The sequence below is a fragment of the Urocitellus parryii genome, chromosome 10 (assembly GCF_045843805.1).
Source record: "Urocitellus parryii isolate mUroPar1 chromosome 10, mUroPar1.hap1, whole genome shotgun sequence".
NCBI classification, from domain to species: Eukaryota; Metazoa; Chordata; class Mammalia; order Rodentia; family Sciuridae; genus Urocitellus; species Urocitellus parryii.
The window spans coordinates 73,882,652-74,010,947 of NC_135540.1; the positions used below are offsets into that span (position 1 = coordinate 73,882,652).

The 128,296-nt window shown below is 35.4% G+C and overlaps 1 protein-coding gene and 1 pseudogene across 1 annotated transcript; both read right to left on the reverse strand.

Moving 5' to 3' along the window:
• Nucleotides 1-3,621: 3,621 nt before the first annotated feature.
• LOC144257167 (uncharacterized) lies at nt 3,622-91,675 on the reverse strand. Its single transcript, XM_077803127.1, has 5 exons — nt 91,171-91,675; nt 90,807-91,115; nt 61,353-61,443; nt 14,105-14,315; nt 3,622-3,745 (listed from the first exon to the last, which is right to left on the reverse strand). Exons 1-5 carry the CDS (start codon nt 91,673-91,675, stop codon nt 3,647-3,649), a joined length of 1,215 nt encoding a protein of 404 aa, XP_077659253.1. The 3' UTR covers nt 3,622-3,646.
• A 24,331-nt stretch (nt 91,676-116,006) lies between these two features.
• On the reverse strand, nt 116,007-116,490 carry LOC144257324 (transmembrane protein 50B pseudogene; annotated as a pseudogene).
• Nucleotides 116,491-128,296: the final 11,806 nt, after the last annotated feature.

A 128,296-nucleotide genomic window follows, 5' to 3' on the forward strand; every position in this document is an offset into this window, starting at 1 on the left:
TTAGAGTTTGAAAAAGAGTGATTAGGAAAGGTTTCTCTCATGAGGAAGTAACACAATGAAGTGAATCTTGTAAGAATCTAAATGAAGTTCAAAAGTTTAAAACTACAAATTACATGTACCTTAAAAATCCCCAGTAGTGGGCTGGGGTTGTAGCTCAGTTGGTAGAGCATTTGCCTTGCATGTATGAGGCACTGGGTTTGATCCTCAGCACCACATAAAAACAAATAAATAAAATAAAGGTATTCTGTGTGTCTACAACTAAAAAAAAACATGCAATAAAAATCCCCCGTAGTAGGATGTCAAAAATAAAGACAGGGGCTGGGGATGTAGCTCAGTTGGTAGAGTGCTTGCCTTGCATGCACAAGGCCCTGGGTTCAATCCCCAGCACCTAAATAAATAAATAAATAAATATGTTAAAAATAAAGACAGGCGAGTGAAGGGCATAGAATACTACTATTTTGGCAACACTCTATGAGTATAATTATAAAAATTAAGAAAATATTTGTGTAACTATTACTATAATTTACAACAAGACATCTCTATTTAAGATATCTTTGGTACACCTAAAAATAACCCTGTTAGTATAAAATCATAAAAGAAGTTAAGAAAACAAATTTCTATTGTAGCAAAATTTCTCTTTACAGACATGCAGATTGGGTGTTTAAAAAGAGAAAGAGAAGTAAAAAAATAAACTATTAGAAATTATTTTCTAATCTAGAATGTCACCCAAAAAGAAAAACCTGGAGACAATGTATGACAGAGAAATTTTCCTTTATATCATCTGTTTAAAGTAACTAACTAGGCATAAAATACTAATCTTATATACCAAATTTTCACTTCCAGCAGAGTAACTGAGATCAGGAAAGACAAAGGCAGATGTAATTTCATTTTAACTGGAAAAGGGAGAAAACAGGGACACATACTTCATTTTTCCACCATTCATTAGATTTGTTTCAAGGACTGCAAATATAATTAAAACCAACTCACTTTAAAATCTATAATCAATTCATATAATGTATTACTTCTCAATAAGGGATTTAATCCTCAATCTGAAATCATTTTAATGGCTATTACATCAACATATGCATAATAGGTTCCAGTTAAGATGAACATATGCATTTATTTCTCTTCTTTCCTGAAATGCCATGGACATAGACCAAAAATTCATATGTGAAGCCATAAACTCCAATGTGATGGCATTTAAAGGAGGGGCCTATGACAAGTAATTAGGGTAAAATGTCATCAGGAGGGTAAGACCTTCATTATGGGAATAGTCTCCTTCTATGAAAAGATGCCAGAGGGCTTGCCCTCTTTTTCTCCTTCATGTGAGCCCAGTGAGAAGGTGATAGTGTACAAGCCAGGAAAAGAGCCCTTTCTGGAACCCAACCATGCTGGCAGCTGGTCCTTGGGCTTCCAGACTCCCAAGGCTGTAAGAAAATATATTCTTACTATTTAAATCCATGGAACTTTGTTCCATTAGCCTGGGTAGACAGATATATCCACTAAAATGGTCATAATGGGAATTTTCTTTTTTAAAAAGGCATAAACCTCTAAGTACAAAGAAAACAGGAAAAATAAGAGAAACAACATTTTGGGTGCTAAAATAGAAGAGATTAGTGGTAACTGATTTCAACAAACTCTAGAATCTTACAGCAATGCTCAGGGAAAGTGAAAAAGGAACCACTGTGGAAAAGCTCAGGAACTGACAGTACCAGATATCTTTGGAAGAAGAGGGCAGAGGTATCGATCCACCCAAATGCAAACTCAAGTATGAAACTACGCAGGGAAGGACTGGTGGAAAGTATGTTTCATAGAAATTAGAGCCCCTGGGCTCTACCACGTGGGCAGTGGACTGGAGGTTTATTCAATGGAAAGGGTAAGAGAAGAAGTCTGCATTGGGATATATTACAAACATTATGGACATACAGGAAAAAAACTTATATACTGAATGTTGAGGTTCCCCAAACTTTCCTCCCACTTGGCTTCCAATATGCTAAGAATTAGACATGTATTATCTAAACAGAGACTGGACAATTCTCTGAGAAATTCATCTGCATCAGGGGAAAAATTTTTAAAAACAGCCAGGCAAGATTACCTTATCCAGAAGTCAGAGTCACAAGCTCTACCCATAATTAAAAGGCTACCCATACACTCCATTTGTATATAAGAATGGATGGTCATGAATGAGATATGAGGACATTCTTTACCATCAAAGTCAAAAGAGATAGAGGGAAGGAGGGAGACAGAGAGAGAGAGCTCACATAGAAGAAAATACACCCATGAGAGGCTCGAAACCAATAAAAAAGAAAACAACTCTTAGAAATGAAAAAATATAATGTCACACGTGAAAAACACTCCATAGAAGGGCTAGATGATAAAACTGAGGTGTTTTCTTAACAAGCAGTCAAAAGACAAAAAATAAGAGAAAAGATGATAAAATGAGGATGGTCTAAGAAGAACATCTGACAAGAAAGAAAAAACAGAGGGGAGGATATTATTTTTAAAAAAATCATTAAACTTTCCCAAAATTAAAGGATATAAAGTCCCAGACTGAAAGGGCCCAATGAGTATTCAGCATAATCTATAAAAATAGGCATACCCCTAGGCATGTTATCATGAAATTTTAGAACAACAGAAACAAAGATCCCAAAAGTGTCTAGATTAAAAAAAAGTTTAGCAGCTCCCAAAAAATAGAGAATCTAGATAGCTTCAGGAAAACTCAGAAATCCAGAATATAATAGAGAAATTACATTTTAGGTTCTGAGATAAGATCATATCCAACATAGAATCTGACTCCCACTGAACAAGGGATTGACATAATACAGTTGAAGTTTATCTAGCTAAGACACTCAACATCTCCCCACAGCAGGGGGCCGTACCCAAGCTCAATTTCCCATGACAGAGGTAGCTCCCACTCAATGGCCTTCTGGGACTAGATAGCTAGCATTTTTAAACAGCTCCTTTACATGTCTAACAAGTAAACCAATGTAGTATGCAAACAGCCAGCTTAGCAATTTATGGGTTTCCTCACTGACGGAATGGCTCTCATATTATTCTACTGGGGATGAGAGCAACAGGGGATGGAGAAGAGGGCAGAGGTATCGATCCACCCAAATGCAAACTCAGCTGTGTTGAGTAGACCTCCCAGCACACTTCTTTATGAGCATTATAAGGACCAAAAGAAAATTATAGACATGTTTAGGGATTATACTCAGCTCAGTCTGGTTGAAATACAGAAAAAGAACAAGAAATTTTTTTTAAAAAAGTATATGCCAAAAAACACATGGTAAAAATCACAGATTTGCCTGGAGCACTGTTAAGGAATTTGGATTTTATGAGAAGGAAAGACAGTGGTTAAAAGGGTTGTAGTGGAGGTAGTAGTGGTCCAAGAAGAGCAACTTCAAGTAGAAATACTCTATTTTAGAGTAGACCTTGAAACCAACAGAAGAATGTCACAGAATAGGTAGGGGCAATGCTAAGCAAAATCCATGTGCTTAGAAAACAGTCTACTTTCTATTTAACCATAGAAGCACTTTAAAGAATTGCACTAATAAAAACTAAAAAAAGAATAGAATTGCCTGGTTATTCAAATAAATCTGGTTTTTCTGGCTTCTGTAATACCTGTGGATTTGTTTGATGCTCTCCTTCAAATTTCTGTCACCATTAGTTGTGAGACCTGGGTTGTGAACTGCAGAAGATCAGAAAACTTTTCTGTCATTGTATTTGGCGGAGCATTTCCAAAAACCTATGGAGAAAGAACAATTTTAATGAAGTCTTATTATCTTTTTGAGTATGTTTGTGAATTTCAAAGTGTGGCATAACTTGAAGATCAAGTCACATAGTATAGTTACACAATAACTTTGGGTCTGATTATGTTTAAAACATATCTCTTTTAATAGATCACATCTAGACACATTTTCTCGTATGTATTAAATAATTTGTTGAATATGATTAAATAAATTATATATGATTATGAGAAGAAAAGACAGTGGACCTTTATTTATTTATTTAATATATGATTAAATAAATAAAATATGTGATTAAATAAATGAAATCTAAAAGCCATCATCTAGACATCTAGGGGAGTTAAAAAAAAAAGCTAAAATTTGCCTACTGATATTACCCTAAAAACTGTAAAAATATATTTTTCTTGCTACAGAGACAAATGAAAACATTGCCCTTGAAATCATAAAGAAATAATTACTGACTACCTCTCTCCTGTAGCAAAAGTTAGAAATTTTTTAAAGTGAATTTTTCTGCTATCCATCACATATTTTAAAGGTCATCATAATGTAATTCTTATACTTTGTTTGCTTTTTGTGTATACAGACGATAGATTTGTATTTTATGAACTATTTGAAACACTAATGAGGAAAAAAAGACATTATCTACAAAATCTGAATCAATCTCAATGACAAACTTTAGAAAATACAACCCTTGTCTGAGGAAACCTAAATTGAGAACTTACAGAAAGGGATAAGGTTCAAGGTTCGTCAATGGTAATAAGACACAGTGTGAAGGAAAAAGTGTAGAATGATCTACTGCTAAGTCCTGGGCTGAATACAGAATTCACTAACTTCACTGTGTATCTCAGAATTGATAAATTCTAAATACAACAATTTCCAAGATAAGACTATTGTGAAAAAGAGAGGAATAAAGGAAACAAATAGAAGACTCTTAAAATTGTTTTCACAAAAACTTAAGACAAATGACCTTTAGAATAAACAATTCTTAAAGATAAAGTGGGAACTGGTTCAGCAAAGAGAATAAGAAAATGAAACCTGGATGGGCCATCATAGGAAAGGAGATGGTATTTTAATGGCTATATATCAAGAAGTACCATAAAATATTATTTTTAAAGTGTTTTTCACAACTGAAAGGAATTTCTTTCTAGAGCCATTAAACACCTCACCACTACAATGCTCTTTTTGTATTCTTATTACTGTCCAAATGTCACTAAAGCCAAGAAACCCAATTAATTCATGTTCATATTCCCTCCCAAGCTACCTCCTTTTCTTTTGTAGGAATGTTCCCTAGATATTATGTGTTTCTACTTTGGCTGCCCCCACAACCTAGTTACAGACAATATTCAAGTAGCACTGGAGGATAACATGGGAACATATGAAGAAAGGAAGAAAGAAAATAAAACTAATATGCAAAAAAAAAAAAAAAAAAAACAACACCCAACCCTGAGGCTAGAGACATGGACTGGGGAAAAAAGACTACATAAAAATAAAAGACCAGGGCTGGGGTTATGGCTCAGAGGTAGAGCACTCACCTCGCATGCGTGATGCACTGGGTTCTATCCTCAGCACTACGTAAAATAAAATAAAGATATTGTGTCCACCTATAACTAAAAAATAAATATTAAAAAAAAATAAAATAAAAGACCAAAAAGACCTCTATGTTTTTCATGTTTTGGTCATGAGTTTTGGCTCCAATAAACAAGAGAAAAAATTTAATCGCACTGTTCACAAAGATAAGAAAAAATGTATTTAAGAAAGTATTTATATCTGTCATATCATAATATTAAAAAATTCTCCCAAAGATCTTAATAAAAAGATATGAAAATAACATAATACCCTTTAATAGAGACCGTTTCCTATGTCTTTATAACAGGTACTACTATGGTTCCTAGAAACTCCTTCGAATTAAGTTGAAAACACTAAATAAAACAATTCCTTTTGTCCAGGAATCCAGTCTATTCAATTAAGTTAACAAAGGAGCATTTTTCACTAATCTCAAAAAACAAATAAATGTATTTTTCAAGAACTACTCAATAAGCAGGGAATGGTGGTCCACATCTGTAATCCCAGCTGCTCGGAAGGCTAAGGCAAAAAGGATTGCAAGTTCAAAGCCAGCCTCAGCAACTTAGAGAGGACCTAAGCAAGTTAGTGAGACCCTGTCTCAAAATATAAAATAAAAATGGCTGGGGATGTGGCTCACGGATTAAATGCCCCTAGGTTCAATCCCAGGAATGTTTAAAAAAAAAAAAAAAGAAGAAGAGGAAGAAAGAAGAAGGAAGAAGGAAGAGGAAGAAGGAAGAAGAAGAAGAAGAAGAAGAATTGCTTAGTAATTTTTTTTCTATTTTGATATGTGCTGTGTGGTTGAGTTAACCTATCATCCACTAAATAAGACTCATATTCTTTAACAAACTGTAGGTAAAACTGAAAAGCCTAAAGATGACACATGCTTGAGTTCTACCTCTACGCAAAAATGAATGTCTTTTTAATGGAGTTGTTTATAAATATTCCTATTATTCATACTCTATTGATGTGTATCATATTTTGCTCTTAAGAAATAAGAAGTGGGCTGGGGCTGAGGCTCAGTGGTAGAACACTTGCCTAGCATGTGTGAGGCACTGGGTTCAATTCTGAGCATCACATATTAATTTTTAAAAAATGAATAAAATAAAGGCCCATCAAAATCTAAAAAAAAATTAAAAAAACAAGAATTAAGAAGTATTTTATTTGTAAGAATTAAGACCACTTTATAAAACAAATAGTTAATTCTTGTGCATTACAAGAATATTGGTATTCAAGCAGTCTTTATGCTGAGCAAATACATTGTTGAAACTGCAACTAAATTTTCTCTCAAACTCTGATATTCACTCTTATTTTGTGTAAAAAAAATTTTTAAAAGAACTACATTCTATCTGCTAATCTAAAAATGAACAAGTGCTGTTCTCTGACATAACAGTATTAGTGTAGTAAACAGACACCGATTCGTGCACTTATGCATTTGCAAATATTTATGTGCCAAACATTTTCTAAGAGTTGTGAATACAAAGGTAAATAAAGCAAATATTCCACTGTTCATGAAGTTTACATTTTAGTACAGAAGACAAATGTTTAGCAAGTTCGTTTAGATATTAAAATTAGGTGGGAGTAAAATCCAGTGATAGAGCATGTGTTTTGCATATGTAAGGCTCTGGATTTGATCCCTGATACAAAAAAAAAAAAATTACTGAAATTAAAACTTTGTTAAGACAGTGATGTATAATAAAGGAAGTAAAACAGGGTAACTAAAAACAGAATGCTTGAAGTGGGAGAAAGGTTGTGCAAAGAGGTCTTTGGGTGAACCACAGTGATGCCAGACAATGATGAATGATGACACAAGGAAAGAGGTTTCCAGAGCTGGGTAAGACCTCCATGTGGGAAGAAGCCTGGAGTGTTGGGAACTAAGAAGAGGCTGGTCAGGTTGGAACACTCTGTATGAGAGGGGAAGTGGTACAAAATAAGGCTGGAGAGATACTGGAACTAAAATCTAAATCAGATAATGCTGACTGTAATAATAATGTAGTTAAAAAAAAAAGGAGTGTACTTTTTGTAACTGACTTCAACGATTAAATTTTAAAACACTAGGTATGTTTTCACCAACTAAACAAAAGCCTCCAACATGTATGTAAGTGTCTGTCACAGGGGATGGAGCATAGCTGAATTCTACTTCTCATTTTTAGGAAAAACTTCCCTTTTGGTTGTTTCTTCATCTGTCAGGGGAGAGAGCTGGGCAAGAGGAGTCAACCAACACATTCAACTGAAAAGGGATGATTCCGTAATATGATTTGTGACATTCACAACTCACAGTACTAAGAAACAAAAATACCTTCTAGCACATTCTATAAAAATGCAAATAATTACCATATAATAAGCACCTGCAATGTGCATAGTACTATTCAAGCATTTGATATGTCATTTAAATCTCATAAAATCCTACACAATAAGTGATATTAGTATCCACATTTTACAGGTAAAGAAATTAAAGGTTAGGGAAGCTAACTTAAGCCAGGAGGTGGCAGAGACAGAATTTAAAACTAGGTCTGTCTGATTCTAAGCTGGGCTCTTAATCAGTCAATACTGTATTTTCTCAATTAAACTTTGTATGAATCCTATCACTGTAACATACTGTTCCCCTACAGACAAAACATGGTTTGTTTTGTTTTATATAGTTTGTTTTGGTTTTGTTTCTGGAAGGAAGGGGATTAACCCAGGGACTTCCAGATGCTAGGCAAGTGTTCTACCACTGAGCTACCTTCTCAGCTCCCACAAAAGGGTCACTTTTAAAACTCCCCTAATAAATTTCAGAAAATTTCCTGGCAACTCTTCAATTATTTTTGGCATTCTCAAAGCAAATTCATGGTGCATCAAGTAGAGGTTCAAGAAATATTTGTTATTGAATGATGGTAGTCAACAAAAATTTAAAAGACAGGCTGGAATATTAACAAATTTTTCTAAAATAGAAGTTTATTTCTTAAATTTTTATAATTTCTAAAATTCAGTAATAGGGTATTGATTATCATTAGTCCTTAAATAATTTGCTATGAATAACAATGCTAAAAAATTAATAATAAGATCTAATTACATTATTTCATACTGTAAATCGGTTAAGACTTTCCCTCATCTTACATTTTTTTCCCCTTTTGTTTGCTTCTGAGTACCACAAGCTGAAGAGAGAAGAAATAATGCCTAACTCACACCGTGAGAACTGCATTCTCATTTGCACTGGGTGCCTTTTCCATCCAGTTTTTCCAGCAAGTCAGGAAGAATCCTTGAGCATTTATTTCAGGGGTGAATCCAGCAAGTGCAGTGTCACACAGACTGAAGCCATACTCAACTTATCAACTGTATTGATCTTATATAATAAGTAATAAAGCTATAACAGAATAGTTCCTCTGATTTTGGAGCTCCCTTGTTTAATACTAAACTTCAGTATCTTCCCTCCAAATCCAACAAATTAAAAAGTAAAGATTATTTCTAAGGAATTTAAAAAGAACACTGTACTCAATTTAGATGTTTCTCACATACAAATCAGAAATAAGTTAAAAAACAAGGAGATTCTCTTAAATATCTAGATCTAGATTATTTCTAAAATACATAATGATAAAAAATACTAAGGTAATTAACATTGGTAGTAAATGGATTTTTAGACAACTAAAAGGGCTACTCATTTTGAATAAGTTTAAACCAAGTATTTTCTGTATATGCTTTTGTTCTTGGGACTAAAAGCTTATTATTTTTTAGAATTCTGAATAAATATTATTCAGCTTACTCTCATATACCACCATAATCTTTCAGTTTGAGAGAATCAGTGGGAGGGAAGACAGCAGCAGCCTCTTGGTAAGGCTGTGATGAAGACCACAGGAGGCATTTCAAGAACCCAGCATGAAACCTGACCCAAAGAAAATAGTCAACACATGTCATTTCCCAACTCATGTAAAAAGCAAACATCATACACTGAAATAATGATTAATCATTCTTTAAAAACTATCCTATAGATGCCCAGGTATAGCAGTATTATGGCTTATTCACCATTAAGCACAAATCAAGACTCACTTTAATTGTGAAAACCTAACTGATGCAATACATGGGAGACATATTATGTGGGATATTACTTAATAATTCATGTTAAGAGCTAAGAACAGGGCTACAGGTATAGCTCAGTGACAGAGAGCAATTGCATAGCATGCAAGGCCCTGGGTTCTGACTCCAGTATAAAGGGGAGGGGCTACAAACGATTATTCCCATAATTGCTCTAAATGTATTATTGTCTTGTAAATGTTCATAAGTCTGAAAAAACAAAACTACTTTTATTGCCACAGTAGCCAATAGCATATCATGACATTAATAAAAAAAGATTAAAAATTAAACAAAATTTTAAAATCACAGAACTGATTCCAATATAAATTAAAGACTTATTAGAACAGAGCTTGAAATAAAGGCTTGTCCACAGTTAGTTTCCTCTCCCATTTTAAAAATAGCTCCCACACCTCTCCTCAAGTTCCTCTCTACCACCTCCTCCCTTCATCATTCTCAGCAGATAGTTAGGACTCTAAATTCATAAATTAGAAAATGTGTGTTCTTTAAATGGATTAATGTTTCCATCTTCTTTCCATTATCAAACACATGCCCATTGATGATATGTAAACTAATCTCTTTGTTCCTTCCTTTCAGTTCTGCCTATCTGATTCACCAGCCCAGCAAAATCTCAGTCCCAATAAATCAGGCATTTCCCTTCTCTTGTTCTACAAGAGATTTGTATGATAAAATCCAGCATAAATTTATTATCTTTAATGTTCACTAGACCCTCAAAACTAATGGATTCTTTTGTTGCTCTTGTTCAACTATCTCTTATTTCTGGGTGTCTCTTGCATTCTCTTATATTGATATTCTAAACCATCACAAATTTCCATAAGTCTCCTACTCAATCTGTTTACTCCAGACTATCAATAGGCCATATCTTCTACAGATGACAACAGGAATCTTAAAAGTCATCAAGCAAGATCTTACTTACTTCCTAACATATAAATTTATATTCACTTCTAGCAAAATCTGTTTTCCCACAGGATAAACTGTCTTTCTCCTATTCAAGGCTCATTCATCCACCTATAATTTGACTTCACGCTCCCCCTTTCCTCAATTTATTTTCACTTTCTCCTGAAGTTTTCCAAATTTCTTGCTCTGCTGGTTTCTTCTCTTTTCTTTATGAGTATGCCTGCATCTCTCCCATCTTTCAAAACAAAGCAAAACATTATAAACATGTAAACAAAACCCCCATTATTGCCAACTTCACCACTGCTGTGGCTTGGCTATGCTTTGTACCTTAAAGGTTCATGTGCTGGAACTAAGATGTTAGAACCACTAAGAGATGGGGTCTAGTGGAAGGTCCACCCTCACAACTGGATTAATGCTGTATCACAGGAGAGGATCAAGTCCCATGTAACTAGATTAGTTTTTAGGAGAATGGGTTTTTATAAAGTGAGGCTGCCTCATGTGCTTGGCCCCTTCTGTATACAGCTTGCTCCCATTCTGCTTTTCTACCATGTGGTAACACAGCTAGGCGGCCCTTGCCAGCATTCAACTGCAACATTTTGTTAATGGGTCCCCAAAGCATGTATTGAGCCAAGTCTCCTCACAGGAGGTTCCAAACGATTGTTAAAAACCTCCACCATGGAAGCTCACAAATAATTTTGACCCAGTGTCCCACACTGATCTGCCCTCTAAAACCTGTCTTTCTCAGCAACTGGTGAAAACAATCACCAACTTTCCCAAACTGGAAGTGTAGGAGACAACCTTGCCTTGGCTCCTTCTACTCTTATTCTATTGTTTAAACTACTTCCTTGGCACTGTATGCCTCCAGGAAAAAGTATTAACTGTGAACATTACTTATAAAGCTATCGTGATCTGCTTCCTATCCATCTCAACAGTCTTTTATGTTTTGCCTTCCTTGATGTAAAATCAGGTTTTTAGATGGCTGATGGATGCTGGCAATTATAAACATGCTTCTTGCCTTTTGTCTTAATTAATCATTTAACTTCTATTACCTTCTTAGTTAATTTAGCCCTGTTTATCTCTATTCTGGCTAATGGTTATCTTTTAAGAACTCAAGAATCCATCACATTCTTAAGAAAGACTTTCCTTCTCTGGTCCCTACAGACTCTTCAGTAACTACGGTACCTACATTTATAGTTATACTCATTCTTTCTTATTGTTTTATCTGTTTTTGTGCTTATATATTCTTATGTGCAGATTTACATGTTTATCTTCAATATTATACTGACAGCCTTACAAGATTAGAAACTACATTTCATCTCAGAAATGCCAATGCATAGTGCAGTATAATATAATGTACACTTATTTGACAGAAGTTCACTGAATGACTTTGTAAACACACAAAACAGAATAAATGAAGGGACAAAACAAGCAAACAGAATACACAAGGTCAATCTCCCCCCTTCTGCTATCAACATTAGCTGATAGATTGGTCTGTGTAATACATAACATGAACAATTACTTTAGCATAAATAGTTTATAATCTTTGCTTTTGTCTTCTAGAGCTTTTATTTTTAATTCAGTAACAAAAATAATAATATATAAAAGTTCCTAAGGAAAAATATTTATTAATTGTCTTATGTATATTATCTTATTTAATCCTTATAAGGATTATATCTACCTCATAAGGTAGATATTCTTATTTTACAGCCAGGAAAATTAAGGTGATTGCTAATCCCCACTGCTATTCCTAGAGAGGAAGAACAGGGATATGTGCAAATTGAAGACAAGACATTGATCGGTGAAAACTAAAGATCAAGTGAATGTCAACTTTCTGAACATGAAGTACCAACCTAGTTCTTCAATTTGGCTATACGAAAACACTACCAGTTAGGCTAATACACTCTAGGCAGATTGGACAAATCCCCTTCCTGGGATATCAATATACCCAAAAGAAACGATTTATGGATAATATTAAGACTGAAGAGTCACATTGGGTGTGGTGCTGCACACCTGTAAGCTCAGTGTCTTGAGAGGTGAGGCAAGAGGATCACAAGTTCAAAGCCAGCCTCAGTAACTTAACGAGAACCTCTGTCTCAAAATTAAAAATGAGAAGGGTTGGGGATGTGGCTCTGTGCTAAAGTATCTCTGGGTTCAATCCCTGGTACCAAAAAAAAAAAAAAAAAAAAGTACATGTGGCGGGTGAGGGGTATCTAAATAAGTGGTAAGATCATCTTTCTACTTAAAATGTTCACCTTTGCACATAATTTCCAATGTTTCAATATTTCATTCCTCAATAACACTAACACTGAGGAGAAATAAAGTGCCTAGAAATTTTCAGAAACAAAGACTAACAGAAGGAACAATATAAAGACCAAGTAAGACTATTGAGCCAGAGATGTAAGACAAAGTCAGGAAAGAGATAAAGAGACAAGAGTGGAGAAGGAAGAAATAGAGCCGGGGAGAAACAGGAGTAAAACAAAACAAAACAAAACAAAAAAACAAGAAAGGGTAGAGGTGGGGGAAAGAATAACAGAGAAAGGGAAGACAGAGGGAGATGAAATCAGAGAGAGAAAGAGAGAGAGAGGAGAGAAGAGGGGAGGGGAGGGGAGGAGAAGAGACAGGAAGAAAGAGAAATAGGATGGGAGGGAGAGAAGGAAAGGTAGGGGAGGAAAAGGGGCAGGACAAGGGCAAGAACTAGAAATAGAAAAAAGAAAAGAGTGAGGGAGACAAAGAAAGGAGAAAGAAAGGACAAACAGAGAAAGAGATACATGAGGAGAAAGATAGAAACTGTAAAAGAGGTCTAGGGGAAACTGAGTTTCATAATACTGGAAATAAAAAGGTGACATATTACAAGTTCATTGTTTAAAACATATTTTTAGTTGTGGATGGACACAATAACTTTATTTTACTTATTTACTTTTTATGTTGTGCTAAGGGTCAAACTCAGTGCCTGATACATATTAGGCATGCTCTACCACTGATTCATTTTTGAGCAATATTTACACCACAGTCAGTGGAGAGTAAACACTGAATATTGTTTATACAAATGGCACAACCATGTGAAAAGGATAGGAGCATAGCATGCATTAGACAGTGTGAATATGTATGTTATGGCTTAGTGGGTCAGGAAGTTAAAAAGGCAGATTCTCATATTCCTTAGTAGGAGGTCAGTTAAAACTGAATAATCAAGAAATGGCAGTTAAAGCATGCTATTTAAAAGCTTTAGTGGTAGCAGCAACTAGCTATAGAAAGCAGTAGGAAACTATAAAGCTGTGGAACCTTTAAAAACTATGTACTTATAAATCTTTGATTAATATAAAAAAGTGATTTTAAAAAGCTCCAATAAGACTGTTACATATAATCACCAAAATACATTAAGACATTAACTCTATTTAGATTTTGTCTATAGCCTATAACTATTTCTTTGCTGAATCTCATAGAAAACAGCAAAAAACAAAAAAGCAAACCATATAATATTTAAAATTGTACAAAGAACATGGTCAAGTGTACCATTTGGTGCAAGCTCGCCACCTTCAAAACAATAGAAATAACACAAATGTTAATTTACAATCTTCATTCTTCCAAAGCTCAGCCATTATAGGAACATTTCACAAACCTCAAAGCTTTTCTTTTATCTGTTAGGTTTCACCAAGTATAGTTCATTCTGACCAGGTTTCACATGAAGTCATACTGATTTACAGCAAATTTCTAAATGAATGAAAATATCAAGAGGTCATCCTATAGTTTTTTTTTCTACCTATGACTTACCATTTACCTTAAGACTCCTGTAAGGACATCCGGTCCTGCAAGTTACATTTGGAACCTGGTCTTACCCTGTTAAACACTGGCAGCATCATGTATAATTTCTCTTCTTGTTCCTTCTGAGTCATGTGCCAGGGAGGATGACACAGCTCAGTGAAGAGACGGCGGAGGTGCATCAGTCCCAAGGCATTGTCCTGCGGGCTGCACTCCTCCTGCCTCGGCCTCCCCATGATCCTCTTCACCACGTTCATCTTGGCTAGTTGGTGATAAATACTTCTAATTCTGTAGAAAGATGTCAATGCATAACAGTCAAAATGTCACCACCTTGACCAGGTTGAGCATGCATTTAAGAGCCTATAAAAAGTCCTAAAAATAGAAAATTCTCTCTAGTATAAGCAAAGTTAATTTTGATAAATCTCCCTGAATGACAAATTATGAATTATGGGAACTCAAAAGTTCCTTCTGGCTTTACTACATTTTATATAAAATATAAAACATTAACTAGACAAATAAAAATATTTCTAATAAAGTTAACTATATCAAATTCAACAAAGTGATCACAAATGTTGCTGTTAATATTACTTTATTTTTAAGTATATGTAAAAAAGAATGAAACAAATAGAAAGTTCTCCCTAACCTCAAAGAATCCCCAAACTCAAAACTACCAAAGTCTTCTATATTGTTATATCAGTTTTCTCGATAAGTAAATTCCATGTGCCTGATGAACAGTTTGTTACAGTTTAAAAATGTGCAAATTAAGTGAAAGAATATCACAATGTATCTTATGAATCCATAAAGAAACAGTGAAAATTATCACATAAATAAAGAACACTTTCTCAAAACAAAACAAACAAAAAACCCTTAAGTAAGTTATATTGATTCCTTTTGTGAGTAGTGATGAATATTTTTTTTTCTTTAAAGTAATAACAGCATAGAAGATATTGAACCACATATGGCAAGGATAACTATGGTTTCATGAAGTATATTTCAGGTAAGAGTGAACGAGCATATATTGAATCATAATGTAAAATCTACCCTTTGCTGGAGTTGGATTTAAAAAATAAACTAACCACTGAGTTAAAGGATACACAGAATCAATAACACTGAGCTTTTAGAAAGCATCCTTAGATGTTTCCAACCACTACTAACTGTGCCAACAATTAGCTAATTTCAGACACAAAAACAGGATATGTTACAAAAGGAACCAGGAAGACTGGGAGAACATTATGGATATGCAAAATTTGGATAAAAAGCAATTTGCTTTTATAATCTGTAGGGAAGCAGTCATAACTTGAGATTCATTTTTAATTTTGCTGCATAACTATACAAACGAGATGCCATTTCTTAAGAAATGAAAAAGTACTTCAGAATACAGTTTTATTTACTAAACACCTGCTTATTGATTTTTTAAAAGATAAGAATAAGCAACGAAACACACTTGCACTTGAGAATTTTTAGTGAACTCCCTATCTGGCTACAGGAATATGCTTCTGTACTCTAGCTCCCTTGCAAGAGAAGAGCAGGATGTAAATCATAGATGACAGAAAGATATGCTCTGGTTAGAGCTCTGTCATTGACTAATTTGTACTGAATGAGTACTGCACAAAGAGAACTCAGTACATTCTCAAGTGCCCAGATGCAGGACAGAGTGCTTGGGCACACAGGCTAAGAGCTGAGTACATTTAACTACAAAATAATAGAAATCAGTCCAGTTCAAAGCTATCTAACATATTCATTCTTGGAAAATATTTAAGTCTTCCAAACATTAACAAAATATCAATCTATCATATACTCATCTAGTTCTGAAAATTCCCAGAACAAAAATAAAATTGGAAGTGGACTATGAAGTTTTTGTAAATTAGTTAACATTTCAGATTATTCACAGCTGTATTCTCAGCCTATAGCCAGTGTTCCTAACTAGAGACTGTGAATGGGACTTAAGGGATTCATGATTCTCTAATACTTAGAAATCTTTTTTCTAAGAGATCCCAAGCTTTCCGAAGGAGTCTATGTGTCTATGTCAACTAAAAAAAAAAAAGTCAGGAATCAAACTCAGACCATCTCATCTGCTCCTCATTCCAAGTTAAGCAAGTGAACCAAAGAGAGGATTAACTCTGCCCTTTTGGGGTTTTTTTTGGTATTGGAGATTGAACCGAGGAGCACTTAACCACTGAGCCAAATCCCCAGCTCTTTTATGTATTTTATTTAGAGATAGGGTCTCCTTGAGTCGCTAAGTGCCTCGCCAAGTTGCTGAGGTTGGCTTTGAATTCTCGATCCTTCTGCCTCAGCCTCCTGAATCACTGGCATTACAGGTGTGCCACCACAACTGGCTAACTCTGCCTTTTTGGTCTATGTTTATTCAAATATAATTCAAAAATAAAATGTGTTTATACTTAAAGTATAAAACTTGACATTTTAATTTAAAAAAATTAAAGAAATGTATTTTTTCATATTTATGGGGCACAGTGTAATAATTTGCTATGCATATGCAATAGGTAAAAAGCCAAACAGAGTTACCAGCATTTCCACCTCCTGAAACGTCTATCATTTCTTTGTGTTGAGAAGCTTCAAACTCCTCTCTTCTAGTTCTTTATAAAACATATAATAAATTAATGTGAACTAGAGTCACCCTACTGTGCTACAGAACTTGAGAACTTATTCCTCCTCTGTAACTGTATATTTCGGTATCTGGTATCCAAACTTCCTTGACATTTTTATATATATATATATATATATATATATATATATATATATATATATATACTGTGAAATAATTACCACAGTCAAGTTCATAACATTCATAATCTCACAGGTTCCTATATAAAATTTTTTCAATAGAACACTTAATAGAACAGTAGTGCTGTAACTACTGCTGTACACTACTTTGTACTCTTGACCTGCTAGCTTCTCCCCCTTTACTCCTGCCCCTGGCAACCACCAATCTACTCTCTGCTTCTAGGAGTTTGACCATGTTAGATTCCTTATGTAAGTAAGATCATACAGTATTTATATTTGTGCAACTGGCTTATTTCACACTAAACATAAATTCTCAAGGCTCTGTGTGTTCTCCCATGTTTTTGCAAATGAAAGGATTTCCTCCTTTTTAAATTTTTGAATATTATTCCACTAGGTATACAATCTCACCTCATTTATTTAAAAAAATCTATTCATCTATAAAGAAACATTTAGGTGGTTTCTGTATCTTGGTTACTGTGAATAACCCTGCAACAGGCATGGGAGAATACATAGCTTTTCCAAGATACTAATTTTATTTCCTTTGGATATATACCTAGAAGTAGGATTGCTAGATCATAAGGAACTTCTATTTTTTAAGTTTTTAAGGAACCTCTGTACTGTTTTCCATAATGGCTATACCACTTTACATTTCCTGTAGCCTTCAAGGGTTTCTTTTTCCCACATTCTGGCCAGTAACTGTTATCCTTTGTCTTTTGGACAATAGCCATTCTAACCGGCCTAAGGTAATGTTTCACTGTGGTTTTGATTTGCAATTTCACTGATGATAGAAGATGTTGCACATGTTTCACAAAAGCTGTTGGTTATTTGTATGTCTCTTTTGAGAATTGTCAATTCAGGTCTTTTGGTCCATTTTTAAATCAGGTTATTTGGGTTTCTGCTTCTGACTTATATGAGTTCTTTATGTATTTTAGATCTTAACCCCTTAACAGATATTGGTTTGCCAGCATTTGATCTCATTCTATAGGCCACTTCTTCAGAATATTCTGTCCAACAATAACAGAACACACCCTCTTTTAAGCTCACAAGAAACATTAACCAAAACAGACAACATCCTGGGCCATAAATGTATCTTAACAAACTTAATCATAAAAAGCATCTGACCAGTCTCAGAACACAATGGAATTAAATAATCAATAATTGAAATACAACTGGAAAAGCCCCAATGTTTGGAAATTAAACAACATATTTTCAAATAACACATAGGTCAAGGAATTGTCATAAGAAATTTAAAAACATAAACTAAATGAAAATAAAACTTATTGAAATCTTAAAAACGCAGCAAAAGCTGTTGTTCTTAGAGGAAAATTATAACAATAAGATGCATACAACACAAAAGAAGAAAATCTACAATTCTGTCATAGAAAATTAGAAGAAGAGGAGCTGTGTAAGTTTAAATAAACCCAAATAAATGAAAATAAAATAATAAAAATTAGGCCAGAAATCAATGAGATTAAAAACAGGAAGGGAGGCTAGAGTTGTAGCTCAGCGGTAGAGCTCTAGACTCATTCGCATGAGGCACTGGGTTTGAGTCCTAGAACCACATACAACTAAGTAAATAAAATAAAGGCCCATCAACAACTAAAAAATATTAAAGAAAAAGGGGGGAGATGCAGGAAGGGCTACAGGTATAGTTCAGTAGTAGAGCACTTCCTTAGCATGCATGAGGTACTGAGGATCAAAGCATGCCCAGCCAATGAATACACTCTCCAAATGATTAAATAAAATAAAAACATAAACAGGAAGACTACAGGGAAAAATCAACAGAACCAAAGGTTCCTCTTTGACATTATCAATAAAATTAATCTAAATACCACTACCGCATGACTGGTATTCTGCCTTGATTCATCTCTCCTATAGCTCCTAAGTTATCTTACAAGATACATAGTCCCATTTTTTCTGATTTAAAACCTCTGTTTATTCTCTATTGCCTAAGAATAAATTGAAACACCTCAATCTAATATCTTTAAGTTTTTATAAACTCTGTTTTCATATATTTACCCAGGTTCATCTCTCACTAAGCCACCTCTTCTACTCAAAATTGTGCCACCATGAAGGCATGCCCTACCTTGACGGGTTCTTTCAAATCTCTGTATGTTTAGATACACTGTCTTCTCTGCTAAGCATGACCCTCCTCCTCTGCTTTTGCTAGCATTTCCCAATCTCCCCACCCTCCAGCTCTGAGGTTACCTTATCAGAGAAGAGTTTCCCAAATCTCTAGGCTGTTTCTGGTTTACCTTTGATCCCACCAGGGTACTTTAGAGTTGGTTATAGGATATGGTTATAGGATATGCACCATTAAGAGAGACAGTAATAGTTACTCAGGCTCTGCAATTCAAATCTTGGGTTCAATTCCTAGTTGCAATACTTACTTAGTGTGTACCTGATCAGAAACCTGATTTCTGGGTGTGATAGGTTTACTGTAATTTGTGAAAATTACATCATCAAAACACAAAAAAATTAAAACTTTATAATTTATGTATCTTAGTTCTACCTATAGAAAGCCTTTAGAGAACTTCTTAAACATCTTCAGAATAAGACTACATGAACCTTTTACTCTAAATTGAAAAGTTTCTTAAATTATTTCTTGCTATTTAATTATGAATCTCTCTCATAGTAAACTATGAATTCCTGAACATCCAACTGTGTTCTTCAAATCCGTAACACCTCACTAAGGATCAGTACATAGTAAGAATGAAGGAATGACTAACTGATTTCCATAGCTTTAGTAAAAGTATAAATTTTAAGGTTCCTCACTATCTGACCGTACTATATGTACGATCGACACTGTTCATTCCCCATAATTCTACTTTAACTCCATGAGACCAGTTCAGTGCAGTCTCTCTGCTCTGCCTTCTCACTCAGGCCAAACTACCTCTCAGGAGGCTGGGGCAGGGTTCCCCTCTAGCCCCTCAGCATCTGAGTATTTACTAAGCATGCTAATCTCAGTTCAAAGGTCTTTCTTCTAAAAAGCATTCCCTAACCCAGTTTCAGTTGTAATCTTTCCCCACTTCCCTTTGTTCCCATAGGACTGTGTCTATCTTTATCATAGAATTTATCACACTATGTGTAAACTGTTATTTTGATTGTCTTTTTTTCAACATTGAAGAAATAATATGAGATTATGGAAAGCAAAGATACTGTCCAATTCAACACCTTATGATTTGTTTAAGTTCCATTTTATTACCTGAAAAGGAAATAAGACAATTTTTGTTAAAAGGTGTTTGGTACCCCAAAGTATAATTTAGGACACTTTTTCAGGGAATACTCTTATAAATTCAGAAATTAAGAACTACTCATGTGAAAGCAGGAGCAGAAAGGGAAACAAATAACAATAGTGATAAGTATGGTTGTTAAGCAGACAATGACAAAACAAAAGGCAATAAGCTAGAACTCCCAGAGGGAATTGAGGCATCAACAACAGGCAGAGTATCAAAAGCATCCTAAAGAGGAAGCAGCTCGCCAGTACAGAACAAGTCATGACTGAATGAGGCTGAAATATATATCACTGTGGCTTGAGAGTGAGAAATTCAAAAGACTATACAGAATCATATCAATGAAACCTCACAGACAAAATATTCAAAAAGTAATGATGACATTAATAAAAATAATGATAGCAAAATAAATGCTGGCTTCTTCACAGACTGCTACATAATGATGAGGGTTTTTATTCTGAGTTCTTTGTTTTGTTTTGTTTTGTTTTATTTCTTTTTTTTTAAATTTATTGTTGGTCGTTCAAAACATTACATAGTTCTTAATACATCATATTTCACAGTTTGATTCAGGTGGGTTATGAACTCCCAATTTTACCCCTTATACAGATTGCTGTATCACATCAGTTACCCTTCCATTGATTGACATATTGCCTTTCTCGTGTCTGATGTATTCTGCTGTCTGTCCTATTCTCTACTATCCTCCCTCCCCTCCCCTCCCCTCCCCTTTTCTCTCTCTACCCCTTCTACTGTAAATCATTTCTTCCCTTTGTATTATCTTGTCTTACCCCTCCTTTCCTCTTATATGTCATTTTGTATAACCCTGAGGATCGCCTTCTATTTCCATGCGATTTCCCTTCTCACTCCCTTTCCCACCCACCTCTCATCCCTGTTTAATGTACATCTTCTTCTCAAGCTCTTTGTCCCTACCCTGTCCTTGTTTACTCCCCTTATATCAAAGGAGTCATTTGGTATTTGTTTTTTAAAGATTGACTGGCTTCACTTAGCATAATCTGCTCTAATGCCATCCATTTCCCTCCAAATTCTATGATTTTGTCATTTTTTACTGCAGAATAATACTCCATTGTGTATAAATGCCACATTTTTTTTATCCACTCATCTATTGAAGGGCATCTAGGCTGATTCCACAATCTTGCTATGGTGAATTGTGCTGCTATGAATATCGATGTAGCAGTGTCCCTGTAGCATGCTCTTTTTAGGTCTTTTGGGAATAGACCGAGAAGGGGAATAGCTGGGTCAAATGGTGGTTCCATTCCCAGCTTTCCAAGAAATCTCCATACTGCTTTCCAAATTGGCTGCACAAATTTGCAGTCCCACCAGCAATGAACAAGAGTGCCCTTTTCCCCGCATCCTCTCCAGCACTTATTGTTGTCTGACTTCCTAATGGCTGCCAATCTTACTGGAGTGAGATGGTATCTTAGGGTAGTTTTGATTTGCATTTCTCTGACTGCTAGTGATGGTGAGCATTTTTTCATGTACTTATTGATTGATTGTATGTCCTCCTCTGAGAAGTGTCTGTTCAGGTCCTTGGCCCATTTATTGATTGGGTTATTTGTTATTTTATTGTCTAATTTTTTGAGTTCTTTGTATATTCTGGTTATTAGGGCTCTATCTGAAGTGTGTGGAGTAAAGATTTGTTCCCAGGATGTAGGCTCCCTGTTTATCTCTCTTATTGTTTCTTTTGCTGAGAAAAACACAGGCCAGCATCACTCTGAATGGAGAAAAATTGAAGGCATTCCCACTAAGATCGGGTACAAGACAGGGATGCCCTCTCTCACCACTTCTGTTCAACATAGTCCTCGAAACACTGGCCAGAGCAATTAGACAGACGAAAGAAATTAAAGGCATAAAAATAGGAAAAGAAGAACTTAAATTATCACTGTTTGCAGATGATATGATTCTATACCTAGCAGACCCAAAAGGGTCTACAAAGAAGCTATTAGAGCTAATAAATGAATTCAGCAAAGTGGCAGGATATAAGATCAACACGCATAAATCAAAGGCATTCCTGTATATCAGCGACAAATCCTCTGAAAGGGAAATGAGGACAACTACTCCATTCACAACATCCCCCCAAAAAATAAAATACTTGGGAATCAACCTAACAAAAGAGGTGAAAGATTTATACAATGAAAATTACAGAACCCTAAAGAAAGATATAGAAGAAGACCTTAGAAGATGGAAAAATATACCCTGCTCATGGATAGGCAGAACTAAAATCATCAAAATGGCAATATTACCAAAAGTTCTCTATAAGTTCAATGCAATGCCAATCAAAATCCCAACAGCATTTCTTGCAGAAATAGAAAAGAGAATCATGAAATTCATATGGAATAATAAAAGACCCAGAATAGCAAAAACAATGCTAAGCAGGAAGTGTGAATCAGGCGGTATAGCGATACCAGACTTCAAACTATACTACAGAGCAATAGTAACAAAAACAGCATGGTACTGGTACCAAAACAGGTGGGTGGACCAATGGTACAGAATAGAGGATACAGTAACCAATCCACAAAACTACAACTATCTTATATTTGATAAAGGGGCTAAAAGCATGCAATGGAGGAAGGATAGCATCTTCAACAAATGGTGCTGGGAAAACTGGAAATCCATTTGCATCAAAATAAATCTGAATCCCTATCTCTCGCCATCCACAAAAGTTAACTCAAAATGGATCAAGGAGCTTGATATTAAATCAGAGACACGGCATCTGATAGAAGAAAAAGTTGGCTATGATCTACATACTGAGTTCTTTTTTAAAAATATCTTTGTTTATTCATTTTTATGTGGTGCTGAGGATGGAACCCAGTGCCTCACATGTGTGAGGCAAGCGCTCTGCCACTGAGCTACAACCCCATACCGTTTTTTATGAGTTCTTATAATTTTATTCTCAAAATTTATCCATATAGATAAAATTTGCCCTTTTGATTAGTCGTATACACAATGATGCTTTGGCTCAAAATATTTTTTAATTTATCACCATTTTATTACTTGAAAAGGAAATAAGACAATTTTTGTTAAAAGATGTTGGGAGCATTATATAAACTGCACTTAAAACTCAGTGTCAACACGTACTATGTTTTACCTAAAGCAGAATTACCCTTACTCATTTGCTTTATTTCCTAAACTTCCTCAAAACCCTATGACTGCTAAGTGTGAAATCCATTCAAGAGATAGAATCTTCACTCCTAATAATCAAAAGAATGCATTGCAGACCCTGTGGCTGAATCCCAACTCACAATTAATTGACATTTAATCCCTTAAGCATCTACTACATATAAGGCACCATAGGAATACCAACTCTAGTTTTTACCCCAAATAATGGAGGGTCTATATTCATTTTTTCTAAACTTCCAAAAAGACAAGCATGTGACTTCCTCTAAAAGAGACCTATGAGTCTATAATGGGATAAAGTCAAATCTTTACAAGGCAGAAAAAGATTGCTCAAAATCTGATGTGCACCTCATCTTGAAACTACATCTTCATCCACATCCCTCATCAATCCCATGTTCACACCACATCACTGCTGCTCTCTCAACATGCCATGCAATTTCACACCCTGGATGCTTTCCCCAGTTGGTCTTTCCTTTACCTGAAATGCTAGAGGTAATTGCTTTCTTTTTTCATTTTATTGTCTGGCAACCTATCTTTGATAGTATCTGACCCTCCTTAATCCTAAAGCAATTTGAATATATCTTCAAGTTAGTAATTTAATCATTAATTCAAGAGACATATTTATCAATGCTTGCTCCAACTTTCCCTGAATCTCATTCTGTTCCTGCCACAACGAGCTCTACTTCAGGTAGCTTATATTTACTATGCTTTTGCCATTAGAGCAATTAAAAACATTAATTTGAAAATAAAAACCTTTTACATATTTAGAAAAAAACGTTGGAAAATACTTCACAACCTCAGGGTAGAGAATTTTGTTTAAAAAAACGCAAAAACTACAAAAACATACACAAAATCAAACTTATCAAAATTAAAATGGTGTGGCACAGTGGGACTCGCCTATAATCCCAGCTCTCAGGAGGTTAAGGAAGGAGAATCACAAGTTCTAGTCCAGCTTGGGCAACTCAGTGAGAACCTTTCTCAAGATTTAAAAGAAAAGTAGGGGCTGGGATTGTAGCTCAGAGGTATAGTACTTGCCTAGCATGTGCCAAGCAGTAGGATCATTAAAAAAAAACAAAAATAGACATTTCACAGAAAAGAAATCACACATAAATGAAAAGCTATACAACCTGGTTACCTGATTAGTAGTAAAGGGAATGCAAATTAATACAAAAATAAGCACCCTCCTTCCTTGCCAAATGTCTACTTCCTAATTCCTAGGATCTGTAAGTATGTTGGTTGACAAGGCAAAAAAGGAATCTGTACAAGTGATTAAATTAAGGATCTTGAAATGAGGAGATTATTCTGTACTATCTGAGCAAGAGTAATCACAAAGTGGGAGAAGCAGAGTGAAAAGTGAGACCAGATGTGACCATAGAAGTAGGGTCAAAGTGATGTGGCTACAAAACAGGAATGTGGACCACCAGAAACTGAAAAGGGCAAGGGACAGATTCTGCCCTAAAATCTTCCAAAGGACTACAGCTCTATGGACACCTTGACTTTGGCCTTGTAAGACCGGTTTTAGATTTCTCACTTCCAGAACCATAAGATAATAAGTTGGCAGCTGCTGCTTTAAGTCACTAAGATTGTGGTGATTTGTTACAGAAGCAATAGGATACTAATAATAATTCTATATTGAAAATTTAATGTGACATCAAATTAGTGAAATTATAAAGAAAACAGGTTGTAATTTTTTTTGGGGGGATAGTGTTTATGGACTGGCATTTATAAGCAAACCACATGAACAAATAATTCCACTCCTAGGTACTAGCCCACTCATTTCATATGCACAAAGACATGTATACAAGAATGTGTATAAGAAGCATTATTTTCATCATGGAATTTGAAAATAGTAAGTGTCCATCATTAGGGGGTGCATAATTTTTTGACATATTCACATAATTAAATGTTACACAGAATAATAACAAACTACACAAAGCAGTCTGGGTAAATCTTGTAAATGTTGAATAAAAACATCAAGCTGTTAAAGATAACATAATCTATGATAACATTTTTAAAATAAAGCTTCCAAACAAGTAAAACTGTAATATTCCTATACACATTGTTTTGCTTGTGTGTATCTATATATTATGTGTATCTATAAACTATCTTTTTCATTTTGCATATATACATACCACTGAACAGAAAATTCTAGGTCACTTCCAGAAGGAAGCAGGGAACAAGATGGAGAGGAAATATACAAGGAAGTTTTATGGTATTGATAATATTCTACTTCTTAAAGTTTCATAACAGGTCATTCTATATTTCATAAATTGTTACATATACACACAATTGATTTTTTTCAATTGCCTTGTCAAAGTCCATGTTTTCATAAAATAAATCAAATTTTACTATTTGCAAACCTAAGCAAATTTTTACCACACACATATATCAATTGCTAAATATTACATTTACATTTTATTTTAATCCATCTTTCTATTTCAGTCTGTGTAATATTCTCTTCACTCATAGACTGCATGGGATCATGGAAATCATTTGTATTTTTTTTGGTAGCAAATTACCTCCTGTGAACTGTTTTTTTTTTTTTTAAATTTTAAAAAATAAGAAAAAAGTACATTCCTTGCTTCATCTAAAACATAAAGATAAATAAATAAGAAAGGACAGTTATTTCTGAAAACCCTTTGCAAGGGGGAGAGCTTTACCTGAGGCAAATACTCTTCAATTCACCAAGTTTCTTTCTCAACCTGTCAAATAATATATCCCTTTTATTTTGAGGACTGAATCCAAGTGTCATTTTTTTCCCCATGAAAATCTAATTGGCCTCTAACTAAAATATGGTCTCCAAGGTCATCAAGTAAAAATGATGATTAGGACCAGTTTATTTGTTTCTGTTTTAATGTATATGCATTTATACAGTAGGTCTGTAACTGTGAAGCACATGAAAAAAACACATCTCATACAACCTTAGCAACATTTCCCCAGGAAAGATGGTTCTGAAATGAGAGGTGACTACCCTAATTGTTAATAAGTAGAAAAAATGGGATTTGAATTCATTCTTTCTAACAGCTCTGTGCACATACCCTGTGTGCATGTCTGTTCCATCACCTCACATCCACACATCCTAGATTCACATATACTCCCTCTCAGCACACACTTAGTGGCCACCTCAAGCCTTTCCACCAGGGTTAAGCTAACAATCAATAGCCAATATATAGATGATCCCATTTGAGGCTATTTCTCAACCCACCACAGGTATAGCAAAAGCATTTTGGAATTTATGGAAGTTACCTCCAGTGAACAAGGAACTCTACCACTTTTCTTTGAAGATAAATTTACTGTCAGGTTAGTGACCTGTGTTTTATTAGACTCAACTTTTTTAGTGTCTGTCATTGCACCCAATACACTGAAGATACATAGTGTCTAATCTATAGCTGGATGGAAAGAGTGAGGCAGGGAATCTTCCTGCTGACAACAAACTTCTTATCTGCAAATCCTCTACCCCAGTTACTTTGTGTGTGTGTGTGTGTGTGTGTGTGTAGAATATATATATATATATGTAATCTACCATTCATTTACTTAATTGGGTATATGAACAAGAAAGATCAAGAAACATAAAATTCTCAAGCTATTTAAAACAAAAATGGTGATACAAATATGAATATCAAAGATGCGAAAATTACTTGTTGCTAAATTTATGCCCTTTACTAATCAGAGAATTATTGTTTCCCTCAGAATTTTTGCATTTGGTATTAGACAAATGTATATATGTTCTCGTGGTTTGAGAGGACACTCTATCACTAAGGGAGTTGAGGGAAAAGATCTGGAGAGCAGAAGGGTAGATGGAGAGGAGAAAATAATAGAAAACTACATATATCTACCCTTCCACCACACCAAAACACAAGAATGATTACCACAAATAGCCATGTCCTAATTACATCATTTCACTGTTGATCACATGTAGGCTATTTTTAAAAATGCCTTTGGGGTAGACAGAGAGGAGAAATGCTATTCTTATCATTTAGCTATTTAGTGTTTTATAAATCCATCTGAAATACTGCAATATTTAAAATATATTGCTTCTCTAACTTCTGGGAAAATAAGATACTAAAGTAAGTAAATTGCAAAGTGCAAATCAGTTTACCATATTTTCCCCATAGACATCTCATCCTCTTCTTAGAAGGAATGCCATGTAATAAATACTATCTTGAGTAAATAAAGCAAAGACCCCCTAATGGTTGTCACTTAACTACTTCCAGGGTTTATTTACTCTTTAAGCATTCCATAATAAGTCTGTCATTATTTGTAGAAACGAATAACTGTCTTTTATTTCAGAATTGGAGGTCAAACATTCCTCTGTTATTCTCACGCTGCTATGCCCTTTCACACTTTCCACCTAACAGTTCCATTACAGCTGGGGCAAAGGGCAAAGGCTATACAAGAGAAACCAAATTAAATACCTGTTAGCAGGTTTAGCATTTAAAAGTTAAAATCAAATACATCATCTATCAATTATATATCAAATGTCCAGGCTTTTGAATCCAATGGCTTACACAGAAATAAATTTGTCCATATAAAGGATATAAATTAAGTTTCATTATGCTATTTAACGTTTCCTAGAAAGCATATATAACATCCTACTTAATGATCAAAATAAAATATGCATGTGTGTTTGTGGTATCTCAAAATTATATCTTAAAATTATAATTTGGGATCAACAAAAACTACAATTTGGGTTGAGCAAAATTTTCCAGGTAGGAAACAGAAGCTTACAAAGACATCAATCAACTAGCTAGCTAGCTTAATTTCTTTTCAAAATTACACAAAACAGATTCATACTAGATCAAAACTACATTATTCCGAGCACTTTAGTTTGAGTTTCGTTTATGTATACATTTATTTTCCCCAATAGAACAGACACTGAATGTCACTCAAAATATGGAGAGGAACACCAGCTTTGATTACTTGAAATATGGTATTTAAACTATTTTTTAGAAATATCCTATTCCTAAAATGAAACTTAGCATTTACCCAGATTTTTAAGAAACATTCTTACTTGCCTTCCACTTTTGATTAAAAAATTTTCCAATCATTTAATATACTTCTAGATTAAGTATAGACACTTAGTATGCCCTCAGACTTCAGACAAAGTAACTTCTCATTTAATTTTAATCCAGATTTCCCCTGAAAACAAGAACTTCATATTTAAACATAATGGAAAAAAAGGACCTCAGGAAGCAATCACATCTCATTATAGATGCTTCTCAACTTATGATAAGGTTATATCCTAAAAAACTCATAAATAAAAAATTCATAAATGGGAAACTCATAGAATATACTAACCTACAACACATCACAGCTCAGCAACATGGTACACTGTAGAGTTATCAGTGTTTCTCCTCAAGATCATGTGGCTGTCTGGGAGCTGTGCGTCCCTGCTGCTGCCCAGAATCCAGAGAAGGTATCATACCACATACAGCTGGCTTTAGAAAAGATTAAAATTAAAAATTCAAAGTACAGACTCTACTGAATATGTACCTCATTTGCACCACTGTAAATAGTAAATTGAACCATCATAAAGTGGGAACCATCTGTGATATTTAAGGCAAGTGGTTAAGAATTTAATATAATTATATTTGAAGAATATATAATTACATTTTAAAAAATGGATCAAGAATTTCAATATATGTTTCAAGGATAATAGTGATTACTTGTTAAAGTACTAAACACAATTATATATGTTCTTGAAGGAAAATAAGAAGGAACAGTGATCATGAAACTTGAACTGTGTTAGGTAATCACAGTTTACACAGTTTTTTAGGCTTTGAAAATAATCCTCTACAAAATGTGGTAATAAGACCAGTGGAAGATTGATAGAAAAACAAAGAGACCAAGGAATAGCCATAAGCATTTAGAAACAGACCCACATATGTACTGAGAATCTAACATGAGAACAGAAGATAATGGTATAGAGAAACTCACTAATTTTAGAATAAAATTAAACTTGCCTCCTGCCCAAAGCCACTTACAAAAGGAAGCTCAAGATAGATTAAAAACCAAATATGAGAGGTACACTGTACAGTTAATAGAAGAAACATATACAGATATCTTTATGAATTAAGTAAGACTTTCTAATACATAAATTCAAAATTACACAAAAATAAACTGATGAATATAATTGCACCAAAATTAAATATCCTGGCTCAGGAAAGAACAATGAACCAACTAAAAAGAGGAAACACAATGGAAGAAGATACTTGAAACATTTAAAACGGACAACATAGAAATTACAATTTACACAGAATTCCCAAATCTACAAGAAAAATATAGCAATCCTGAGGGGGGCAAAAGGCAGACGATGTAAGACATCAAGAGATGTTTTAATTGAATTGGTAATTAGAGAAATGCAGATCAAAATAAGGAAAAGCTACTATTTTAATACCTATTAGATTAGCAACAATCAGAAAGCTGGAAAATTCCAAATTCTTAGACATAGGAACAGGAACCACATATATGTCAGATGGGAAAACAACTGGTAAAGGATCTAAAAGGCACCCTACCCTTACATTGTTCAGAATCTTGTATTCTACTGCTAGGTCTGTATCCCAAGGAAACTTTTTCAAGGTAAGGAACCTGTTTACTATATTGGGTGTTAGATAACCTAATCTAATCATACCATGCCATACCATACCGCACCACACCACACCACACAAGATGTTCACTATGCTGTTATTTGTGGTGCTTGGGACTTAAGAGGGTTCATCACAGAGAAAGGGAACAGAAAAAATAGAATTGATAACATAATCATGGATAGTTATTTGAAATTACGCATTTCACCTCTATTTATGATGGAGACACCTTAAAAATATATCGATGAGTGAAAGGAACTAAGAAACAGGGTGGAATATATATTGTCATGGTAATATATATTATAATATCATTTTGAGAAATAAAAACACATGTTAAAAAACATTTCATAAGAACACACATATTAGACACAATGACATATTATGCCAACCATTCATTAAATGAATAGCTTTTTGTTTGTTTGTTTTTGTTACCAGAGATTGAATCGAAAGGTACACCATTGAGCCACATCCCCAGCCCGTTTTAATTTTTATTTTGAGACAGGGTCTCTCACTAAGTTGTCTCTCACTAAATTGCTGAGGCTGGCTTTGAACTTGCAATCCTCCTGCCTCAGCCTCCTACGCCACTGAGATTAAAAGGGTTTGCCACTGCACCAGGCCAAAAGTATAGCTTTTTAAAGGAAATAAACATATGCAATACTTCTGAATTTAGTTAACCATTGTGTTATCTAAGAACATATTTGCACTAGACAACTAAAATTAAATATTTAAATACCAACCAATTTATTTCTTAAATTAGTCCCAATTGCACCACACTTAAATCAGATATATGTATTTTTTTACTAACATGATTCTCAGTTATTTCTAATTTTTATTGCTTTTCATTCTTTGACATTAAAAATTCCCTTAAAAGAAATATTATGTAGCAACTCAGCAAGTAACAAAACAAAAAAATTACACTGGTAGAAACACTTAGCTGAAAATTTTTTGTTGTTGTTTTATTTTGTTTTGAATGTTTGTGACTGTTAAGAGTGGCACAAACAAAAATAAATTCCAGACAGACTTCTCTGTCCTCTCGGGGAGGAGGAAATGACTCTCTCAGCCAGTGATGATAACTTGGCAAGTATCATAATCCTTCAGGGAATAGAATATGGCCAATAGATCCCAGAGAGGGAAAGGCCAGACAAATCAACTTCCCTCAGCTCCAGAAAGATCTCTGGCATGAGAGAGAAAAGAGGAAACAAAGCAGAGTTTTTTATAACATCAAAACAAACTCTAATTTTTAATGACAAGATAAATAAGATTTCTTCTAATCCTCAGACAAACCTACCCATAATCTCCAACAACAACAAAAATGTCACTTTGGGAACATCAAGATATCTCTAGAGTATTCAATTACCTAGATTTGGCTTTAACAAAAAGACAGCAACTTTCTATTAGTATTCTGGAGTCATTACAACTTTGGCATGATTTTCCATGCTCTCTGCGGCTATACAGTTAAGAACTGTGTCTCAGATAGCGACTTTTACATTTATAATATTCTGAAACATGAGTAATTTATAAGATTGTAGATACTGCTAGGTAGTCCATGAAGTAGAGTGGTGAAAATCAACAACAGCACATGTGGCATTTACCATTTGCTAGGAAATGACAACTCATTTAAAACAGACATGATACCTAAGCTCATGGAGTCTAAAGTCTGGGTAGCAGCAAAGATAATGAAGGTTGATAGAGGCTGTGCACATTATACCAGAGAAACACAAGAAAGACTAGGGAAAAGTACAGCAAGGAAACCTCTGGCTACAGGGAGGAAAGAAGTGTCAGGAATCTTGTTTACAAGATTTTCAACAACAGAAGAAAACAAATGGACTTCACTGGGTGATCCTCAGATCATTCCAGCCAGTCAGGGTTTTTTTTTTTTTGTTGTTGTTGTTGTTTTGGTTTGGTTTTTAGCTTTATTCTCAGCACACATTAATTATTCACACACAAACTTCTCCACCCATAGGTTTATCTTTCCAAGTAAAAACACCAGCCATTCTGCCCTTGAATCATTTTAAGAGTCTAAAGGGACAGCATCAACAATTAGTAGCTAGGGCTGGAGCTAACAGTTGAGGAACTCCTGTTTCCTGCCTCTGAGTCAGTTTTCATCTACAAAATACAGAATTAAGGTCCACAGCCATGTATGATGCTAATTGTTTTGAATGAAATTGATTTGTTTTTTCCAAGTATAAAATAGCATAATACCTACTGTATAGATGAATAAACAAACTCAAAGAGGTTAAAGAAACTTGTCCAAAAGATCCAATAACTACCATTAGCTAAAATTTGAATTTAAGATATAAAACTCCAAGTCCAGTTCTCTTCTTATTATATGGAAGCTGACTCTTTGACTTCAAGAAATAAAAATTAGTTAAAAGGAATGGTGGTTTTATTTCCCAGTGATTCCTAGGAAAGACTATTTTCTCTTCCCTAAAACAACTAAAATATTTTTTTTAAATATAAAACCTATGTTTACTTTCTGTATCTTTCACCAAGGGTGTAACCAGACTGGCAACAAGAAATATGACTCATGAGTAATATCTTGGCAGAGAATTCTTAGTATCTCTAGGTACATCTGATACGGGAAATGTTATATATATTTAAGCACATTTCCTTTTCTTTTGAAAGTTTCCTATTCTCTTTGGTTTAAATCTTCCCCTATTCTAACATTCTGCCTCAACCCCAACATGGAACAGTATTCAGTTTAGTAAGGAAATAATTCCTAGGCAGAATATGTCCCAGAAAAATCCAAATAAAAAAGTATCATTAGAATTTAAACACAAAAATATATGTTGTAACTTAATGAGTTCTAAGTAATTTCCTCAAAAATGAGAAAATTAGATAATAACCTTAGGAAAAACATCACTCCAGGCAGGGTGTGATGGCACACACCTGTAATATAAGCTATTGACATAGGAGGATTTCAAGTTCAAAGTCAGCCTGGGCACCTTAGCAAGACCCTGTCTGAATAATAAAAGGGATGGGAATGTGACTCCTGGTATAGTACTTATCTAACATGCATGAAGCTCTAGGTTTAAACCCTCGTACTGGGGGAAAATAAACAAACAAAAATAACACTCCAACATCAATGATAACTATTAACCTTATTAAAAAATGATCTCCCTGACTTAAATAAATAAATAAATTCAGGTTTCGTGAAATATTTTCCTTGTATATTCACTACAAATACAAGGAGTTTTTTTTTTCCCCCCTCTTTTATCTAGGGCACTTTACCTTTTGCTACTCATATCAATTCAAAACAGCTCACAAAAGCTAATGGCTAAATTTTCAGAAATTTTGGAGAGCCAGTTGTCAAATACTAATAGCTAGAAAGCAGCCAAGGTGAGAATGCTTATACCACAGCAATCACCAGCAAATGCTATAATCCAGGGTTTTCCTCCCCCTGGTCAGCAGGATTATAAACATGTTAGTATACTACTGTGGCAGGCCACACTGGCACTTTAGGAGATTATATTATATTTGCCTCATTATGTCTCTTCATTATTCTCTTTAAATTCTGATGTTTATGCATTTGTTTATTTAATTTTCCCTAAAGGTCAGGACTTGGAAATATTTTACTGCAAAGAGTTAAGATATTATCACTAAGGACCTAAATAAAGAATATTTTTCACCAAAGTATTCTTATAGGAAACATCCCTGAATCCTTATCTGATTGGCTTGATTTCGTATCGTTTGCTACTTTAAAGGCAATGTCTCTATTCCTTGTCATGTTAAGAACACATTTTTATTCCCTTCTGTGACTGTTTTGCTTGTGGCTCATACATGTATTTCTCATAAAATATAAATGTGCATAATATCAATACTAAAATACCTGTAGTTTTTCTCTAGGCAAATAATCGATTGTATACAATGCTATATATTCACAGATACTTTAGCATTTAGCTATAAATTGGTGTCATGCTATAAAACAAGAGGGTGAAACTGATTAGTCCCTTTTTTCCGAATAAGAAATGAAGAGGTTGTGACTTCTCTAAAGGCAATGAGGACTAAGTAGGACAGAAGGTTTAAATGGTTTCAGTGTGATGTAAGTGGTTGAATTCACAAAAATGCTGTATTACAAGGACAAGCAGAAGACTACCAAGAGTAAAACAGGTGGTGGCAAAAGGGTCCACTCACTATTTGTGTGATTTTAGGAAAACTAAGTAAATCAAACTACCTTCACTGGTAAATGGAGATAAATATAGTACTGACTTTAGAGTATTCAGAATGTCAAAATACATGCAATGTGACTAACACATCATGGGCAATCAATGTTTAGTTACAACATGATCAAAATTAGTTATAGCTAAACCACTGAGTCTGAATTGGTATTAAGGAAAAAGAAAAAAAGGCCAGTGTGTAGCTCAGTGATAGAGCACCTGCCTAGCATGAGTGAGGCCCTGCATTCAATTCCCAGCACCATAAAAAACTTTTTTAAAATGGAAAAAAAGATAAATCATTTTAAGGAACAAGGAGATAATATGTTTCAAATTCTTATGATCAAAGTATGATAAATATTGTGAGAGTGGAGCAATATATCTATTCTATATTGCTTCTGTAAAGTGCTTGCTAACAAAGGTTATAAGGCAAAATAGGGTTTCCACACTCAAGTAAATTCTAGTTGCAATTTGGCTTCAGCCAATCAACCTCATCTTCCTAAGCTTTGAAAGGCAGAGTGAGGCAGAGAGCACACAATGACAAATACATCTTTAAGCTGCAGTGTTAGACAAAGATCCCAGTATCCAATAATTACTCTGCTGGCTGCTGAGTGGCAGGGTGTGCCACTTGTTTGGCTGGTCATATTACTTGCAGCATGGCTTCAAAGCAAGCAGCAGTAGAGGTAGCTTCCTAAAGTGACACCAAGTGTGTTTTAGAGCAAGGTTGGCAAGCTTTTCTGTTAAAGGTCAGATAATAAATATTTTGCCATGTAGTTTCTATTTCAACTACTTACCAATATCATTATAGTATGAAAGCAGCCACATATGCAAATGAGTAACATCATGTAAATGAGTAAGTATGGCTGTGTTCTAAAACTATGTATGGTCACTGAAGTTTGAATTACATTTAATTTTTAGGTACCACAAAACATTTTCTTCTTTTTATTTTTTCAAATATATAAAAATGTAAAAACTATTCATAATGCAGGGGACATACATATCAGTGACAAAATGGTTTTGCCTGCACTCTCCAGTTAGCCACCCCTACAAGTCTGCTAATCCACCCAGAAAGCAGCAGCTTCCTTCCAGCTCTATGGTGTACACTGGGAGAGATTTTTAAAGTTCAGCCTAAAATATGTTTCTGCAGTCCTTGCTTGCCTTCCATGATTACATAGGCCATTGATACCCTGTAATAAGTACCTTCCTGCTTAATCTGGCTACAATAAGTTCTGTTCTCTGCAACTCTATTCTGACTGATTAACAGTGCTACACATATATAAGTACTTTCTGTTTTCAACCAGAAAAAAAAAATCCTCATTCTGGCATTTATCTTTTAGGTATACTCAGCAAAATATTCATTTATAAATTAAATTTAAATGCTTTATAAAAACATGATGTTAACATTTAAAAATAAAATACAAAAGAAAGTTTAATAGTAAGTTTAATAATAGAATGTTGTGTCAGCTACTCAGGAGGATGAGACAAGAAGATCACAAGTTTGAGGCCAGCCTATGGCCAAAGAACACAATAAAACCCTGTTTAAAAAACAAAAATCAAACCAAAACAAAGAAACAAACAAACAAAAAACCCTACACCTACCTGATTCCCATGAATCTTTAAAGCAGAGAATCATGATAAAATAAGAAAATCCTTGATTAATAATTTGCAAGTATTCAATGCATATAAACCATAAAAACATAAAAATATGTAATCAAAAAGGAAAACTGTTCACTTCCTTTAAATAACTAGGAAACCTACATTAGATTACAGAGTGAAAAAGCAGAAGACAGGTGAACTCCTATGAACATTCTGCCTATAGAAAGTCTATTTTCTTTTGCTTTTAATGGAGCATAATGACATGTCTAAAGTCTATGATGGTTCTAGACAATCTTAACAAATATCTTAAGAACAGTATAATCTCAGAGCACCACAATCATGTCTGTTCATGTAGTAATCAAATTAAGGCAGATGTTCACATCAATAGCACAACATTAATCTTTCCTGCAAGGCACACTGGAGAATAACCCCAGAAACAGAAATTGTACAAAGGTGATTTGGAAAAATGGTCTTCAAATATATTCTGTTTGCCATTTCTAATTTAGAATAATTAGGTTATCACCTTTAAAATTTTTCTATTGATATTGAATGCATTTTAACCTGAGTTTAGAGATAAAAAGGACATCATTATAAGTATTAACAGTTCTAAATAAAATGACACAGCATGCTTTTGAGTATATTTATGGAACTAAATACAAAATCAGTCACCATCCTACAATGTATTAAAAAAAAACTAACTTAAATAAGAGAGTTAAATTATTTTGAAATCAGACTTCAGCCATCATATAAAAGTGTGTATGCATGTCATCTCCAAAGATAAAGGACAGCTAGAAAAAAAATAACAGCATAATTTTCATACTAAAACAAGCAACTATCATTCTTTAATAATAAATATCAAATGTTCAAATATTTATCTCATATCATTGTTTTTTGTGGTTATTTTATATGAATAAAGATCAAAACAAGGATCTTGTGCTGTTGGCTGACAATTCTTTTCATAGAATTCTCAGTTTACATCTGGTACAGGAATTCTGTGCTAATGGAAGACCTGCATGTATGTTCATGTGTTACTTTAATAATTTATTTAACAAATATTTAGTATGTGACCATTATATGCTAAGCAATGTTTAAGTTGCTAGGAACAGAGTGGAATAGAAATTCACTAAAACTTATGTCCTTTCGAAGCTTAGATTCTAATGGGGGAGAGGAAAAAAAAGAAATTAATATGTGCCTGGTGGTGAGATGGCCATAAGCTTTGAAAGCAAAATGTTTCCAGGGCTGCGGTTTAAGTTTGCAAAGTGAAGGAATGCTTCTTGGAGGAGTTAACATCAGAAGAGAAATGCTGAACTATGCTTAAGACTTTCTATGGGAAGGAAATTCCAGGCTGAAGGACAAGCAAAACCACAGACTCATGACTGGCCTGGCTAGAGTTATGATGAAGCCAGTGCTGCTGAAGCAGAGTGAGAGAAAAGTGTTAACTTGCAGATCGTCTGCGCTGTGAGAGTCAGTGTTTATTCTTCTTAGCTGCCTGGCATCAACTGATGCCAAGAGCATAGCTCTGTACTCTACCTCCTCTACTTTGTCACTTCTTCACTCTGTTATCAGCAGGAGTAAAAACAAAAGAAAGACACATCTGTGTCTTTTCCTGCAGTCTCACCTTACCTGCCACTAGCAGTACCCATACTGCCTGTAAAAGAGTTCTGTGCCATGTTTATGACCTGTAGATATTTATACACTTTCTTAATTTGTTCTCAAATTCTGGGTGTTCACTGCAATTTTTCCAGTCTGAGTCTTAGGACTAATTTTCTTCTCACTTACTAATGTTAAAAGATTTCTTCCCTATTCTTTTAGTTATGTTCAGTTAGTATCAGGAAGAAGAATGGAATACAAATACCTTCATTCTCTAAATGCAACTATTTTCCTTATCTACTATAGGGTGTTGGAATATGTATATCTATAGATGGATAGAACTTAAATTTCTCAATTTATTTATTTTCTACTCTCTAGATTTCTTTTTTAATGTTTATTTTTTAGATGTAGTTGAACACAATATCTTGATTTTATTTATTTATTTTTATGTGGTGCTGAGGATCAAAACCAAGGCCTTGAACATGCTAGGTGAGTGCTCTACCGCTGAGCCACAACCCCAGCCCAGTCTCTAGATTTTCGTATTTGAAAATCTGTGAAATTCTCGACCACCAAGATCGACAGACTTATAACTATTGTTTTAAATCCTTTTCGCACAGAATTGACTCTAAATACTGGAATATTGTATCTATTAAAAAATATAAACTTGAAAATCAAAATAAATTTCTACCATAATCTTACATTCAACCTATGAAATGTTAACAGCAGATAATATCAATATCCAAATGAAAATGCAGTAAAGAGAATAAAAACATCAAAACACCTCAATATATTTTAAATAAATACAATATTATTACTTTCAAGCACATAAGCTCTGGTTATATTGATAAAAGCTTTCTTTGGTTTCTGCTTTGAATAATACTTAAATTATCTACATAAGTGATTTTCATGAAAAGCATTCTTCTGCATCATCTGAAGGTACTTTAAAAAATGTCAACACTTAAATAGTCTCTATTATAGAGCAAACCAGTAAACCCTTTATGATGAATATAAAATTTAGTCTCACCAAAAACACTGAATTAGTGAGCTCAAATAATTATAAAGCAAGAATATAAAAACATGTACGTGTTAACTTTTATTTTCTTATTCAATCAGTAACACTTTTTGCATCTAAGTACTCTATTATATACCAGTGATAGAAAAATAAATGGATCAGAGGGGCTTATGGTCAAGCTAGGATATAACACAAGCACCATAATAAATGCTTTAATAAATAATAATACACAAGTAAATGAGATGCTATGAAGACAGAGAAGGGGCTGTGAAGCAGAATCAAAGAAGAGGAAAGTGTTAACTCGAACCATCAATACAGAAGGTGACACTTGAACTAAATCTTGGAAACTGAACAGAAGTTCATTCAGCTGACAATGGGCTGGACTGTATTTCTAGCAAACAGACTGTATGTGTACAGAGCAAAAATCACAAGACATGCTGCTGTGTTCTGAGTAGTTCAGCACAGAAAGAACACAGAGTGAACTTGAGGAAATGCTACAGAAGAGACTTGTATAAAGTAGTCACAGCAGATCACAGAAGGCCTCACATATTAGACTAACAAAATCATATAAAAGAGAAGAGAAATATAAGTTGAGAAAATATTTTAAGCACCGTGAGAAATATGGGACAGATGTATTTTAATGATGCTTCAGTGACAAAGGTTGTGCCAGTGGGAGTAAGGGTGGGCATAGTGCTGTGAGAGAACACAAGTAATGTCACTAACACAGGATTAACAATCTGGGAACTGGTCTTTCAGTCTTTTACAATCAAAGGAAAAGATGAAGAGGATTCCAGCTTGTGTGACTACAAGAATGTCAGTGCCATTAACTAAGTTGGAATAGTATTTATTCTAGGAATTAGTGTGAAAGACAAAAACAGACAAATTTGGCCAGGGAGAAATAAATAGGTCATGAGAAAATGTAAAGCAAAATAAAACCCAGGCCTTGGGTTTGAAAGAGGAAAAGCAGATGGATGCACCTATATAATACATTCAAAACAAATCAACACAGACCCTTGATTTCTAGGACTGTGAGGCTGTTTTTTGTTTTCCAAATAGAATAGACTACAAACATGCTGATAATAATTTAAAAGTGATTTAGCCATTGAAAAAATTTGCCATTTAGTATAAGCATGGATATTAAAAGACACAGTAAAAGTAAAAATCTTTTATCAAAAGCACTGAATTTGTGAATTCAAATAATTATAAAGCAAGAGGTCCAATTCTCTCCCCATGACCATCATTATTAATTTCTTGAATAGCTTTATAAACACAAGCTGTGTGTAAACATGTGGGTGTGTGTAAAATACATAGTCTCCTTTAAAAAGCCTATTAAAAATATAATTCTCAAGAAGATGGACCATAAATTTCCAAAATAATATACTAGCCAAATTTATAATAGTAGTGCTATACACCAAGTCAATTTAAAAAGCCTTCTACTCATAAGTAATTTAAAGTCTTAATTTATCAATAATTTCAATGTACTAAAGATTAAAAATAAAACCCCACTAATTTCTCTTCCCATAAACTGACCTTTAGGGCACTCCTTGGGTAACAGGTTCTGAATGTGAGCACAATAGGGCCCATTCCCCTGCTGGTACTTTACTCAAGACTTGAAATCTGGGCTCCAACTAGAAAGGGGAGGGGGGAAAATCATAAATTAGTCTTTGATTCAGAATATTTTGCTCCATACAGATAGCGTAGCTTCATTAATTATCTCATATTTAAGGGATTTTCAACCCTGGCAAGATACTACAATCAACTAGGGAGTTTTAAAAAACACTCTTGATGCCAGAACCCACCCATTCAAATCAGAATCTCTAGGGCTGGAATGCCAGCATGGCTACAGAAGGTCCCCAATTGACTATAACATGCATCTAGAGTTAAGAATCACAGCCATAAAAATATAAGATCATATTTTATGAAGGTCACACTTAATAATTATAAATTATAATAATTATCTGTTATTAACAATGTTCAAGTATGGGATATGCAAATTAAAAATACTTGGGGGAAACTGGCTCTAAATCACCAAGAGTGTTACTAAAGCAAGACAAAGTGACACTGGAATTTCCACAATATAGCACTCAACAGCTATTCATCTCACACTGTCTGGACAAGTCTAACAGCTAAAGACAAATCTATTATAGATGGTGTATATGGAACAAACACGGCCAAATACTGAAAACTTAAATACTCAAAATGCCCCTGAATAACAAAGAGGCTACACATTCAGAGGTAAAATTTAACTGAACAGTCAAAATAAAATGACTACTGCTTAACTGCAAACAACCCGAAGTGAGGTAAATGAATCAAACTCCGAATAAGATGTCTTTTATAGGGATTCTAACTTAAAGGGTATGGAAAAGCTTAAGCCTAGATTGTACCACATGGCAACCACTATCTATATGTGGCTATTTAAATATTAATTCAAATTAATTTAATTATATAAATAAAAAATCTAGTTTCTCAATTGTAAGAGCCACATTTGAAGCATGGTTAGTAACTATTGTGTTGGACAAAACCGATATAGAACATTTCAATATTGCAGAAAGTTATATTGGACAGACTGTCTTGAGATTAAATTAATATCTGAAACTTATGGATACACACGTTCTAGGAAAATGATCTTTGACTTTTATTTGATGATCCAAGAAGATTATGTTCAACTGTCAAACCAACACTTCAATTGCCTATGGCCAAGTCACTACAAGGTAGGAAAGCGCTTGTTTTCCAAAAATGATACCTCTTAAAAAACAGAAACAAACAAAAAACACATACCATTATCAATAGTAACACTTTCCACCCCTGGATACAATTATTCAACATCACATCAAGACAAGCTGGACTACTATTAGTATAAAATGTTCTTCCCACCTCCCTGAAGTTAAGATGTTTCTGGGTCTTTATTGCTTTTTCAGAAAAGAAAAAATAAATCTAAGCAGATTATACCTCCTTTGCTTTATTCATCAACTCCATTTTATTAGCTATTGGTATATCCAATGTTTTGCCTTCCTTTTAATTCCAAATCCTGGTTTTCGTGTTAAGGGAACCACAACAAATTTTACCATCTCACAGGCAAACACAAACAGCAATCTTCCAAGAATTCCAAGGATATTTGCTGTGTATAAACCCAAGATTTAACAGTTGAGTTGCCATCAGCATCAGGAGCTTGTGCAAAACAAAGACATGATCCTGCAGTTGAACTCCTATTATGGATAAACACTCCAAGTGTGGCTTGTGCTGAAAAGGTCTAGCTTTGACCAATGAAACAGATGATCTGCCTGCTTTCATATACAGAAGAGTAGCTGCTCTGAGAACAGCTATCTGGGGAAGATTCCTCTCTGCTTCTATGATGTGCCTTGTTACCACATCCTCTGCAGGTGAAGGACACTGTATATTCACATGGTGGAAAACTGGAAGGGTAAGAGACAAATGCTGTAGTGAAGCATTTTATAAGGACCATCATCCATTCCCCAGGGAAGAGACCTCATGGCCTCACCACCTCTAACTACCATCAGAGTGGACATTAGTTTCAACCTGGGAGTTCAATAGCAGATAGTTCAAAAAACAAAACAACTAAAAAGGAAACAAGCTCTACAAATTCAGAGCAAAGAATGCTAGTTTGCCAAGAAAGCTCAGATCAGAAATTGTGAGCTGGGTCACTATATTCTTTTGAGTTTTGGTCTAATTTTTTAAAAATTTATTTCTTACATATCTTGGTCTAATTTTTGATTTGCTATAGGGCAATAAATCAATAAACCAGTGTTTCTCTGTGATTTTTTTACACAGTTTGACAGACTGATATCACAGAGGGGTGAATATACAGTCCTGAATGCAATATTTTCCCTGTCAAACACGACACACTACATGAAGAAATACTGCAATTCAAGTTATCTCAGAATATCTTCACTCTACTCTCCAGATTAGCCATAAGTATAAAGGTGTGGTTTATATCATGGTTGTCAGCCCTTTTCACAAACTCAAGTTTTCTCACTCTGCTCTCAAAGCTCTTTCCCATCTGCAAGCTATCAAGAAAATCTGGCATCTTACTCCATGTACACACTGTGAGCTTCTGATACATGTCTGAGCTTTGCACACAGGCTGCAATTTTCTTTTGGCGAGCAGGCCTACAGAATACCCATCAGAAATCTGAAAACTGTCACTCAGAATTATTAAAAAAGAAATCTGGTAAATACAATATAATAATGAGAGAAAACAAGAATAAGGGCTTGGTATTTTCACAGGATTAATAATAAAAGCAATTTGTAAATTACTTACATATTTTATAATCCAGTGAGTTGTTTAAAAAAATTAAACATTAAAAACTAGAAAAAAGTTAAGATCTCTGTAAAAGCCAAAACATTCAGACAGTAGCTTCGATTGCGTATAATTCACAGATTAACTCTCAAGTTAAAATATACATCTAATCTTTTGAAAATCATAAATATCCACAATAAAGAGAACAAACTTTAAAGAGAAAATGAATTTTTCATAATGACAGAAAGTACTTCCAAAAGTCCCAAGCATTTTGTGGTGCTTTAAAAATGTCAGCAGATTAATCCATACTTCTACCTTCAAGAGGAAAAATCTATCTCAGTTCCACTGGAATGAGGACTCAACTTCTAACATATAAAATGTAGGTAATGAAACAATGTGACTCCAACGCTAAATCATAATATAAATTTATATCCTGCCCCTGCCATGAATTTCTCCCTCTCATATTTATTGTCAGATCTAGAGAGAACATATGTAAACTTTTTTCTATACTTGATATCAGACTATTCCAGGCATAACATATAACTTCTAACCATGCACTTGTAGTTCTGTGTATTATCAGGATTTAAAAATGAAAAAGTTAATTAGGTTATTGAACAAAAAGTCACAAACTGCTAAATTCAGCCCAAATCACAAAAAATATAAAAATCTTAAGAAAAAAAATTATTGTTTTCTATTAGATTTAGTCAAACGAAATTGTCATTTTTGTTACATCAGAAAGGGTAATTTTTATGGTTCTATCTAACAGTTATAATATATATATATATATATATATATATATATATATATATATATATATATATATATATATATATAAATAAAAATAGGCTGACCAGCGAGGCATTTCCTTCTTATTACTAAAATAAAGAAATTTTCTTATAATACAGTAGAAAAATTGAAGCCAAAATATGGTATGATCAATTTATTCCTTTCTTTCTTTATTTTTTGTGGCACTTGTTGAACCCAGGCCCTTATGCATGCTAGGCAAGCATTCTGTCAGTGAACTACAATCCCCAGCTTATGATCAGTTTTTAATAATCTTTTTAATATGCCACTTATCGACCCAGCCTATTATAAGATCTAACAAAGTACAATATATTTGCACATAACTACGGTATTCTCTATTCGAAAGATCACTAGGAGGCATTGAAAGTGAGGTAAATAATAAAAAGCTTAAGAACAATTCACAGATTATTTTATTTCATAGCAGAATAGCAAAGAACATATTTTAAAATGAGCAACAAATCACTTTCTCTGAATTAAACCAAAAAATGGGTCTTACAGAAAACAGAATGATTGGAAAATTAGAATCTTGAGATAAATACACATCTTAATTTATTTATTAATTAACATTCACTGAGAGCCAGATACTACAGAGTTGCCATAGGTAAACACAAAGAAAAGACTGGCATTTTGTATTTTAAATATATTCACAGTAGTAGTGGTGGAGGAGAAGGAAATAGTATTCTCTATGAACTCCTTTTATCATTTTATTTTTATTATTTTAAAATGCAAATTATTCTAATCAACTCAAAAGCAACAGAAATACTTTTCAATAGCTCATATTTTATGCTTGAAGTAGCATTTTATTTATATATTTAAGTTCTAAGTACTCATTTTATCCTCACAACAAACTTATGACATAAACACTATTTTTATCCACGTTTTACAAAAGAAAAAATTGAGACCTAGAGTTTGAGTGCCTCCTCTGAAACTCATGCTAAATTCTAATTGCCACTGTAACAGTATTAAGAGGTGGAGACTTTTAAAGAAGTTTTTAGGCCATGAGAGCTCAACCTTAAAAAAGGATTAATGTCATAAGTCTGGGGAAAAGGTTTTTTAAAAAATAAATTGTTTCTCTGGTCACGTGATGTCATTCTGCCATTTTATGATGTAGCATGGCAGCCCTTGACAGATGCGAATCCCATGCACTTGGACTTCCCAGGCAAATAAACTCCAACTGTTTATAAATTACCCAGTCTCAGGTATTGTTTCAGCAGTACAAAAGGGACAAAACAGTAGAGAAGTAATTAGCCCAAGGTCACAGGCTAGTTAGTGGTAGAACCTATGTAAATCAGGCAGTCAGACTCCAGCAGTAGTGCACCCAATGATGTCACTGGGTTATCTAATTCAAAAAACAAAAAACTTTATTAGCATGGATTCAAATGTGGAAAATTTCTGGTGCCAACTCTGACAATTAAGGCCGAAAGCTGAATTAAACTATTACTCTCGGGTATAATATTTTTTTAAAAAACTGATTTGCTAACCTCCTAATAGTTTTTCAGTTAGCTTAAACCATAGAATATAAAGGCTCTGGGCATAAATGTTTCAGATGTGATCTCATCACTGTGTGTTCTGCTTGGGGTGGGCAAAGTACAGTCTGTAAGCTGAATTCAGCCTGGTATCTGTTTTGTAAATAAAGTTTTATTAGGACACAGCAATGGTCATTGATATTGTCTAAGGCTGCTTTTGTGCTACAGTAGTAAAGTTGAGTTGCTGCAAAAGAGACCTTATGGCTAGCAAAGCCTAATAAACTTAATATAAGGCTTTGCTGTGGTCTAAATATTTGTGGCCCCTGCCCCTAATTCACATATTAAAATCTCAGTCCTCAAGGTGATGATATTAGGAGATGAAACCTTGGGCAGGCGAGAGTGGAGTCTTCAGGAATGGAATTAATGCCCTTATAAAGGAAGTCTGAGGGGGCTGGGGTTGTGGCTCAGTGGTAGAGCACTTGCCTAGCATGTGTGAGGCACTGGGTTCGATTCTCAGCACCACATAAAAAATAAATAAAATAAAGCCATTGTGTCTACCTATAACTAATAAAAATGTTTAAAACAACAACAACAAAAAAGAAGCCCGAGGAAGCACCTTTGCAGCTTCCACCACATGAGATCACAGTGATAACAGCTCTCTGTGTGGAAGAGGACTCTAAACAGATACCCCACCTATCTTGCCTCAATCTTGAACTTCCCACATGAAGAACTGTGAGTCTATGTTGTTTTCGTTAGAGCAAACCAATGGACTAAGACAGGTCCTTTGGAGAAAAACTGTGGTGACCTCTATGGTACACATAACAAGGTACAAATGGGGAAAAAAATGGTATAATTTTTATAAATGAATTATTTACTTTATATAGGCATAAATTACCACACATCTATTCAACAACTAGAGACCTGCAGTGGAAGTCTATTACATTTTATCAAATCTAAGATATTAGCAGCTATTAAGACTTCAAATAATACATGCTGGTGAGGATGTGGGGGGAAAGGTACACTCATCCACTGTTGGTGTGACTGCAAATTATATTATCACTCTGGAAAACTCGATGGAGCAGTATGGAGATTCCGCAAAAGACTAGGAATAGAACCATCTTATAATCCAGCTATCCCACTTCTTGGTATTTATCCAAAAGAACCCAAATCACCACATTGTTGTAATATAGGCATATCAATGTTTATAGCAGTGCAATTCACAAAAGTCAAGTTGTAACTCAGTCTAGGTGCCTGTCAGATGATGGATAAAGAAAATATGGCATATACACACAATGGAGTTTTACTCTGCCATCAAGAAGAATGAAATTATAGTATTTGCCGATAAATGAGGATGTGGTGAAAAAGGAACACTCATATATTGCTGGTGGGACTGCAAATTGGTGCAATCACTCTGGAAAGCAGTATGGAGATTCCTTAGAAAACTTGGAATGGAACCACCATTTGACCCAGCTATCCCAATGGAGAACAACATATTATATGAAATAACCCAGACTCTTTTTAAAATTATCCTGGGCTGGGGATGTGGCTCAAGCGGTAGCGCTCTCGCCTGGCATGCGTGCGGCCTGGGTTCGATCCTCAGCACCACATACCAACAAGGATGTTGTGTCCGCCGAGAACTAAAAAATAAATATTAAAAAAAAATTATCCTAATTATTGTAATTTGTTATAAATGATAGCAGAATGCATTTCAGTTCACAGTACACAAATAAAGCACAATATTTCATTTCTCTGGTTGCACACAAAATAGAGTGACACTATTTGCGTCTTAATATGTGTACCTAGGGTAATGATGTCCATCTCATTCCACCATCTTTCCTACTCTGCCTCCTCCCTTCCCCTCCCTTCCCTTTGCCCTATCCATCTTTCCTCCATTTCTCCCATGCTCCCCCCAACCCCCATTATGGATCAGCATCCACTTATCAGAGAAAACATTCAGCCTTTGGTTTTTTAGGATTAGCTTACTTCACTTAGCATGATATTCTCCAACTCCATCCATTTACCTACAAATGCCATGATTTTAATGCTGAGTAATATTCCATATCTATCTATCTATCTATCTATCTATCTATCTATCTATCTATCTATATGTATATACACTTCAGTTTCTTTATCTATTTATCTATTGAAAGACATCTAGATTGGTTCCACAATTTAGCTATTGTGAATTGTGCTGCTATGAACATTGATGTGGCTGTGTCCCAGTAAGCTGTTTTTAAGTCCTTTGGGTATAAACTGAGGAGTGGGATAGCTGGGTCAAATGGTGGTTCCATTCCAAGTTTTCTAAGGAATCTCCATACTGCTTTCCAGAGTGATTGCACCAATTTGCAGTCCCACCAGCAATATATGAGTGTTCCTTTTTCACCACATCCTCATCAACACTAATTGTTGTTTGTATTCTTAATAACTGCCATTCTGACTGGAGATGAAATCTTATAGTAGTTTTGATTTGGATTTCTCTGATTGCTAAAGATGTTGAACATTTTTTCATATATTTGTTGATCAACTGTATCTTAAAGTCAAGAATCAAATATTTTCTCTCATATGCAGAAGCTAGATCAAAGTAAGAAAAAACAGCAGGAGTCGTGGGAATCCCATGAAAATAGAAGGGAGATCAATGATGTAGAAGAAGGGGGAGAGAGCAGAGACTAGAAAAGGGAGTAACTGCAGAAGAAAATTGACCAAACTATGCTATGCACACATATGCATATACCATAGTGAATTCTATCTTTGTCTATCTATAAAGTACCAATTTTAATAAAAACAATAAATAAACAGAAGAAAGACCGACAAGAAGGGGAACAGAGGATGGAAGGAGAGGTGGAAAAGTGTAATAACTCGGAATTGAAATGGAGCAAAATTTATCCAAACGTAAAATATGTCCAAATGAACTCTAGAACTATAATGTAGTATTAAAAACATTAAAATTGTGCATTAATAAAGTAAAAGAAAATGACATTGTATAGTCTCCCAATTTTTTAATCGTTATTGAGTCTGAAATGACACAAAATCAGTTAGATATTTATCACATAAAAAAAGCCTAAACAGTCAATCTGGTCTGGCTGTAAGAGTTTGTCACTGCTAGCTCCTTACTGAACACATTCCTCCCCAAATATCAGCGATTTTCTTTTTTGAAGTCCCTGAAGAATTTATGCAAGTAAATTACTTCTGGTTCTAAAATAAAAGTGACATGTAACATTAAATTAAAGGATCATTTGCTTGACATGCAAATAATTGGTCTTTTTTATTCTGGTATTCTTTCTGTAATCAAGTAGGAAGTATGAAGTGATCATTTTTGTCTTTTTCTCCCCAATATATAATTTCCAAAGAAAATATAATAACAATCAAATAAGTAAAATTTTGCCATATTTAACATTACTTTTTCTTGCATAACTGCATCAGTATTCGTTCTAAATTTGTAATTCTTTTTGAACTAAATCAACTAAATCAAACTATTAAAAACTATTAAAAACTATTAAAAGCAGAATTTAAGCATATAAATATTTTTAAAGGAATACATTAAGAGTAATAAAATAGCCAGTTAAAAATAAATCATTTTTCAGTAATCAAAAACATGTAGTATTGGCATAAAAATGGCCATATAGACGAATGAAATAGAACAGAGAACCTAGATAAAACCCTCACATGGTATGGCAAATTAATTTTCAACAAAGGGAAGGGACAGTCTCCTTAAAATAAAATGTTACTGATAAAACTGAAATATCCACATGTAAAAATTAACTTAAGGACTAGGCATGTTGGTAGCTCAGTGACAGATACTCACCTAGGATCTGCAAGGCCCTGGTTTTGACTCCACAAAAATACATACATACATACATACATACATACATACATACTTACATATATAAGCAAACAGGGAAAAATAATAGGAATTAGGGAATAGATGAGCAGGTCTTGAGGAAAATTAAAGATTTTGGTATATCAAAGGACACTATCAACAAAGGACATTATCAACAGAAAAAAAAAAAAAAGACAAAACAAGAGCAAGTCTCTGTAACTTCTATGCCTAATAAGGGCTTAACATCCAGAGTACATAAAGAACTCCTACAATTCAACAACAAAAAGACAAATCGATTTAAAAATGAAAAAAGGAATAGACATTTCACCAAAGAAGCACAATTAAAAAATGCTCAATATTATCTACTCACTGAGGAAATGCACATCAAAACCTCAATGAAATACCATCTCATATTCTCCAGAATGATTATAAACCAAACAATGGAAACTAACAGGTGGCTAGCCAGGATATAAAAAAGGTGAAATCCTTGTGCTTTACTGGTGGTATGTAAAATGTATCTGTCACCATGAAAAACAAGTTTTGTGGATCTTCAAAAAGTTAAGTAGTTATCATATGATGCAGTAATTCTGCTTTCTAAACAACTAAAAACAGGGTCAAATGGTGGTTCCATTCCCAATTTTCTAAGAAATCTCCATACTGCTTTCCATATTGGCTGTACCAATTTGCAGTCCCACCAGCAGTGTATGAGAGTTCCTTTTTCCCCACATCCTCACCAATACTTATTGTTGTTTATATGCATAATAGCTACCATTCTGACTGGAGTGAGATAAATCTTAGAGTGGTTTTGATTTGCATTTCTCTAATTGCTAGTGATGATGAACATTTTTTCATGTGTTTGTTGATTGATTGTACATCATCCTCTGAGAAGTGTCTCTTCAGGTCCTTGGCCCATTTATTGATTGGGTTATTTGATTTTTGGTGTCAGGGTTTTTCAGTTCTTTATATACCTTAGTGATTAGTGCTCTATCTGATGCGTGAGGGATACAGATTTGCTCCCAAGATGTAGGCTCCCTACTCACCTCACAGATTGTTTCTTTTGCTGAGAAGCAACTTTTTAATTTCACTCCATCCCAATTATTAATTCTTGATTTTAATCCTTGTGCCACAGGAGTCTTATTAAGGAAGTTAGGGCCTAATCTCACATGATAGAGATTAGGGCCTACTTTTTCTTCCATTGGAAGCAGTGTCTCTGGTTGTATTCCTAAATTCTTGAACCATTTTGAGTTGAGTTTTGTGCTTGGTGAGAGACAGGGGTTTAATTTCATTTTGTTGCATATGGATTTCCAGTTTTGCCAGCACCATTTGTTGAAGAGGCTGTCTTTTCTCCAATACATGTTTTTGGCACCTTTGTCTAATATAAGATAATTGTAGTTTTGTGGGTTAGTCTCTATGTCCTCTATTCTGTACCATTGGTCTACCAGTCTGTTTTTGGTGCCAATATCATGCTGTTTTTGCTATTATTGCTCTGTAGTACAGTTTAAGGTCTGGTATAGTGATGCCACCTGCACCACTCTTCCTGCTAAGGATTGCTTTAGCTATTCTGGGTCTCTCCATCCCTCTCCTCGGTCTATACCCAAAGGACTTAAAAACAGCATACTACAGGGACACAGCCACATCAATGTTTATAGCAGCACAGTTTACAATAGGTAAACTGTAGAATCAACCTAAATGCCCTTCAATAGATGAATGGATAAAAAAAAATGTGGCATATACACACAATGGAATATTACTCAACAATAAAAGAGAATAAAATCAAGGCATTTGCAGGTAAATGGATGGAGTTAGAGAAGATAATGCTAAGTGAAGTTAGCTAATCCCCGCAAAAAACAGGTGCCAGACGTTTTCTTTGATATAAGATATAATATACATGTGTGCATATATAAGGAAGCTGATTCATAGTGGGATAGGGAGGGGAAGCATGGGAAGAATAGACAAACTCTAGATAGGGCAGAGGGGTGGGAAGGCAAGGGAGGCGGCAGTGGGTAATTAATGGTGGTTGAATGTGATGATCATTATTATCCAAAGTATGAGAACACAAATTGGTGTAAGTATACTATGTATACAACCAGAGATATGAACAATTGAGTTCTAAATATGTAATAAGAGTTGTAATGCATTCTTCTGTTATATATAAATAAAAATATGTAAAAAACAAACGAAAAAAGGAACTAAAACAGGGAATCAAATATGTATAAATGTAAATACATATAAATATATATACATATATGTGGGTGCATATAATTTATATATATATAAATATAAATATAAATCAATGTTATTAGCAGCACTTTTCCCAATAGCAAAAGGTGGCTATAACCCAAGTGTCCATCAACAGATAAATGCATAAATAAAATGGGATACAAACATACAATGGAATATTAATCTGCTATTTAAAAAAATAAGGTTTTGATATATGCTACAATATTGTTGAACTTTGAAAACATTATACCAAGGGAAAACATCCAGATACTCCATTGTGTATAGCTGCCACATTTTTTTTATCCACTCGTCTATTTTGAGGGCTGTGGTTGTGGCTCAGGGTAGATAGCTTGCCTGGCCTGTGTGAGGCACTGGGTTCAATCCTCGGCACCCCATATAAACAAACAAACAAACAAACAAAGGTCATTCAACAACTGAAAAAAATTTTTTTTAAAAAGGTTTGAATTTTGAAACACAACTGATTGAGAATTGAGTACAAAGAATTCATTCCTATGGGACTCTGAAACATTTCATGGGCCCGTTATAAATAATCAAGAAACAGCTAAAGATATTCAGGGAGAAAAACAAACATGATACATGATTTATTTCCTACAAAACATGCAATAAGACTAAATATAACCAATTTGAAAGGTCAAAAATTATGTGATAGGAAAAAAGAAAGGGAATAAAGTTGTATAGAAGGGAGAAAGACCATAAATTATTTCTGCTATTTAGAGGGGGAAGCATCAAAATATCCCAATTTTTATAAGAAAACTCAAAAATGATCATGTTAAAAAAAAAGCAAAGAAAAAATTTGAAATCTGTACTTCTTTCCCTATATGTTTCAAAATCAAATAATTTATTAACTTACACTTTAATTAAACATACAGACATCCACAAAAATTATTCATTCAGTCAAAAAATACTGAATCTGTACTTTTAAAGTATGATTTTAGGATAGGCTTTTTGAGGTCCTTCTCAATACATACAAAGAATTAACTGAATAGCTTGAGAACTTATGTTTTAGATTTTTTCCCCCATTTCCTACCTTCCTTCTATATCATTTATACTGTCTAACACTTTCTAATTACAAACACTTAAGGAGGGCAGTGGCCTTCTTTTTCATTCACATAAAGCATACACCCACATGTGTACACACACACACACACACACACACACACACAGAATGTTCAGGCGATTGTTGCTGTTTGACCAAACTGGGATAAAATGTTCATGAGTAGGACTTCCTCCTAAGCTCCACATTTCTCTTAATTAGTCATAGATATTTTTCTAAAAGAATATTAAATGTCTTAGGGTGCTACTAAGCAGCCACAGTCATCTTACAAATATATTGATACAAATAAAGATGCCTTTAAGTAGAAATCTTCATAAAATGGAGGGCCACACAAAGAATATTCACATGACCATAGACAACAAGTGCCAAAATGATACACCCTTTACAAGACTGTGAAGAGAAAGAGCATTCCTTCTCCCACTGCTTTCACCCATGTCAACACAAAATAAAACATACAACAAAACAGAGTGGCTAGTAGTTAATTAAATTTAAAAAGAAAATGATAACTTGGGGCTGGGTTTGTGGCTCAGTGGTACAGCACTTGCCTGGCATGCGTGAGGCCCTGGGTTCCATCCTCAGCACCACATATAAATAAATAAAATAAAGGTCCATTGACAACTAAAAAATTACTTAAAAAAAAAAGAATGACAACTTGATATGCTAATATTCCCAACTTTTTTTGAGGAGAGGAGCACAGGGCAGTAGCAGGGATTGAACTCAGGGGCACTCAGCCATTGAGCCCCATCCCCAGCCCTATTTTCTATTTTATTTGGAGATAGGGTCTCACTGAGTTGCTTAGTGCCTCGCCATTGCTGAAGCTGGCTTTGAACTCGCGATCCTCCTGTCTCAACCTCCCAAGCCACTGGGATTACAGGCAGGCACCAATGCACCCAGCATTGTTCCCAATTTTTAAAAGTGTATTTAGTAACTGCACAAGTCTCCAAAGATCTATAGCAAAAATAACACTTATGTCCTCCATTTCTATTTTCTTTCCCTTTCTTGGTAAGTCAATAATTTAAACAATGCTTCAAAACTCCTATCCTTTTATGCAGTTGATTCTATTTTTTCAAAAACAAACTGTATTAATAAAATGTGTTGTAAAATAACTAAATGGTAACAGGCATACGTCCTTGTATTAAATACACATCCTTATATTAAACAGATACCAGTCAAAATGGATCAAGGAGCTTGATATTAAATCAGAGACACGGCATCTGATAGAAGAAAAAGTTGGTTATGATCTACACGCTGTGGGATCGGGCTCCAAATTCCTCAATAGGACACCCATAGCGCTAGAGTTAACAAATAGAATCAACAAATGGGACTTACTCAAACTAAAAAGTTTTTTCTCAGTAAAAGAAACAATAAGAGAGATAAACAGGGAGCCTACATCCTGGGAACAAATCTTTACTCCACACACTTCAGATAGAGCCCTAATAACCAGAATATACAAAGAACTCAAAAAATTAGACAATAAGATAACAAATAACCCAATCAATAAATGGGCCAAGGACCTGAACAGACACTTCTCAGAGGAGGACATACAATCAATCAACAAGTACATGAAAAAATGCTCACCATTGCTAGCAGTCAGAGAAATGCAAATCAAAACTACCCTAAGATACCATCTCACTCCAGTAAGACTGGCAGCCATTAGGAAGTCAAACAACAATAAGTGCTGGAGAGGATGCGGGGAAAAGGGCACTCTTGTTCATTGCTGGTGGGACTGCAAATTGGTGCAGCCAATTTGGAAAGCAGTATGGAGATTTCTCGGAAAGCTGGGAATGGAACCACCATTTGACCCAGCTATTCCCCTTCTCGGTCTATTCCCTAAAGCCCTAACAAGAGCATGCTACAGGGACACTGCTACATCGATGTTCATAGCAGCTCAATTCACGATAGCAAGACTGTGGAACCAGCCTAGATGCCCTTCAATAGATGAATGGATAAAAAAAATGTGGCATTTATACACTATGGAGTATTACTCTGCATTAAAAAATGACAAAATTATAGAATTTGGAGGGAAATGGATGGCATTAGAGCAGATTATGCTAAGTGAAGCTAGTCAATCTTTAAAAAACAAATACCAAATGACTCCTTTGATATAAGGGGTGTAAACAAGGACAGGGTAGGGACGAAGAGCTTGAGAAGAATATTTACAGTAAACAGGGATGAGAGGTGGGAGGGAAAGGGAGTGAGAAGGGAAATTGCATGGAAATGGAAGGCGATCCTCAGGGTTATACAAAATGTCATATAAGAGGTAAGGAGGGGTAAGTCAAGAGAATACAAATGGAAGACATGATTTACAGTAGAAGGGGTAGAGAGAGAAAAGGGGAGGGGAGGGGAGGGGAGGGGAGGGGAGGGGGATAGTAGACAATAGGACAGACAGCAGAATACATCAGACACTAGAAAGGCAATATGTCAATCAATGGAAGGGTAACTGATGTGATACAGCAATTTGTATACGGGGTAAAAGCGGGAGTTCATAATCCACTTGAATCAAACCGTGTAATATGATGTATTAAGAACTATGTAATGTTATGAACGACCAATAAAAAAAAAAAAAGAAAACCAAAAAAAAAAAAAAAGAAGAAAAGAAAAAGAAATCCTCAAGTTGGCATTCTCAGTCATCACAAATAGAGTAGATACCTGCAGCCACTTGGTCACTGTGCCACATCCCTCCCACCCTCAAGGTCTTGGCAGATTGGTCCCTCTGCATCGCCTTCTTCCTTTTAACTCCTCCCTTATTAGTTCACTTATTCATATTCATTCAGTAAATATTTGCTAAGTTTCAGCTATGAGCAAGGCATTGTGTAGGGGCTGAGGACAGCAAAGACTAGAAACAAAGTAAAATAGACAGGCTCCCTGTAGAGTTCGTAGTGTAGTTGGGATGATGGACTTTTAAAAGTAAATAATTGTGGTAAGTATCCTGAACTGGGATGCTGCTCTGAACCACAGAATGATGGCGGCTGGGGAGAAGGTTCTCAAGGGATGTGACATGTTCAGTGAGAGCCTGCAGGGAAAGAAGGAGATACATCTGTAGCTTTTTGTGAATTTAAAACAAGACTCAAAAAGAAAAAAGCTGTAGAAGATTGGTGAATTTGAGTACATCAGAAAAATTTTAAATATAAAATTATGCCACATCAGCTAAAACATAACCACAGACTTGAAGAGGACATTGTAAGGTCTGTGACTAGAAAAAATGGAAGGAAGGGTCTGAGGAACACTTATCCCAGCTGTGCAAAGCTGCCCTGTGATCGCATATTTAGTTAATTTCAAGCTCCACAAGGACAGGACCCTAACTATCTTGTCTTTTTTCTCCTTATACTGTGACTGGCACATACACAAAGCTCAGTATGTTCTTGTTCATAGAACATACATAATTTTTTGAAATCTAGGTATCAAGAATAATTGTTTCAGAATAATTATAAAAGGAAAATTTATGCATAATTAAAGTTATTTATTTTTGCTTATAAAGATTACTTTATTCAAAGGTTTTGAACCTTCAAGATACCCTGTGAAGTTCAAACAAGAATTCCCCGACCATCAAGATTTTGTTGATATTCCACCAATTCTCAGCTCATCTTAATGAGGCAATCATTCCTTGACTCTCCCATCTTCAATGCCCAAGTTCCTACTAGTTGTTAAATGAAGAACTAAATTAGACCATTCCTTTCATCCCCTCTTGGCAATTCAAAACAAAGGACATGCCAGTTCAAGATTGCCTACCCACACTAATCCACACAAGCAACGTTTGTAGACGTGACATAAAAGTTGAAAAGGCACATCTCTCCCATTATCAAGCAAGAGGAACATCTTCATAGACCGTCAATGGAGAGGAAACAGTCAGCTGGGGCTGGCGTGGCAGTTCTATGAGCCTGTTGGTCCAGAATCAGGCAGAGATGGCTGGGTACTCTATTCCAGTGAGTCACAAGGACTCCAACACATAAGTAAATTCTAGACAGATACATATTTAGTAGAAAAGAATATGAACATTCAAAAATAGTACATAGTATAAGTGGAACATATGAATATATAGTCTGTGAATAATATATGTATATATCATATACATACATAATCATATGCACATGTATAGACAAGTAATAAGCAATGATGTTAATAATCAATAAGCTTATTGATATGATAACATTGAGCAATGCATGTCAATAAGAACAGACATGTACATGTCATAAGTGTATATGATTGATGTATATTATAAATGTGTGTGTATACATGTAGTTTTAAAACTAGCCAGGAAGAATATGCACCTAGGTTCACCAGAATAGTCATTATCTTTGAGGAGGAGGAACATGCAATGGTATCAGGGCAGAATCACCTATAACTATAATATCTTCTTTTTATTTGTGGTTCTGGGGATTGAACCCAGGGCCTTGTGCATGCAAGGCAAGCACTCTACCAATTGAGCTATATCTCCAGCCCTATAATATCTTTATTTTTAAAAATAAAATATTCAAAGCAAATATAAAAAAAAATAAAAAATAAAAAAAATAAACAGATACCAGATACACATCATTACAACCTTCAAATATTCAGAAGTAAAAATGGTTAAGGTTAATGTTTGTAGGAACAAATGGCAGCTAACACAAAGCCTTGCTCTTACTATGTGCCAGGGACAGTGCAAAACCCTTATGAGCTTTATTGGTTTCCCACCTCTAACCACACCAATGTGGTTTCTTATTTTCCTCCACTCCCTGAAACCCAAGAACCTGCCCTTTAATTTCTAATACTTTTCTTGCATTCAGTTTGAGAAATATGAATTCAGTTTGAGAAATACAGCTTTGGCTCATGTTTTGATCCCAACTTAAATGCAAATACATCTAAAAGGAGTACTCCTATACTTTATTATTAGGTATCTGCATTTTAGTAGGAATAAGTCCGATCATTATCAGAGAACACATTTTGAAACAAAGAGCCAATGCAAAATTTTAAAATGATCTTGCTCTGACCCATGATTTGTTTGGGGGCATCTCATTGAGGAGTCAGTCTCTTCAGGGGAATCTGGGATGGGGTATATAAGAAGAGACCTATCTTGGGAAGTCTGGAATGCAAAACCCAAAGCTTGGAAGGTAGTGGCTACTATTCTTCCCATCACAAAGATTGGAAACATGAAGATAGCCAGTTTCCAAAGAAATGGTAAAGAATGATAAGGACCTGCCCGGAAGAGGCACCCTGCTCAGAGCTGACAGGAAACCTAACTATGCTTAGGTCACAGGTTCCCATTGTGCAGCCTCACTGCACTTCTGTCTTTGGTTAGTTTTTTTTTTTTTTTTTATTGGTTGTTCAAAACATTACAAAGCTCTTGACATATCATATTTTATACATTAGATTCAAGTGGGTTACGAACTCCCATTTTTACCCCAAATACAGATTGCAGAATCACATCGGTTACACATCCACATTTTTACATAATGCCCTATTAGTAACTGTTGTATTCTGCTACCTTTCCTATCCTCTACTATCCCCCCTCCCCTCCCCTCCCATCTTCTCTCTCTACCCCATCTACTATAATTCATTTCTCTCCTTGTTTATTTTCCCATTCCCCTCACAACCTCTTATATGTAATTTTGTATAACAATGAGGGTATCTCTCCATTTCCGTGCAATTTCCCTTTTCTCTCCCTTTCCCTCCCACCTCATGTCCCTGTTTAATGTTAATCTTTTCTACCTGCTCTTCCTCCCTGCTCTGTTCTTAGTTGCTCTCATTATATCAAAGAAGACATTTGGTATTTGTTTTTTAGGATTGGCTAGCTTCACTAAGCATAATCTGCTCTAGTGCCATCCATTTCCCTGCAAATTCCATGATTTTGTCATTTTTTAGTGCTGCATAATACTCCATGGTGTATAAATGCCACTTTTTTATATCCATTCATCTATTGAAGGGCATCTGGGTTGGTTCCACAGTCTAGCAATTGTGAATTGTGCTGCTATGAACATCGATGTGGCAGTATCCCTGTAGTACGCTCTTTTAAGGTCTTCAGGGAATAGTCCAAGAAGGGCAATAGCTGGGTCAAATGGTGGTTCCATTCCCAGCTTTCCCAGGAATCTCCATACTGCTTTCCAAATTGGCCGCACCAGTTTGCAGTCCCACCAGCAATGTACAAGAGTACCCTTTTCCCCACATCCTCGCCAGCACTTGTTGTTGTTTGACTTCATAATGGCTGCCAATCTTACTGGAGTGAGATGGTATCTTAGGGTGGTTTTGATTTGCATTTCTCTGAATGCTAGAGATGGTGAGCATTTTTTCATGTACTTGTTGATTGATTGTATGTCCTTCTCTGAGAAGTGTCTGTTCAAGTCCTTGGCCCATTTGTTGATTGGGTTATTTGTTATCTTATTGTCTAATTTTTTGAGTTCTTTGTATACTCTGGATATTAGGGCTCTATCTGAAGTGTGAGGAGTAAAAATTTGTTCCCATGATGTAGGCTCCCTATTTACCTCTCTTATTGTTTCTCTTGCTGAGAAAAGACTTTTCAGTTTAAGTAAGTCCCATTTGTTGATTCTTGTTATTAACTCTTGTGCTATGGGTGTCCTATTAAGGAATTTGGAGCCCGACCCCACAGTATGTAGATCGGAGCCAACTTTTTCTTCTATCAGACACTGAGTCTCTGATTTGATATCTAGCTCCTTGATCCACTTTGAGCTAACTTTTGTGCATGGCGAGAGGAGGGGATTCAGTTTCATTTTGTTGCATATGGATTTCCAGTTTTCCCAACACCATTTGTTGAAGATGCTATCCTTCCTCCATTTCATGCTTTTAGCTCCTTTATCAAATATAAGATAGTTGTAGCTTTGTGGATTAGTCTCTGTGTCCTCTATTCTGTACCATTGGTCCACCCGCCTGTTTTGGTACCAGTACCATGCTGTTTTTGTTACTACTGCTCTGTAATATAGTTTGAATTCTGGTATTGCTATACCGCCTGATTCACACTTCCTGCTTAGAATTGCTTTTGCTATTCTGGGTCTTTTATTTTTCCATATGAATTTCATGATTGCTTTATCTATTTCTACAAGAAATACCTTTGGGATTTTGATTGGCATCGCATTAAACCTGTAGAGAACTTTGGGTAATATCACCATTTTGATGATGTTAGTTCTGCCTATCCATGAACAGGGTACATTTTTCCATCTTCTAAGATCTTCTTCTATCTCTCTCTTTAGGGTTCTGTAGTTTTCACTGTATAAATCTTTCACCACTTTTGTTAGGTTGATTCCCAAGTATCTTATTTTCTTTGAGGATATTGTGAATGGAGTGTTTTTCCTCATTTCTGTTTCAGAAGTTTTGTCGCTGATATACAGAAATGCCTTTGATTTATGTGTGTTGATTTTATATCCTGCCACTTTGCTGAATTCATTTATTAGTTCTAGTAGTTTTTTTGTAGACCCTTTTGGGTCTTCTAGGTATAGTATCATGTCATCTGCAAATAGTGATAATTTAAGTTCTTCTTTTCCTATTTTTATGCCTTTAATTTCTTTTGTCTGTTTAATTGCTCTGGCCAGTGTTTCGAGAACTATATTGAATAGAAGTGGTGATAGAGGGCATCCCTGTCTTGTTCCAGATTTTAGAGGGAATGCCTTCAATTTTTCTCCAGAATGATGCTAGCCTGAGGCTTAGCATGGATAGCTTTTACAATGTCGAGGAAAGTTCCTGTTATCCCTAGTTTTTCTAATGTTTTGAACATAAAGGGATGCTGTACTTTGTCGAATGCTTTTTCTGCGTCTATCAAGATGATCATATGGTTCTTATCTTTAAGTCTATTGATGTGGTGAATAACATTTATTGATTTCCGTACATTGGACCATCCTTGCATCCCAGGGATGAATCCTACTTGATCATGGTGCACAATTTTTTTGATGTGCCTTTGTATCCGATTCGCCAGAATTTTATTGAGGATTTTTGCATCTAGGTTCATCAGAGATATTGGTCTGTAGTTTTCTTTCTTTGAGGTGTCTTTGTCTGGTTTCGGAATCAGGGTGATGTTGGCCTCATAGAATGAATTTGGCAGAGTTCCTGTGCACTTCTGTCTTTGGATCTCAGTGTCTCCTGGAACACTCCCAAAAGCCTGATAACTTCCCCTTTTTGATTAAGCTAATTTTCACTGGGTCATTTGCAATCACAACAAAACTAACATGGTCAAAAAGGTGCCCTCTCTAAAGCTAAATAACATTATGGAAGGATAAATAACTTCACATAAAAAATAAACTTTTCAATAACCACAATGTAAAGTTAAATACGAAAATTAAGACAATTGTTTTGCTGCAGTACTCTTGACATAACTACCTGGCCACTGAGCCATGCAGCCAGTCCATTAATCACTGCCAAGAGGCACAGGGAAGCAGTGTGGAGCTGTGGAGCAGTGACCCAGGTAGACTGGAGCTTGAGCAGCAAGCATGGGCATGGTGACCGAGCCCATCAGGCTCACTTTGGCATACAGAAGCGGGGAAGACCTGAATGGGACTACAGTGCTAACCAATAGTGTTGGTACTTTTCCAAACTCTGACTAGCATAACTTTGGACCAATAGCATTGACCCAGAGCTATATAAACCCCTACACTAGTGCACCCAAATGGCAATCACTGTTCAGTCCCCTGTTGGGTGTCCTCTCACCCTGTGGAAGTTCTGTTTCTAATTACACTTGAATAAATTCTAATCTTAAACTCACTCATTCTCATCCTGTGAATTGAATTCACAAGTCAAGAACCCAGAAAGAAGAAACTGGTAGTGAGTTGCTGGAGTCTTCTGCAATAGTGGAGGGCGCAATCCACCATTAGGAGCTACAACACATTTCTCAGCTGCAGAGGCATGCAGCTTACACAGACCTCAACTGCCAGCAGGAGTGGAGAAACTCTGATTTCACTCTGAAGTGCCTTACAATGTCATTTATCTCTTAAACTAGTCACTCAATTACAGTACAACAGATTGATGTTCAAAGCCTGCGCTTCAAAATCAATTACAGGTGGTCCCTGACTTAGGCTAGTTTGACTTATGATTTTTTGACTTTAGCAATACACATTCACTGAAACCTTACTTCAAATTTTGAACTTTGACCCTTTCCACAATTGTTGATATGCAATATGCTACTCTCTCTTGATGCCGGGCAGAGGCAGTGAGCCACAGCTCCCCATTAGCCACCATTACAAGAGTAAACAACTGACACTCTACACTGTACTGTGCTAAGCTATGAAATTCAGTAGGTCAGGTGTTTTCAAGACAGTTGCAACTTAGGACATTTTCAAATTACAATGGGTTAATCTATCATAACTTGAGAAGTACCTCTAGATTTTTCCAGGAAAAAGATATAGGAAATGATGCTTTAAAATCACGATTTTGTCCTTCGGGTATCTATAACAAAAGTGATAATGATTTCAAATCAGAATTGAAACTGATGATAATATATTCTAACATACCCTTTTTGTGCAGAAAATTAAAAGCCATTAAAGGAAAAGTGGCTTTCCCTAGTTTACCTAGCCATTAGTGCTAAAGAATGATTGAAAGCCAGGTCTTTTGAATCATGGTTCAGTCAACTTGGTACCACTCAACAATTCAGTAAAGACAATCCTGATACTGTCCCTGGCTCCCTTTTCAACAGACAAAAAAAAAAAAAAAAAAAAGTCCTAAATCTCACCTGATTCTCTGTTCTGGGCTGGCATGAACCCACGGAGAAATAAGAATGACAGGCACTTTCTTCCTGAAGCAGATGTGGAGAACAACTATACCTGTAATAAAGGAAAGAAAAAGAAAACCCAGTTTACACTTAGAATATAAACTGACTCAGTACCATGCGTCATTCATTTTTAAATGATTCTATCTCCTTTCCTTGCCTTACTTTAATGATGGAACCCATAAGAACACTTTAAAATAAGTAAAATCTGCTCTTAAAAATCCATGAAAATTATAAAGTGATTTGAAGTTGGTCTCTACAGACCATCTGATTCAACTTCTTCCTTTTACTGGTGGGGAAAGCAAGATCTTGAGAAGTTGTGCAAAGAATTAATGACAACATGGACACTTATTGACAGAACTTGATTCTGAATCCAATTCTACCACTTCCAATCCAGAACTCATTTGTACATGATAGATCATATTGACTCCTTTTTAGAAAGAGAAAAAAAAATCATGTTATTTGTCTAAGTGCATTTATCAAGCATCTGCAAATAAATGAAATATAGAGTTAACCTGATTGGTTCTAAATTAAAATCAGAAAAATCATCTCCTCAAAGGTCACATTCCAGCCTTAAGTTATTTATCTTGCCTAATAAAGAACATCTAAATGTTTCTTTTATTTATGATTTTTTTTTTTTTAAAGTCCCTAGTTCCATGGAGCTGATATTGTCTCGGGAACAGACAACAGGCATATAGACATGGAGCAAGTGGTGATGGAGGTGATGGAGGTGATGGAGGGGAAGGGGAGAGAGTGACAGGGCTTGCTATTTTTTTTTTTTTTTAAGAGAGAGTGAGAGAGGAGAGAGAGAGAGAGAGAATTTTTAATATTTATTTTTTAGTTCTCGGCGGACACAACATCTTTGTTGGTATGTGGTGCTGGGGATCGAACCCGGGCCGCACGCATGCCAGGCGAGCGCGCTACCGCTGAGCCACATCTCCAGCCCCTTTTATTTATGATTTAACCTTCCAACATGAAAACACTAACACATACATCATCAAATCTAGGTTCTAGTCTTTCTTAACTTTGATCTCAACAAGTTTCATGGTCTTAGTCAATTATTTCTTTGGTCTCAGTGCTCCTTTATTCAAAAATGAGGAGCCTGAACTAATTCTCAGGGTCCTTCTAACTCTAAAATGTTTATTTTTAACAATATTCTACTTTTCTAATCAAATATTTGGGGTTTTTTGTCATGTAGCTCTACATTTTCATCTCTTTAGTCATATTATAATAGTTCAGGCAAAATTAGCTAATTATCATTCAAATACCTATCCAACGATAATCTAGTTTTGATGTCTGTCTCACTTTTTGGGTGTTTTTCATTTTATAGGAATCTAGCTAGAGGTGGGGGTGGTATTCTTTAAAAGTCTACCTCTTGAATAGATTCTAAGAAAAATCCCAAATTATTTTCCCCAAAACACTGATTAGATTATACATCTAACAAGTTTTTCTTGTGTGACTTATCAAATGGCAGACACAGAGAAGAACGGCTTTAAAACAAGATACCTCCAGTGAAATACTGAATGCTGTTAGAAATTCAAGCAGCAGTGGAAGAACAAGAAGTGGTGAAATATCTCCAAAATTTTGACTTCTGAGTATGGCTTTGTTCATTCTTAAACATACTGATTGCTCCATACAATAATTATTTGCAGCACAATAAAATTCAAAGAAACATATAAAATGAAAATCTAGGTGCCTGTTACTCAACTCAAGAACTGAATGTGAATTACTGGCTTTGTTCTACTGATTGGTTCCTTCTTGATTCCATGCCCATCACTCTCATCTCCCCTACCCTCTGAAATGTCTACCCTATATTTAGTGTGTATCATTATTTTTTAAAAAGTATAACACATATTTATATATCCCAATAACTATTTTGCTTATTTGCAATTCTGTAAAAATGATATAAAAAAGCTCCTGTCTTGTAGGATTTGACATTTCCATTCAATGATGTTCCCAAGATTCACCATGTTGTTACATGTAGTTTACTGTCACTTCAAAGTAATACAATATCATTAATGTGCCACATTTTAATTATTCACTCTCTTGTCAAGAGCTTGCTTTTGTTTTGTTTTCTGTTTTAGACATTTTTGTTACCCAAGCTCAGATACTTGTCTCCTGTTCCACATGTCCAAAATTTCTCTTAAGTAGGAGTTAAGGATTTCATGCATGTTCAATTTTTCAGAATGATACTGATTTTTATTTCCCTCAAAGTGTTTAGTAATTTATAATCCCACCAGCAACAAGTAGCTGATGTTCATCCACATTCTTTCCAATATTAATGTGAATTTCTTAATTTTAAGATATAAAATGATATATAATTATGGCCTTAATTTGTACTTTCCTATTAATTATGAGCATTTCTTCATATTTATTGTCTAAATCATGCTTCTCCGATGAAACACCTATTCATATCTTTTGCTCATTTTCCTCTTGAGTTGCTTGCCCTTTGCTTATTGTTTCATAGAAATTTTATAAGTATTTTAGATATTGATTATCTGATTTTACCCGTTTTGAATTATTTGGTACAGAAAAATGTTGAGATAAAGAAGCAGAAACAGAAATGTGAAAAGCCAAACAATTAGAAACAGCAAGTTAGAGTAGCCATGTTTTTCTCAACACATTTTTTTTTAATATAATGCAATCTACAGCTATCTTAAGGTACCAGAAATATAAAATATTATATAATCAATCCAGCTTTATAATCTTTCATTTTAATATAAATTCAGACAAAAGCAAAGGCTATGAAACTACTTCAGTGCATTCTAATTGCAGTATGCCATATAATTTCAAACAAATTTTACAAAGGTCATAATTTAGACAGAGTGCTCCCATTTTGACCCTGGCATTTTACATCATACTTTTTTTGAATAAATCAGTTACACTGTCAAAAGGGTGAGCTTAGCTGTGTATGCAAATATGTATGAGAACTGAATTTCAAAACTAGATTTTAGAAATTAGAACGGAAACTTGGAGTCTAGACTTGGCTATAAATTTAACTATACCTCTTTGGTCCAGTTATGTCTTGAGTTAATTTTTTTATACTTAACATGGGAATTGTGTTGGGTAAATTCTAAGGAATATACTCTTGAGTCTGAAGATCAAATAGGAAAAAAATAATAATTTCCCAGGTAGTCTTGAAAGACTTTTAATCTCTTTCCAAGTTATACAAAGTAGACAAATGTATGTCAAGGTCATTGTACTGTCATGTGTAACTAAGTAAACAAATAAAAAAATAAATTTTTTTTAAAAAGCACCAAAAAAAAGTAGACAAACTAAACAATAACCAAATGCTAATTTTCTGAAAGAAAATTTTAATTCATAGTTTTATAGCCTTCCTATTGCTTCCCAAGACTTTTGGCAAATCATCTGATGAAAAGCATCAGGAAGAAATCAAAGGTCAAAACCTGAATATTCTACAAGCTTACCTTGATTCCTATGTAAGTAATCAAAAGAGAACTTCCAGAATCTCTCCTGATACCTACCCACCTACGTGACTCTTTACCCTCCTACTCTGCTTCACTTTCAGCGGTCACATCAAAGTTTAACTCTCTCACTTGGCTATAGATGTTATAGCCCTACTCCTATGCAAGGACATTGCTCTAGTTAAGTCCCACTTTTCCCTCCTACAGCATCAGCTTCCCCCTTCAGATAAAGCAAAACCAATGGCAAATACATCTCCAACAAACAAAAACATTTTAACCCCAAACATCCCTCTAGATGGTCAATGATTTTCATGTTCTTTATGGCAAACATCACAAATACGTATTTCCTGCCTTCAAGTATACTTGCATTCAAACTGAGCATGCTCCAATGAGACTTTTACTCCACACAGCACCACTGAAACTTGACCAACAACATACAGATCATTAAACCCAAAGGCCACTTAGTTCTCACCTCTCTAGACCTATGGGCAGTATTGATGTCATTCACCATGTCCAATACCTTTTCCTTCCCTGGCTCTCAGGTTCTCCTCGTTTCATCCAGTTATCACTGGCAACTCCTTCTCAACTTTCTTTGTTCCTCCTCCTCTTCTCCTTGACACCCAAAGTACAAGTTCTTTCCCCTTCCCCCTAACCCATCAGCTAATACCATTGACTAGCTATCAAATATATCCAGAATTGCACCACTTCTCACCACCTACACAGAACTAGCCATAATCTGTATCATCGCTTACTCCGGTTTTGATCATAGTGGAGTAACTGACCTTCCAACTTCTACTCTTCCCTTTTTGCAGTCCCTTCTCATCAAAGCAGCTAGAGTTATCCTGACATCCTTATATAAATCATATAATACAACATCTGCTCCCCTCATTTCCCAATGCCTTCTCATTTCAATCAGAGTAAAAGCCATTTTTTTTTTTAAGGTCATAAAAGAACCTACATAATTTGGCTCCCATTGCTTCTGACCTAATTTCAAAATGACCTTGTTATTCTTTTACAGGCCAGGCACACCACTGCCTTAGGGTCTTTATACTTCTATTCTTTCTGCCTACATGTTTGTCTATGCATTTATGACTTCTGCATGCATCACTATACTGCTTCATATGGTTGTTTCCTTATGGTTCCTCAAATGTCTCCTAGGCAAAGTCTTTACAATCCCCTCTACTTAAAATTGATTTAAATTGCAACAAGTCTGCCCCCAGTGTACCCTAACCCACTTGTGATTTCTCTCCAATGTTACCAAATGACATTAATTTATTTTACTTTTGCTGTTTATCTGTCCTCCCATGAAAATATAAAATCCATGAGATGAAGATCTTTGCTTTGTTTGGTACTACATTTTCAATGCTTGAAAAAGGTCTAGTGTACAACAGGCATTCAATAAATTTTAATGAACAAAAGAATAATTACTTCCTTAGAGGAAAAAAACAAACCAGAAATCTCTTGAGTTTATAAAACAAGACAATCTAAATAATCAGGGGACAATAATTGGATTTTGGAAGTAAAAATAATCATTCTAAATTTTCTTCAAAAGATAAGTGGTAAAAGACTACAGTTGACATTGCAGATAATACTTAACAAAAACTAAATATAATCAATAAAGTAACCAGTTCTCAAAAACCTGAGGTTTTAAATTCTGACCATTCGCAGAATGACTTCTTTATTTTCCACTAACTGCTGATATATTCAACAAAGAGTGGCTTGTAGAGACATGACACCAACACACAGGAAAATATTATAAAAATGTTCATTCCAAACTGGTTCCAAAGAAACAGGCTCTTTTTAAACAAGGAAAGTCTAAAATTAAAGGACAGATATTTTTAAATGTTTTGAATAGTTTGCTTGGAAGTAATTTAAGCCTTAGAAAAAAGTTGCAAATACTATATACGAACACAAAATACCCACAGATTGGCCTGTTGTTAAAGTTATTCCCTTTGCTTTATCATGTGTGTTCACAGGGTCTCTCCACTGTCTTGCCATTCACACACACATACACACCTACATTTTTCCCCTGAACCAACTGAAGATAAACTATATACATCATAGTCCTTTGCTTCTATGTGCATTTCCTTAAGAGATACTCTCATATAAATAAAGCACAGACATCAACTTCAGCAAATTTAAGATTGTTATATTTTTTCTACTCTGTGGCCTGCATTCCAATTTCTCAACTGTCCCAATAATATCCTTTACAACATTTTCCTCCATTTAATATAATATCCAGTCCAGGGTCAGGCATTGTAGTTTATGGTTCTCTTTCCTAAGCCTCCTTTAATTTGGAATACTTCCACAGCCTTCATCTTTTATGACATTAACTTATTTGAAGAACAAAGGCTTCCCAGCACCTTGTTTTTAAAGTAGAACACTCTGATTTTTTATTTGTATGATGTTTTCTCCTGACTAGATTTAGATTATGCAGTCTTGGCCATAATACAACATAGATGATGAGGAGGTGTCCTCATAAAGTGTCATATCAGAAGTCACATTGTGACCCTCTACCCATATTGTCGGATCTCACTAGTTTGGATCTCACTAGTGCATAATCACTATTTTATGCCTTGTAAATAATACAGAATCTGTGGGGAGATACTTTATAACTGTGGAAATACATTTCTGATCCATGTCTCCCATGGATTGTCAGAATTCTTGCCCTCCCTAGTTTTTATTATTTTATGCTAGCTACAAAATGATGATTTTCCAACTGTACAACTTAGACTTCCTTATAAGCAAGAGCCCTTCATTCTCCTCTACTTACTTCTTTGCAGTTTATTATAATTGTGGATTAATTCCTATTTTTAATAGCTCACTGTTAATTATTATATTTATTTGATGATCAAATTTTCCTATTTAGAATAGTGGAAATATAAACAAGCTTCTTATGACATGCTCACATCATTTAAAAAACATCTTGTTTTCTAGCATTAAAAAATAATAATTTTGGTTCACCTAATAAATATCCTGCCCTAGCCTGGAATCAGCTATTTCTGAGAACTCTGGTCCCAACTTTGAGTTGGGAATGATAATAGAGATCAAGACTTAGAAATTAGGCATGCTCCATGCTTCTTAGACTTTTCATTGGACAAAGCTAGAAAATATATGCATATATATATACATAAGACAAATGTGTATATATGTTATAGATATATATGCTGTTTTTAAAAATGAATTCACATGGATACTTTCAATTCCAATTCATCCCCACTGGACTTATTTTTGACTTATATTTCCATCTCATATTTGTATGTCCCTCCTTCCTCACTCTTCAAAATTGATATTACTAACGTATTTAATGAAGGAAGACTGAATGTTTTTGGTCTTTAACATTATACTTAGGAAGCCCTAGCCAGTGTGATAAGGTAAGAAAAAGAAACAAAAGACACACACTGGAATGGAAGAAATGAAAAATAATACTCTCTCTATTCTAGACAACAATGTCCATATAGAAAATCCCAAGGATTCTATCCTCCCAAAACCCATAAAAACTACTACAGTTAATAAGGGTACATAGGTAGATAGACTGCCTGACCATTTCTAATAGCACCCCCCCAAAAAAAAAAGTAATGCATAGGGAGAAACCTAACAAATTATGTGCAAGATTTGTATTTTGAAAATGACTAGGGCTAGTGAGGTAACTCAGTAGTAGAACTCCTGTCAGTCTAACATGTACAAGGGCCTGAGTTTGATCCCTAGCACTAGAAACAAACAAATAAGGGGGGGGGGGAATAAACAAAGGAAAAGATTACCCTCCAAACTACAAAATACTAAAGAAATTGAGATGATCTAAGTAATGGAGAGATATTCCATGTTCATAGATTAATAGACAATAAATATATTGTTTATCACTATATTTACCTATAAATTCAATGTAACTTAATTAAAATCACAGCAGACTTTTATTTTTTGCAAATTGAAAGAAGGCTTCTACAATTTACATAGGAAAGCAAGAAAACTAGAAAAGCCAAGAAAATTTTGAAACCAAAATTGGAGGACTCAATGTTAACCTAATTCAAGACTAAATTAATCACAACAGTGGGGTATTCATATAAGAATAGTTCAATGGAAAAGAACAGAGATTCTAGAAATTGATAAACATATATACAGTCAATTGATTTTTGACAATAATGATCAAGTAACAATGCAGAAGGGAAAAACTATTCACCAAAAAGTACTAGAACAACTGGATATCCACATGCAATAAATAAATTCAAGGAACATAAAAGACACAACATATGCAAAATTTAACTCAAAAAGATGATATATATAAAACTTTTAGAAGTTTAGGGCAAAGTCATTATAATCTTGGGTTAGGCAAAGAAGTCTCTGAGGACATTAAAAAGGTCAAATCATAAAGAAATTACCAAAGTGGACTTCACCAAAATTGATTACTGCTCTTCAAAGACACTGTTATAAAAATGAGAAGAAACCACAAACTGGGACAAATTATTTGTAAAACACATACCAGAATGGTATTCAAATATACAACAAACTCTCATAACTCAATAAAATGAGCAAACTAAATTTAAAAAGATGTCAAGACACAGACAGCAAACAAGCACATAAAAGGATGCTCAATATTCATTATTTGTGAAAAGCAAATCTAAAACATTTATATAATGCTGCTGTAGATGTCAGTCTTTCCATGGATATCTGCTTTCACTTCTCTTGGGTATACACCTAGGGATGGAATTTATAGTTCATAAGGAATGTTTAAATTTGTAAACAATGTAGCACTTTTTGCTAAAGTGGCTTTACCATTCCACTAGCACTGTATTAAAAGAAACTTCAGTTTTACACATTCTTAACAAACTTAATATTGTTAGATTTCACTTTTGCTGTTTTAGGGAATATGTTGTGGTATCAACCCTATGGTTTTAATTTACTTTTCTCCCATGATAGTGATCCTGAATATATTTCTATGTAACTATCTTTCTATGTAGTAGGTATTGGTCATTCATATGTCTTTGGTGAAATGTCTATTTAAATCATTTGTCCATTTTTTGACAGAGTTCTTTTTCTCATTATTGGATGATGAGAATTCTTTATACATTTTGGTTCAAATCTTTTGTCAGATATGTTTTGCAAATATTTTTTCAATCAATAGCTAGCTTTTTCATTTTTTTCAAATGGCAAATGTTCATCTTGAGAAAATTTATTGAGCTTAACTCAAGCTTATTATTTGTCAGGGTTTTTTGGTATATATATTATATATATAATATATATAATATATATATGGGTGGATGAATTTATATATATATATATATTATATAATATATATATGGGTGGATGAATTTATTTTTCAAAAAGATAACAAGGCTGGGGATGTACCTCAGTGAAGTGCTTGCTTAGCATGTGTGAGAACTGCAGCAGCCACTTTCTCCCCAGTACAACAACAAAAACAACAAAAGATAATAGACTGCTCTTTAGAAAGTGATAAAATCAGCACCTACCAGTAAACAGCTTGAAGATGATGAAATGTGATCCACACTTACTAAAACTGGACTTTGGAAAATAAGTCCTTATGTTCCTAGTTACAATCCCCTCAGAGTATTGTATCCCTATCAGGTGACCAGTTGTGAAACCTAAAATTAACAGGGGAGAATAACAATGTTGAAGGCCTTCCTCCTTCAATTTCTTATTGCCATTTGACCTCTAAGCTATAGACATTTAAGATTAGAATATACTACAACTTTTGTTTTTTATAGAGCAAGTTTTAAATGGAAACTTCATGTTGACAGCAAAAAAAAAAAAATCAAATTACATGGAAAAACTAATTCATGCAATGACTTTCAATAAGCATCCATTAGTGAAATATATACACTAAACAAAAAATAAAAGGACACTACATATCCTTTTGTTGGCAGCACAACACAGCTTTATATAAGACTTTATCAGTGTTAATTATCCTCAAATTCTTTCTCCTAACTTTAAGAAGCAAAATCTATAGGCTGGCATTTTTCATAGTTATGAAAATGCACTCTCAGAACACATTCTTTCAAGTAAAACAATAAAAGCTACTCTCTACTACAATACCAATTCTTCCCCTAACTCAGTGAGTCAAAGATGATCTGTTAAGTTTAGAGTATTTAAACGTAAACAGACATTTTCTGTGCTTAAATGAATATGCATGTGTATGTACACATGTACACACAAAACACAGGATATATGCCATATACCATTCTATAAAAACTAAAGTTTTTAAGTGAGCTCCTTTCTGAGGAAGTATGAAATACTAAATCAAAAAGTCAAAGATTTGACTCAACTAAGATAGTAAGTTAAAAATGTATTCATTGGACATGGCTAAAAATCTTGCTTAAGTCTTGGGAACTTAGAAAATAAATTACTCTGGACAAATCTCTAGGACTAGCTCCACCCTGAATCAGGACTCTCTCCTATTTCCAGCCAAACTATGCATGTAGAAGCCACCCAGCATCTGGTGCATCACAGCCATGGCACACTGGTAGGAGCCCTGACCCCAGCTATTAAGGTCTGGGGATGTACAATATGGAAATAGCAGCTGAAGCAGAGCAAGGTGGCAACTGCAGAAGTGGCAGGAGCAGAAGCAGCAGCAGCAGCTGCTGCAGACAGCCACATAAAGGAGCTGTAGGCTTCATGGAAGAGGTGATTCAAGAGGATTACCTCAACCACAAGGGCACTGTGAACCAGGGAGGTACCCTATACCATGAGGCTGGTGGCAGTAACCAGCAGCCTATGCAGCAGCAGCAGCCTGGACAGGAACAACAGCCCTGGCAGCCTGCTACAGTTCTACAGCCCGGAGCAGCCTTCCACAAATAAATCCAATACAAGTTCTCAAAACAACAGTCGCAGGAACTAGAAAGCGTTTTCTTTCTTTTTTATTTATATGCGGTGCTGAGAATTGAACCCAGTGCCTCACACAGGATAGGCAGGCGCTCTACCACTGAGCCACAACCCCAGGCCCGGAAAGTGTTTTTCAAGTAACTCAATACCTGTTGGAAGCCATCCATGCAATACAGGAGGATTTTCTCTCAGCATGAAGCCAGAGAGATTTAGGTTTGGCCTTGGGAACTGTGCTGGCTCTCCCAGGCAACAGATTGCCCAGGGCACATGACCTTTATCTCCACTCTGCAAGGGAGATCCCTCATAGTAGTTCCAGAGATGGGCATAACGATAGGAACTGAACAGCCCACCTTTAACCTTTTTTGGTGAAGAACATTCTATGGAAGGCCTTTGAAGTTTCCGGGTAGAAGCAGGCTCCATTTTGCCAGAGTCTTAGCAGTTGAGTCTGATCAGCTTACCTGTCCTGCCCACTTTTGAAACTACTTTCTGTGTTCTGTGGGGTTTTTGTTTGTTTTTGTTGTTGTTGTTGTTTGTTTTGCCGTTCTATTTTTCTTAGCCAGCCTATTTCACCATAGGGAATCCCACTTCCACCACCTGTGAGGGATGCAGGCAAGAAATACCCTGATGTGGGGTCTGGGGATGTGGCTTAAGCGGTAGCGCGCTCGCCTAACATGCGTGGGGTGCTGGGTTCGATCCTCAACACCACATAAAAATAAAATAGAGATATTGTGTCCACCTAAAACTACAAAATAAATATTAAAAAAAAAAAAGAAAGAAACACCCTGATGTGACCACAAGAAAGGGACTTACAGGATGCATCAATGTGAATGAAACTAAAGCACAGGTTTAGTTTAACAACAAGAGAGTGAAACATAGGAAACATCAGAGGAAATTAATGCTTAGAGATGGGTCTACCTGTTGCAACTGACACATGAGCCACTGTTGATCCCAAGATACACTTATCTCCTCAGTAAGTGCATTAACAAATAAATAAGTGAATTATCAAAAAAAAAAAAAAAAGAAAGAAAAGAAAAGTTACGCTCTAGTACACAGAAGTGGCTGGGAAGCCTGCAGTCCTCCTCTCTCCTGCACCATGATCACTGACCTTGAAAAGATCTGGAGGATAATAGGGAGATTCAGGGAATGTACCTCTCATAACAAGGCCACAAACCCCCAAAATTCCTGTCCCATGTGTATTTTTAAGAGAATTCTGCCCCGCCAAGGCAAACATAGTCTGGAGGAAAAGGATGACCTACATTACAGAACAGGTCATACTTCTACACCAGTCTGTCTAGTCGTTACTCCACAGGTTCATGGAAACTACCAGATGGAAGGAGCAACAGTTATGCAAGGGCTTAACTGCATTAACTTATTAAGACAGGCCTCACTACTTCTACTGCTGAGAAACCTTTGCTTGATGCCACCATTCAGACTGCCTCTGATCAGGCAAATTACATCAAGCCCTTCACATTACAGCAACAGTGATGGTTAGTCCCCAGTATAACAAACACCAATTCTGAATTTGACTATGCCAATACCACTATTTAAGATGAGTGAATGCTTGAAATAAATCACAGGGCCTCTGATCCAAGAATTTACTTTAAATGGTGAGGGGTAGATAACCATCTACCATCAGGAGTCTTATCAGACAAACTCTTGTCCAGACACAAATGTCCCCAAAGTGGGAGACACTTCTGGAAGCCTGACATACATGCTTCTGCCCCAGCTAAACCCTGAAACTAGGGTACTGTCCTGCAGTACATCAACCAGGCTATGTTTCCCACCTCTAAAACACACTGAATGTGGGATCTAAGTGGTGATGGTGCTGGTGGCATCTTTTATCTGCTCTCAAAGTTTTGATTCTTTCCCCAAGAACTTTGAAAGCTGTTGATCTAGTTTTATTCAGTACACAAGGAAGAAATACTTACAGCAGGAGACAAAACTATTTCTACTGAAAGCTGAGTTTTTCATGCTGTTTGGTTTTCTCATGACAGAAGAAAAACAACAAAAATAGAAGATATAAAGTTGGATGGATAGTGCAGGAGTCATAATTCCATAGAGCTAGAACTACCAAGGCTAAGACCCTTTCAGGAATGAAGGGCTGAGTCAGCTTGCTAGAGGCAGAGAGCCCTTATAAGCCAAGATATTAGCCGAAAGCAACAGAAATACAAAATCTAAAGTAAAACAGGTTAGGGCTTTGTACACAGAGGCAAAACTAGGACTGCAGCCAGTTTCTTTCCTAACTAATCAATGGGGTATAATAAGTAACCCTGTGTTTCCCATTTGATACATTTTCCTTTAATTTCTTCTTCCTTTCCCCTAGTCATGTTTATGGCGAGTTGGCAGGAGTTAAATTTAGGCTGTAAAATATCAATGGAACCAGAGACAACATATTACCCAGTCAGCAGAGCTATGGAAATGCCTCTCCATGAGGAACCTCAGCTTACATTTGGTTTTTCTTCTACTAAGAACACTGCATCAAAAAAGAGAAAAGCAAGGTCACCTTTGTTTTCATATAAATAGGAAGGGGTGAGCATAAAGGAGACAAAACAAAAGGAGTGCTTAAGCTTCCAAAAGGTGAGATGTTCTAGACATCTCTTAGGAGGGCTGCCAAGCTTTTGATTTCCTCTTCTTTGGGAATGGCCCCCAACACAGAGAATTAAAGTTGTGGGGCTATGACCATATTCATAACTCTGCATTCCCTGGCTGTGGTAGAGACAGGTATCTGATCTGAACAGGGTTAATCTATTCTTTCTCTGCTAGAATATAAAATTTGAAAAGGTAAGGCAGAAAGGTCAAATCTTTAGAGTGAAGCCACCTCAATGGCAGTAGTCTAGGTATAGAAGGTATAAAATCTGCTAATGAGGTCCTTGAAGCAACTATGACTCTGTTTGTTCCAAGCTCCATACATTCAATTCACCACACAGTTCCCAGTATGGGTCCATAAAAGCCTTTTCCTCTCCTCAAACCAGCAAGTGTCCACTGACTGCAACCAAAAATTTGCTAATATGACTTCTTCCAAGAAGTAAATGAAAGGTGTGGAAGGCTCTCATTTTAATGTCAAAGTATCATAACCATGTATTTATCTTGCTTCCTCTTACCCAACTAAGAAACTAAACTCTTAACAGTGTTATTTTGCCTTCAGAATTGTGACATTAAAACTCTCATGCCTAGCATGCTTTTTCATATCCTCCTATTGTGCAAGAAAGCACATTTACACCAAAGCTTAAGTCTGTTCATTTCAGCAGCAGTTCCCTGTTAAAGACACTACTGTGAGGCATCAGCAGTTCTCAGCATCTCGTGATGCCACATCAGTGCCAATAAAGCAGACTAAATGATTACTGATTAACAATGGCAGTGATTTTTTCCCCTTAAAAGATACTTTATGTAAATAATGTCAAACCCAGCCTTTTCTGACTTCCATGTGCTTCTACTTCTCCTGTCACTTAAATCAAAGATCACTGATATGGACTTAGGACAGTTTCAGCCCCTACCTTCAATTCTAGATAAAGTCATCATCAACATTACCCAGTATCTACACTCCCAATTAGATGACTAGGGTTTTTAGCCTATTCTGATACCCACTCTGTTCTACTCCTACCTCTTCTACTCTCTTAACCCTGTTTATAGCTCTTACGTTAACTAAGCTTCTGTTCTGACACTTTTTTGGAGGTCCCTACTCTGGTCCTTGCGCTCTCTCTCTTCTTAGTATTGGGGCACCACTTCCATTTGCCAGTCCCAATTCCTAGCACTGGTAGCAGGCTATTATATAGAGTCCCATACCCACAAGGAGAATTCTCTGGTGGCCAGTCATATAAAATATGTGCACAGGTGTGTTCCTGTTCATTTAGTTATTCACACATACACACCCTCCTATTCCAGATTCCATTGCTTCTTCACCTTGAATTCCCATGAACAACAGATTGAATGGATTATTCTTGGGCTGCTCTTCCCCTAGCAGGGCCTACTAAAGAGGACTTTTCCTCCACACCTCCAGGCTAAATTGGCTCCAACATACAGTACTATTCCCAAAAGTGGACTCATCCTAATTTGTGCATTTAAAGTAATCACTACCCCAATTCTAAAACTCGGCAATGCTTCTCACATCACAAATACAACAAAACTCCATCAAATCTGGAGATAGGGCAAAAGTAAGTAAACTTACAGAATTTAGAAGTACAACAAATAAAAGAATAAATTTACTTTCTAAATGGTATGAGCTAAACTTTGTCATCAGTACTACTTTAAAACAATAACATAATACATGAAGAGATTCTGGACAACTACATGCCAAGTTTTATTTTTCAATCACCAGACTATAACTTTCAAAAAAATAGAGAAAATTACTACATTCTACTTTGTAAATACATTCTATTATAGCATGTTGAAGTAGCCATCTGATTCCCAAGAGTTTTAGCAGCACTTTCTTGATACAGAACTGATAAAATATAGAAAGCAATTATATTTAGGAATATAAATCAGTGCCTCTTTCAATGATGAATTCTTCTTTGTGAAACTTGAATTCAACTTCTAATTCCATTTAGTGCCCCAAAATGTGATTCCTACCACTTTCTTGAACATCTAGTTTTGTTACTGATATTATTTCCTCATTAAAGCTGTTCCATGTTTTCTTTACAATCTTGAATAATCCTGTCTAAAGAACAAGCCACTAATGGGATGATCTTCAGTATAAAGAAAAAAAAAAAAAAGGTGGCCCAAATTTCAAGAAAAAAGTATGTGTATTTACTTCAGGTAAATGCCAAGAGAGCTTCAGGAAGAAGTGCAACAGATAATAAGGAACTCCAAATACTTGTTGGGGGAAGTCAATGAAACCACAAAACAGATGTTGGTACTACAGTATTTAATAATCACCTATTCATAACTAGTATTTGTACAAGCTCTTTGTGTAAAAGAATAACATTTACCATCTTAATATTTTCAGCACACAAAGTAGACCCTTGTAAACTTGTTGAATGAAAAAACCAAATCAAGAATTCAAATGGCGAGTAAAAGAATGTCAAAAGTACTCCACCTATCCTATGATACAACACAGTGCAATGTCAGTCTTTTTGTGTGTGTTTGTGTGTGTGTGTGTGTGTGTGTGTGTGTGTGTATTGGGGATTGAACCCAGGGACACTTAATGACCAAGCCACATCTCCAGCTCTTTTTTATATTTTAGAGACAGGGACTCACTGAGTTGGTTAGGGCCCTGCTAAATTGCTGAGGCTGGCCTTTGATCCTCCTGCCTCAGCCTCCCAGGCAGCTGGGATTATAGGTGTGCACCCCGCTCTTGGCTTACAGGGTCAATCTTTCATCAAATCACCCAATGCAAAACACATCTCACACTATGGACTAATTTAATTTACTCTCCTTTTCATCAAGCAATTTTTTTCTATTTTAATTTATATTCCTATAACTTTTCCTCAACCTATTGCTATATTTAATATTTACCTTTCAAAAGCTTATTTCACCCCTGTTTATTTGGTAGGACTTCTTTATATTTCAGGCATCTGGCAGTAAGTTACTGGTCAATGTATATGCCTTGTAAATTCCTGTCCACAGATGTTTCTCTTCTTTGCAACTAAAATTAGTGTGAGTTGAATGAATTCTTATGAGGAAAACAGATTTAACTGATGGTGAAATATTAATTTAGTTTTAACTACAATTTCAATAAGCCAAGACATTATTTACTAAGGTAGTTCCTTCACCATCTTGAAAAATTTTTTTAATAAAAACAGGACTTTTTATAGATCCCTTAATAGCAGTTGATGGAATGTAAAAGCATAACTGAAGCCTATGCACGGAACTTATGCCTGTCACTTAAGAAGGGTAAGACACCCACAAATATATGACTGTCAACAGACCCTACCTGCTATTTAAGAGCTTTTCTAAATTTTAACAAAACTTAAGAAGGTACACACAGGTAAGATTAATAACTATAAGCCATGTAAGTAATAACTCCACCCCAAAGTACCAGATAGTGGAATGCAACCAATTTCCTGTCATAGGGCTTGTTAAACAGGCTTTTCACTGGACTGGAATGATTCTTTGTCAGGTAACATCAGTATATGCAAAGCAGAGATTAAACTCTTCCCCAAAGTGGATGTCAGCAAGCAGGGTAGGAAGAAGAAAGGCTAGAATACAAGGCTCCCTTAAAAGATCTTTCAGTATTGGCAAGCAGTGATCAAAAAGTAGATGATTATTAATGAAAGAATTAGTCATAGGGCTGAGATATGTTCAGTGGCAGAATGCTTGCCTAGACTGAGTGAGACCCTGGGTTTGTTCCCTAGCATCAAAGAAAAAAAAAAAAAAATTAGTCAAGCTGAGAAAATTCACAGTACATGAAAATCTATAGAGAAAAAAATTTTCTATGAATTTTTCTATGAAAATGTTTTCTATGAAAAACGCAATGCTCTTCTCCACGCTATGAACAGAGAGCACTAGTATTACCACCTTAGAAAGTTAGTGTGGTAATGTTCCCCCATCCGGCCACAACCACACAGGTACATGTTGGTGACAATAGTAGCCTTGATATGTTTTCAGCAGCTGCCATGCCTTGAAGGGTTCCTCGTAACTACTCCTGAAAGTACAGACACCAATGCCAACCCATGTGTGGTTATGCAACTGAGACAACCTGGGAATCACTTAACATATTTACTCTGATGACGCAGATGTAAATCTCAGTCTCCGTGGAAAAGAAGGTGGAGAAAACCAATTTTATGGTGCCATTTTTCATTAAAATTTATTGTATAACTACTAACTCAAAAGATTTTCTGCTCTTTATAGGTTTGACAAACTACATTTCAACAATGTTGCAGGCCTGAACACTGATATGGCTTCAATAATCTGAATGACCTACGGAAGAACTCTTCTTTTCTCTTCCCCTTTCCCCTTTTCCCTCTCATGTTGTCATTCCTCCACATCTTCCATTCCTTTCTTTCCCCAGACTATTCTTCAGGCCTGCACCAACAGCTCCCTCTCAACAATGCCAAACTCCATAATCACAACATTTTTTAATGGTATTTTGCTCAAAAGTAATAGAAATAATTTAAACATTAAAACTTCAAAATTAATAAAGCAGCAATGTCAATTTTCATCTTGAGCAAAGGAGATAACTCATTTAATTATTTTTGCATCTAACAAATTAAATGAAATATATAAAGTATATCTTGCTCATTAAATTAGCTTTAAAAAATACATTGAGCCATTCATATCTGCAGGTTATACATCTGTGGTTTCTACAAATCTTAGACTGAAAATTTACTTAAAAAAATGTCTCTCTGTACTGAATATGCACAGACTGCTTTTTCTTGTCATTATTCCCTAAACAACACAGCGTAACAAGTATTTACATAGCATTACAATGGTGTTAAGTATTATAAGTAGTCTATATATGTGTATAGGTTTCTTGCAAATACTATGCCATTTTAGAAAGGGATTGGAGCATTCTTAGATTTTGATATCCTCAGGAGTACTAGAACTAATATTTAATGGGTACCCAGGGACTACATGGTAGTTGGGTCAGTCATTATGGAAAACAGTATGGATGTTACTTAAGGAAATAAAAATAGAATTACCATATGACCAAGCAATTCTTCTGGGAATATACCTAAAGGAAATGAAACCATCTCATAAAGATATCTGCACTCCTAATAATGTTCATCGCAACATTATTTGCAAATATGGATAAAACCTAGGTGTCTACTGACTCATGAATGGATAAATTGTGATATATGTATGTATATACACACAAATTATATAATATACATTATAATATACCTATATAAATTAGCCTTAGAAATATATCTTGCCATCTCTCACAACATGAATGGACCTGGAAGATATCTGCGAAGTGTAACAAGACAGACATAGAAAAAAAAAAAATACTGCAGGATCTCACTTCTATGTAGAATCTTTAAAAAAGGAAAAGAAAAAGGTCAAATACACAAACACAGAAAATAATAGCTACTACCATGGTCCACCTGCAGGGTGGAAATGGGGAGATGTAATTCATAGGATACAAAGTAACAGATTTGTACAATGAATAAATCTAGAGTTCTAATGTACAACCTAAAGATTATAGGTAAAATCACTGTATTTGTGATCCCTGTTAAATAAGCATATTTTAGCTGCTCTTTTACACTCACAAAACAAGAACAAAGTGGGTAACTATGCGAGATAATAGTTATGTTAACTCATGTAGCAACCATTTTACTATATATACATATCTCTATCTCATAACATCCTGTGTACACTTTAAATATATACAATAACATTAAAAAAATACATGCCAGGGAAGTCATATTTAGTACAATTTTTATGATGACCTAGTTGTTAAATGTTTCGGGAGCAAAGTAAGTAGCATTTTTATGTTAAAAGTATGTTGTTGCTGTTTTTTCCTGAAGTATTTTATTTCTGATATTTTTCTTGATTTTAAATATTAAATTTAGGCTATTTTTCCCAAAGTTTCTTCTGATTCACTGATAGTGAAGGCAAGTGAAACTACAATTTTCTAAAATATTGATGTAAATAAATTTTATAATTTTCACCATGAAAATTCTATCAACCCTTTGACATTCAGATCAAATATCATCTTATGGTTCTCCTAATCACTTCAACAAAAAGTAATCTTGCTTCCCATTGGGTGTCCACAGAACTACTCACGTCTCAGAGTAATCACATACTGTTCAATAATCCATCTGTCTATCTTATCTCCACTATATTAAAATGTTTTCAAGGGCAGAACTACCCAGTCTTCAACATTAATTTATAGTATCAGTAATCCCCACTACAAAACACAAGACATTTAATATTTACGAAAAAAACTTACAGAATTATTAAAGATCACAGCATCACTCAGGTCAACTATGTTGTATCATTATTTTGGAAAATAAGAACTAGGATCCCAGGCAAAAAGTTAATCCCCTATAGTTGTTCTAATTTAGTTACTACTCTTATACAAATAAATCAAGCTAAACAGAATCATTAGACAATCAATATACGGTTATTCTAAACAATAAGTCATAGTTTATTTTTATTTTACACTTGTTAACTATGACATTTACCACCTAGAAGACCTAACACTGTGTTTTCATGAACAATGTCATGGAGACACAACTTGAAGTTCAAAGTAAAAATGCGGTTTTAGTCCAAGAAATCTGATTGAGTTTACCCAGAGATTTGTAGGGTAAGGGCTGGGGGTGTAACTCAATGGTAAACAACTTACTTTCCTAGTGTGTATGAGGTCCTGGGTTTGATCCCCTATCCAGAGAGAGAGAGAGAGAGAGAGAGAGAGAGAGAGAGAGAGAGAGAGAGAGATTGATTGATTGATTTCTAGGGTGAAAAGAAAAAGGAAACACAGTAAAACATGTATTATCATTCTTTCACTCGACAGCAAATAGTCTTAGAATTTCTAAGTGTAACAGTAAACATTTATTTTCTTAAGACTTACATAATTTTCTAACAACATACTTATTACTAGGTACATCTATTCTCAACAACTGTATAGTGAAAGCCAATTACACGCCCATGTTATATATTTAAAGAGACAATAAAATCTGCTGAAATACACTATACAGTATGTGGTAATGTTCTATCACTGTTTATTTAGCTACATAATAAACACTCCTTCCTAGTTTTCCAAAATCTTCTCTATATTCAGCATAGTGATACCAAATACTTGTTACATTCATTGACTAACTGCTGATAGTTCTTCTTTTATATTCAGTTACATATTAAGAATAAAAGTTCCCAGTAAGCAAGTTTAATTGTGATTAAATAAAGAAGTCTAGCAAAGAGGAATTAGGAAGAATGCCATGTAATTAAAATTTTTACATGACTATGTCCAGGGCTGTGACAGAATTACCCAGTGGGAAAAAAATGAGCCATTTGCCTAGTTATCTGTCACCCTTTGATACAAAATACAGAGAATAAATGCATCTGTGGTCTGTTGCAGACAACATCTTTACTCTCTAAGGAAGATAAAAACACCAACATTCTTATGTTTGTCAACACTTTTCAAAAGGAATAAGATGACTAAGATTTTAGTAATTAAATATAGTTTTCTACTATAATTAAACAGGATGTTACTATGGAGAAAAGACAGGTGAAGGGTACATGGACTCTGCACTTTTTTTGCAGCTTCTTGGGAGTTTATAATTACTTCAAAACTTAAAATTTAAAAAAAAAATCTGAAAAGTAATACAGTTTAGTAAGTATTAAGAGAAATTAAAGCAGGTAAATTAATTCTTTTTCTAAACTCAAATGCTTAAAATATACTAAATAATTTGAATATTTTGAGAAAATACTTGTAGGAATTCTTTTTAAAGTGTTCAGTCCTACGGAAAATAATTAACCACTTCCTAAATCATACAATTTTTAAAGTGAAATTTACATCTAGGGTAATTAAGTTAGAGCAATGCAATAAATGTATAAGTTAAACAAATGAGCTGTCCCCCCTGGAGAAAAGGGCAGATAAAACAATTTTGGCTTAACTTTTTAATGGACTAAATAACAGCCCTGTATCAGACTCCTGTTTTTCTTAGGCTACTATTAAATTAAGTTGGCTTCCTTTGAGTCTGTATTGGCTGATGAACAGAGGGTAACGAGGAGTAAAGATTATACAGGAAGAAGAAGCTGAGACTGGTACTAAAAATGTAGCCGATTCATCAAGTGTTGACCACATACCAATTTCGACATGTCAAAAAGCACCCTGTCCCATGATCTTCACTTACAACCTAGATACCAAGGGCTTAAGAAACTGAGGAAAACTAAGAGTTTGTTAGAACCCAATTATCACTATTTTCTCCAGGACTTAGAATGGAAACGGCTGCCAAGAGATGAACCAGAAGCCAGACAGACTGCTGACCTGCCCAAAGCACTACAGCTCTCCAGCAGAGGCAGAACAAGAATCTTAAATTTCTGGGCCTTTGAAGTGCCATTACAAACAGGCACTAATCTTTAATTCGTAATAATAATTAGTACTTTAAAGGGATTAGGACCTATATAAAAGAAACAACTGTATTGTTAAAATTCCTCTCTCATTGAGTAGTTCTTTAAACTACAAAACAAAAGAATACTTTAAATCCACCATGACTTCACAGGTATCTAGTTGACTTAAACATTCAAATCTAAGCCTGTAATCTCACCAAAATGTGTAAATGGCATACCACCCATGTCAATTCTCTTTTATTAAACAGGAACTCAGTTTAAGTCTTGAGCTTGCTCAAGTACAGCAGCACCTGATCAACATAATGCTCTTTTGGGGGAATATTGCAAAACAATGATGTATTGTTAAGTAAGAATTAAAGGGGGCAAGGGCTGAAGCTTAGAGGCAGAGCACTTGCCTACCATGCGTGAAGCACTGAGTTTGATCCTCAGCAACAACATAAAAATAAACAAATAAAATAAAGGCATTCTGTCCATCTACAACTACAAAATTTTTTTTAATTAAAGGTATTATTAACATTGTGTTCCATAATAAACCATACCCAAAAAATACAAAAATAGAAATGGATGACAAAAGTGTAAAAAAGAAACTATAATGAGAAAACCTAAAAAAAATTTTCTTGACTGAGAAAACCAGTCATTTAACAGAAATAGAGAAATAAAAAGAAGACTTAACATACATTAAAATTAAGATAATAATAAAACAGAATCTCAAACTCAAAACCTCAGCACTTTAGTAAAATTACAGTTTAGATGGACAAAATTGAATATAGTACAACAGTATGAAAGATCAGTAATCCAACACTTATTGTTGTTTGTATTCATAAAGCTGCCATTCTGACTGGAGTGAGATGAAATCTTAGTTTTGATTTTCACTGTCGAGGATGTGGGGGAAAAGGTACACTCATACACTGCTGGTGAGACTGCAAATTGGTGCAGGCAATATGGAAAGCAGTATGGAGATTTCTTGGAAAATTGGGAATGGAACCACTATTTGACCTAGCTATCCCTTTCCTCGGTCTATACCCAAAAGACTTAAAAACAGCATACTACAGGGGCACAGCCACATCCATGTTTACAGCAGCACAATTCACAATAGTTAAACTGTGGAACCAACCTAGATGCCCTTCAATAAATGAATGGATAAAAAAAAAATGTGGCATATATACACAATGGACTATTACTCAGCATTAAAAGAGAATAAAATCATGGCATTTGTAGGTAAATGGGTGGAGTTAGAGAAGATAATGCTAAGTGAAGTTAGCCAATCCCAAAAAACCAAATGCTGAATGATTTCTCTAAGGAGGCTGATTCATAGTGGGGGAGGGAGAGGGAACATGGGAGGAAGAGACAAACTCTACATAGGGCAGAGAGGTGGAAGGAAAAGGAAGGGGGCATGGGGTTAGAAATGATGGTGGAATATGTTGGACATTATTATCCAAAGTATATGTATGAAGACATGAACTGGTATGAATATACTTTGTATATAACCAGAGATGTGAAAAATTGTGTTCTATATGTATAATAAGAATTGTAATGCATTCTGCTGTCATATATAAATTTAAGAAATTAATTTTAAAAAAGAAAGATCAGTAGTCCAATGTTTATGACCCATTATATACAATCTACTGGACAAAATGATTTTTGGTTAAACAAAAATGGTGGGGAGGTGATGACTCTTACCACTAACATCAAAGATTTTGCCTTAAGCCTTATAGCTTCTGCAATTACACTATTTGGAATCTGCTGGTTTCCTTCCCAGGCAGTTTCCAGGGCATTCAGGTACTTTGGATCAAACAAGATATGGAACCATATCCTGGGGGAAGCATACACTGGGGGACATGGAATTATTGGTAACAGTTCCATGCCCATGATGATAACTAGATGTGCCGGGGCTGAAATATACATGCTTGAGCCTTCTTAGAGACTTCTAGGCTCTAAAACACCTCAGACCTGAACCAGTGGAGTCAGATAAATAAATCAAAGAGCAAATTCTTGTATAGCCATATGAACCCCTAAGAAATTCACTGACTTAATGATTTTTCACACTCTGCAGGGCCAGAATTTCAGTTGTTTATAAACTTCTATTCTAAACCTATTAGTGTTTTTTAATTAAAGATTTAGAGGCCCAATAATAAATTAACCTCAAAAAATTCCCACCAAAGAAAGCGAAACATTAAGTGTGAATAAGCCAGAACATTCTGCAATGAACTTTATCAATTTGGCCTGGATATAAATTATTTCTAATTTATTTGCTACTGTATTTCTTTACTATTGTATTTGTTTATGATGAATGAATGCATAAATTTCCCACATATTTAGCATTTCTTGAGCTTGACATTAGTGAAAACATAAGGCTGTCATAAAAATACATTAACAGATCTTGGGGAAACTAATCCATGGGTTTTAAGGAAGCAGAGTAGAGACAGCAGAGAGTGGCACAAGGACATGCACCCAATCATTCACCAAGTATTCACCAACTATTCCACACAACTCATTGCCTAGGGTACTGAAGACACAGTGTTCAGCAAAACAAGAATCCATGTCCACGTGAGCTAGCAGTCACTATATAATGTTGTTAGTATCTTCTACCCAGTTTTCAATGATTAATCCCATATTTAGCAATTCCATAACTCAATGAGTAGGAATTTGGAAGCTAAAGAGAAATCTAGGTCTTCCCCCAAGAACCATGACCTAGGAAAAAAAGACAAGCAAGTTGAGTTACAACAAAGGGTGCCAAGGAGGGGTGACCAAGCACTATTTTAGGCAGAAGGAAAAGTGTGGGGCAAGAGAGGATGTCAATTAAGAAACATCAAAGTGAACACAGGATGCATCTCTGTCCATGCAGAGGATGCAATGCAGCCTCAAACTCACTGAGCTCAGAAGCCATAGTCCTCATATTAGCAGTATACAGATGGCTGGTGCCTCCACCATCCTGACCTTATCTTTCACCTCTGCAGCCAACCCATTAAAGTTCTCTGAACATGTCAAGCATCCTCCTGCTTCTGGGCCTCAGTACCTACTCTCCTGTCAGATCTACAACTACCATCTGCTTCAAATCTCTGCTCAAATGTCACCTTAACAGAGACACCATCTCACATGGTCCTTGTTAAATGGTAATCCCACCTACATTTTTACACCTTGGTGCTCTCTTTCCCCCTTAGCCCAGCCTTAAGCTTCTCTATGGCACTTACAACACTCTGATGATGTGGTATAACTGACAGTTATACTATAATACAGTATATATTATATACTATAATAACTAGCAATAATTGTCCATGGAACTGACAACAGTGTGTGTGTGTGTGTGTGTGTGTGTATGTATAAACACGTGTGTGTATGTATGTGTGTATATATATATATATATATGTTATCCATACCCCTCAAGCTAGAATTTAAGCTGCTTTATAGTAATATAGAGCTCTATTACTTAACACTGTGCATAGCAGACAGAAGACACTCAAGCCCTTTTTTTAATGAACAAAATGAATGGCTATCAGATGATACTGGGAAAACCGAGGCCAGGTCACATGAAGCTTTGTATAGACTGGGACCTTGCTTTTAGCATCTATCTGATAATGACTTAGGAACTATTCAACCATTTGAAGAAGCAAAAACAAAAGCATACTGGAAAGACCATCATTTCATATTTTTCAAAATTAAAAAAGGGAGAATTCATTATGGAAAAGGCGTGAGGGGATTCTATGAGAAGGGGTGAGGCTGGAGATAAAAGCATTTAAAGACCACTATAACATTTCTGCAAAGAAATACAGACCTGAAAATAGGCCTGTTTTCAAGCAGAGAAGGGGGTTGATTAGGAGAAATGTTTAAAAGATAAAAGCAGTCAGACCCAATGTTTACCTAGACATAAAACCTGAGGAAGACTAGAATGTATGTATGAATCAATGACTGAATAAATTATTCATTTTCTATGAGAATTGTTCGGAGAGGTTTATACAAATATATTTTATTATTGCAGGACATTCAAATTAGGAATATGGCTATTCCAATTTATAATCTAACATAATTACTTAATTATAAGGTTATTCTTCTAAATGTTATATTTTGTATCCCCTTTCTAATCAATGATACATATTCCAATAAAGCAACACAGTAATTTACATTAAAAATTAAAATTTCACATGGGTATATGTAATTAAACCCCTTGCCCACATTAGAACTACCCAAAATTTCAATATTAAGATTTCAATATTTCAGAAAGTAGTTTCAGAAAAAGTGGTTTAACTGTTTAACTGTTCTTGAGATTTAAAATAAGATATAAATTTTATGAGTTTATAAAACCTTGATGGGAAATTCCTTCAATCCAAAGTACTGGCATGTACGTAGTAACATAATCTTTTTTTTTTGTATAAGTTCAAGTAAAAACTAGAAAAAATATTTTATGATAATTTTTGACAACCATTTTATTCTAAATTTTTCCTAAAACTATCTACCTTTTTAAAAAGACACATTTAAAAATTTTTAACAGCTAAGTATTAGAATTACCTAATGATCCTTTACTAGAAGTAAATATAACAACATGAAAGGCAAGTATACAGTAAGAAATTCAAGAAACATCATTTAAGATCTCACTATCACTCACAGTGAGATCTTGAGTGACAAGACAAAAAAATTTGTTTTTAGAAATGTCTATCCTAAACTTCCTATGTTAGTCCAAATACTACTGAAAATAAGAAATAACAAATCTAAAATGTTACAGTCACATATAATAAAGATATAAAAAATGGCTAAGATTTTATTAACCTACAATTCCAAGTGCTATTAAGGATTCGGGGCCACTAAACTCTTATATAATACTAATAGGTATGCAAAATGGTATAGTCATTTTGGAAAACAGTTTGAGAACTCAACAAAAGATTACAGATACTGATAAATAGATCATTAAAAGACTACAGATATTGAAAAATATATTATTACAAGATGCAAGAATCCCACTACTAGGTATTAACTCAAGAAAACTGAGAACTTCTGTTCCTCACAAATCTGTATGCAAAAGTTCAAAGTATTTTCATTCGTGCTGACTAAAACTAAGAAACATTCAGAAGTCCATCAATTCATGAACAGATGAACAAGCTATTGATACCCTGATAGGAAAGTAGGCTACTCAACAAAAGAAAAAAAATAAATAAATAAACAAATTCAGTGGTATGCTCAAGCTGGTTGGTACAGCTCATGAGAACCCACTGTTAAGTTTTCAGAATTTTTGCAAATTGTTTTAGGAAGTTTAAAATAGGCCAAGGTGACAAAGTTTACAATAATTAGCAAATGTAATAAATTAGAGATTCGGTGGAAGGGGTAGGTTCAGATTGTTAAAACACCAGCCCATTACTGAAAAACCTATCAAATGCAACAATGAAATGAATACCAAAACATTATGCTGAGTGAAAGATGACACAAAAGGCAACATTCTGTATAATTTCAAGTATATGATATTCTAGAAAAAACAAAGCAGACATCAATACAGACAATAGCTAGATTAAAGGTTGTCAGGGGTTAATGCTAATATAGGAAGAGAACTGACAAAAAAGAGGCATGAGGGAAATTTTGGAGTGACAGAGTGATGGAAATATTGTCTTGATTGTGGTGGAGATTACCCAATTGTACTCACTTGCAAAATTTTTACTGCATGTAAACTATACCTTAATAAACTCAACTCAAAAAAAAAATCAAAGGAGGAGTCACTTATTTCTTCATAATTTTATGGAAGATAAATAAATGCATCGTATATACAAAGAGGAAAACTGGAACTTAGTGAAAAGCAGGAATTATAGTCTTTGATATGACATAAATAAAGATTACAAATGTCAAAAAAGAAATGAATTTGTAATCATAGGTAACAGTACAATCAGAGGGTGAATGATCCTGCCAAGGATGCTGTAGAAATGGTCCTACTTTGCGTGTGATTTCAGAATAATACCATGAACTGGGAGTCTATGACTCTAAAATCCCAAGATATGGTTAGTGTATTATTATAATCTCCAACACATTTTTCATTGCTAACTAAAACATCAATTACTCATTTTAACATCAATCAAATGCTATTACTGATTTGAAGTCCAGCATAGCCTGGTTATTAAAAATACTGACTCTGAATTTAGACAATCAGAGATTGGCTCAAATGTTGGCCTCTCAACATCTATGTGACTTTGAAATAAGCCTCTCTAAATATTTAGTTCCCCACCTCAGGGAATTAACATTTTCCTGAGATCTGAATGAAAATATATCAAAAGCTAATCTTGTGTGCTAAATTCTAAATTACAAACACTTAACAATACTCAGACATAATTAGAAGCATATGAATTATTTAATATAATCATAAGAATTTTAACTTTCCAAATATAGAAAATGTATTTAGTTATTTGTTTATCTTTAAGATGAGGTCTCACTATGCTGCCGGGGTTGGTCCTGAACTCCTGGACTCAAGCCATTCTCCAGCCTCAGCCTATCAAATGCTGCCACCACAGGCAAGGGCCACAATGCTGGGCTAGGAAATTTATTCTTTAACTGAATGGCCAGTGGTTCATAATCTTTGGTGGAGTCCTATCCTTTTGACTTCATGGACTCTTTATTTGGAAAAAAATCCAGATCTATGCTACATTATGAATATAATTTCTGGAAATTCAAGGCTGCTAGGAAGCTCATGCATGAAATGAAGAATGCCTGATGTAAACTCTTAACAACAGTAGTTGAATTTCAAAATCTTCAAAGAATTCCACTGATACTGAAATAGTACACTACCATTTATTTTTTTTTTCAGATTTTTGCAAGTAGGACCAGAAAATGTTTTCTAATTCATATCTTATTTTTGTAGAAATTTTAAGTTAGAAGCACATTTTTACATGAATCAATTTCAACTCAGGAAAAGGACCTTGTAAAAAACTGAATTTCCAGAAGCCTGAGAATGGTCCAAAGCATAACATACACTAACAATGCCAAATATCACAGGCAGAATTCTCAAGAATAATTCAATGTATATTTTGAAATATAAACATCCCAAGATAATCCCTAGACTTAGAGTTCCACAAAAGTTTTTTTAAAAATCTGTTTAAAGTGGGATTTATTTTTTACTAGACCTATGTACTAATACCACATCGTTTGTAAATCAGCACATCCTTGGGTTCTATTCTGTTAAGTTTTGTTATATGGCCGGTGGAAATGAATTCTTCTAAAGCTGCTACCAAATATTAACCTGAAAATATGCTATCTTAGTGCAAAAAGTTTTGTTTTTCTTTTTTTAATATGCTTTCAGACTACAAAATAATCAGTTGGCACTAATCAATTCATTCCCGTTACAGAACCAAAATAGTTTTTTCGTATGCATAAGCACCATCTTCCTACGGAAAAACAACCATTTTTAAGGAACTGCAAGTCCATGAAAGAGTTTACATATTACAACAAACAACCCTTCTATGGGTCTTATATTATTTCTGTGAAGAAAGACCCAATATTTTATATCTCTGAATTAAATGGTCCAAATCAACGAAACGCAGCACCTCAGGCTCAAACACTGGCCAAATGGCTTTGATTGGAAAGGTCACTGGTGCTTTTTAAACCCCGCTGTAACCGTGAATGTTTGCAATGCCACCACATCCCCTGTACAGGAGAATAGGAGCATCTCAGGCTGCAGAGAAGGGTTTCCAGCGCAGGGCGTAGGGGGATGAGCTAGGAGGCCAGCAGCCCTGGAGACTGCGCCCAAGAGACAGAGGCCTCGCTCTGCTGCGCCCGGGAGCTGGGGGCTCTGGGGCGCAGACCCCGCGGGTCCACCAATAGGGTCGGCCCGACCCCTCTCCTTGGGCGCCCAGGACCTCCAGGTTACGCCCCCGCTGCTGATTACTACAAGCAACATGCAGCCCTCTCCTCCCCCATCCCCCCAAATACCCCATCTCCGCTCCCCTCTGCCTGCCACCGTGACCCCGACCCCGACCCCACCGCGACGGCGCCCTCTCCAGGCCGCAGCGGAGGGCACGGGCCACGCCGCCAGCCCTGCTGGCAGCGGCAGCTCGCGGGCAGCGCAGCCCCCAGGGAGGACAGCAGCTGGGCCCAGCGCGGCCTGTCCCCAGGGGCAGCGGGCTCAGGGCCATGAGTGGGCAGCGCCTCAGCCCGGGAGCGAACAAAGCGGCTCCGGCGCGCCCGGCTGGCAGCACCGCCTCTCCGGGCGCGGGGGGCGGGGAGGCTGGCGGGGGGCACTCACCGGAGGGCCGGCGGGAGGGCGCGGGAGGGCGGGCCTGGCCCCGAGCCGGACTGCGACGGGCGCCTGCGGCGCGCGGGCGATGGGGAGGGGGCGGCGGGCGCGGCGTCAGCGGCGGGGCCCGGGAGCCCCGCTGCGGGGAACTCGGCCACGGGCCGGCTCGATTCTGGGGCCGCGAGGTGCGGGGAGGGTCCGCCGGGGCGGGCAGCGGCGCTAGGCAGCCAGGGCAGCGACGCTGCCGCCTTTCCCTTCTCCTGCCTTGGTCCTTGCTCCTTCGCGTCTTCCTTCTCGCACGGTCCCCGCCGCCGCCGCCTCAGCCTCGGCGCTCCTCGGGCCTCTCTTCTCCATTAAGGCCTTGCCAACCCGCAGGGACCATCCCGGAAAGTGAGGGGTTGTTGCCGTTTCCCGCAGCTGTTGGTGGCCATCTTTAATCCTCCTCCTCCTCCTCCCGCTTTCCCCACCTCCCGCTGGCAGGCTGACTGACTGACTCTGGATCCTCCTCTTTCCCCTCCTGCTCCTCCTACTGAGCCGGCGGCTGAAATTGCAGCCACTCGGCCTCTTCCCCCTCCTGCCTTTCCTTCCTCTTTCCTTACTTCCTTCCCTTCCCTCAGCTTCCCGCCTGCCTGCCCAGCACTTAGGCGATGCTTCGCCCCCTTTTGCAGGCGGCGGGCGCTGGAGTTTAGCCCCGGTTCTTCCCCGTCCCTCTCCCCTCCGCCTGCCTGACGCAAACAGCCCGTCACTCCCTTTCTCCCCGCACTGAGCTCCCCTCTCCCACCCCACCTCCCCTCTCCCTTGGTTCTCATCCCCCTGGGTTCCAGTTTCTCCGAAGACTGAGCTGAAAAAGGACAACTGGGTTCTCCCCGCTGCACCATACACCCATTTGCTGGATGCTTTCACACAGCAATGGAAAAACGCAAAACTGCGTTAATTTTACTCCAGCTAGAGTACAAAAGAACTGCCCACGCGAGCTATTTTACTACGTAGCTTTGAAACTCCTGCACGGTCTCCTCTGTGGCTCTGGGCCATTACCGAGTTGAAGAGCCCCGTTTCCGATGCTGCTTTCTGTCAATCACCTTGAGTCTGTCGCCTGAGATTTTAGGTTTTCCTTTCCCTTCCCGGAAAAGGCATTATTTATTACCTTCACGGTCCTAACAAACGTACTGAATAGACGGAATCAGCAGAGTTTGATAAACCTTGAATTGTTGAGCGACCATCAGTTTGCCCCTCCGTTGTTTCTTCCTATTCAACCCAGCAGATAATTTGGGTCACGTTTCAGTTTGGGCCCTGGGGACAAACTGAGTCAGCAGTTATGAGTGGATTCCCTCAAACAGCTTTGAGTGGGGAAGTGGTGGTGATACCAATGCTCTAGTAGCAAATTTGTTTTTCCTAGCGTTGCAATTTACAGCAGTTTCAGGATTTCCTCTAATAAAGATGAAGCAAGTTGTTTCCTTCTTAGCCAGTTTGCCTTTGGAATTGGACCCATTTGTAATGATTTACTCACGGATTACCGCGAGGTTCAAATACTGCTGACAAACGCAGGGACATTATGTGTGAGCACTTTAGGGGTCACAATCCCTGCTTCTGTGGGCCACCTGCTATCAAGAAAAAGCACCTTGCCCTTTGAGAAGAAGACACAGACTAAACGTTTCAAAGGTCATTCCCTTCAATAGGCCAAGTAGAGAAATGCCTTAAAATATATTTTTAGATTCTACTTAAAAATTGGGGGTTTTTTAAGTTTATATCTAAGATTTTGTAATTATAAAAATCCAGGTATTTCAAAGTTCTGAAAGAATATGCCAAAACAAATCTAAAATATGTATTTCATGAAAATACTAGTAGCCTTTGAGGTGGGAGCAGGATTCATGTTTTTCTCTAATCCTCACAAAGTAACCTGTAACCATTTAGGTTCAAGATTTAAGTTTCCATCTTTTAATACTAGTACTTCTGTTTGAAATTAACAATCTGCACCATTGTCTAAAACTCTTAAACCCAAATAAACTTATTGAGAGAGAATTGTATAATGCATTTTGAAATAAATTATTAAAAACCAAGTACCTATGTATGTGGGGGAGAGTTGTGCCCATATTTTGTTGTTCTTCTTCTTCTTTCCTTTTGACCTCTGGGTGTTTATTCTTTATTTAGGTTTTGTGTTTCACCAGACTGTCACCTAACAAAATTACCACAAGATTCTGACCCTTAAGTATTCATCACTATATATATGTTTGGAGAAAATGGAAAATATTGGATGACGTGAATGCATAGAGAGAGAAAAATCTGTGTACTTCTTTTAAATATTGAGACCACCATGCATTTTAAAAGAAAGATTTTGAATTAAACAGGCTTCAGGACTCTTGTAATTGAGATTTTGTTTATACTGAAGGAAGAACCCTGTTATAATTTAAAATTCATTAATATTTCAATTACAAATATTTTTCTGTTGAAAAAATACATTGCAATGAAGTTCATGGATACCTCAGTGTACAAATACAGCAATTTTCTTGATGTTTTACAAACAAAATCTCAAAAGGGGGTTTTCAATGATACACATAAAAATAAATGCAGCAAGCTCTTTTTCTTTTTTACTGAAGCCACATAAACCTAAGCACTATAATAATGGAGAGAATCCAGAGAATTCAAACCCTTCACATTTACTTTTTGTCAGCACTGTTTCAGATCTGTCATTAAACAGCCCTTACCTTCTTTAGCCTTTGTTGCCAGCTAAACCATAGTTTCTGTCATCTTAGATTTAAGTGCTAAAAAAAAAAAAAAAAAATGGCCAGATCAGGTTCTCCTGCAACATGATTATTGTTTCATATGTATTCACTCTCAGATGAACTCAAGGTCCTTTATAAAACAAAGAATTGTGTTAAAGTGGGATAAACCCTTTGTGCAGAGGCCAGATAGAAGGAGATCTAGGCATGTGCAGCCAACTCCTCTGGGAATAGAGGAGCAAGCATGAAGGGCTATTTCTAAACAGTTCTGCACCAGGAGCCTGGTCCCAAACTTACAGTTCATGAATAAGGTGATTAATAACAAGAGAATATGCATGATAAACAAAACTGATATTTTCCTTTATATGACCGAAAACACTGTGAACATGCATTAGCAAAACATATCTTTAAATGAAATAAGGTAGGGATGAAAGATTCATGAAATATCTAAAAGTAAAAGGAAGAAAATTAAAAAATGACAGAGGAGTTTGGGAAAATTATTAGGTAAGTAATATGTATTGAAAATGTGCTATTTAAACAATTATTTTCTTTGCATTTCTTTTTAATACTAAAGAATTAATCTAAACATGGGCAGGTAGGATTATCTCAGAAATATACATAAATAAATTTTAAAATTGACAAGAACAGTGTGAAGTGATGCTAGAATGTAAAAATTATAAAGAATTTAAACTGAAACTGAGCATTTGAAAATTATGAATGTACTAAATTATATAATTATTATATTTAAAATACATTTCCATTTTCCCAGGCTATTAGCTACAACAATAGAATTACCATACTGTTTTTCCTTGTTCAAAAGAACCAGATGGAAGAGAAACTGGGCAAGCAAATGAAAGTCTCTGGGGATCATGGGAATTGAATGCTTATAAAAACCATATTCCAGACAAGAAGATAGTCGTAGGTAAACGGTCAGTTTTATTCTTATAATTTCCATTCTTTTAAAAAGATAATAATATTTCTGTTCAACCTCTTCCTCTGATGGACTATCTATAATATCAAGTGATAAATGGCAAGCCATATTTTTCTGTGCTGATCAAAATTTAGTATCATTCTTCACTCCTCAATTTAGAGAACTCCTTATAATTAACTGATGAGCTGTCCCCAAGACAGTGCCATTTAGAGTCATTACTGCACTCTAATTGGGGAGAAATGCTTTTAGAAAGTTTCAATTAGAGTCATTTTCTGTTATTCTTATAAATACATTCAGAGGAGGTACTGGAGCGTTTATTTTGTTTGGGGATTGTGTGGCTTGGTGTATTGTTTATGTTTACATTTAAGTAAATAATACAAGATAAAGCTTCTTCAAATTTCAGAGAAACAGGACCAAGGAAACTGATTAGTAACGATTTTTCGCTCTTGTTCATCATTATGATCAGGATTAGACTAGAGTAAGGGTTTTGAAAAGATTTCATAATAAATTGTATTTCTACAAAAAGTCATCAAAGCCTCTCTTGATTTTCAATTCATTCATATTTCTTTAAAGAGTTATGAAGAATTTAGACTTTTAAAATCAATATCTTTGTAAGTTAAATGTAGTACATGCAGCAGATTTATTTCACTAATTAAAAATTTTGTCAGAAAAATTCAAATGGCTTCCTAAAAACCTTCTAATGCATATTGTGTAGCAATAGAATGAAACCTGTCTTACTGACTTCAGTCTGAAGTTCAAAAACTTCAGAGTTAAAATGGTTCATTTACAGGTGAAAAATACAAGCAAATAAAACTTTTAGCTGTACCATGTTAATTTAAAGATAATTTAAACTTTATTTTCAGAATTATTGTTTAGCATTGACCTTTCTTAGAAATAAAGCTAAGTAAAAAGTAAACACATTTTCTTGCCTATACAAAGAAAATTTGCAATAAAATGTAAAAAGCAAATTGATAGTTTAAGAAAATTTCAGTTGACTAAAACATGTGCATACCATTTTAAAAATCTAAACCAGACCCTATACTATATTATTTATTTATGGGTCCAAAAATACAATGTTAACTTTCAAAAATTCTGTTATCTCATGGATTCAGTGGAAATTCTGAGTCCTGCTGTACTCAAGGATGAGAAACCTCAGTTACCTAAATAAAGTAAAATACTGCCATCTGCTGACCTGAATGAAACAATTACTTTTTAACATTGGTAAGTGGCAAGAAAAACATATTCAAGTCTTTCCATCATGCTAAAAATGTACTACACTGGGTAATAAAAAATTAATCAGTCTTCTATATGGAAATTTAGGATTATAGATAAACTAGCATGTGATTATTACTGTAGCATTATTTGAAAACAACCCCAAAATTAAAATTGACACTATCAGTAATGTGAACATATTTAGTTAAAACCATATTAAGTTTTATGGCTAAAATCTAAATGAGGAAATAAAGTTTTAAATTGGGAATTTTGAATTTGGTAAAATTTTATGTAAATATTTTGTTTATAAGAGTATAGCTACACTAAAAATAAGAAAATTGAAAGTTTGAAGTTTGATTCCTTCTCCCTACAAATATTTGAGTGGCTGCCATGCCAGAAACCTTATTGCCTGCAGAAAATATATAAATAAGACCTAGTGTGTGTTCTTATGGAACTCACAATCTAATAAAAGAAGTAAACATAAATCAGAAAGCTAGTGTCCTAACAAATAAGAGGCACCTGCAGGTGTACTTCATTCTGTTTTAGTGATGAACAAAATTCATTACCAACACATATAAATTTAAAATCTAGTAACTATTTGCCCCGTCCTCAATTATTATAAATAATCCTTGGACTTTTCAAAGAACTGTATTTTAAACTTGCATCCTGAGTGTTGTTCTTTTCTGTTGCTTTGCTTAAAAACCTTGAAAGAAACATGCATAACGCTTCAATTTCTCTAACGCCCTGCATCAAATCTATTATCAAATACTATTAATTTTACTTGCTAAATATCTCTCCAATATGAAGATTTCTTTTCATCTACTCCAGGACTCTGGTCTCCCTTCCACAGCTGCAAATGACCTCTTATCTTGTCTACCCACATTCCTATGGATCCCATGCAATCCATTCTTTCCACTAACAAATTTTCCATGACTTTCAGGACCTGGCATAATTAGTCAACAACCAATCCTTCTAACATCAGCTCAAACCATGATTTCTTGCACTTTCTCTGCTGCTGTCACCCTGTCCTACTTTCAGTCCCTTCTCCTTGGCATGTTCCCTCTGCCACAGGCACCATCTAGGCCCTGTCCTCCATTCTTCACCTATTTTAAAGATGCCTTCACTGAATTACCTAAGTCACATATCCTACCATTAAATATTTCATAGAAGCACTCAATCTTCATAGTACTCATCATAGTTACAATTTTATAGTTTGGTATGTTATTATCTGATTCTGTAATTTAATGAGAACAATAATTATGCCGGTTTGAGCTTTTTATTATTCCAATTGGGATAACAATACTTTCCATTATAAAAGTCTCCTAATTCATAGTAGAAAATTTTGACAAGCAATTAAAACTATCATAACTTAATGAAGCATAGTAATTTAAGTCATGAATAAAATATGTTGGATTATTGATGATTCTAAACACAGACTACTTGTTGGAATACTAACATTTATTTTATCCTATGTCTTTTCTGTATGTTAAGACTGGAAAACATATTTATTTTCTTTATAATTTCCTACTGAGTCAGCTATCCTAATCACAATACTTGCTAATTGCAGGGCAGTCTTTCCTTGAGACAATATCATATGTGGGCAAGAACTGTGCATGAAGTTAAATAGTGACCTATTTTTTTCTGTATCTTCTCTATCATTGAAATGTTTTGTGCTTCCTCTTTTGTTCTTCCTTACACTCACTTGACCTTTCTTCCACCATTATGAGTCTTTAAAACTCAAGTTCCTCGTCTACTTCACTTTTTGAAACTTCCAGTGTTATGTTTTGGATGTGAAGTGTCACCCAAAATCTCACTTGTGAGACAATGCAAGAAAATTCTGAAAGAAATGATTAGGTTGTAAGAGTCTTAGTCCAATCAGTGATTTAATCCCCTGACAGAGATTAATTGAGTGGTATCGGAAGTGGTAGGGTGTGGCTGGAGGAGTTGAGAATTATGGTGTGGCTTTGGTTTATATATTTGAGTCTGGAGAGTGAAGTCTCCCTCTCTGCTTACTGATCATTATCACATGAGCTGCTTCCCTCTGCCACATTCTCTCACCATGATGTTCAGCCTCACCTTGAGCCCCCAAGAATGGAGCCAGCCTTCTAAGAACTAAGACCTCTGAAACCATTAGCCTTCAAATAAACTCTTCCTCCTCTATAATTATGCTGGTCCCATCCTTTAGTCACAGCAGCATAAAAGTTAACTAAAACATCCAGGCAATGGAAGTAGAAGGACACAATAGCAAATAAAACAAACAAAATTATAACCCACAGATCTTTATTTTTAAAATATCTCAGTTGCTTGGGTTTCTGTGTAGAATCAGTCATCAATAAAGTTCTATTTTCTTGCCTTGTCAAGAAATTAAATCATTCTGAATTCAAGTTGAGTTTACGCAAAATCAATTATATTTCACATACAATACCAAACGCTCATTTTTCTTTCAGTAAATCCAAATTTAATTTAATGAACTACTGTGATGGTTAATTTTATATGTCAATTTGACTGAACCAGAGGGTACCCAGATATTTGGTTAAACATTATTCTGGTGTGTCTATGAAATTGACATTTGAATCAGTGTACTGAGTAAAGCAGATTGCACTCCACAATATAGATGGGCCTCATCCAGTCTATCAAAGGTTCAAACAGGGCAAAAGAGAGAGAGAGAGAGAGAGAGAGAGAGAGAGAGAGAGAGAGAGAGAGAGAGAAGTTAGAGAGAATTTGCTCTCTTTACTTATTTTTGTTTTGAGACATCAGTCTTCTGCTTTCAGACTTGAACTGGAACTGGAACTGTACCAGTCTCTAGTTTACCAACTGCATATCTTTGGACTTCTCAGTTTCCATACCCACCTAAGACACATCCTTATAGCAATCAATCAATCAATCAATCAGTCTCTCTCTTCTTTATGATCCTCTTGAGAACCCAAATTAATCAATGTACCGTGACATGTCAGGTTGCCTTTAGCAGAGCATGGTGGTATACTTTTGTAATCTCAGCTGCATTTGAGGCTGAAGCAGGAAGATCACAAGTTCAAGGTCTGCCTGGGCAACTTAGTGAGACCTGGTCTCAAAATTAAAAAAAAAAAAAATTTTAAAGATCTGGGATATGGGCTGAGATTGTGGCTCAGCAGTAGAGCGCTCGCCTAGCATGGGTGGGACCTGAGTTCAATCATCAGCACCACATAAAAATAAAGGCATTGTGTTGTGTCCATCTACACCTAAAAAAATAAATATTAAAAATAAAATAAAATAAAATAAATTTAATTTTAAAAAAAAGATCTGGGGTATAACTCAGTGGTGAAACACTTGCATAGAATGAACAAGGTCTGTGTTCAATCTCCAGCACTGAAAAGACAGAAAAAGTGGGGAGGGAGAGATATCTTGACTAAAATTACATGGATTTTGCACCATTTAAACATAGCTATGATTATTTATTTGGTTTTAAATTCTAAGCAATGAATTTGTAAAATAAGAATGAATGTGTATATACATACACACACACACACATACACACAATCTTTGGTCCTTTAAACATTTCCATGTCTCTTCCTTATTCAAATGTCAGGCAGAGGATCTCCCAATCTCTATTATTTTTTTCTTCTGAATTTTTCAAATAAGTGGTCTATTTATACTCTATTTCTTCATTCATACTTCTAATATTACTTGTTACTGGCTTCCTAATTCACCTCTTTGTTGCAACTCTTACCAAAGTCTCTGATGATCTCCTAATGCTACATAAAATAATTTCCTTCCCATGCCAGAGGTTCTCTATCCTAATTTTGACCATGCTGATTTTTCCTTATCCTCATACTCTCTCGTTCCTTGGTTTATATGATATTCTTCTTCCTGGTTTCTCTCAAATTATCTGCTTATGCTTCCTGCCTCCTTTACCAAATGTTTCCTCTGCCTGATCCTTAGTTATTGCTCTCTAAGGTGATACCATACCAGAATTCTACTGCTCTTTTTAGTAATTGTAATCAAGTCCATTCTATACACTGATTACATAAATCAATGTCTGCAAAACAGGACTTTCTTCATACTTTCTACCTCATACCCAAGGGCCTGATAGGTACTTCACACTCAACTCTTTACAAGTGAAACCTTTTTCCCCTAAACTTATTCTTACTCTGGTCTCCTCTAAGTTTTATTGGTCTTCATTTAACCTGTCTTGTGAATGAAAATGCCAGCATAAATGGAGCAGGGTCTGTCACATATGGAGGGTATGGTAAATTGTTGATTACTCACAAATATTTGCTGCCATTCCTAGAAGACAATTGTACTTCTTTGCTTTACTGACAACAGACTTTAGCACATAATTTGTTCTCATAAATAAAATACAAGTGTAAATGCCTGTGTCACTTCCCAGCAGATACTTAGGAACTAGAAAATAGTCTGCTCTTCTCTTTCCTCCCTATGCTACATTAACCAGCAATATTCTAGATGCTCCATGAGATGAGGAAGAATATGATGTATAACTACAGCCAAATTGCAAAGAAGTAGTAGCATTATCAAACACAAAGCTTTGAAACTATAATAACTGAAATTTTAGGTACTTTTGTTAACAAAACACATCCTGGCTTATACTGACTAATCTGGAGCTGGCAGTTTTAGCCATTGTATATCTATCCACATGATCATAATATGTATAGGTGAATAGAAATACATTCTCAGATACACAAGGTTATCATACAACCTATTCATCATTTTTTAAACACCTTAAATATTACCCCCCAAAAAGTAAAATATGGAGCAAAATTAAGAGCTTATGGAAACCAAGGGCTTGAAATGACTAACAGAAAGCACTAAAATTTGGTAAAAGGTAGACATTGGGATAATGATTGCAAGTCTGCTTACAAACTGAATGCAAACATCATTAGTAATTCTTATAAGGAAAGAGATATATTAAAACAATAAAAAAGAGAAAAAGTGTATAAATTCATTGGATCAAATGGAGAGAAGTCAAAATATACCATTTTACTCCGCACTCTGAATATTACAGAAGAAGAGGTTAAGTAATTATGTTACGGTTTTTAAGATAATTCAACAGAGGGCAAAATAAAGATGTTTTAAAATGTTCATCTCTCTACTTGAAACTGACCAATAATGAAAAATAATTGAAAAAGAATGCAGGATAAACACACAAACATGAGTTAAATTTCATTTTCAATGAAACAAGGAAATGATACCCCAAATTACAAAATAGGAAGTAGATTTACCAAGCAATGAAGTGAAATGAAGCTGATTACTGAGAACCAAAACATGTCTTCTCTAATCTTGAGCAGAACACAGATTTCTCTCAAAGGAAAAGGTGCAATCCAGAAAGTCTGTGATTACAGTAGCGATCAGAGCCTCAAGTGGCCTCAGAAGTGGAATGCCTAGTTTGAAGGGAAAGAAAAATCAAAGAAGAAATTAGGCTGGTATGCTAGCTGTATAGCCTTCAGTTTATTCTCTAAACAAGGAGACTGCCGGTAGTCAGAGTGAGGAAGGGGAGAGATGAGACAGCAATCTCCTCTCACGCCCCACCCCCAAACAGTTTTGTCAATAACTTCTTAACAAGTTCTGAAAAAAGAGGAAGGAATAGTAAATAATTTGCATTTCCATCTTCTGTGGTAGAGACAGGCAAGGACGGGTAAGAAATCTGCAATTTCTGCCCACTACAAAAAAAATAAAAAGAAAAATTAGACGGAATATACAATTAAAAATGTAGAAAGGGAAAAAGAACACACATAAACTGCGAAAAGAGAGCCTATTGTAAAAGATAATAAATGTTTCCTCATAGTCTATATAGTAGGTTGGACAATGTCTCTTGCAAACCTGAATTTATCTGGAATCTCAGAATATGAATTTATTAGGAAATAAGTCTTTAAAGTGCCAGTAGTAAGATGAGGTCTTATCAAACTCAGATGGGCCCTATACAATAACTAGTATTCTTATAAAAAGAAGAGAAGATATACATAGACCCAGAGAAGGAAAGGCCATGCGACAGTGGAGGCATAGATTAGAGTGATAATATACATACAAGCCGAAGAACAACAAGGGTTTTTGAGAACTTGTAGGGGGTAGGAAGAGGCAAGGGATGATTTTTCCTTCGACCCTTCAGTGAGGGCATGGCCCTGTAGATACCTTGATTTTAGGCTTTCAGCCTCCAGAACTGTGAGTTAATCCATTTCTGTTGTTTTAAGCTATGCAGCAAGTTTTAGCATCCCTAAGAAACTGGTAGTCTTCAAGAAGTTGTATAGTCTGTGACTACGGTGACACTCTAGGGTGGCATTCCATGATCCCCAACTTGTATGTTCATACCCTTATGTGAACTCTTGTCTTTGTGTGTAGGTAGTACGTGTGATTTGTATCTAACCAATAATATACAGCAACTAGAATAGGGTGTATATGATTTCGTGCCTGTGACTATACTACATAAGAGTGTAATACATCTTTCTAGGAGATTCTTCTTTGCTGACCTTGAAGAAGCAAGCTACCATGTTGCCAGATGCCATATGGAGAGGGCCATAGGGAAAGGAGCTGAGGGTGACCAATAGGCAGCAGGCAACTGAGACTGATGTTTGGCAGACTGCAAAGAACTGAATTCTGCCAGTCGTCAGGTTAAATTTGGAAACAGATACTTCCCCAGTTGAATCTCATGTGAGTCTACAATCCCACCTAACACCTGTTTGCTGCCTTGTAAGACTCTACAAGTAGAGGACCTAGGTGAGTGATCCTTAACTCCTGACTCAGAGAAATTCTGAGATAACAAAGGCTTGTTGTCTTAAGCCACTAAGTTAGAGCTAAGATTATTATGGAACAATAGATAACAAATATGATGTCCTTTCTATAAATAGAACTCTGAAAATAAAGTCAAGAGTTCAATAAAATTTAAGATGCTAGAGAGGGAAATATGAGGATAGACGAACTTAGAATATGAATGGAACAGTTAAAAGCTTGTTAGGAAAATAAAATAAAGCCAAGAACACATGACTTTATATACAGTCTAAAGAAATACAATGTAACATAAAAAATGTAATGATATATAAAATAATAAGATTTGATATGAGAAAAAAAGAAAATGCTATATAGACATATGGAATAAAACATATTTGAGGAAGAGACAGAAGTTGAGAAAGAAAATAGAATAAATGAAATTAGATAAATAGTAAAAAGATGAATTAGATGATACTTTCTGGGAGTGAAGGCCATATTTGCAGCTTGAAAAAGTTCACTTTGTATAAGGGGAAAACTGACAGAGAATGACATATAGTGAAATGTATTCTGGTGCAATTGAATTTTAAGAATAAACACAGAATTTTATGGACAGAAAAATGAGTACTCTTCAAGATGAAAAAAAAGGAGAAAAAATGAAGCTTTTATTCCTAACCAAGTAGTTATCCTTCAACTATAAAAGCAAAGACATTTAGTCTCAAGAGTACAAAACCTCAGGCGATACATTGCCCATAAGCCCTTCTTGAAAAAAAAATGTTAATGGAATTTGGTCAACTAAGAAATGTATAGAAATGTAAAACTCAAGAATGAAGAAACTGTGGCAGTAGGACTGACATTAGCATAATCTCTTTATAAAGTCACAATGAAAAAATGTTAGACATTTTGATTACAGAATAAAATGTGAAAGCTGGCCCGGGCTTATAGCTCTGTGGCAGAACATGGACGCAGCATACAAGAGGCCCTGGGCTTGACAACCAGCACTGCAAAACCACAAAACAAAACAAAACAAAACCCAAAAAGTGAGTTCTATTAATCTTGATATTGTAATTTTAATAATGTAATATAAATCTGGGAAAGGTTGTTGGAAAAAACTATTAAGTGTATAAACCGCCTCATCTTTCATAACATAGATGCCATGTAAAGTTACACATAACAGTTTTAAAAATTCATGAATCTGATAGCCAGGTATGGAGGCACATGCCTTTATTCCCAGTTATTAAGGAGGCTGAAACAAGAGGATTGCAAGTTGGAGGCCAGTTTGGGCAATGTAGCAAGACTCTGTCTTAAAATATAATTTTTAAGAAGGGCTGGGGTGTAGCTTAGGAGTAGACTATTTGTCTTAACATGTGCAAGGTTCTGTAAAAATGGCCAGTAAAATAAAGTCATGTATCTAGCTTTTTAAGATTTATTTTAACTCTATAGAAATTTCAACTTAGAAGATTATCTTTTGTAATAAAGAAACATTTACTTTGAGTAAATTCTTTCTGCTCTAGTTTTTTCTTTCATTAAATTAAATTTTAAGCAAACAATTTGTCAAAAGAATGAAAATAAGATATAAATCCTTCAATCCCTATTTTATAAGATTTTATTTGCAAAATTGGATATAGAGAAGTGAAATTATGCAAGCCAAAGTTAGTCAGGATTATTTTAGTGCAAGCGGATTTGGGATAGATAGTGCATGTCTCCTTTTGTATTTCTGTGCATTGTTTAGACTATTTATAATGATAAATATGTATCATTTCCATGAAATTGTTTTTTCTCACAAATAAATATTAAATTATAGAATTAAAATATAACTATATATTTAATTATATTTAAATACAATTAAAAGTATAATAGACACGCCTAATGAAGAATTAAGATAAAACAAATAAATTATTGTGTAAATGTGTCTACATACAAAATTTATTTAAGTATTGTTTACAAAGAAATATACATAGAACAAAATGATAACTAATTACATTAAAAAGGCACAGAAATGCTAGGCAAAAGTAAATAAAGAGAAAATAACTATAAGAAGTGAATGGATTTAAGGGAAAAACCCACATTAAACAAGTTTTTTGAAAAATAAAAGAAATAATTGACAATGAAAACATCAATTAATGAATGTACATATGCATTATAGCATATTAAGCAAAGCTGTTTGAATAATAAAAGAAATTGGCAGAATTGAAAATGAGAAAATTTAATTCAGTGTGGGGAAAAATGAACAAGCAAAAAACTCAAACAAAAAATATAATTTTTAGTTCCCAAGAAGATCTATAAATTTATAAGATTTGATTATAATTAGGTGAAAAAGAATTTATGATAATTTCCAAAATGTAAGTAGGCCATCTTTTCTGATTATAATGTAATAAAGTCAGATTTAAAAATTAACTAAAAAGGGACAAGGAAGAGGAGGAAGGGAGAATCCAATGCCTTGGCAGTAATATTTTGCTAAACAATTACTCTTTAAAGAGGAATGGGCCAGGTGCAGTGGTGTATTCCTATAATCTCAGCAACTTGGGTGACTGAGGCAGGAGGATCTCAAGTTTGAGGCCAGCCTCTGCAACTTAGGGACACCCTGTCTCGAAAAAAAAAAAAAAGGAAATGAAATTTGCACTTATACACTATTTAGATTTGACAACAATAGTACTACTTATCAAAATATGTGTTGGGTCCAAAGCTGTTCTCAGAGAAAGATACCTAGTGTTTGTTATCTGGAATAACCCCCAAAAGTTCATGTGTTGCGTTGGCCCCAATGCAGAAGCACAGCTTTTGAGAAGTGATTGAATCATGAGGGCTCTGACCTTAGAGGTGGGTGAATCTACTGATAGCTGAATAGGCTTCTGGGGGGATGTTGAAAACTATAGGACGTGGGGCATAGTTGGAGGAAGGTGGTCACTGGGGCATGCTCTGGAAGGGTAGTTTTTGTTCCCCACCCCTTCCAATCTCTGTCTCTGTCTCTTTGTCTCTTTCTCCCCCACCTCCTTTCTTCTTCCTGGCTGCCTTGAGGTGAGCAGCTTCTTCCAGTACACACTTCCACCATGATGTTCAGCCTCCCTTCACCTCAGGCCCAAAGCAATGGAGCCAGTCAATCATGATCTGAAACTTCTAAAACCATAAGCCAAAATAAATCTTTCCTTGTCCAAGTTGTTTTTCTTGGGTATTTGTCACAGTGACAAAAAGCTAGTTAACACAGAGTTCAATGCTTTTACTCTTTTTCTAAGAGATTAAGGAAGGGAGGGTAGAGGAAGAGAAGAAAAAAAGAAAAGAAACTAAATATGGTACCTAAGATGAGGAAAAATAATAGTAGAAGACTATATAGAGAAACAGAATAATAAAGTTAAATTCAGTATTAATAAGTTACAAATAGTAAAACTGTATAGCCATTACAGTAAATAGTATAGAGTTTTCTCAAAAAATTAAAAATATAATCACCAGGGGCTGGGGCTGGGGCTCAGTGGTAGAGCACTTGTCTGGCATGTGTGAGGCACTGAGATCAATTCTCAGCACCACGTGTAAATAAATAAAAATAAAGCTCTAGTAACAACTAAAAAAATTTTAAAAATATAATCACAGTATGATAAAGCAACCTCATTACGGGATATACATTCAAAGAAAATGAAATCAGCATGTTGAAGAGACATCTGCATTCCCATTTTTGTAGCAACACTATTCATAGTAGCCAAGAAATGGAAACAGCCTAAACAGCCTAAATGTCTGTCAACTAATGAATGAGGAAAATGTGGTACATATGCACAATAGGATATTCAGTCAAAAAAGGATGAAATTCTGTCATTTACTGCAACATAATAACTTCTCATAAGAGGTCATTTTGACAAGAAAAAAGCTAGGCCCCCAAAGAACAGTACTGCATAACCTCATAGGAGAACCTAAAAAAGTTGACCTCCTAGAAGTTGAGGGTGGAATAATTGTTACCAGAGGCTGGGGAAAGTAGGGGCCAAGGAGGGATGGGAAAGGTTGATCAATGGTACTAAGTTACAGTTAGAAGGAATAAGTTCTGATATTCTACCGTACAATAAGGTCACTACAGATGACAATAATGTACTGTGTGTGTGTGTGTATTTTTTTTTTTTTTAATAAAGAGAGAGAGAGGGGAGAGAGAGAGAGAGAGAGAGAGAGAGAGAGAGAGAGAGAGAGAGAGAGAGAGAGAATTTTTAACATTTATTTTTTAGTTCTCGGCGGACACAACATCTTTGTTGGTATGTGGTGCTGAGGATCGAACCCGGGTCGCACGCATGCCAGGCGAGCGCGCTACCGCTGAGCCACATCTCCAGCCCAATGTGTGTATTTTTTAATGGAAGAAAGGATTTTGAAAGTTATCACCACAAAGAAATGACTTTTGAAGATTCAGGTGTGTTACCCTATTAGAACATTGCCCAATGTATGTATGTATGCATTGAAATATCACATGGAGCCCATAAATATGGACAATTTTTTATGTATCAAAAAGTTTTTAAAAAGAAAATAGTAGCGCTGGGTGCAATTGTGCCTACCTATAATCCCAGCAACTTGGGAAGCTGAGGTAGAAGGACCACAAAAACAAAGCCAGCTTGGGCAACTTGGTGAGACCCTGTCTCAAAATAAAAAAATTAAAAGAGCTGGAGATGTGGCTCAGTGGTAAAGTGCTTCTGGGTTCCAAAAAGAAACAAACAAACAAAAAGTAGTAGAACTTAATTAGCCATAGGAAACAACGTTTTAACTATTTTGACCAGAAATGGATTTAGTATTGCAAATTTGGTGCTTACAACTTCCAGTTAGGGCAGGCGAATAAGGCTTTGTTCTTCCAGGGCTTACTCCCAGAATAATAGAGAATAATACTGCTGAACTGCACTGCTAGTTTCCACCTTGAAACAGTTAAGATTGAGATTTAACAGGCTACAACTGGAGCAGCTGAGTTCAAGATCACACTTACCAGAGATTTTTATCCAAGAATCAGAAGTCTTGGATCAAGAGATACCACTGCTGCCATTACAACCTCCTCTTTGCCACTTTTGCTTTTGCAGAAAGACTTGATATTGTTGTTACTAGGACAGACACCAGCAATAGCTAGATTTGAATTCATATCCAGATCCCTGTCTCAAAGGGAAGTGAGGGGGTTTGGTTTTAGATTTTCTGGGTGTACTGTTCAGAAAGTAACATTAGAAGTAGGCTGGAATGAATGCTGAGTGCCAGTAAGCTGCATCCAACCACTACAACAGCTACTGTCTGGAGATTATATGCTATAGGTACTGTTCCACTAACTTTACATGTAGTAACTGATTTAGTTTATATAATATTTCTACAGGTTTGGTTCAACGATTAACTTCTAGCTTACTGGCAAGAAAAATGCATATAGAGATCGAATAAGTTACCCTAGATCTTATGGTAGGGAGCTAAGTCAAGATTCAAATACAGTAAATCTCTAATTTCTAGAACTTAAACTCTAAACTCCTACATTCAACACTTGTTTGTTTTCTTTGAGATATATATATATATATATATATATATATTGTGTGTGGTACAGGGGATTAAACCAGGGCCTTGTATGAATTAGGCAAGCACTCTACTGCTGAGCTACACCCCCACCACAAGCTTTTTTTAAAAGACCTGTGAAAATAGAGGACTTCTTTCAAAGTTAATAAGGAGAAAAAACTCACAAAGTAAATAGATGCCATTAAGCATAATGAGTTCTACTATTGAGACAGAGGAAATGACAAATGTTACATAATGGTGCCAGAGATAATTTGATGGCATAAAGTTTGTAAATATTAAAAAAATAATACTTCTCATTTCAAACAAAATGTACAAGTCTGAAACTTTGGTTTTGGAAACCAAAGTTTATCAATAGCCATGGAGAAAACAGAAAAACTTTTTAAAAATGAAAACTATCCTCCTCAATATACAAGACCAGACAGCTTTATAAGCCAATCTTTTGAAATTCTCAAGGGACAGAAAATTTCTAGGCCATTATGACATTTATAAAAATTCTAAGCAACAGTATTATACATTATCAGGTATAGTAAAATATCACCTTGTTTTTCTATGGCTAAACCCAACCACATTGAAAATAGCCATATTATTTCAGGGGCCTATTATTGTAGACAATAATCATTTTCAGATAGACAGAATTTCCTTCCCTTCATCTCCTGGTCTTGAAAGCATTTACCTTCAAAGGACTTAATTATGTGTATTCATAGTGTGGTGGTGTGAGCTGTCTCCAACATTCTCCTCCCAGAGCTGCTTGGCATCTACTTTTGGGGGTACAATCCCAAGTATAGCCATCTTACACAATGTCACCTTCCATGTCTTGGCTTACTTTTTCTGACTTTTGATCGTAAGTTTCAACGTTCTCTGCCCAAGTCCCTTTCTCACAAAGGGACCGTGAATATTGCCTTCACAGTACTCAAACCACCAGGAAGATTTGGCTGCTTCATCAAAAGTTCTTAGAATACAATTTTTCTCCATTTAAAATGTTGGTCTGGGGCTTAACATAGATAGCTTTTAAAATGTTGAGATATGTTCCTTTTATCCATAGTTTTTCTAGTGCTTTGAACATGAAGGGGTGCTGTATTTTGTCATATGCTTTTTCTGCATCTACTGAGATGATCATATGATTCTTATGTTTAAGTCTATCAGTGTGATGAATTACATTTATTGATTTCTGTATGTTGTGTAGTTCTCTGTGAGTCTGGGTCATTCCTGCCTCCTAGACATTGGGCAGAGGTTTTACTCAAAATTCCATTCGTTTAAAGTCAAAGAATTCTTCTGGGCTCAGCATATTCTGGGGCAACACACCAGACACTAAGAACAGACCTCTTGTAATCTCAGATTCCCAGTATTTCCTGGGAGATCATCACCATCCTCTTTCTCTTTCGGGAGCTAAAGGGACTTAATAGTGTGGGCTCTGAACGTAAGGGTGGAGAGAATTTTTCCCTTCTCAGATATTCTACCAGCATCCACTGCACTCACTTCCTCTCCATCTCGAGAGAACAGAGAGAGAACAGAGAGGAGCTCTGTCCAGAGAGAAGACCATTCAGAAGCTTGGAAACTAGAACCATGGTGGCAGGGAAACTAGTTATGTTTATTTATATACCCGGTCAGATCATTTCTTAAACTGACCGTGATCTTTTAACTGCAAAACTAAGGACTTCAGGCTTTTGTTTCTCTACTTTCGTTATGATAGGAAATTAAAAGAGAAAAAGAGTTTATGGACTCATTTGAAAACAATTGCTAACACTATTTAAATTCTTCTAGAAAATAAAAATGAAAACACTGGAAAGTTCCATTTTTAGCAACCTACCATAATTTGAAACCACAATCATGAATATAAACAGCATGCAAAAATATACATGCAATGTCAATATATCTGAAACAGTTTATTTAAAGAAAAAATAATCTACCAAATTGGATTCCAGGTATGCGATATACTTCTTATATTTTGTGTAATTTTTTTTGTATTAAGCAAGTAAGTATTGAGCAAGTCACTATGTGAGGGGGTATGGCACATAAAGACAATTATATAGTCTTTAAAAATATTAAAATATGTTTGGAGAAACCTACAAAATAAACAAAATAAGAAATGTAAATAATTCCTGATATGCATGAGAACCATTTAAAGATACTAAATTGCTTTTCAATTGAATTATATATATATAGGTGCTAGGTGTTCAAAGAAAGTCAAATCATTTTACTTTAAGGTGGTAGAAGATATAAGAAAAATAATTGCAAATCTGCTTGTAAACTGAATTCAAACAGCATAAATAATCTTAGAAGAAAAGAGATATATTAATTTATTAACAATTCAGATTTAAATTCCACATCATGTTAGCAAAACGTGAAAGTTGGAAAAGGAAAAACTTTTACTAAATTCATTGAATCAAATAGAGAGAATTCAAAACATACCATTTTACTCTCAACTCTGACTATTATAGAAGTGGCAGTAGTAGAAGAAGGCTTGACAAAGAGGGACAGTCTGAAAGCAGACTTAAAAATGAGTTGGGCATGCGGATTAAGGGTATTTCAGGTTGGTAAATTATCAAGAAGAAAGGCTGAATATACACATGCTCTGTCTTCCAGTAATGAAAGAGTAAAATATTATGATTTAGAGACACTGCAATTAATACTTGTACCCCTGAGGTAATGTTAATTTAAAATACATACAGTGTGTAGTATATCCTTTCACATATTCAGCGGGCAAAACAATTTAGAATATCTTTCTACATGAGGAGGCATCTTGTTCTGTGTGAATAATGAGATTTATTGGCTGTAAGTTCAGTGTATGCTTCCTGAACACTTAGCGCCAGAGTACTAGTAAAGCCCCTCCTGCTTTCTCTTGATTTTTCTCTCCTAAAATGTAACTGCAAAAAAGAAAAACAAGTCAGCTCCTCTGCCATTGGCTTTACCTCTATTTTCTGAACCCAGATCCTGGATCCTTTTTGACTATCCTCATCAAGAAATAATCAATCTAGGCCTGAGGTTATAGCTCAGTGATAGAAGAAATGACTAGCATAAACAAGACCCTAGGTTCCATCCCCAACACCACCCCCACATATGCATTCGCAAGCGAGTGCGCGTGCACACGCACACACACACACACACACACACACACACACACAAATCAATCAACATAGAGATAAAATTGTTGCCAAAAGTTATGTAGAAGTGAATTCAAGTATAGTGGAACTTTTACAAAATGAACTTGAACCTGGGGAGGAAAACTGTGCTGCATCGAAAATATTTTTTTTTCCTCCACATAAACATGAATAGTTTGTCTAATTGAGCTGTGGATTCCTTGGGGGCACAAAGACTCAATATTTATAGTTTGTTGTGTATACAATACGGTTAGTGGGAACTCCTCAACAGCTCCAGGGATGAAATTACTTAGCTGTTTCAGATGGGAAACATAACAAAGTGAGTTCTCTACTCAAGGAGTACAGACAGAAGACTGTCCACCTGTTCAGAAGTTGTAGGACACTCTCCTCCTTGCCTACCTCTCTCACCTGCTGAAGGTGGTCCGGTATCCTACCCCTGTATTTCTGATGTCTGGTATATCTCTGAACCCAGTGCATCCCTCTCTCCCTTACACAGATCTCTGTGCCTAGCTAGTAAATCTAAACAATGTTTACTTTTTAAATGTCTACTCTGCTTTGCCTCAGTTTCCTTTATTCCTTCCAGGAGGGCATTATAAAGGCATCTGCTCTTACTCTTCATCTACTTCATCTCTCTTATCTTTTCTCAAAGTCCCATTTTGTCATTGTTATTAGTCCAACATATGCACTTCCTCTCCAGATATTGATTAATTACTTGGTTCTGCATAATACAAAAGGGTTACTGACTCTACTTAAAAAATAATGAGAATTGTGACTTCCTGCAAGAATGAGTAGAAAGCAGATAAACTTTTGCATGACAGATTGAGAAAATAAACACTTTATTAGACTGTTTCCACAGGGATGCAAATGAAACAAGTGATAGATCACCACCAACTGAATTACAAACACTATTTATGTTTGTAACATCCATTATTATACATATGACCATTTTTTTGCAGTCACATTTGAAATTACTGTCTTGGTCCAAGGGAGCATAGAAAATGCCTGTTGGATCAATAATGTATCCTTTTAAGCTAACCCCAACTCCGAACAGTGTGGTTGCCAATATGGTAAAGCCTGGAATATGCAGGGCTCGCTCCATCAGGGTATTTGAGGTCAATACCAGCACAAATAGCAGCAGATGGGAAACATAACAAAGTGAGTTCTCTACTCAAGGAGTACAGACAGAAGACTGTCCACCTGTTCAGAAGTTGTAGGACACTCTCCTCCCTGCCTACCTCTCCCACCCCCTGAAGGTGGTCTGTACTACCCTCTATCCCACTTGCTGTTCCATGAACACATAAGAGATGGGTTCTAGAAGTATTTGAAACACCATCTGAAATCTGCATTCACTTTAATTCATTTGGTTTTTCTTAGCTCTAGTAGGTTGACTCTACTTAATCTCATTCTGAATTTTACTCCCCATCCATTCAGGGTGAGCAAAGTAGACTTCCCCACTTAAAGTTTGAATCATGTCTCTGAAATTTTAAAAACAAAGTTAAATTGGACTGTGTAGCTGATGTTATGTGGACATCTTTCCATTTGTTTATGCCTCTATTACAGGATTGTTGCATTAGTTATTTTGTATCTTCTGAGCTCATGGGTTTATTGAGATAGGGGTCATGGCTTATTCACTTCTGTTGACATAGCACCTGGAACAGGTGATGCCTGAAACATGCTTAATAAATAAGCAAATGGAAGTGTGAGGAACAAAGGAGGAGAAAAAGCATTTCCATCCATCTATGATGTGATGAAATGTGAGGAGGCAGGAAAGAGCAAAACATATTTGGAATAAAGGCATTTCTCCAGCTTGTGTGAAGGTTGTAATATGTGTCTTAGGAAAAGTTAAATGTGGTCAAATTTAAATGCCAGATTCGATGCCAGATTTGGGAGTATTTATTCTATGGATAGTAGGAAGTTTGAACATTCTCTAACAGAAGCATGCCACTGGGGAAGTAAGTAATACTCTTGGAAGATTAGTCTATCTGCAGAAGGCAGGGCCTGTTAGGGAAGAACTGGAGATTGGAAGGTGAGAGAAAAAGCCTAACTATAAAGCAAGGTGAAGCCTGACCTGGAGTGGTGGTATCAGAATAGGAAAGGAGGGAGGATGACATGAATGTTTTTAAGGAAAAAACCAATAGGATTTCTCCTGGGTTTGGAGAACAAGAAAGAGCTGTTAATAATGAAATTCCGACTCAATCAAGATAACAAGAGCACCTAACTCCTAGACCTGGGGCTAGGTGACTGGGTAGGTGAGGAGGAATTGAATGTGGATTATAAAAATTAATTTTAAGGAGGTTGGGAAATATGAATGTAAATGTCTCAAACACAGTTTAAGATGAAGAACTAAAATTCTAAGGAGAAAATTGGATCAAAGATAATTATTTGGTAGTAATCAACATAGAAGTGATAACTGATTTTTTTTTTTTGAGAATGGAGAGATACTGTAAGAACAGAAGTAAAATTTTAAATTTAGAGTCATCTATGTTAAATTTGGTCATTTGTGGGATTCTAAAATGTGCATGGAAAAATAAGATTATCTAGTTGATGTTTATGATTATCTCTCACATTATGCAAACAAATTAATTTGGTTGTAACCTCTTTATATACATATCTTAAATTGATTTAAGCTAAAGCAATGGGACTGAGGATGATTAAAGGGATTCCTTCCCCCGGAGTTTCCAATGTGGGAGGTATTTGGAAATCTAAGCATGGATGGTATTCTTATTTATTGTTTCCTTCTGCTCCCATACATATTTTGCATGAATATTTCAGGGTAACTGTCTTGGAGAAGATTTATTATTTGTCAGTTCCTAGCATTCTGTGTTATTATAATGTCATGAAATCTTAATGTCATTTTTTAAAAGTCATAGAAACAGTAAAACTTCTATACAAATAACATTATGTAGGTCACTCACATAATTCTTTGCTCATCTTCTGTCTCAATACCCTACAGGTATAAACCTCTTACTAAAATGTTTAATACTATTAACTGACACTGATAGAATGTCTCACAATGTGCTTTTACAAAATGTTTAAATTTGATGTTCATAATAAATCTGTCAGCATGACATTATTGTTATTATAATTGCCATCTTAAAGATGAGTAAAATGAATCTCAGAGAGATTAAATAATTTTGCAAAGATTTTTTTCCATATTAAAAAAATTCAAAGGCTCATTCATGGTCTCTCATATAGATACACAAAATATTCATTGGATGTAAAAAAAAAACATTGATCACTTCTACTTTTTAAATTTAAGGAAAAGATAGGAGTTAAGTTTACTAATAATTAATTTGCAGGCTGGTCCTTGAATGCTGACCAGTCTCCATATCAAATGGTCACATTCCCTGGTCCAGGAGATGACAGGAGCAGGCATGGGAGCCCCATAGTATAGGCGACATCACAGAGGCTTCTTCTTGCTTGCTCACTCTCAGGGTGCTATGTCATAAGCAGTTGGCCTGTGCCTGGTTCAATTTTATAATGGCTACTTCATTTTTGCTTTAACATTTTTATTGTTAAAAGGATGAGTCTTTCCATGTATGCTTGTGTATCCTTATGAATTCTGTTCCTATTCTACATCCCGTTTACCTATCTAGTAATCTAATTCAAAAACTGTGACAGAGACACTTGTTCTAGATTTTAGAATCCCTAAATTAGCTTCTTTTAAACCAAATATGCAAAGATATTCCTGCTAATTCAGTTTTTGCCATGTGACGATGTTTTAGATTCTTGACCATGATCTACTTTTAACCAAACTAGTCCCTTCAAAATATACATACAGAGACAGCCCATACAGAAAATGTGAATTGGAACAAAGACTGACAATGTTTAGTCAGCAAATAAGAAAATGCCACACCTGCCATGGCTTTCAAATGTGTGGGTTTTGTCATTAATTTCAAGATTCAATAATGATAAGAAGAGTTGTGTTAAAAGCTTGATCCCAGAGTGGTGCTCTTGGAAGGTGCTGTGGAACCTTTTGGGAAGTTTTTAGGTCATTGGGGACACATTCTTGTAGGGGATACTAGGCCTTAGCCTCTTCCTCTTCTCTCTTTGACCTCCTGGTCATGAAGTAAGCAGACTTGCTATCCTGTGCCCCCACCATAATGTGTTGCCTCATCACAGACACAAAAGCAATGAGCCAACCAATCATGAACTGGAACATCCCAAACTGTGTACCAAATAAATGTTTTCTCTTTATTATTTGATTATCTCAGATATTTTGTTATAGTGATGAAAACATACTAGTCTATAATTTGAATGATATAACCAATCAGTCTTACTATATAGTATGAAAAATTTCCATGACCATTGCACATTAAGAAATATTTAGAGATTTTATTATAAATTTAAAAATTAACTTTGTTTATGACATCCTAAGCACTTTGTGTTATGTGTGAAATTAAATTTGGCTTTTGTGTTGATGAATGAGGAAATAAATGAATTGAATTGCATTGTCACTAAAATCCGCTTAGGAATATATATTTTTTTAATCTCAGGCAATTCAGCTTGGTTATATATGTAATTTTTCTAGAAATCATTCTTATTAAACAATTTATTTATGAAAGATATATTATCTGTCTTATATTCTTTAGTGACTTTACACAAAAAGATGTGCTAAGTGGACTTCATTATTGAAATTGAATCTAGTGAATGATACCTACTTAGACTTTGATGAAACATTGATATTACAGCATGTGCTTATGTGTGGAAATTTGTTATAAGAAACATGTTTCATATCCTCAAGACTGCTCATTATGCCTCTTCTGATAATTTTTTTCTGTAACAGTAATGCCTGTTGGTTTGCAACTATATTGGCTATCTCATTTCAGCCATTTTACCTATGATAGGGTGAAGAACTAACTGCTTGTTACCTCTTGTTAAATATGAAATGTTAAAGGAGACTCTCAATAATTTATTTATTTTTTAAATATAAAGAAACAAATCATTTAATATGCAATCTATTTCATTTGGCAATGTGTAATTTAAATCAAGAGATAGACACTTATACACAAATAGAATATAACAAAAGGAAAATATGATTTAATAAGTGATCTCAGGTCTAGAGCTTTCCAGTTCTTCCAAATTTGTAGATCAGAGTGCTAAAAAGCATATGAGCATTTTGAAAAAAACACAGCTAGTCCTGGATAAACATCAGTATTTTGGGTAACATATGCACCAAAAAGAATCTACATGGAAGCAATAAGTGACCCAAACATCAACATTAAACCAATGAAGAATCAAATTTGAGCATTGTTCCTTTTAAACAGTCATTTTCATAGCTGCCATCTCTCACTTGTGAATTAGATACAGCATTTATCATGAAGAATCCCAATGAAGAAAATCTGCCATATGTGTGAAAAGCATGGTATAACTCTTTTTAACTGATATACCGTGGGTACATCCATCATGATAGATCAACTTGTAAAAAAACAGTATGCTTGTGACCACAGAAGCCATAGCATTTCTTTTCTAATTCTAGTTCATACATTCTCATTCCAGCCCATACATTCTGACCATCAGAAATTTCCTAGGAAGTCTGCCATTTTAACTCCACAAGCCTGGATATTTCCTTAAATACTGCATCTAGTTTTCTATCAAATGCGGGCTCTGACAGGTGCAGAGAAGAGGAAGTTGTGACACAGCTGAACTGGAGTCCTCTAATTTCATTAGTTTTTAGTAAAATTTTGTAAAGTACAGGATTGGTATGACTTCAAACATTGCTGAAATTGTTATAGAGCTTGTCTTCACATTCTATATACTTAGTGTTCAAATGGCTTGCTAATCTTTGACTAATCTCAAGGAAAAAAAATCCACGATATTTCATGAATAGTGGCAGTGGATGTATACCTATATTTTAAATAACTCACAATGCAACAGTGTTAAGAAACTGCCCTTTTAGTCTTCTCCCATGTGAGGACACAGTAAGAGGTGTGTCTTGGAAGAAGAGAGTAGCACTCATCCAACATGGAGTCTACCAGTGCTTTTATCTTAGACTTTCCAGCCTTGAAAACTGTGGAAAAAATTCCATTGTTTATAATTATCCAGTCTTAAATAATTTGTTATAACAGCAGAGATGGACTAAGACAGACTACTTGAAATATATTACACAGGATTAATGGGACTATATCATATTTTTCCTCTTTAATTGCCACTCTCAAAGAAAGGGATGGGTGCCCTATGGACCTTGGATGGTTTCTGATGCATTCTTGTTAGTTTTGGGGTTTGGGCTCACTATCTTTATGAATACCGTTAAGACTAATGCATTTCTATAAAATAATTTTTAATCAATTGAAGTCATTATTTTTTTATGCTCAAAATATTCCATCTTTGTCCAAAAAGTCTATTATGTATTTTTGACATAATCCTATCACAGTTTGGTGACTTCCTTGTCATTTGTTATAACAAGATGTACAAGATTTGTGTTATCCATTTCCTGATCCATAGCTGAATCCAGCCACTTTTCTAAGCAGCTTTATTTCCTTATGATACTTAAAGATCAGAATCTGGCACTAGGTTTGGCTATTTCTTTTAGGTATTTTTCAGTAAACAGATCAAGGAAATGCATTTACAAATTTAGCTTTTTATTGTATAAACTAAAAAATACAGAGGATAAACACACAGAGAGAATAGCATAATAAATCTCACTTGTGCCATCTTCCAGTCTCATAAACATCAATGTTTTGTTCAACTTATTTTATCTTGTTCTCATCCTTTCTAGAAAAGTTGTGAAATATATTTCTTGCAAATATATGACAGAAAAAATGGTCAAGGGATAGAAACTAGAACTTCATAAATGAGGACCCATAAATGATCAACAACCTTTGAAAGATGTTTATATTTCATGATAGTTTATTTTCACATTTAAAAAAAGTAATGAATGGGCTGGGGTTGTAGCTCAGTGGTGGAGCACTTAACATTAAAAAAAAGTAAAGATTAAAAAATGAATACTCTGATATGAATCAGTTACAGTAAAATAGAACTTTCATACAATGCTAAAAGAAACAAAAGTTGGTATAAGTTTTCTGGACAGCAATTTAATAAATCACATAAAATATTTGGGGTTGGGATTGTGGCTCTGTGGTAGAGTTCTTCCATAGTACATGTGAGGCACTGGGTTCAATTCTTGGCACCACATATAAATAAATAAAATAAAGTTAAGATGTCCGTCTACAACTAAATATATTTTTTAAACAGGTATTTAAAAACTAGCTGGATGTTGTGGTGCAGGCCTGTAATCTCAGCTACTTCGGATGCTGAGGCAGGAAGATCACTAGGCCAGGCCTGAGGAACTTGCAAAACCCCGTCTCAAAATAAAATTTAAAAAGGACTAGAGGTGTAGCTCAGTGATAGAGTGCTTACCTTGTATGCATGAGAACTTGGGTTCAATTACCAATAGTAAAAAAACAAAAAGAAAGAAGAAAGAGAAAGGAATCTTCTTTAATAGACTTCACTTGAGTATCACCAAAGTGTTCTTCTTTTTATTTTGCTCAATCTGTGTTCAGTCTAGAAGGGAGGCTCAGCCACACTATAAGACACTGTTGTCAGGTGCAGGGTCAAATTTAGATCACCATCACATCCAAGTTCCAGTTGGTATGAAGGAGAAAAAAAGCACAGAGAAGGCAAGACCAAAGTTATGAAGATCCAGGTCTAGAAATTGCACACATCACTTCTGCTCATTTTATCAGTGAAAATGTAATCAAAGGGTCACACTGATCTGTAAAGAAGGCTGGGAAATGCAGATTAGTTCAGCAGCCATGTGTTTAAGGGAGGAGAAAACAGATTTTTGTGGATACCTCATAGTCTCTACTATACCCGAGACTCAGTGAGTATCCTTCTAAGAACTTAATTTTAAAAAGTTTAGATAAACCCCCAAATATACCTATAAGCATTGCAGCTTAGTGTGTAATTGAAAAATCGAAATCAACATGAATATCCAAAATAACAGGTTATTTAAACAGATTATCATTAATTAAACACCTTGAAAATGAGGTAGTGCAGGCTTGCGGGTAGAGTTTAATGGTAGAGTATATACTCCGCCTGCAGAAAACCCTGGATTTAATCTCCAGTACCAAAAGAAAAAAAATAATGACATAATGAGTATATAATGATGATGAAAGAAGTTCAATGTTATAGTAGAAATGTTTGGCGTTCTCATCTTGCTTTTAATCATTTTACATTTAAATTACTGGCCCTACTTAAGGGATGAACTTAGGTAACCTTTTTTTCTGTCAGGTGATGCTACTGGAGTAATTATAGGTATTTGAATCAGGGATCATATCATTCAAATTTTCTCTCAATAATTTGAACTAAGGCACACAGAAAGTATTGTGGTCTTATTTTGGCAATGGAGTTGTAAGATGATGTGTAATCTGGACTGAATGCATATCTTCAAGCATCTGTATGCCAACCCTACTTTTATTCTAAGAGTATCTGAGTATTCTGTTTCTTGCAATCCAATGATTATAACTAAGAAAACTATACATTTTTATCTGAAAAAGAAAACAGTTTATAGAAGTTTATATATAATATGATTCCACTTTAAATAAAGACAACTGTATAGAAGAAGGTTTATGGTACTGGTAACAATGGGTATTTTGGGATGGTAGAATTACAGGTTATTTTTATTTTCTTCAATCTATTAGTTTCTGTTTATGGAACTTTCTACAATGAACATGTTTTATTTTAAATTTTAGATAAAGTAAATTGCATGTACTTTTTGTTTGGCAGAAATTATAAAAATTAGCATTTGGTAAGAGGGAGCTCATTCCCTTGAAAATCCCAGGCAGAATATAGAACAAAGAAGTTGAAAAATTGCCACATGGGAGATTATAGGCTCTATATTTTGTGAATTTACTGAAAACATTAATAGTGAAGATTTAAAAATTTCAATCTAATTTGTTTTTATAATCCCCAAAGTGAGGCTAAGGGGATAAGAAGATTGGCAAGGAGGCATGATAGGTATTGAAATCAGATATCACTGCATTATTTGTGCCTGGATTTGAACTATAGACAGAGGAGATAATTCTCAAAGAATGAGACTTGTGACAAGAACACCACAAACCTGAATACCATACATATAAAGCACAAACATTATTATATGTAATCTGCATGAATCTGGAAACTCTCAATTGAACTAGTATATTATATTTTTTTGCAAATAAAAAAAACTGGAAGAGAAATAAGGAAACAATTAGATCAATAAAAATTAAGTTAAAGAAAACTTACTTTAAAAACTAGCTGTGGGGCTGGGGATGTGGCTCAGGCGGTAGCACGCTCGCCTGGCATGCGTGCGGCACAGGTTCGATCCTCAGCACCACATACAAAGAAAGATGTTGTGTCCGCCGAAAACTAAAAAAATAATTAAAAATTCTCTCTCTCAAAAATAAATAAATAAATAAATAAATAAACAAACTAGCTGTGACACTTGGAATTTCAGTTAAAAATTCTGCTCTTCATACAATGTAAAGCATGACCTAGACTTTCATACTGCACAATAAATTTTAATCAGTATTACAAAATTAGAATATATAAAAATATTGGCAATCTCTGAATCATCAACCAAAAACGTGCTTTTAGATTAACTTAGGCTTAACTTGAAATTTTGCTAAGTTATACTTGAAATTCTACTGTTTTACTATATTCTTAATAAAGTTCAACTTTAAAATAACTTATTCAGGTGACTTTTTGTACATTGGGAAATTGATAGTAGTTACATTTTATTAGCTTTGATTAATAACTCTTGGCATAATAAGTGACCAAAGATAATTAGTTTACCATTATGTGGTATATTTATCTCAAATACATATTTGCTGCTTTTTTGTTATATAAACTTTTGTTATATATATTATGTAAACACGTATAATGCAAGTCTAAGTGTAGGTGTCATGAATTATTAGTTTATTATAAAGTAGTTATTTGCTAAGTATAAAAGACATAAATGGTGTGAAAATACTTTGTGTACAATTAGTGACTTGAAAATTGTGTTTTATATGTGTAATATGAAATAAATTGCATTCTGCCATCATATATAACAAATTAGAATATATATATATATATATATATATATATATATATATATATATATATATATATATATATATTTTAAAAGGTGTGATTCTAGAGGATGTTAGCAAGAGTGCCCCCTAGATTTTAATAGTATCAAGTTAGGGGAATTGTGACTGCTATATTTTTTATATAACTTGCACTTTCTATAGAAATGTGCTTATTTATGTCTTTCAAATTGCTGGAGTTTGTTATCTCAAGTTGTTTGATTTTTATCCTTATTGATGTCCTACCTGAGGGCAGGAAGAGGTGGGCATACATCCCACCTTTAAAACTAACATTATAGGAATGGACTATTATTCAGGTGGTGGAGCACATGGTGTTAGAGTGTATTTTGTTGAATCCTGTGGAATATTGGTATTTTAATTCTAAAATATCACCTAAAATTTATCGGTTCCAATTCTGTCTATAGTTAACATAAAAAGTAAATTGTAGCTAGAAGCACAGTTTTCTCTATTGCTTTCCTGACCACCCCATCACCAATCAGAGCCAGACCCTGACCCATAACACTATTACCAACAAGCAGCCTTAATCTTTACCTGGGGTTTTATATTCACTAGTTGTATTGTCTATGGTGCCTGTGGTGGTCATTAATCATCATTAATGAACTCATACAGAGTACACATATTACCTGCTCCTAGCATTGGAGCACTTTATCTGGAGTTGCTCAAGTGAGAAGCCCCAACATTATAAGTCAATATCTTCATTTCAAAGCCTCTGCCCTTGTGACTTTTAAATTAGAGCTCCGGTTTGACATTACAGTATGTCTCTATTTCTAGCCACCACTTTTTAATACACATGGCTTGCCTCTCCCAATTCCTGAACAGGGCTCTCAGATTGTGTGTCAAACTCAATTACTTTGTAGGAAAACTGCCTTCTCTTCAAGGTTTCCCCTTAAGATCTCTCAGTAATTTTTGAACCTTCTATTTTGAAATAGACCTTCTCAAACTGTGTCATTTGTCAATTTATTGCCCATCAGCTGCAATGTGCCATTGATTGTGATGCCTTCTGATACTGGAGCAGTGCCCTACCCTACCCTACTCTATTGCCAGTTTGTGCAACATTCAACATTGTCAATCAAGGGTGCTAGAGAGTCATTTCAGGCCACAGCAAGAAGGAAATTTCTCCTGAGGGTCAGGTTTGTGCTTTTCTTCAGCAAGGCTGCCAGTGGATCTGCATGTGGAGTTCCATGACACTTATCTCTGTGGCCATTGACAGCCAGCATGAGGCTTAACAGCACTCCTGGACGTTTGTTAACCACCAGGTGAGCTACTTCCTGTGACTCCCCTTCAGCACATTCTTTCTGGCCTGTGCCCTGTTGGGGCTGTGTGTTCCTCTGGCCAGTACACCCTCCTCAACAAGGTTGGGATGGGAGGGTAGATTTTTTTCTATAATTTTAGTTCCTTCCTTGTTCATTTTACCTCAGTTCCAGAAAAAGAAGCTATTTTCTGCATTTGTTATTTCTATTCTTTACAGTTCTCGTTTATCCCTTTTATTATGATTAACACAACATTCCTTTGTAATAAACATTTTCTTGTTCAAATTTCTGGTGTGGTCCTGAATGCAACCTGAAGTTGGTATGTCTATCTGTTTTCAGATGTTGTAGAAAGAGACAGAAACTTTATGTAATTTTAATAGATTTGCTGTGACAAAATATTTGAGATAAATATTTGAGAAGTTTGAAGCAAGAAAATGATCGAATTGAATTACGTTATTATGTAAATTGAGAAAGACCCACTTGAGCAGCACAGTACCTCTGCTTGGCTATTATGACTGCCCTTTTCTGTAAGAGCAAATTTAAAGAATCACTAAAACATGGCCAAAATGTTGCTTGAGAGAAGACTTTATGAGGCTATCAATACATTTTATTAGAGAACAATAAATTTTTTTGTAGACGTTCAATTATGGATGGCCTAACTTCGCTAAAATCATCTTCCCTTTCTATTTCCTTTTATCAATATCATCTTTCTTCTTTTTGTTCTTCAGGTGTAAAATATTGACATTATCTCTGATTTGTTCCAGCATTGTTAAATGTCTTAGTATTTGCAGGGCATTGGCTAGGGAATGAAAGGTTACAAATAGTAAATCATTTCTGTCCTCAAAGGGCTTCTATGTGTATACACAAAATTTGCTAAAATGTAAGTGACTAATCCTTTTAGAAACAATGAAAGTAACTAATACATTCAGAAATAATTCAACATCACCATTTTTAATAGTTCATTGGACTTATTAATTTCAATGTGGATGTTAAGAATATTATCCTTGTTATAATGTAAAGCCAAATCTTTTACTTTACTCTCTAGAAAAAGCACAACAAATATTTATTATATTTTAAGACACAGTGTGACAGTTAAATAAAATGCTAGGGTTCATTAATTTTTGAAGGAAAACAAAGCTATGATTCAAAGGAGCTTTTGAAAACACTTTTGTTTGATTGGCTGTTTTATTAATTATTAATTGTTATTGGGCATATACAACAATCACTGCACTTTAATATAAAATTAATAGTTTTCCTCTCATTTCCCATGGTAGAAGTATGGAGATTATTCATTAACACCCTCTTCAGAAAGAAAAATGTATAAGCTTCTAATGGCAAAGGGCAGGGTGATAGTATGTGACAGTAGTAGGCAGGAGTCCTGCGTCCTCTTCTTGAACATTGCCTCTCCTGTCACCACTGTACTGCAACGAAGCAGTTGGCTTTATGTATTTGTTTTGTTTTAAAATTCAATTGTTCAGATAAACATCTTAAAGCAACAAAAATTGGATGGCTGAAGTTTCTACTTAATTAAATTTGCTCCTGTGTTTTATAGAAAAGTGGTAAAGCCTCTAATAAGACCAATTCTTATCTTCATCCCTGATTTGCTCTTCTCTCCCTGTCTCTTCCTTCAGTCTCCTTTCAAGCATATTTGTCTTTTGGTGTCCATGGGGCATTGGTTCTAGGACCCCTGCAAATACCCAAATCCCAGGAGGCTCAAATCCCTTGTATAAAATGGCTTAGTATTTTCAGATAACTTACACACCCCATCCATACTCTTTAAACTATCTCTATATGGCTTATAATAGCTAACAATGTAAATTCAATGTAAATAGTTGTAAAATTCAGGGAAAATAGCAAGGAAAAAAACTGTAAATGTTTAGTATAGACACAATTTCTCTCCCTCCCAAATGTTTTCAATCTTTGGTTGGCAAAATCTGAAGATGTGGAGCCCACAGATATGGAGTATTGTTTGAACTCTTTTTCTGTGTTCTAATCCCCCTTAGAGGACCTTCCAACTCTCCAGGAGAATCTTAAGAGAGGGCTGGTTTCAGAGTCCTTCATGTCTCTTTTGAGTTCTCCATTGCAAGTGCCAGCTGACAAAGGCTTTATCTCTGCCTGGGACAATCCTCATTTGAAGGGTGCCAGAGATTCTTTTCTCCTGAGGAGCTGATGAGTTGGTGGCTGCTTTGACTTTGCTGCTGGCTCTCCATCTTCAATGACTGAGACTGTTTTCTTCCTGAATTTACCTAACTACAAACATACTTTACCTATCCCAGCTTTCTTCTAAAAACCAATCTGTTTTCATTGTGAAGAATTTAGATTTTTTTCCATGACACCAATACAAAGCTTTAGGATATAGCAGTATGTGCTATTAACACTGGGCTAAGGGAACAAGCTCCTATAAGGTGTAGATGATGTATTATTTATGTAGGCATTTCATAATGCTGGATTGAGTTAGAAACGGAACCACCGTTTTAAGCCTGAATGATTGGCAGGAGAATGCAATATTTCCCCTGATAGTAAAGGGTGAATGTCAGTTCATTTTTCTCTTAAAATATTAACTTTATGCAACAAATAGAGCATATTTCCCAAGACGGAAATCTGGGATTCGAGGCTCTGTTTTCTTATCAAATCTAATTTGCTGCCATATCTGATTAATCCTACCTCATAGCTATTTTTTGATCGTGCTTTCTTTTCCAAAAACCTTTTCTTACACTGTAGGACCTATGCAATAAATTCTAAGCTCCATAGCACTGTATACAAGGCACTTCATCATCTGACCGCTGCCTACTCTGTGGCCTCATTTGCAGCTACTCCTCATCTGTGGTTGGGAAAATGCAGCATTCAGGTTTCTTTCTGCAGACAGCATAATTGACCAATGGCCCCAGATGCTGCTCTTCTGGATGCATTCTTGGGTTTAGATAGATGCCATAATTCCCACAGGCTTCTCTCAGCCAAAGTCTGAGTATGACAGGGATACTAATTCAGGACCTTTCTTAAGAGATACAGAATTCCTTGAACAGGTGACTGCCTGAAGGACTCCAAGACTCTTCCTACACAGTCTTTCTCCATTCCTTTTCTCCTTCATAGGTGTCAGACCTGCATTAGGATCTGAAGTCTTCCCTTACCCTATCTGGTTTCTTCTCCTTTGTTCTTCACAGTTGTTCCCCCATCCCCTGCCTCCCAGTGAATCTCTTGGTATTTAATCTCAAATCCTTTCTTGGCATTTTCTTTTGGGGGACACAAATTAGCACAAATGGTGCCAAGAGTGGTTTAAAGAAACAGGTGATAAGACCCCGTCTGGAAACTGACTTCATCACTACCTGCAGGCAGAGGAGGTCCTTCTGAGTGTTATGTATGGGTAGGCTCTGGCACTAGATGGTATCTTAATTCCTAAAGATCTCACCACAGGTAATCCAGAACAGGAAAATATTTCACTGGAGGGGAAAACTCTGGCAGATGCCATAATCTAGGCATTTGAAATATATGGGGAAAATGATGCTATAAGAGTAGTAAAGTGGGATGGTTAGCATTAAGTTTGTACTGCTGCTTTGCACAGGGAAAATGAGAAATTGAGGCTAACAGTAGAAGGTTAAGGGCTGCTTTTATGCTTCCAAAGGGGCCCTTATCTTCTGCAGTGAAAGGGAAGACATAGCTGAGCAACAGATTGAAAAAAAAACCCTCAAAGATAAACCAAGTGGAAATGCCTGAGTTCACTATCAGATGGTAGAGAAAGAGATAGGCTTAGGGCATGGGTATACTGGAGCAGGTTCATATTCTTTGCAGTTAAAAGGCATACCAGAGGACATGTTCTATGAGGGAGCCAGAAGACATGTGGAGCAAGGCCATCAGGAATGCTCAGATAAAGGACTCTTAGCATCATGATACGTTTGGCAATGACTCTTCTCTATAGGCCAAGGCTGACAGAAGGGCAGGTGGCACAGAACTGGACTCATTTATATTCATGGAGCTATCCATGGAAGTAAGTCCCCTTGTATCATCCCTACCCCTTTCCCCAAAGTTTTTATTCAGTGATAGACATTTATTTTTTGGCTTTGTCTTTCTTCTTTACAGAACTTCACCAGTGCCACTGTATAAGTATGTTGAGGGAGGCCCCAAATGGCTATAGTTAGCCTCCCTTACTGAGGCTTCTGGCAGGCTCTGTTTTTAATATGTAGCCAAGGTCATGAATTGGTTATTTTATGGGTAGTGTGTATTCAAGGTTATAAACATTTGCTTGTGAGCATACACCTACTTATGTAGCCTGCTAATAGTGTGCCTCCTCTTTGGCCTGCATATAAAAAGGAGTTAAATGGAACTGAATGGGGCAAAAATGGAATCAGCTGGGGGCTGAAACTAAAGCTGGAGGCTAGAGGCTGTTGCCATTTCTGAAAAGAGCATGTCTACTATCTTAACTTCATCTTGCATCTTCTTCCACCTACCAGGATCCTGAATCTGTTTCCTGGGCCTGAGCCCAACCTGACAAAGTGCTTGTAGAATGTTTTATTCACAGGTAAGGAAACTCACACAATATAACATCTCAGCAGCCTGCTTGAGAATGAAGAAGATGCTGAAGTGGACCAGTCTGTGATCATGGGATCCACTGTTTTTCTGACATATTAAGTCATATAGCATCATAGGAGGCTGCCATGACCTCAGGGGAACAGATGAATTGCCAGCTCAGGGGACACAACCAGAAAGGATATTAAGATTCACAGAATTTGGAATCAAGAAATAACTAAGGAAATAAAACACTGCACCCATCTTGTAGCAGGAATTCTACCACATTCAGGTAAATTAACATCAGATTGGCCTAGCGAGATAGTGTGCCTTTTCCTTAATTAGAGCAAGCAGGTTTCTGATGACAATCTTGATGGATTTTGTCCATAGATGGAGAAATAAATCCTTATTGGGAAAAATCAGATGTTATAAGGAAGGAGAAAGTGATGCTAGGTAAGAAAAACAAAAATAAAATAAAACAACAAAATAGAATGTAGCATGTTCTTTCGAGATTGAATCTCCCTTACCTGAAATACTTGTGAGCATAAATGTTTCAGATTACCCTTTTTTTTTCAGATTTTAGAATATTCACATATGCATTATAAAATACCTTGGCAATGGGACCCAACTCTAAGCATTAAACTAATTTGTTTCATGCACACCTTGCACACACAATTGAAGCTACTTTTATACAGTTTTATTTTAATGAACCTGCATTTTGATTATGTCTGGTTATATGAGATCAGGCCTAGAATTTTCTATCTTGGTGTCCTATCAGTGCTCAAAAAGTTTTAGATTTAGGAGCATTTTCAATTTTTCTTTTCTTTTTTATTTTAATTTTGTGCATTGTAATTATACATAATAGTGGATTTCATTATGACATATTCATACATGCACATAGCATAATTTGATAAATCTCACTTCCCACTACTTTTCCTTTCTCTCCTCTTCTCTCTCCCCAGATCCACTTGCTCTACTCTATTCTACCTATCTCCCTTTTATTATTGTTATTTTAATTAGTGTGTTATATTTCTTTATTATACATGCAGGATTCATTGTGGTATTTTTATATAGGGACATATCATAGTTCGGTAGATTTCATTCCCTAGTACTTCCCCATGCCCTACCCTTCCTCTCCACCCTATTGATCTCCCTTCTATTTTCATGAGATTCCCCCCTTTATTTTTTATTCCTTTCTTCTCTCTCTCTCATTTCCACATGAGAGAAAACATTCGCCCTTTGACTTTCACTTAGCATAATGTTCTCTAGTTCCATCCATTTACAGGTAACATTTCCAATTTTGAATTTTCAGATTGGGGATACTCATGTACCATTTCTTTAGAGTATACCCAATTCCATAGTCTTAAAAGGACAGTTATCATCTTCCCGTACAGACCCTCCTTTCTTCTATAGTCCTTTATGTCAGTGAAGCATATCACCCCTCTAGAAGCTTAAGCCAGAAACATGCAAGCTGTCCTTGAATCCTTTCATTTGATCAATCACCATTTCTATTATTCCCACCATTTATA

What these genes read in the sequence shown, in the direction of transcription:
- LOC144257167 (XM_077803127.1), bottom strand. Translation starts at nt 91,675, where the DNA reads ATGGTGCAGCGGGGAGAACCCAGTTGTCCTTTTTCAGCTCAGTCTTCG. An exon ending in CACTTTCCGGGATGGTCCCT is followed by an intron (nt 91,116 to 91,170) that starts GCGGGTTGGCAA and finishes GCCGAGGCTGAG; the next exon opens with GCGGCGGCGGCGGGGACCGT. An exon ending in TGCTGCCAGTGTTTAACAGG is followed by an intron (nt 3,746 to 14,104) that starts GTAAGACCAGGT and finishes CTTTCTCCATAG; the next exon opens with GTTTTTGGAAATGCTCCGCC.